This window comes from Caloenas nicobarica, chromosome 10, assembly GCF_036013445.1.
Source record: "Caloenas nicobarica isolate bCalNic1 chromosome 10, bCalNic1.hap1, whole genome shotgun sequence".
NCBI classification, from domain to species: domain Eukaryota; kingdom Metazoa; phylum Chordata; class Aves; order Columbiformes; family Columbidae; genus Caloenas; species Caloenas nicobarica.
In genome coordinates this window covers 15,473,165-15,585,277 of record NC_088254.1, presented here as the reverse complement: position 1 = coordinate 15,585,277, position 112,113 = coordinate 15,473,165, and the positions used below count along the sequence as shown (strand labels likewise).

Here is a 112,113-nt window from a genome sequence, read left to right as displayed (position 1 = left end):
TTGCCAGAGCACCCAAGCACAAGGAACACATATTCCCACTCAGACCCACCACCCTTGCTGGTGGGGTTTCCTTCAATTAATGAAGGAAACTCCAAGCAGAGTTTAACTCCAGCATAGGAAGAAAGAGCAGCTGGAAAGGAGGGAGGAGACAAGACACAGTCCTTGCTTTCGAATAACCCTTCAACCTCAGGGTAATTACTGCTGTGGTGTTCAGAGGAAAACAAGGTCAGAAGGAGGAAAACGCAGGGCAAGAGAAAAAACCCAGGGCTATGCACAAGCAACTAGGACAAGGGCGTTTGGCGTCTCAAGGGGCTACTGCCTGGATTGGTCTCAGAGAGGATGCAAGACCCAAAGGGAGCTGCAGAAAAATCACCAGCCTCTCTAAAAACAGAAAGCAAAATGTTTTCCTTCTCTCCCCAGGGGCACAAATGCCGATGTCCTGAGGAACATGCATGGGAAAGGATATTAAAAAGCAAGTGGTGGAGGCCAGGCGGAGCTATGCTCTCCATGGGGACCGTGTTTCCTGGAGGCACCAGTGGCTCCTTGAATGGACACCTGCGATGGAGTGAGGGACCCCAATGAGAAATCGGGGCTGGGGAGAGCCTGTGCTGTCCCAGCTGGAAGAGGAAAGGTCTGGATATGGGAGACAGAGCAGAGAGAGGAGCAACCTGTCAAAGTCAGGGAAGCAGTGAGGAATGGAGACAGCACCCACAGCGAACACCACACCCCAGGTTCATATAACCGCCAAGTTTTCATAAGGGATGGCTCTACTTGAAAGACTTGGGTAGGTCGAAGGTCAGGCATAATTTCACTCCCTTCTGCAGGGACTACTTAGGCCTTGTTATAGCAGGATTTACCACTGGGTTTGGTTTCTTCTGCATGGAGATCTGCCAGGCTTTGCTGTGCTGTAACCCTTTCTGAGCTGTGCAGATAGCTGATATCCTGGTTCCCGCAGCTGGGGTGATAAAGAAGAAAATAGGTGATGGGGCTGCATGTTTTTCTGATGCAATCCTCTTTATTTCCAAGCTGATATAAAGGTGTTTTCCTGTTAAAGACTGAGACAAACAATACACAGCCTGCCCCTTGTTCAAGCATAAAGCCCCCATCTGCCATAAAACTGGCCAGGGTGTGTCTCATGGCCTATGAGTTTGCAGTGATGGCTCAGGTATCACCACGGTTTCATGTTCCTTCTCTCCATACCCTCTCCAACACTCACCTCTGTCCTACATGACCTCTTCCCCCACCATCAGATAGCCATGACACCCCCAACTCCTGCAAAGTCCTGCTCAGCCCTTGCATGAACCTTTTTTGGGTAGCAGCCCCTATTGTTTTAGCTATCTGTTCTACAAAGAGGTTCACTGGCTTAGGTTTATCTCAAAAGAAAGGCAGCTGTTACAGCCTGGAGGGATTCCCCACCCGAAACACTCCCACAACTCTCTCTACATCATGGTTTTCCTCCCTCGCCCCAGCATCGAGGACCCAAAAACACTTGTCAGAGGTAGCCAGCCCCATCCCTTGCAGGCATGGCTCCTTCCTAGCACCCAAAGTTGTGGTTCAGGCCACAGCACAGGTCCTGGGAAGGTTTCCTGCCCCACGGGATCAAGCCCACTGTCCTGCCACACGTGTCAGCCTCTCCGACTGGGAAGGAGAAGTGATCTGCAGCACCATCGCAGAGGATTAAGCCTCAGTCTGCTCCTAATCCCTCTAACGGGATAACCAAGCGCTCAATGCCAGCATCTCTGACCTCCTGCAGCCCCAGCCGGTGTGCCAGCGTGTGGTTTCCGATGGCTGCAGAAAACATCCACTGGCCAGGACTATCCTTGCATGTGGCTGGGCATCTCTGTTTGTTTTCTAGAGAGGAAAAAAAAAAAAGTTTTCCACGCGCTCTGCCCTTTCCACCAAAAGGGCAGCAGTTTCTTTAAGCTCAGGCTTTACATTTAGGGATGGTAATGTTTAGGTACCAGGAATTTCAGGACTATCTGAAGAAACCTAGTTACTGAATATCCTCAGGGCATGGAAAGCTCTGTACAAATACTGAGTGCCCCTCAGGGTACGTAAAACTTTGTGATTTAAAAGGCAGAAGGCAAAGGGCAGCACTGTCCCCCCTCTTTTGCTCCATTCCCACTGCTGACTCTGTCAGAACTCAGATGAGATCTCGGGCAGTTTAGCTTCAAGTCCTTTGCTGTAACCTCAGTAAACGAGATTATATCCAGCTTAGAGCTGGTGTGTCTGTGTAAGGTGCTTATATTAAGGTGCTTTATATAGCCCCCTTCTGTGAACTGGAGTGCTTTGCAGACTTTAAGGATTTATCCATGCATATCTCCCATAGAAAAGGTGTTGCCTTCTTCATTTGACAGATGGGAAACCAAGCGCTGGAGAGGCTCGAGGGAAGGACTTGTTTCCCTTTATTTTGTCCATCCAAAAGGTAGGCACGTGGGCTTGGCCTCTTACACATGCCTCCTCTGCAGCCAGTGGTGAGAGCAGCAATTTCAAAGGTCACTTGTATCTGCTACAGGAGGAATCACCCTGGGAAACAGCCTTTTTCTCACTGACGATGGATCAGCATCGACCACTGTCCAGGATAAAACCCCTGCCTGGTGGTGGTTCCCTGCGGTGCCCATCTCAGAGGACTGCCCAGGACAGATGGAGTAGAGCCCACAGTCCAGATTCATCTCACCCCTCTATGTCCTGTTGGTTGAAAGCACCCACCCGGTAACATGAAGTGACGCCCCGTGGTACGCCGGGATGCACAATCGAAACCACATCTGGATTAGCAGCAGTGAGCAGCCAACTGTGCCCAAGCTCCGAGCAGATGCCACAGGCAGATAAGCCATGGCTCTTTTGTTCTTTTTCAGGAAGCTCTGGGCAAGCGCCTGCCTTGACACAAAGAGCTAAATTGTGTACTTGATAACTTTATCATCGAGGTTCCTCTGATAACCCAGGTTTCTGTGTCAAGGGACAGATCCTGTTGTCACGCTCTCAAGACCCCTCCTCACTCAAGCCATCGATTTGGCGCACGTGGTTCCGTCATACACAGATGGAAGGTCCTGCAGGACTTCTAGGGCTCAAGGCAAGCTTGCAGCCTGATTTAAACAGGCGTTAATGCTATATGAATATGTAACAACACTAATGAACTCTAACGAGCTGGGCCACGGGGCTTGCAAGGAGCCCAGAACCTGTCTTACCGGCTGGTGAAGAAGAGGCAGTTTGCTCATTACGGCACGCTCCCCTCCCACCCATCCGTGACGGGGAGAGGCTCTGCCCGGGCCAGGGCTTCATTAATTTGTGAAGTTGCCTTTTGATCTCTGTATCTCGGAGCATAATGAGAAGGTTTGAACTCTGCCTGTCCCACCCCTCCTGCACTCCCTGCCTCCCACTTGCTCTGCTCCCCCAGAGCCTGGCAGGCAAGGGGCCAACGCTCTGAGATTTGTTTCTTCCTGAAGAGAGGCATATTTCAGGTCTTTTAAGATAGATTTCAGTAGCCACATCTATGGCTGGTGTAGCAGGAAAGCACAGGTCCCTGCACACCTCCCTCTCTCTTGCACAGAGAGGGGGGGCACCTGGGATGATCGCACCTCAAACACAGTTTCTTATTCTCTTGGTTCCTGCAGCCCAAAGTGGCTCTCAGAGGCCACTTGAAGCCAGTTGTGCCCCTGTGTGGGGTGGCTGGTGACTATCGATGCAGGACGTTGGCTCCCGTAGGACCTCTGCACTGGGGACAAGCTGCCAGTGCCTTCAGCTGGAGCTGCTGCAGGAGCTCCCATGCTGGCAAAGAGCCACACAGCCCCTCTGCCCTGAGACCCGTCAGAGATTCCTGCTGCAATTACAAGGTGCTGTCCCGTCCTGGATGTATCCCACACCACGCGGACGCTGATTGAAGCTCCTTCTCCACTGCTTCCTGCCCCTTGGGCTGCAGCCTCCAGAGCCGCAGTGGAAACCACAGCGGGAGCTGGTTTGGCTCTGCCGTCCGTGTCCAGGAGAGCCGGCTCAGCCGCTCAGTTGCTCCTCTCCCATGACTCCTCCTTTCCTCAAAAGGAAATGAAAACAAGCTCCAAGTCAGACATGTGTCCTCAATGAAACCCATCTGTGAGAGCCACGGCCATGGCCCCACCGGGGCTGCTGCCTGGTCAGGGTGTCCAGACCCGCCATGGAGGAGCGCACGTAGCCAGCCCCGAGGGCAGCATCACCCAAGGGGACACGAGGCCGGAGCAGGGGACGCTGCGAGATGGCTGTGTCCTCCCTCAGCACTCTGCCTGGGGCTGTGCTACCTCCTGTCTCAGCAGTGACAACAGCTCCCGGGCAAGAAGCCAGCTGATAGCTCTGCACATCCACAGACATCTCCATACAGTCGCCATACAAACTGGAGCAGTGAAGACTTCCTTAGCAGGAATGAGAGACTCCTGAGTGGCAGGGGTAACCACCCATCCCTTGGCTGCCTCACAAATTTCCTCCAAAGGAGATTTCCTAGAGCTTGGGTTTCTATCAGATCCTCGTAAAGTCTTTCAAGTGTTTCTCCCTCCCTGCTGGGAAGTTTAAACTGACATGTTTTTAAGACATCAGTTCTGTTAGTCATACCCCATATGTTCTCTTCAATCACCCCTCCTTCTCAGTGGGATCTCCCACCACACCAATTATCTTGTCCAGCTTCCGCCAGAGCCTTTATTACAGCATGAACCAATTTTCCTTCTGCCATCAAACCCTCTCCAGGCATTTTTATGTCACTGTTCCCTCCCGCCTCTTTGTCCTGCTCCACGGCCCAATTGATACTGGATGCAAATCCCACTTATTCTGCATCCTCCCTGTGGCTTTTGGAGGAGTTTAATAGCCCGGGCTCCAGCCTGAGTCCTCTCTTGTCCCCAGCTGGCAATGGGCTGCTGCTCTGACATCCCAGCAGGAAAACCAGTGGCTCTCGCTGAGATCCAGAGTTGATACAGTGAGTGAAAACATGCGGATTTCACAGCCCCTCTTAGCTCCCAACAAGGCTTCACATCCCTCCAGAGCGCTCCCTTTGGTCTGTGCTCCGGGCCACGGTTGTTTGTGCCTGCTGGAGATGTTCCCCAGGGACCTACGGACACAGCCCCAGGACCTTCAGTGCAAATGGTGGGGCCAGGGCAGTTATTAGGGGCTTGGGTGCTAACCTCACGTGTCTAGTTCAGGATGCTCTCTTCTAGTCCTTGCTATCCCACATTAAGCTCTAGGTAGAAAACAGGAGGGAGGTCACCTACATCCAAGACCATTTCCATGAGTAGGGCTGGCTTCACAGGCACAACAAGCTGTATGGACACTGCTCACCTAAAGGAGCACCAGAACACCCCCATGACCCAGGGTTAGGTGCAGTCCCTTTACATAGCTGTGAAATAGGTCTCCTTTGTGGTCTTCCTCTGTTCTAAGATCTGCATCTTCTCCTTTTTGGTAGGTTGTCTTCTGCAAGACCTAGGAAGGTGAAGAAACAGCTGCCTGCGCTTCCACCTCTTCTAGCTATGCCTTCACATTCACCTTGCCTGCTGCAGGCAGCCAGACAGAGCAGATTTACCAGCAATGAAGACGGTGATACCCCAACCACAGCCTGGGGCTGGCAGGGCTGTGTTTTGCAGCACACGTGCAGCCCCACGCATGAGAGACATTCGCTCGGGCTGCCTGTGGTTAGCTCCAGGCTTTCCAGGGAGCAGCGATCTGCTCAGAGAGCTGCTTGTTGGGAGCATGTCCTCGTTTTGCCTGGTCTTGCAGCTGCCTGTCAGCCGCTGTACAAACACGGCCCTGTCTCCCGTGCCCCCCCTTGCCTGTTCTGCCTCTCCTTAGCTCTGCTCTTTGCTAGGCTCAGGATTAGCCACATCTCAGCTGGGTAAACGGGAGCTGATCCTGCTCAATCAACGAAGGCTTTTCAGCCTCAGCCACCATGAGGCTGGGGGACATGGTGCTCAGCAAGAAGAGCTCCTTGATTTTTGCCCCCAAGCAGACTTCCCTTTTCATCATTGAGCAGGTTTGCAGCCCTTAATTTGACACAGCAGCTGATGTGATCCTTGGACTGGTTTAATCTATTTCCTTCCTTTATTCTTCTATTGCCTTTCTTTTTTCTTCTGTTCTCTGGTTTTGTTCTGCTCTGCTTCCTTATCTTCTGATCTGTCCATGATTTTCTCACTCCTTTTCCCCACTCCTCTCTCTGTCCCCTCCTTTTTGCTTTTTCATCCATCTGAGCCATCTGAGGAAAGCCACTCTTTCTGTATGTCACCTTCTGGGTGCTAACTAATGAGATAGATGGGGCTGATATTTTAGTCTTAAAAAGCCTTGGGGGTTGTTAGTAACTACAGCCAGCATCTTGGTCTTCATCTCACCTTAAAGGCAACATTTCCTGCAAATTTTTACCTGCTTTTGAAGGGATGCTGGGCAGGGAGGGCGGAGGACACCCATTCCCTGCAGCACAGCACCCTCTAGCCTCCGCCGGGGCAGCAGCTCTTTGCTGACCTGGAAGGAGGACCTCCACCACCATCATTGTCAAGTGTCCTCCCAGTCCTGCAACTGGAAAAATCCTCCTGCAGCATTACTGCCAAATCCAAGGATGGTTTTCCTGAGAACTTTGTGGATCGAGATCATAAAGCTGGTCTGTTCTGAGCAGACGTGTGGTACATCAGACATCATTTCCAAAAGGCTGAGACACCAGCTTTGCAAGGTGGAGCCCAGAGTGAGCCAAGGTGGTGTCAGCCCGGAGAAGCGACCGTTACACAGCATCAGCAGTAGTTTATTCCCTCCAGCCCATGCAATAATTTAACTCGGTGGTGGTACAGGCAGGGTTTTCAGAAGGGTAGTGCTGCTCCTGCGAAGCTAGTGCATCTCCAGGAAAGCATCCAGCAAATGGGGATATCCTGGATTAGCATCATCCCGGCCACCCCACTGCTCCTTGCTGTCTCCTCCCTATCTGCCTCCCCCCCAAAACACACTCCCCTGCTCCCCACCAGCCTCACCCACAACCCACCTCCCCAAAACAGAATCCAGCCTGTTTCCTCACAGCCTTGCTTTCCTTCTGCACCTCCAGGATTCAGAGCTCTGGCTCTTTGCACCTTAACACCATCACTCTTTCCCCCAAATCACAACTGAATCGTTTCCTTTGTACTCACCCTCATCCAAACACCACTGTGTGCTCCCCACCTCCCAGACCTGTCCCAGTTCCCACTATTTTGGCACAAGGCAGCAGCTTCCGCCTCCGCTCACTTTTTTTCCATAAATATTGCCGTCTAGGAAGAGTCTCTTCCCCACTCCTGAGGAAGTACTAAAATTAAGATTTTTCCAGGGGGACTGATAATCCCGCTGTTTGGTTCATTGAACATTTCAGTTTGCAGGATTGCAACACCTCATTTTCCTCATGAACCACTACTTCTATGGCAACTTTTCCAAAGAAAGTATTTCACAAGCAGCCACTGAAAATAATGTGGCTTTAGCAGTCTCCCTCGCTGGCATTCTGAGGCCGGATAATCACAGTCTTTCCAAACTCCAACCTCAGGAACATAGTATAATGGCAAATGTCAGACAGACCATTCAGAATTAAACAGAAGACAAACAGTTTCTTTTATTTAATATGACATCTTGGAAACACTCCAGGAGAAGCTCATACATCCTTTTGGCTTTACTACATTCATTTGTTCCAATCCATCCTGCTTTCCACCAAAAATACCGCCTCTCTCTGCCTGCCAGATACCCCCTGCATGTAACCCCCTGCCTGTGCAGATGGCTTTAGGGACAGGTGCCACACCAAAGCACTGCTTGGCTCCTGCAGCTGTGTCTTCATTTACCAAGATGTGTGATAAAAGGGCAGAAATGGCTGCGAGCAAACAAGAGGTGGCATCGGAAGTGGCTGCTGTTGGGAACAGGTGTGCTCAACCTGGTAGATTTTGGGGCAGGGGGTGGGAGTTTCACCTAACTGGACTCCCTGGAAAATTCAGGGGTGTTGTGACATGGATTAATCTCTCAGGGAGATGCAGACGTATCCTTCCCCTAGAGCACTGAGGCTGCTTGTGGTGCCAGACAATGTTCAAGTGCCATGGAGCATCCACACACAGGACTAGTGGCACTGCTGATGCTGAGAAGTGGTTTTCAAAACGTTTTCCTCCAGCCAGCAGCTGTGGCTGGACGTGGGGTAAAAGGAGTGAGCTGGCTGTCGGGAATTCACGGACAGAACCGTCAGAGCACAGCTTGGTAAAGTGCTCAGCTCAGTGGCATTTCTCTTTTGGCCTAAAGAATTTGGGAATGAAATAGCCCATCTGCTCTGAAATTATCAGTGAAGCTCCCTGTATTAGCAGTCAGAGCCTGCTTGGGTTTGCTAGAAAAACAAACAAAAAAATGGAGCTAGAAAGTCTCTAGCAACTGCCTTCAGCCGTAAGAAGAGGCCAGAGCCTCTGTTCTACCCGGGACAAAAAGGTGGACAGCAGTAACCCAGAAGGGCTGAGGTTAGTCAGTTAAGTTCTATAATTAGGAAATAAATAGCATGCTAAATAAACCCGGAGCAGAAGCTTTTGAGGAGAGTGACGGAGCTGGAAGTTGGCAAGGAGCAGCTGAATGAGAATGTGATGGAAAAGTACTGAGCAGGTGGGCCACGTGCCATCGCCCCGGCTGTTTTGTATGATGTAGGCATTCTCCCACCCCTGGCACTTGTCTCCTTACGTTGTCAGCTCCTCAGGACAGAAGCTGGTCTATTTAGAGATCTGCGAAGTGCCCATTACGCTTTTAAACACCATTTTCAGAAAGTACGTAAGAGTCCAAAGAGCACCGAGCATCCAGATCCAAGAGGCTCTCAAGCAGCACGGCTCTGCAGCCTGCGAGCCAATGCCTCGCTGGCTCTGCAGGGAAGGCAGAGCAGGCAAAGAGGAAAAAACTTTGCCTTCATTTCCATCTGCAAAGCTTTTTTTGTGCTCACGTCACTGACAAGCACTTCACCTCTTTCATCTGGCAATCAAATGCTGTCATAAGAGATGTTTTCACTTTTGCTCCTGCTACACTGGCAGAGATCAACACCCCAATGTCTCCTCCAGCAAAAAGGTTTCCTCAGAGGTGCAATGTCCCTGGGAGTCCTTCACTGCACAGCGAGTTTGCTGAGCAGGAGAAAAGCTGGGCCAGGGGAAATGAAGCAGAAAAGAGAGTTTGAGTTCCTTGTGGCAGCAACAGCCAAAAGAGAGCGGGATGTGAAGAACAAAAGGTGACTGTCACCACGGTGATGTGTAGGGGTGCCTCAGGCTGGCTCAGCACCACAGAGAGTTCTCTCTGCCCGGGACCTTCCCAATTGCTGGGTTTAAAAAGGTGAAATTATCACCAGCCTTTATTTTTTGGCCTCATTGTACAGGGGTAAGTGCATGCCCAAAGCACAAGGCAAAGCTGTGTGTTTTTCCTGTGCCTGCAGTTTCCAGCAGTTACATGTGGCCTCTTTCGCAGCATTCACACTACTCACAGAGGGATCCTCCTGTCTCTGAAGCATTAGGGTGTTCCTGGGCACTTCCAACCCACTTCTCCGCAGGAACATCAGACAGAAGCATCTGCTGGGCTGGAGCTGCCAAATCCCTCCCTACGAGGCTGGGAACCAAGCTCAGCTCTTCCCAGCACCCTTCGTTTACAGGATGGTTGAGGCTACAGTTCAGATGGCATTTCCTGAGTGTGAGCTGTCTGCTGCGAGTGGCACAGCCTTGCTCCTGGCTCTGGGCCAACGCACTCCACCTTCTGCACAGGCCACCACTCCCCACGGTGCTCATCATCACACCCGCTCAGCCCCGTCAACATCAGCTCCCCACACGCTCGGAGGGACGGCATCTTCCCTCACAAGCCACAGCTCACCGGCTGTTTTAGTAGCCCTAAGCCAGATTTTTATTCACAAACCCGCTTGCTCCTCCCCAGCCATCTCTGCTCCCGCACCAGAACACCCTGACATTGTCCAGAGCAAAACAGCAACTGACACACACTGGTTCCTCCTTCCCTTTCTGGGGACACAGCACTTTTCCCACCATATCCCACCTTCTTGCAATACACAGACAGCTCAGGAGTTGGGCTCCCACTGCCATGGCCACCTGTGAATTTATGTTGCCACCTCTCCGGCGTCAGTCCCCTCTGGTTCTCCCCTCACATTCCTCACTGATGGATCTGAGCACCCCTGATATAAAAGATCACCCTATGCTTCCCTTCAAGAAGGCGCAGGCAGCTAAGAGTTTGGTTTGCTTTGCTTTGTGAGGCTGTGCGTAAGCTCTCTCGTAGCAGCAGAGCTTTGCTCAGGTCAGAGAAACCTCCAACAGCATCAAGGATTTAAAATAAAAGCCTTGCCTGGAGGGTCAGCTCCAGTTCCTGGCGTGTTTTCCTGCTTGGATCTTTGCTTTCTTGCCTGCATTGATGAGGAGGAGCCAAAGCACACCTGGAATCAACTGGACTGCAATTTTCTGTAATCAAACACATTCTTCAAATATTTAGTTAAGAGACTGATTCTGGAATTTTATCCACTAAGGCTATCTCGTAGCCTGATCACAAGTATCAACCCAGCTGCCTTCAGACATATCAAACCTCAGCCCAGCTGAGTCTCCGACCAATTTAGCAACCACCATAAACCCCGGGGTATTTTCACATGGTTAATTAAAAGCTGAAGATAAGGAATCCAGCTCCCGTTTGACTGAGTGGTGCGGGATCCCGTCTGTAGCAAGAGAGTAGAGGAGCGCTCGCCATGGGGCTGCCACTGTTTCTGTTCTGCCCCTGTCACTGCAGCAGTCCCCTCGCTGCCCTTCCTCAGAGCTCCCTTCTTCACCATGACTCAGTCTACAGCAGTTAGTCATTTCTCCAGATATGTAACTCTCTGTGGAAAATGTGACTTGCTCCTTGAAAGCTTTTGCTACGTAGGAAGCTCCAACTCCCAGTAAACAGGGGAAACAAAATGTCTGAAATCAGGGAAAGGATTTTTCCATCCAGTTATATAAAGCAGCCACTAACATAGCTATAACAGTTGATGTTACTAGCAATCCAACCTGACTCTTGCGGAAAGCTACAAGAAAAGCAAGTTTATAAACATCACATTGCAGACATTCTTTAGTTTATTATTTGTTTTCCTCCAGCGCCTTCCAGATGTGGCAGGCTCTGTCCACCTCCGGGTGGATTCCGCTGTCCCTGTCGCACATCCCCCTTGCTGGGATGAGACCTGGCGAGGGGGCTGGGGCCAGACTCCTTCAGCCCTGCTCACGAGGCCCTGGAGGTGACCCCAGCTCGCTCCCCAGTGCCAGGTTTGCCACACGGAGGTGGCGTGGGGCTCCATGGGACACAAAACCTCCCAAGGCACAACCACCACTCTTAAGGCTCTAAGACCTTGTTCTTAAATTATTTTCGATTGCAACGGAATATTACAGGACCAGTATCCAGCACCTTGCGGCAGGCTGGAGAGGTTCTGGTCCACCCAGCCCTCAGGACCACCGCGCTCCACGTCACTGAGGGCTGAACACGCAGCTCACCCAGGCCGCCTCCCTCCCGCGGCGCGGGTGGTGGCTCGGGCAGCAGGAAACGGACAGCACCGAGACTGGTGCTTCACCCCCGCGTCACCGCGCCTGTCACCGCGCCTGTCACCGCTCCCCACCCGGCACCGCCCCGCTCCGCCCCGCCGCTGCCCCGCTCCGTCATGGCGCCAGCAGCCCCGGCTCCCCGCAGGCGCCGGTAGCCCCGCCCCACCCCGCCCGCACACGCCAATCACCGCCCGCCGCCTGACTGAAAGGCGCCCAAGCCAACGGAACCGCAGTGTCCCGCCCCGCTGCGTCTCCGCCAGCCAATGGCGCCCGTGTAACCCGGCTGGCTCGCTGTCCCACCCTCATCTCGCTTTCCGGCCAATCCGCGCTGGGGCTTGGGCGGGAGCACCGCGGCGGCGCGGCCAATGGGAGCGCGAGGGCGGTTGCTAAGGGGCCGCGCGTAGCGGGGCTGGTGCAGACGGGTGGGAGCTGCTGGCGGCCGCACCGCAGGTGAGGTGGCGGCGTCCCGGGAGCCCCTTTCCCGCAAGGCTGAGGGGGCCTGGTCTGACTCGGCTTCCAGCGGTGCGGGGCCTGGTGGGGTGCCGGGGTGTTTGCTGACTGGCCGGGTCTGTCAGGCGCCGGGCGGTCAGCGCTGCTTCTCTCACTCAGGCTCCCTGTGCCTGCCCAGCGCCTTCTATTTATTTTCCGCGTAAGGGCTGCCTTATGTGTTTATTTCCTGGGGTGGAGGCGGGGGTTCGGCCTGGCTGTGGTGGTCTGCGGTCCCATCCCCTCCCGGTGCCTTCGCTTTCGGTTCTTGCCGGGGTTGGGAGGCCCGCGGGGCGGTGCTGGCCTTCCCGTCGCTTCACGGAGCTGCGCGGGTGTCCGGGGCAGGGAGGGCGGTCTGGGCAGCCTGTGCTACGGCGTGAAGGCCGAGGCGGGGAGCCGAGTGCATCCCCGAGGGGATGGTGCTGGGGTGAGACGGAGCCAGGTGCATCAGGTCACCCTGCTCCCCCTAAATGAAGCTTTTTCTCTGTTACTGATGCTTCTGAGTCCTAACACTGCTACTAGTACTTTGCACTGACTTTAGTCTTCCTTTTGTTGATGCGTACCATATACCTGCTTGTTAGCCTGTGTGATAAAGCTTTGTCCGCTCCATTCTATAACTTCATGTATAACTTGTGATTTACTCCAGCACAGGATGGGTAGATGGATGTATCACATGTGATGTGTTACAGCTGGTGAAATCCCTCACCTGGCACTAACTTTTTTGAAGAGGTATGTTAGCAGCAGCTTTATTCCCACTGTTATGGCTGGAGGAATAGCATTCTGTAGCTGCATTCTCATGCAGGTCTCCTCAGAGAATTCATAACAGCTTCCTCTTCTTGCTGGTGTACTGTTGTCACTGGTGCAATGAGTGCTAAGGATTCCTGTTTGCCTCTTAAAAGTTGCTGTTCAGTGCCTCCTTCTGTACAAAATGTTTGTGGCTTATTAATCAGTTAACTGGTACAGTGTGTTCATCTTACATGCCTTGTTTATAAATGATTATCATGCTCAGCCACGTTTGTAATATTGCTTAGGGTGACATATTCTAGTCCTCACTGATATGGTGTTCACAGAACACACAGATCAGTGGTTTGCATTTGTGGTATCTCATTTTCAAACTTTATTTGATAATGTTTATTTCCTGCGCAGGGAGTTTTGTTATTGACAACCAACCTCTGGTTGTTCTGTTGTTATCTTTTCTTGGTTCATCTACTTCACATTCTTTCCTAGACGCTTGTTTAGTTTTTATATCACAAGAGAAGTTTGAAAAATTTCTCTGGTCTCTTCTGGGATCAGTGGACATGCAGCCTTTCTTATTATTCTAGCCATCGTTTATTTTAATCTCAAAGTCAAGAGTAAGAACAGGAAGGATATTAAAAAAGAGCTAAGGTAACATTTGGGTTCTTCTGTACTCCTGCCTTATTCTTAAAAGTAGTTGTATTTCAGTTTTTGCATGGGAGGTTCTCCGTTTGACTGAGTGAATTAGCTGGATAGATGATGAGGCTGACCTAAGATTGTACCCGATTGTCTTTCCTAGAGGTGGAAAAAAACTTTGAGATTATGAATAAAACCTTCCATATTGCAAAACTGTTTCTGAAGAAGTTAAATTAATTTGTTCTACTCTTCTTGTGAAAGCTATATTTTTCTATTCAGGGGATGAATAGCAGCTTAGGCTCTTAGTGGTTCATAAAGCTGCATTATTAAACTTGTCATGTGAAAACCCAGAGATTAACACACTGAAATCTCACTTTTCTGAGATGTGGTATTGGGAGGGAGAGATGGCAGAATAGCATCGTTTTCCCTTGACATAGGCATATAGAGAGGCTATCCAAATCTACTAGGTTCCAGCTGTACTTTTAGATATAATTTCATGCACTATAGTGGCATTCAGGCCTTCTGTAGTTTAATCTCACTCAGTAATGGAAATGTCCTGGGTGCTGTTGGACTCACATTGCCCTGCTATTCCCCTTTCTTGCTTTTTATCTTTGTCCTCTTCATCATTACTTCCATGCTGCCAGCTCTGGCAGTGTGAAAACTTGGATTACGTTAATGGAGAACAGGATTTAGCAAAGTCTCTAGTAAGAGTGTACATGCTGGTGTCTTGGTGCTTGTCACTCCTGTTGAAAAGTGCAGACATCAGCCTGAAACTGGTGTTCTGGACTTTTCAGCAAAAGCCTAAATCATCATAGTTCTGCTATTATGTTGGAGTCTATGTTTTTGAGTTTCTCTGGAAGATGGTTTTCCATGATGTGTTAAGCTCAGAATTGCTATTCTTAATGTGTACTATAGATCAGCTGAACTTCTGTGCAAATACTTGCCCTTCAGCCTAAATAGCTTGTGAAGATTAAGCTTATGTACAGTTTAAAAGATCTGATCGAACTTAGCTGATGGAGTTCAGTACCAAACAATTGATTTAATGTCGATGTACAAGGGCAGTCTGCCCTTATGGAGAAGCAAAGTCCCACTTGCCCAACATCTGTGGGTGGCAATGATGCTAAGCGAGTCAGGCAGCTATCTTAGTCTCTTCTTAGCTCTAGGAAGGCTTGTGTGCCCAGTGGCTTGTCTTTTCTCCAGCTATATCAGTTGATTTGATAATAAAGATTGTCTCTGACTGCCAGCCTTAACTCTGCCAGCATAAGACAGCAGTAATTCAAAATGGTTTGCAAAGCAGCTCTGTACAAACCAAGTGCTTGAAACATCTATGTGCTTGTGCTCTGTTAGAGGTAACGGCAGTGGAAGGAAGTGTCATACTCTGCAATGTACAGAGGATTTTTGTCTGTATCTCTAGATTGACCAAGAAGTGCAGTTGCCTAGTGGTTATTCTACTGTTGAGAAATACTTGAGTTTCTTATCATCATAGGTTCAGTCCAACTAAAATTGCAATGACAGTTTCCTCTGCGAATATGGACTGAGCTCCTGCAAATGCCATACCTTTCTGAAACTTCTAATATACTAGTTCCTAATAATTAAAGAACAGCCCTACTCAGAGCATTGAGTATTCAAAACAGTGTAATATGGGCTCTTCATAGAAAGGGTCAGCTAGGACAAGTGACTGGCTTCTAGTGAGGGGTTCACTGTTCAACAATTTGTCCTGCTTCTAAACTTATTTACATCTTCAAAGATACTTTTGCACAGATATACAGGTTCCAGAACGATTATGCTGAGGATGTTCAAGCCTCACTGTCCTGTGACTGGAACACCCAGTTCTGCAAAGTGTTGGTTGGTAACATGTGAGTATGAAAGATTGTACCAAATGAAATAAGCAGATGGACAGTCCTGTACAGTGAACCTCCTTGCAAGAGATAAGGAGAAAATATCCTCAGATGTGTGCCCCTAATATCCCTGCCCTCCCACTTGGATTTTGCAGTATGGTGGGCAGTGCAGCTCTTCAAACTTTGAGTTGCTGGTGACTGCTGTAGTGCTCCAAACCATGTTTTTGTTTTGGCTTTTTTTTCTATTGGCATTCTGACAAAACCCAAGTATTCCATAGTAGTGGAAGCTGTATGTTGGTCAGGTCCTGTCTCTTCGTGTTTGGTTCTTTTGTCCTGAAGCCTTGTTGCTTAATTTTTAATGTAGTGATGTGAATTAAACTACTTTAGCATCAGCCTTCTGTCATGGACAGACTGAGAGAATGACTCTGCATGTCTCCTGTACTGCTGTGGAGCAAAGCTGCTCATCACGGGGGTGGGGGTGCGGAAAATAAGGTGTGTGAAGACTTCAGAGTGAAGTGGCACCTCAACTTTTGATCACGCTCGGATATCAATATGTTCTGGCTGCTTGAGCTGGACCACTTGTGAATAAAGTTCTGTTAGCTGTCTTAACTTGTGCTTTGCTGATAGATGCTCTCTCCCTGCTGTGCAGCTCATCTGGTGTGGAGCTGAGCTGAGCAAACAGCTGTGATGTGTTTGGACTTCGAACTGCTCCTCTGATGTGCATGTCTGTGACAGTACAGAGTCTGAGGGTAAATGGTGCTTTAACAATATGATGCTTTCTTTCAAAATACAGTGAAGGAATACAGCAGACTCTTTGGGGGTGGGTTAAGCCTGTATTGCAGTTAGTATTGGCTCACTTGGCTATCTGGCTTGATGCTAGTAGCATTCCCTCTGCTACCGAGCATGGGTTGTCAGGTTCTCTGCAATGTGTTCGAGTTTCTTCCCTTGAGTTTAATGCTGCCTGCCAACACAGGGTTACCTGGTAGGTAAGTGACACCTGCTAATGCGGTAAGACTGTGGAAGGATGTTAGCCAGTATTTCTTCTCTCAGTACCTAAAAGGAAGCTTGACCTCTTCTACGAGGAGCTGAAGTGCTGGCCTGTAGTTCTGTAAGGCAACAGTTTGAGTGTGACAAAGTCCCAAGTCTCTGCAGTAATCAATTAATTGTTTGCTTACATAATGTGAGCCTTTCCTTTAAGATAAGATGTGATTAATTGGTTTTGGTGGAGTCATCAGAGCCCTGTCTTGTCTTAGCTTAATCTTGTAGATCAGGTGTGTGCAATAAAAGCTAATGCAGTGTTTTTCAACCCATCTGTGACAAGCAGGAACCAGATAAGGTGACTTACAGGTAGTCTATGTAGCAACCCTCTTAGATAACATACAAAAGCTGCCTGTTGTGTAGTAGAGCCATTTTGATCAGTTAAAATGATATTGTGAAGAAATAAAAGCAGTTCCTGTAGTTGGAAGGAAGTGAAATTCAAGGCTCATTAGACTGTAAATTAGTCTTCTTGGGGAAGTGAAAGACCTGAAGAGTCTGTCCCTGTTGGCTATAGAATTATTCCCAGGTGCATTCCCAAGCCAGCTGCCTTGGCACATACACCAAGCCCTCTTAGGTGCTTGACTTCTACTCTGAAGGCGTAGGACTCCTCAAAGTCAAAAAAGGGAAAAAAGCTCCAGTTAAAGGCACCTGTCTTTCTGACTGTGCTGATGGTGCCTTATGCTATGAACTTAGTCCCTGTAACGTCACAGTAACTCTAAATTTAGTATATGAGCCAAGTATTGTATCTTATGAAAAGGTCAAATTCCAGTGACAGCACCAGCCAATATATCCTTGTTGGAACACAGTGTAAACAGTACCTGCTGCTTTGTATGCTTGCCAGACAGCCAAATCCTGGCCTGGGTGCTGGCTCTGGCACAAGGCAGAGGGATTTGCACAAAGCACTTCCACGTGCTGTCCAAATAATGTTCTTTTAAGCATCCTTGAGATGGGGCATGTCAGTGTGCCCTCTTTGTTTGGAGATAAAAATCTGTCAAATGTTTGACCACAAAACTGGTGGGCTTTGCCAGCCTCCTGATGACTCTGGTGAGGACTGAATGTGATCTCTCATGGCCACATGTCCTGAAAGCCTAAGCTTAAGTGCTTGAAGTGCTCAGCTAGTTCTTAACTATACTCTCTATGCTTTGAGGTCTGAGACTTAATTGGCTGTTTTAAATGGCCAGAAGTACCAAGTGGTACATCAAGATGATCTTGGAGTTTGTTTCTGATGTGTTTGCTTCTGAGCTAGCACTGAAGATGATGGGGGGTTCTGCATGGGGCGAGCTTGGTTAGATGCCAGTCTCGAAATAAGCAGCATGATGCCTTGTTTTGTGTGCTTAAACAGATGAGGCATAGTACTGATGTGGCCCTAAAATACTTACATCTATGTAGTTCTTTGGAAAATTTGGAGTAGCAGTTTAACACTTTTTCTGTAAAAATGAAAGCATCTCTTATACAAAAAGTGCTGGATAAAAGGCAGGATACAGGACTGCACAATAAGGCTTGAGGTTGTTTTCATGATTCCTCTTGCACAGATTCCTGTACTTATGTAGCTTGTGTCACCTCAGACTGTTCTCCAGTGATTTACAAAAACTTAGTCTGGCAGCCTTTCCCATCAATCACATTGCTTCAGAGTCTTTCCCAGTGTATATGTTCCCTGTGTATGTTTTCATCTGAATGGTCTCTAAATGTCCTCCTCTGTATTTAAACCATCAAAAGCTCAGCAGTGAGATACTTCTGTACACTTCCTGGAGTGACATTTGAATAATATGCTGGAATAAAACTTAACTTTGTTTAAAGACCTTTGTAGTACTCTCACTTTCCACCCCTTCCTTGTTAAAGTTCCCTTCTCCGTAATATGGTTCTAAATAACATACCTGATAGCAACAGGCCTGACACTGCAAAACCAGAAGTTAATCTTTAGGAAGAGGCATTAGCTTTGGCTGATATTAGTGATGATTAGTTTCCTGGAAACATTCTCTAAAGAACTACAGTCAAACAGTTTCCTTTCTTCCTCCTTCAAAAAGGAAGGGGGGGGATAAACTTGCTTCTGATCTAAATCTGCATAGGTACAACTCTTTAGAGTGTTTTCTTTCCTCATGTCTAACAGACTTGCTTTCAGAGTTCCATTCCCCAAGTAGGCACTACAAAGAAATGAAGCCAGTCCAAGAAACGTCTGGTAAATTAGTTCATGAAGTCTATCTGCTTAATCTGCCTAGAAGCAGCTTCTTTGTCTCATCTGAATCTTGGTGGGAAAGAGAAAGGGTATTACACTATTTGATGGAAGCTGTAAAATGGTAGGAAAGGGGATTTTTCAATGTGTTCAGTTTTGGCTAGATAACCTCCAGTGGTTTGGTGTCCAGCTGAGCTTTGGGAGCACCAGTGAGCCAGGACACTGCCTGGTGGGAGGGCATCTAGGAGGCTTTTGTATCAAACCGCCATTCCTGGAAATAGGATTCTTTCAGCATTCTTCAGTGAATGTAATGGAGCATAAAATATCTCTACTAGTGGAGCCTCTTTTAAGGAGGCTGCCTTTACTCCTTTGTGAGCAGTTCTGTAGAACTGCATCTTCGCCTTAGTCCAAAGCACTTCTAATTCCTCAGTGAAATGACTCTGCCAGGCTTTTCGTTGCTCATTAAAAGGTTTGAGGGAAGGACCCTATGGGAGTGGCTGCCTTTAATGTCTCTGCTTTTTCACTGTTGGCTTTCCAGTATGCAGAGTCAGGTTCAGCTTCAGCATGGCTGGAGGAGCTGTAATGCTTGGTGGCTACCAGATCCTGTGCATACTGTGTTGAGTCATGGAATGAAGTGCCTTTTCTTCCTGGAAAAGTCTCCTCTCCCCCGGGAAACCTGGAATGGAAGTGTGTACAGGTCTCAGATTTGTTGTCAGTTGTGACTTTGCTTACTGTAAAGATTAATGTCTTGATGATGGCTTTCCCAAAACCCAGTGTCTTTGAAATGATACGTAAGGAATTTGCTGTAACTCTACTGGCTTTTGTTGTACTTGCTTCTGTTCCTGTCTGGAAAGGAGAGACATAAGATTTTCTTACTATACTTGTACAGGTGAGGTGCACTCTGTAAACAGTAACACTGAAGTGTTTCCTTTTAACATGATTTTCAGCTTTTTATTCCATGATGAAAGGACAAATGAAAAGATGTAACAAATCCAGCACTCTCTTTGCAATGATTGATCTTAAAAGTTAATCCTCAGTCACAAATAGGACTTCAGAATATTGCGTGAAAAGGCTGATTCTTCGGGGCTGTCATGCCTTTAAGTGATTTTTAAAGAACTGTACACTTAAGGCGCTTCAAAAATAACATCCTTGGCCCCAAGAGCTTCAACTTCTTTGTGTTCCTCAATGTTAATCTCAAACAGGCAGGCGTGATTGCTTCCAGTGATATACTTACTGCCTCTTGTTAACTTTATCTAGGCTTCTAAAAGTGAATCTAGTGTTCTGTATACAGAAAAGGACAAATGTTTGTTTGTATTAATGCCGACCCATTTAGAGGAGATTCTAGATAACCAGTGTTGAGCCAGTCAAATTTTTATCTGCCCTTTTTTTAGTAAACAGACAAGTGTATTGGGTCAATGCAAAACGGGTTTAACAAAACAGAAGCAAGGTGACCTTATCCCTGCTTGTAAACAGGGAGGCATTTGTCTGATGTGATTAGAGGCAGAGCTCTCAAATCCATTTCTGCAAGTTAAACCTTTAAAATTTTAGGGCAGAGTGTTCTGGCTCAGCCCCTGTAAATCTGCCCTGGCTGAGACAGGTCTGTTTAGGTCTTCAGAAATACCAGACCCCTGAGGAATTACTTGAAGTGCCACAACTGAGCTTGTGGGTAAGATCCTGACAAACACATAAACCTCTAGCACATATTTGAGACATGTAAGTTCAGTGAATGTGTATTTGTCTAAAATGGAAGAATACTAGTTCAGAAATGTCAAAGCATAATCCTGCCTATCAACACCTGATTTTTCTGAAAGTAACTCCAAGCTACAATGCTTTCTTTTTTTTAAGGCAGTGAGAGGTTAAAGTGAGATATAAAAGTATCAGAAAAGGTGTGGTGTGTTTGTAATCTAAAAATGATGTGGGAGAGAAGACTTCCAGGGAGATACAGCTTAGCTGGATCAATTATATTGAGTCAATAGTAAAAACTGCTAATGACTCATCATGTCCAGTTTTATTTTTAACAAACTCACTAATGTGAAAGCTGTAAACAGTGAACTAACTTAAAATCCAGGTGGCAGGAAGGTCTTAGGTAACTTTTGTATCAGTGTCTCTAAGTTTCTAAATAAAACAATGAAAGGAAGATGCCGACAGAACTTCTGGAAGTTTCAGCTGGGAAAGATTTGCTCGAGCACCTGGTTGTCCTTGAGTTCAGGAACTTGGTTCTCTCTTCTGCTGATTGTACCTTCACTGGAGAAGCTATTGCTGTAATTTGCCTGTTGTCTTCTGCGCAGTTGAAGGTAGTGTTGGTGGTGGTCTTGGTAAAGTAGGTAACATACAGCTGAACATTGTACTTGAACTCTTCCTTGTGTCTTCATTGAGACACATGATGCCAATGTAATCTCCTGATTGGAAGAATAAATGGCTTCTTGTAGCCCACTCCTCTCTCCCTTCTACTGTGAAGCTCAGAATTGGAAAACAAAAGCTTCAGAGTTGTCTAATGTTAAATGTCTCCCCTTTCTTCACCCTCTGTTCTCCTGCAACACAGATGGTTATGGTGGCAGAAACTTGCAGCTTTCCGGCACGCTGTTAATCAATAGCTAATGTCAGACTTGGAAGAAAACAAGGGATTTCGGTGTAGCTGCATTGAGTACAGAAAGTACATTTTGTCTTTCTGCTGGGAAGAACAACAGGACTTTGGTATGGCCTGCCCTGTTTGTGTTTTCTAAGTTGGAAGCCACAGCCATGCTAGAGAGCAGACAGTTCTGGAGCTTTTTCCTGGAAGCTCCAATTCCCCATCAGTTTGTTTGTGCCTGTAGGGAATCCAATTCTAATTGTAAATATCACTTACATTGCCGTTACAGGCTGAAAGCTCTCTCTTTTATTGGCATAATCCAATTCTTATAACAAGCCTTGGGGTGTGCACTAGTGTTAATTAGGTGGCTGTATCTGAGCCTCCTGGTGGCTCTCACCATCTTGTTGAAGTGTGATATGTGGTAACTTCTCAAAAAAGCAAATGTGGGAACAAGCAGAGACTGTTTACAAGCTCCTGTCTGTAGGAGTGAACTGCCTTGCTCAGTAGCAGTAGCAGGAAACTTATTTCAGACTTGCTTCACACTTAGTGTAGATATTACAAAAAGTTGAGAAGAACAGTAGCCTGCTAATTTTAGTCCCTTAAATACAAAGGGATTTGGGTAGTTTTTTAACTGGGGACAATGTCACTGTCTTGCAAAGATGGTGACTGTGTGGTCTTCTGGAAGTTCACAGCTTGGCTTTCCCCTGGAGTTGTGCTGGTTTTCATTATTGTTTTCTGTCTATCTCTGCTCATGAAGGAGTATTTACATACTACACATGAATTAATATGCTGTAGGCAACTGATCTAGTCTGGAACCTGTCCATAGGCAAGAGGTCTGCAGATGGATCAGCATTGGAGCACTTGCAACTGAATACACAAATGAATTGCAATGTCTGTGATGGGACCTCTGTATAAATTTATGTTCTTCCCTTCTAGCTGAGAGATGCAGCCTTGACAATAACTAATTTGCTTTTTCTCCCTTCACAGAGTAGCTCGGATAGCACGTGTGTCCTGACAGTGACAATTCTACTGAGAACTGGCAATTATTTCTACTTTGAAGGAAAAGTGACATTGGTAAGACCTGACTTGTCACTTGTGATCTTACCTGGGTAACCTGTGTTGCTGAGGAAAGACCCAGGGAAAAATCTGCTCCTTCAACATGGATGGAATGTCCTTGTAATAACTATAGACAGCTATTTGAGCCATATGTTTAAAAGAAGCTGGATCAGTTTAAGAATTTGATTTCAAGCTGGAAGGATATTGTTATATTGTGGGTTTTTAATTCTCTCCCCTGCTGTACTTCCTTTACTCTGAAGCCTTTGAACGACTAAATATTAATCTAGTCGTCCTTCAGCTGCAGAACTGCAGTGAATTAAAAGAAATGCTGAACTCACTGGTACATAAAGTGACCACCTTAAATACATGCAGGTGTTAGTACCAATGTTCTCCTGGAGTTGCAAAATTCAGGCTGAGGAGCTAATACAGTCGTTCTTTCAAGTTCTCCTTTTTGAGCCCGGCTTGTTCGTCTGGGAAGAAACGCACACCCGAAGCTGCTGATGTGACTTTATAGCCTGGCTTTACACTCAGCTTCTATTTGAGCCGGGTAGTCTTGGCCAAGATCTGAAAGTATTGACTGGCTGGAGACTGGAGGGTTTGACACCTGAGACACTGTTGCAATTCTAATGCAGCACTGATTAGGAATAAATCTCCTGCCCAACAGATCATCCAGTTTCTATTTCTTGTGGTGGTCAGGGTGTTTAGAGCAGTACAAAATAAACTGCCTTTCATCTTAAGTTGCTAGTTTGAGTTGATATGCTAGGATTTCTGTAGCAGTGTTAACTAACAAATTTAGTTGGTTAGCATGGTCTTATATTTAATATGGCAATTGATATTCATATCCAACAGTTTATTGGAAAAAGCTCTAATATTGGGTTTTTTATCTCCAGGCTCAAAATGAGTGCAATGTTGGAAACCCCTGAGCTGCCAGCGGTGTTTGATGGGGTGAAGCTGGCTGCAGTTGCTGCTGTTCTGTATGTGATTGTTCGCTGCTTGAATTTAAAAAGCCCAACAGCCCCTCCTGAACTCATTTACCAGGACTCTGCTCTGGCCCGCTTTCTACTCAAATCCTGCCCACTTTTGACCAAAGAGTAAGTAGTCTTTTTTTTTCCATCTTGACCTGCATTACAGGGAGAAGACCTGCACTTAACCATTCTTTAGCCTAGTGTGTTTCTTAAACCTGAGTGCAAATGAATGTCAGGGTATTCTCTTGGGGAAAGTAAACGTTCCGAGTGAAACATTTTGTTGTTGTTAGTGTCTCAGGTACCTGGGTTTAGGACCAAGTCTTGTTGTGTGGAGGTCTCCATGGATATATATGGGAAATCTCATCCCTGCTCCTTCGTTTAGTAGCTATATTCTGATATTGTACTATATCAGCACTATATAGCCCATGGTCTGTGGAAATGGGAGAGCGATGGATGCAGTTAGCCCTTGTTCCTGTTCATGTACTCTCCTTTCTGTTAGGGAAGAAATCTGGCAGGGCTCACAGGAAGGAAACATTTTTGTCGTGTGTCTGTGCACTTATAATGAATACAGGGATGGCTATTAGTTTTGAAGTGCCTGCTCTTATCCAAAGCACCTTAAGTTGACTGAAGACTAATGAAATCTATTACTGGGTAGAGCACATCATCATAACCAGTTTAATAAAGCAATGACATACTGGTTAGCTCTAAGCCAGTTGAATCGACTTTCAAATTGACCTTTTGTCAACTGTGTATTTGAGCAGGCTGATCTTCACCCTTCCATTCTAGGACCTCCAGAATTGGTGCAGCTGCCCTTACCTTCATCAATAATATGAAGCATTTACTACAATTTCATGAGGCTTTGGAGGGACAAGGACTTTGATTACAGTATTTCTCTTCTGCAATCACTTTGAAAACTTGGAAGTCCTATTTAGAAGCCCTAAATACATCAATTATCTACTAAGCACTGAGTGCAGCTGCATGAACCTTCCTTTTGGATCTCAAAAGTCAAGCTGACTTAATGATAGTCATTCTGGGGGAGATGAGAGGCTTTTAGCAGTGCTGTGTCAGGTGCCTTGATTACATAAGGTGTAAGATCTCAGGCCATAGGGTCTATAAACTCTCAGAGGAAACAAAGCATTATCTGTTTTAAATTGGAGCCCAAAGAGGGTTCCCTGATGCCCTCTGAGTTTTGTAGTAATGTAAGTTTATGGTGAAGCTGAGCATTGAAATTGGATTCTTGATTCTGGCTAGTGCCTGAAGTGTAAAGCAGTTGCTTACCTAAAAAATACCAAGTAACTAGAACCTAAGTGTATCTTAGACACTTGTTACCTCAGCGTTGGCACTCCAGATTGACATTTCCCTAGTCACTGAAATAGCAAGCATGAAGCTGTACTGATAACCAGTCTTGAAGGCATATTAGTATCAGTCTAATCTTTGGAAACAGATTGTAAGCTAATTCAGAGTCTGTTTTATTCCTATTTCAGCTGTGTTCTCATGGCAGAAGCTCCTAGCACTACTGTATTAGGGGCATGTTTTTGACTTCTACTCAGTTGGAGTAGAAGTCCCACAGCATCCTCACAGCTAAACTGAAGAAGTGTGGACTGGACGATCAGGTAGTGAGGTGGACCACGAACTGGCTGAAAGAAAGAAGCCAGAGAGTTGTGGTCAATGGGACGGAGCCTGGTTGGAGGCCTGTAGCTAGTGGAGTGCCTCAAGGGTCAGTATTGGGACCAGTATTATTCAATATATTCATCAATGACTTAGATGAGGGAATTGAGTGTACTATCAGCAAGTTTGCTGATGACACCAAGGTGGGAGGAGTGGCTGACATGCCAGAAGGCTGTGCTGCCATCCAGTGAGATCTGGACAGGCTAGAGAGTTGGGCGGGGAAAAATTTAATGAAATATAATACAGGAAAATGTAGAGTCTTGCATCTGGGCAGGAACAACCCCAGGTTCCAGTATAGGTTGGGGAATGACCTATTAGAGAGCAGTGTAGGGGAAAGGGACCTGGGGGTCCTGGTGGACAGCAGAATGACCATGAGCCAGCACTGTGCCCTTGTGGCCAAGAAGGCCAATGGCATCCTGGGGTGTGTTAGAAGGGGGGTGGTTAGTAGGTCGAGAGAGGTTCTCCTTCCCCTCTACTCTGCCCTGGTGAGACCTCATCTGGAATACTGTGTCCACTTCTGGGCCCCTCAGTTCAAGAAGGATAGGGAACTGCTGGAGAGAGTCCAGCGCAGGGCAACGAAGATGATGGACTGGAGCATCTCCCTTATGAGGAAAGGCTGAGGGAGCTGGGTCTCTTTAGCTTGGAGAAGAGGAGACTGAGGGGTGACCTCATTCATGTTTATAAATATATAAAGGGTGAGTGTCACGAGGATGGAGCCAGGCTCTTCTCGGTGATGACCAACAGTAAGACAAGGGGTAATGGGTTCAAGATGGAACACAAGAGGTTTCACTTAAATTTGAGGAGAAACTTCTCAGTCTGGGTGACAGAACACTGGAACAGGCTGCCCAGGGAGGTTGTGGAGTCGTCTTCTCTGGAGACATTAAAAACCCGCCTGGACGCCTTCCTGTGTAACCTCACCTAGGTGTTCCTGCTCTGGCAGGGGGATTGGACTAGATGATCTTTTGAGGTCCCTTCCAATCCCTAACTTTCTGTGATCCTGTGAAAGCAGTCCCAAGGGAGCAAAAATGCAGAACATGTCTAAAAATTGCAGTACATGTGTTGTGCATTAATTGCAGGAGTAAGAGCTTCTTGCAGAGCCTTGATATTAAGTGTGCAATCTGGTATTCTTCGCTTTCTCTGGATCAGCTCAGAGCTCAGGCTTGCCAACTTGTCTGAAAACTGTAACAGGGATTTCCAACCTATGGATCTTGGGCAGGATGTTGCCTGAAAGGCTTGCATGACCTCAGGAAACAAACTCAACTGAAACAAACTAGAATAAAATGTGTCAATAGGTAGTTTTTCAGTCTTGTTACCTGTATAGCTGTGTTAGCGGAGGCAGGGATGTAATTGCTATTGGAGACTGGAAGGGGTTACAGGAAAGACAAATCTAAGATGATGTACATGTGAATTTTTTTTTTTGCTATTGAGGTTATCACAGACTCCTTTCAATTTAGAAATTTTTAAAATATCAAAGAAACCTTGTCCTCAGGCATGAAAGTCACTTGGAGACTAACAGGGAACAAATATATTTAAATTCCTGCAATTATGCATGAAATAGTTTGTAGGACTAATTAGCAAAAAGCTATGTGAAAACAGCTTGTGCAATACTCTGCTGAAAAAATCTTGCAAGGCTTTGATTACTTGCTAATTATTCAGAGTGTTAGGAAAGCTGATTAAGCAGCTCTTTTCAAATTCTACCATGAAAGCAGAAGAAGTAGCCCAGCAATCCCTCCTGTTACATCAGTACTTGGCTTGTTGTAGGATCTATTGTAAGACCAGTTCCTCTGTACAGCTGTGAACTGGCTTTCAGACCTGGTTTGTTCAGCTCCCTTATGCTTAAGGGAGGAAGGAGTGAGAGTATTGCTGGAAAAAAACAGGGTGGCAGGGAGAAAACAGAAATAAGCAAAGTTATTCTTTCTGTGCAGCTGTTCAAAAATACTTGGAAGAAACGCTTTTGGATTTATTGCCCTTTTATGGGACTATCCTCACCTATGGACTTAATAGATTGTAACTGTAGTGTCATTCAGTAAGCCAAGTGGCAATGGATTAATAATTTAAGAGCTTTGGATAGTAAAACTGCCTGAGATGGCTGCGTGCCAGGTACTTTGTACTTGCAGATGTTAGTACTGCTTTTACAATTCTCTAAACTGCCAGAAGCTTTCTCCATATTGATCAAATACTGATAAGCAATAAACTGTCTTCCTAGAGCTCATGTTTTGTTACCTCTGTATTTCCCTTTTTCTACCACTGCCCAGCTCTGTACTTTGGCTTTACCAAGTGGAGTAGCACAATCAGACCCTTTTTCATTCGAAGAACTGCTCCTTGCATGGGAGCTCTTGCAAACGAGTGCAGCTACTGGTACCCTCGCGCACTGAGGTTTAATCCCTGCCTGCAGCTCTCTCCTTTTCCTGGCTTTCAAACTGGTACAGAAAGTCTGCCATTGGCTCTTATCCCTGCAGAGAAATGCAGCATTGGCTCTTTAATTCACAAAGACAAATTTGACTAGTGCTTTCTGTGCTGGGCTAGAGGTTTTTTTGGCTGTTCCTAATTTCTTCTGCCATCAAGTGCACGTGTGTATCTTTATTCCTGTAGAGTTGTGGCACAAGCATCATCCTTATAGAAAATTATTTATCCTTGCTGTCTGCATGCTTTTATCCTTAATAAAGGCAAGCTTCTCAAAGATTGAAGCAGATGACTGTCAATCCTGTTAGTAAACACTGTCAAAGATCCAGGTTAGATCCTTCTTATCCTGTGTTTGCACAGTAACCTACACTGGATAAGCAGGCAGCCTGGTACCAGAAGACTCTTTTGCACTGTTGCTTTTCTCCTAGATGCAAGGAGTCAGAAAAGCTGGCTTCAAGCTTTTCAAATGTTCTTTACCTCCATCAAATAGCAAACACTGTTTGGTTCCTGTCAGCTCTTCAGTGTTTTACTCTGGGAAGAACACTTCCAGGAGAATAATAAACTAGAAGAACAGTGTTACTCCTGAAGCTTTGGCAGGCAAACATGTTGAGAGGCAGAGGAGAATGGCAGCTCCCTGTTGGTAAGTTGAAGCAGTGACCTTGAGGAAAGACGTGGCCTTGGGGGCATCCACATCCTTGCCGGGTTCTCTGCTGTGGCATTGGCAACAGCCTTGAGTTCTACAGCTTTTATCAGCAAGGATGATGTACTGTAATATTTGTGCCCTGGTTTGACTAAATACTTCTTGTAATCACTGAAGGTTGAGGGAGGGATATGATGAGCACTTTGCTAAATAAAAGCTGCCTAAACTGGGAAGGAGGTGGTTTAACTGAGGAGGCTAGTCTGTACTTTTAAATAGTTCTGACTTCACGCAGTGTCCGTGGGCAGCAGCACTTCTTTTCCACTTACGTTAGTTTCTGTTTCAGAGGCTCAGGGCACATGGAAGCTCCATGAGATGCTTTAAATTTTTGCTGTTACATATTTGCTGTGTCGTCATCATGTTGAACAGTCTGAGCTGATGCAGAAAAAGCTGCTTTCTAAATATTTGGGGAGGAGGGAGTTGAACCCTGCAGACTTTTAGATGAGCTTTCTTGATTGGAGTTCAAATTACATTCCCTAGCATAAAAAAGGGACAAGGTTCAAACAAGATTTGATTTGTAAAGCATCCCTTAAATACTTCCAAGCTGCTCTGGAAAGGGGGGGAAAAATAACCTGTCACCTGTTGTAGTGCAGGTGGCAGTTCTCAAGGTGTCCCCTGACATGGACAAATTGTATATTCTGCCTTCTTGTCATCAGTATCTGATGCACAATAACACATCAAAGGTGATGTAAGAGTTAACATTTAAAGTGTTAATCTCCTCAGATGAAATGAAGTAATGCTCCAGAAATAAGCCTGTTGCTGAACTTCCACTTCAGATCTTTGAGGACCTGAATGCTGATGCTTGCTAATAAAAATAGCACAGTTTTCATGTGCTTTGTGTGAGAGGCTTATGCAGCTGCTGCTTTCCTAAATTCCTGCATACTGGGCAATGAATGTACTCTAAAATCATAATCTGCTGCCTGAGAGCCACTAAAACTTAATCTATAATTACATATTGGAGTTGGTTTTAATATTAAAATGCTAGGAGAATGTTTGTGTGATATGTATGAATTCTCTTGCTCTTGGGCACTGTTGTGGACAGCTACCTATCCAGATGTGGGGCTGTGCTGCACAGCTGAAATGCAGCATTTAGAACTAAAACATGAGCATTTGTGAGCAGATTTATGTAACTGACTGTGAATTCACTTAGCCAGTTAAGACTCATGAGCTCTGTACTTGTTGTGCCATGTAAGTCAGCTTCCATAACAAGTAACTGGCATCCCTAGACCTGTTCTCCCATCTGCCTGCTGTTGCAGGATCCTCTTACTGGAAGTTATGGGTCTGGCTACTGGAAGCCATAACTAACTGTTTCAAATGTTTTTACTCAGAGTACCTGATATTTGTTGCAACGGACCACAGCAAAACAGGGAAATGAGTCAGTTAAAAGCCTTTGGGTCTGGAAAAAGCTGGGAAAATGCTTTTGTTTCACAGAAACTGATATTTTTGTTTCCAGTACAATGCAACTTTTCCTTCGTATCTCCTGTGTTATCAGTACTTGCTTGTCTATGCTGTTGTAGTACATTGTCCTTGTGTGGGCTTGCACTTTGGCAAGAGGTCTTCCTGACCACTCTTCACCACCCAGCTGGCTGCTCAGCTCCTGTCATCTGTACAAGCCCTATTGCAGAACAGTGGAAATGCCGCTTATAGACATGGCGTCTGTGCCTGGGCTCTCGTACATCTGTGAGCAGCTTTGTTGGAACTGGGCGCACCGAGGAATGTGTAACGAGTCATCTCCATACAGTGAAATTAGCTGTGCTGGGGTAATCTTCACAGTACACTGTGTTTCAAAACCGCTTCAGTTTATGGTAGGCGTTATAGAGAAGTTGAAGTCCGTCATGTCCTTGAACGCTTTCCCTGTTTCTGCTTAATATTAATGCTGGAGGGAAGCCGCCTGCTTTTATGAATGAAAGGCTCTTGTTTGGAAGACATGGTTAAATTTAGCAGTAGTGATAGTTTTAGCATAAAATCTAAAAGGCCATGTTTGAATGTTTCTTAAGCCGGATACTACTTAGTTGCTCAGTCTGCATGATATCTAGTTTGTGTTTCCACAATGTCACACCCTGCTGAGCTTGTTTTGTTAAGGGAAGCCATAAGAAAAATACACAGAGTACATGCTCTCCTGCTTACAGGATGAGTGTTTCAGAGGGGCATCTCTTTTCAGCTGTTTGCCATGAGGCATGTTGGCTTCCATACAAAACAATCTGTGCTAGCTTTTCCTGTCAGCACTGGATAGTTGTTGGGTTTTTGGGGGGTTTTGTTTTGGTTTTTTTTCAGCTGGATGTAGTATGAAAATGTCTCTGGAACCGTTTTTCACGTAACGGTCTTAATCAAAATTTAGTTTCTGATCTGCACTTTCAGAGGGTGAAGACTCTTATGCAATTCCTGGCAAGCTTTTCCCCCTCACCAGTGTGGTACCACACACCTACATGACTGAAGAGTTCTTTTGCTCTCTCTTTGTTGAATGGTTTTAGTAAAAGCAAATTGAAAGTCCACACAAACCCTGGATAAACAGATGTCTTGTCCTTAAGTCCTGTACAGTCTTGCACTGTTGTGCTCAGTACTCGGTCTTGGAAGTTCTTCTGGACTTTGTCTCGCTGAAAGGTATAGATAGAAACTCATAGACTTTAAAAAAAGATTTGTCCATTGCCAAAATGGTCAACAGAAACAGTCTGACAGAGATCATGCACCCAATTCTGCTATAGATTTATAAGGATGCTTTGCAAATTCAAACTTGTCCATCAGCTGAGGACAACTTTTACTGGAATGCAATGATACAGATGCATCGCTTTGTTACTGTCAAGGTTTTCTATGGTTTTGTTGTAGGTTAGATTGGCAACTTATCTTGGTAAATGAAAGTCTTTTTTTTAATAGCTGCTTGCTTTTGCATCGGTCTGGTAAGTTGAGTTTTAATCTCTCTTAGTGTTTTTCTCATTATGCAAATCTGTACAATCTGGGCAACTTCTTTCTCTCTCCTTGTTGAAATCTTGTGATGTTCAGTCTTCTGGAGTCTGGATACTTAAGGTATTTTAAGATATCTATCTCACCACTAGCCTATTGCTTGAAGGCTGATGGACAGTAGGAGAAGATAGGTGAGAAGCTGCTGCCCTAACACTGGCATGTATTTTCAGAGCTTTGAGTGCTTTATTTTTAAGTGCAAACTGCAGCAATACATGTAACATGCTTAAGTATGACTAAGTGGGAGTAACAAATCTCTGAATCAGAGTCCTGTCCTATGCACATTACCCACGCTGGAACTTGACCTTTGAATATTTATGTAGAAGAGTGTAGTTACATGCAGAGTGACTAACACATCTTTACTGCAGGCAGTGAGATGCTTAAACAACTGACTGGAATTAACAGATAAGCTGAGTGTTTTACTTGGTGTGTAGAATGCTCAGAAACACTGACTTGTGCCCTCTGAAGGGAGCAAGCAGTGAAACCACCTTGTCCATAAGGCTTGACACAGTTTTAGCTTTGAGGGAAATATGCAATCTGTAGGTATTGTGTGTCCGTTATGTGTGGAGTCGCAGGGATTCTTGCCATGGTTTTAGCCTCTAGTGAGCATGTGCTGTTTGCCTAGGTAAAAGATACATAAAGGTTTGACTTACTGAAGATCCGTTAACTTCCAGTTGGGCTATTCGAAGGCGTGTTTGGGTATTTTCCCCAAAGAAACCAGCTGTGACCTGAGAAGGCAGGCTGTGGTAAGCAGTACACTCTTGATAAGCAGGATGCTTGAAGCCATTTGTCTTCATTTAAACTCCGGCAGCAGTGACGAGGCTTTAAAGACTCTTCCGATTTCCTCTCTAACAACATCCTGTGATATGTGGTGCTGCATCTATTGCCCTGGATGACTGTAACTTATAGCTGCAAGCTGAAGTGGAAGTAAACATGAGGAAAGGATTGGTGCTTGCAGAGATCCTTGATTTTTTTTTTTTCTTTTTTAATCAAGGTGGTAGCAGTAATCAGTCACAGCTGTATAACTTAAAATCACTGCTGTAGCTGAAGAAATTGCTTCCCTGTTAGCACTATGGGGTAAGACTTTGGGTTCTATCTGGGATAATTTTTGATTTGGAAAGCACTATACAGAAGCAGAACTGCCAAAAGTTTCCAAAGCATGCACTTAACCTGAGAATAGAAACCATGCAACAGTATTGACATCTGAGTCTCTTCTAAAAGAGCTGCAGATTCTTATTATAGATTGTATTTGACAGCTCTCCTCAAAAGCTGCTAGCAAAACCTATTTGCAAAGGACTTCTGTGAAAGAAGACAAAGAGCTAATCAAACCCCATCTAGCGTGGGGTACAGCTACTGACCTGAACTGGTGGTAAACGACTGGGGTGAAGCTGCTTTTTCTTGTGCTAGGAGAGTCTCTTCCATCTGGCATGGTAGTTGCTGTTCAAAACCCTCTGCAGTGAGCTGCATGTGACTTGAGCAGAACCATCTGTACTTCTTCTTGTCAGGCTTGTTTACGTTGATGTTAGTATCCCAATAGATATCTGCTTTGAATCGTGAGAACGTATCCACTGACTACTTTCCATCTCTACCAGCAATTGCAGAGGACAAGCGTGCAGAGCCCCTGTTGTTGCTGGGAATCTCTGCACGGCTGGTAAATGCTGCATGTTGCGCCTGGCAAGATCCACCTGTAGTGCTTATCTCCCAGTGCAGAGATGCCGGGCTGATAAAAGATAAATAATGCTGCTAGCCTCACATGGATTCTTTGGAAAGCTTTATAGTTGAGTGATCAAATCCAAGATGCACTGAGAGCTAATTTACAAGGCTACAAGCATCAGCTGGCAGCTTTTGCAGCCTTTATTGAAGTGGTATCTACTTCAACAGGAATCTGTTTTGGGTCTCCTTGGGAAGTACACTTGCAAAAACTGAGTGAAACTGTACAATGGGCTGCTGTGTTGCTTTGATTGGAAGAAGTTCCCTTCATAAATGAGGGAAGAGAACAGAGAGAGTATACTGCGGCTATTGTCCTGCCAAACAAGCCTAGATAGTTCTTATCTTACAGGAAGTCTATTTTTTTTTTTTTCTGAGGAGTGTATGAGGAACAGGGAGTTGTGGATACGATACATAAGAGCTAGCATGGGGAAGAAGGTCTGGTTGTGTGAGTAGGTAGTGTCAGAGCACAAAGGCAAGGCTTCTGTCACATTCTAGTGGATTGTGAGCTTTAGTATATATGAGTCCTGGGCCACCTGGTTTTCTGTGAACAGGGAAGAACATGATCAGCTTCATCTGGTCTCAAGAAGTCAAAAGGAATAATTGCAGGAAGCCCTGAGAAACACAATGGGGAGGGAGTTGCTAATCTCGCAGGACCCAAGGTGGCGTCAGCAGCTCTCAAGCTTCTTTTGGAGATCATGCTCTGTGTAGCAGAGACCACAGCTCCTTAATTGGAACTGTGTCCTCTAGGACTACTGTTCTCCTAAACAATAAATCATTTGTGCTTTCCTATTGAGAGCTGATGTAACTATCTTTTTCAAGGCATCGGCTCAGTCTCTCCTCGGAGTGGCCAGGTGACTGCCCTACCACCATGTGAGCAACAGTATGTTTCCTGTTAAACCACTTGCAGCTCTGCTTGTACTAAAAAAAAAAAAAAAAGAAAATGGTAACTAAGCCTTTAATGCCTCCAGCTAATAGCTGTGTTTCCCCCAAGTGTGTGTGGTGTTTTTTTTGAGGGCCAGTAAGCCAGGAAAAGAAAACCAATCTGCTTTGTCACCTGGCTTTAATATGCCCTTGATAAACAAACATAATTGGTAGATTCCCCACTCTTATGTTGAAAGGGATTTATTATTCAGTGGTGTTTGGCCAGTTCTGAGAGGTCCTTTTAAAACTGTCCCAGCTTTACCTAACTCTTTCTGAGAGGCAAGATCACCCTGTACTGTGCTCTTCACTTAATTTAGAAAAGCTGTTCTTTGTAAAATTGTCCCAACGAACAAGTTTTGAGGCTTTCTGTTTTCTAGGACTTGCTATGAATCCTGTTGTTTCTGCCACTGCCTTGTACAGTCAAGTGCTTACACAAGTTCATGTGGCTCAGCCCAGCAGACTTCAGTGCTTCAATTAAAACAGATTTACGACACTTTATGGGTTCTGGAGGTCAGTTTGGTTGGCTGGCAACATGCTGTCCCATTCTCACTGAGGCACGAGGCCTCTGTGTATTTGGTGAGAAACATTTGTGCGTGTAGCATTTCAATATAGAGGAATGTCTGGTTTTGGCTTCTGCTGATATCAATGCTGATTTCTCAGATTTGAGAGCATGTCAGTCTCTTGCCTTGTGTAAGGCTGCGAAGATCAGTGCTGCCAGTTCAGTCATAGCAAAACCAATTTTATATTTGTTACTATATTTGGTAGCAAGGAGATTTGTTAAAGTGCTTATCTGTTCTCAAAGGCTTGTTAACACAGCAGGGATAAATGATTAAGTTACTGCCTCTTTCAGGTACATTCCACCCCTGATCTGGGGAAAGAGTGGACATATCCAGACTGCCCTCTATGGAAAAATGGGGAGAGTGAGATCACCACATCCGTATGGACTTCGCAAGTACCTGACGATGCCAGATGGAGCAACAGCCACCTTTGACCTCTTTGAGCCGCAGTCTGAGCACTGCATTGGAGGTCAGTCAAACAGCTGCTGGCTGCATCTAGCTGCTAACCTTGATTCTGTGCTCTGGGGGATGGATGAGGAAGGACACTGTTACTTGATTTATCAGAAAGGGTAGATGTTAATTCTGGTGGTGGAAGGGGACTGCTAAGCAATACTAAGCAATGTGTGGAGGCTTTGAGGCTATCTTGCTGTATACCTATATCTCAGAAGAAAACTCCATGAAAATGTAGAAAATCCTGGTGATTCCTTAAAACATTATGTATGTATATTCAGAGTGAGTGTCAGCAACACTTAAAACTGAGTTACTGTGGCTTGACTTCAGCAGTACAATTTACCCCTGCAGTAGGTGATTTCATTGTAAGCCTGTGATTCCCATTTGGCCTTCGGAAAAGCAGAGTTCTTTTCTGAACTGTCAGTGTTGAGACCCTCGTGGTATAACACTGCACTTGAACAGTTACTGTTATCTCTATCACTATCACTGATGAGAGTCTGAGCAGTGTTTTCCTAATGAGGCAAAAATCCAGTGGCTGGAGCTGCTAATGTTGGAGCTTTGCACATTAGAGTCTAATTGCTAATTCAATGTGCATATGCTAATCCTGCATGTAACTTACTGTGCTTACTTGAATTACAACAATTACTTTCTTAGTTGATCAAATGATATCTTGTTAAACTGTTGAACAGTGTCAGCAGATCAAATATCATTAAATTAGCCACAAAGCAGATAATGGCTAATGTCAGCTGATCAGAATGTCTGTGCTTAGTAAAGCTTCATTTTGAAGTTACACCCACCTCTGGAAAGGAAACAAGGGGAAAAATAGCGTAGCCAGTCTAGTTGGTGCATGAGGGAGCAGTGGGCTCCAGAGCTTCCACACACTTAGCAGTCACAACAGGCTGTCAGAAGGCAGAATGTGTAATATCAAAAACGTCCTCCAAAGGCGAGAGTTTACTCTTGGTCTCTAGGCAGTGCCTGTAGAACTGTTTGATCAGCCTTCCCTGAAGTTAGAAAACTGTTCATCTCCTGTAACATGAATTACTTTTTCACATCTGTAGCACTAGAGCTGCTACTCTCCTGTCCCATAATGGATTTTTGGCAGACTAGTAGGGTTTTTAGCTTGCTTCGGGTAGGTGGTTTCCCATGGATCTGAAATGGAAACCTTCTGAATATCTTGATTTGCATGAAATGACATTTACTTAACTTCTCTCTCCTTCTGTGCACAGAGGATGTCACGATGGTAATCTGCCCTGGGATTGCTAACCACAGTGAAAAGCAGTACATCCGCACTTTTGTTGACTATGCGCAAAAAAATGGGTACAGGTGTGCTGTCCTGAATCACTTGGGAGCCTTACCAAATATTGAGCTCACTTCTCCACGAATGTTCACGTACGGTAGGTACTTTATGGCAGCTGGGGACTTATTTTCAAGCTTGCGGAACTTGCTGGGTTTGACCAGTCTCCCTCAGCATAACGCAGCTGCTGTGTCAGAATGAGGATCATAAATTTGTACTGTTTCTTAGGAACTAAAATGAAGTTACATATGAGGAGGAGGGGAGGCTAATACTGGGATTCACTTTTCCTTGTCTCTTCTCCCATCTATTATACATGTATCCTAATCAAGGAGACAGTCTCTTGGACAGAAAACTTTTTGGGGAAAAAAAACCCAACTCCTGTAGCTACTAAGAGCCTGCTCAAATGACTTTAGAGGTGCTGAAATGTCAGTTTAGTGGAATAGGAAACAAACCTAAATCTGAATGAGAAATACTGCTCCTGAGGCTTTGTAAATATTATATAAGAGGAAATTGTACCAGCCTATCCAGAAAGTATGTTTCTCCCCTAGGAGGTACACATGGGGATTGATCCCTGGATTTTTCACACAAGTGTAAAGGAACAGCAACAGTTCTACAGTGTGACAGTAACGCTACAGAAGTGGTAGTGCTTCACTGCCATGATTTTGGGCTTTCTCCTTGAGCATAAGGAAATTTTTCTTAATGTAGAAATTAAAAGGAATAAAGGATTTGGAACTGTGTTAAGGGTGACTCCAGCTATTCTTAAGTGCCCTGCTAGTGAGTAGCATGATCTTTGTAGAATGTGGCCTTCTTGCCTGTGACCTGATCTGCCTGTTCCTGAGCGCTCTTGAGCCCTTTTGTCCCTCTTTACTGCAAATATCTATAGGTACATTATGTGAGGAGTCGATTGTGGGTTTAGCAGACTGGTGTTAGGTTTGTGTTTCTTTTTTAGAGATAATTAAGATACTGTTAAGAGTTTAGATTAACAGTTTGAATGTTTATCTTGAAAGGTTGACTTGCTAAAATAGAAATATTGTGCTTTGAGATTCTGGGTCTGGCAAGCAAATAAGTTGTAATGCTTTGCTTGTTTTGTAGTTACTATATCTACTCCTCAGTGGAAAACATTTCAGGAATACAGAGTACCTCAATTTGTATTGAGGCCCTAGGCTGCTAATGGCTTCAAGCCTACCATGCCTTGGGAACTAAGCCTGGCCTTTTTAAAGTATTTGGGTTTTTTTGGTAAAAGTTGAGAGCTTTGGTTTAGACCTTAGGGAGTTATTCTGTAGTGCATTGCTTGAGACATACCTTTCCATGTCTTTTATAGCCTTGGAAAGGGTGAGGAATGCCTAGCACTTCCTTTGAGTAAGACAGTAAATAACTTGGCAGAGTTGCTGGTCAAGTGGAGTGTCAGCAAGACCATGAGCAGACTTCACTCTGCCTCTAACCCAAATATCCCAGTGTCCTGCTGGCTTCTGCTGGATTCGTGGCATATTTGTTGAGGAGCAAGTAGCCTAAATTTGGGATTTGCTGAATCCTCCAGCCTTTACATTAAGCTTGACCTGTTGCTATTTTGCTAGTTTTGGATTTCTGAAATAGTTATCAGCTGCCCTTGAATCATGAAGGTCAAACACTCAAGTATTTTGACTTCTGGCTTTTTCCAGAGGTAACTAGAGCAGTGCAGCATTTGTCATCTTAAGGAAAATTGCTCATTAAGAATGTTCGCAAGGAAGTGCCCACGCCCTGCTGAAACTCTCAGCCAGAAGCCTGCTGTTTCATAATAAATGCAGACCCTGGTTCTCAGACTCTACACCAATTAGCTAAAACCTGAGTCTGTCTAGCAAGGTCCCTACAGTTGGGGTGGGACCACACTGGAGCAGTGTTAAGTTGGCACAGGGTAGAATCACGACTCTTAGGATTTATTGTCCTGGACAAGTTCCACGGGACAGAGCTAAGTTTCAGACTCTAGAGAGGAGTAAACAGCTGGAGTTTTATTTCTGGTGTTCATGTGTGGATTGTGGTCTTAAATCCAGTGAGAAGTTTATCAAAGTGCATAGACAGTTGATAGCAATGTAATAATGCCATCAGTTTTGCAGCTGCTTCTCTTCACGTTCCTTTTTCTCAAACTCAAAGGCAGGAGAAATAGCTGTAGGTACTCAAATGTGGAGGCCTTAAAGTCTGTCAAACAATCTGAGAACCCCAGTACTGCCAGAAACTGGACCCCTCAGTGCCTGCAGGCTGTGGGATGCAAGAGGGTATCAAGAGCAGAGTAGGTGTGTATAGAGGCACTTACCTCTTCTCTTGAAGAGAAGATACCAGTATGTCCTCCAGGAAGCTGCTGTGTCTTCACTTTGGTTAAGAAGGGCTTGCTGCTTCTGCTTAAACCCTTCCCTCTGATTCCAGTGAGCACCTGCTTAGTCAGGCTCTGCAAGAGTCCCCTGAGAGCTCTGTCCTGACTAGCCAACTCTGCATTTCTGTCTACTCCCTCAGCATGGATTTAAAGATCCACGGCAGCCTTGCTAAAAGCAAAGGAGCAAGCTGCTGTCCAGACAGCTAAGTTTAGGAGTGGCTAGCTGCCTCAGGAAGGTAATGATGAGCGCTGTTCTTGGATAATAATGTCAAGCCCAGAGTTGTTGGATTCTGCTTTTTAAGCTGCTTTAGAAAGGAAGAGTTTCAATTGTCAGATTAGCTGTTGCCATGATTTTTAAGCAAGTTAATTTCATCTGACTTTGGCAGTCTGTCAGAACTAAGTATGAGGTAAGGTCCACAGGGCTCATAAAACAGATACACAAATGTGTGTGAATCAGAGCTCTTAAAACCACAAGGTTATTGAAAAGTCAGAAAGGGTAAGAAGGTGAACACACCTGGATTCCTACTTCAAGTTTCAGTTAAGTTAAAGATGATTATTGACTTTGTCCTTATTTTCAGGTTGCACCTGGGAATTTGGTGCCATGGTTAATTACATCAAGAAGACCTACCCTCAGACTCAGCTGGTGGTTGTGGGCTTCAGCCTGGGTGGAAACATCGTGTGCAAATATCTGGGAGAAAGCCAGGCCAACCAGGAGCGAGTCCTGTGCTGTGTCAGCGTGTGCCAGGGGTACAGCGCACTGAGGTGGGTCTGGAGACTTCCCCATGCTCTCCATTCTCTTCTGGGGGTGCAGGAGGGGGCAGGTCTTTGGCAAGGGTGCATGTGGAAGCGCAAGGTGGCTGGTATGGTGTTTCTCCTGCACTGAACTGGTCTGACAGACCGCAGCGTGCGGGATGCCACCCTCCTGAAGGAGCAGCCAAAGCTTTGATTTGGCAGCACCAATAAGCTTTCTGTACCTGGCCAGGTACATGCTGGCAGCGTCTGGTCTGTGTGTGTGAGCTGGCCGAACTGTCTCATTGCTACAGCGTCCTAAGAGGAGGCATTCCCTGTGCAGTCCTGGTGTAACTAACCAGGCAGGCTGGGCAACATGACAAATTGCTGGGATAATGCCAAGTTTGCAAGTAATAGGTTACACTTTCTCATCACTGTGATAAGTATGCCTTGGTTCATAATAGCTTGTCTGGCTTCAGTGCACGCTTTCATCTGGCAGCTCTTACCTGGGGAAGACTCAAAAGAGACACACAGCTCATGCACTGTCAGTCCATGTTCCGTTCTTAGTGTCTGTTAATGAAACAGAGCTGTGGGCTGATGATGAGATGGAGAGGCACTTGCAACCATGCTGTACAATTCAGAAGGTGAGGAGGAGAAGGCTTATAGCCCCAAAGTCTGCCTAAAATGTTAACTTGTGGTTCCCCACCTGGAAACCAAGGCTGTAGCACTTCAAGAGCTGTAACATCTCTACTTAGTGCTTACACTTGCATTGACTGATACAGGATCTGGGAACAGCACTGCTGCTTGAAAACTAGTGGCTCAACTTTCCAAGTATGCACAGTTAATGGAGATTAAAACAGTGTAACTGGCTAAGCTACTACTTTCAGCTCTTACTGTCTGTACATATGGACAGCTAATAGCATAGCTGACTTTACAGTAATTTAACTACATTTTTTGAGGCCTGAGACTACTTGAAAGGCAAAAGAGTCTGAGACTAGAGTGTTTGGGTCAAGATCCTTTGGGCGGATCAACATAGTAAAACTATGGCATCCCTGTGAGAGGCTTGCTATAGAATTTGGCCTCCTGGCCTGGTGGAGGTAGCTGATGCTGCTTGTGCTCTGCCTGTATAGGGACCAGTTTGATAGTCAGCAGTCTGAAGATACCTTTTATAAGTTAAGCTTTTACAAGTGAGAGAAAATGCTTCCAGAAAAGCTTCTAAGATGTGACTGAAAGCTTTACATGCACTTGAGTACTATTCCAGCATACCTAATCTTTTTTGAGATCTGATGTAACTACTGTGAAAAGAGTGTATAACCTACAGCTAGGTCCCCATGAGTTCACACCCTTAAAGTCTGAGCAGATGCTTTCACGAACAGTTTTTGTTTTGTTTCAAGTAAAATGTTTTTAGTTGCTGTGGAGTTCTACCATGGAGCACAGAGCATCCCTTTGAAGTCAGGTCCTCAATTGCAGCCATCAGACAGTTTGCAAGGATCACATCTGCCTGTGGTCCACTTGGTTTTGCAGTTATGCAATATTGTGTTTCTGGTCTCCAAAATGATGTTGTGAGTAATGCTGTTCCCTAAGCTGATTTCTGTAGTACGTCATGATGTGCTGGTAGAATAGCAGGGCAAGGATGACCTGTTTAACAATACTGCACTTGAATATTTGTGTAGAAAAATAACAGCTGCTTGACTTTAATGCAAGTCTTCAGTGGGTTGTGTGAAATTATTGAGCTCTTGACTCCACCTGCTGGGTAAACATCTCTTAGCAGATCTCCAGTCACAAAACATCTGCTACATCTTACTGGGCAATCAGCAGGAATGTTTTTCAGATCTTGTCTCTCCCTACCTAACATCTACTTGAAATGTTAATCAGCTGAAGAGCTAGGGGAAAGCGATATCAGTAAATATCTACTAGGTAAAAGACAGGATAAGGAGGGCCTTATGTCCCTGGTTATAGAAGTGGGAGGGAGGAGGTACAGAGCACCTCCAGGTGGAATGATTGATTAATCCTTTGCCTTCCTAGGCTTAGTCTGGTGGGTTAAAATAATTGGCCTTATCCCTCTGGGCTAAATGAAAGTTGGTCATCCAGGTAGACATGACTAGTTAGTTTACAATTTCTTTTTTATTAGCTTGTACAGCCTTTATCCCCCAAATAACTTTAGGAAGTAAAGGAAAAAAATGATGGTGAACAAGGCAAACCAGGGATCTGAAATATGAAAGCATTTCCAGAGCATTAAGCATGAGTCCCATAGATGGGCGTAATAAAGTAGTAGCAATACTAGGATCTGCCAGAAGAAGCTCTTAGTTTAATGAATTAACACAGAGTCTGTGGAATTTGTTCCCCAAGGCTAAATGGGGACATGTCTCCTTATTCCTTAATCTCTGCCTGCACAGGCTTGATTCTGCTTCTTGATCTTGTGGAATGCATCTTCACCATAGCTACAGACTGTGGGTAGAGTCTTGAGCTTTGAAACCTGTCTAGTCCTCAAAATACCCAAAGCTGTGGGTTTTTTTCCAGTGCTTGCAGCTCTTTGTATTGGGAGCACTGCTGTACCGCAGGAACTGCAGGGAAATGTAGTAGCTTTAACTTCAAACATCTTGTAATAACTGAAAAGGTTTGTTTGGAAAATCTTTTTGTGAAGAAATGTGCATCTTCCTGTTGTCTTCATTCTCCTGCCCTATTTGGCTAGACAAAAAGATAAGGAAGCTTTTTACAAAGAAAATAAAATCATACTCCAGCATGGCTTACTACAAGAAAACATAGTTTGCCTTTGCTCTGGTAGGAGACTTGCAGGTTGTGACTTGGGAAGTCATTTTAAATCCACTGTAGTTCTCATGGTATGTTAATGTTTAAATGGTAGGAGTACTTCAGTGGCTGAAACTGCTCCCAGCATTCTTAGGTTGCTCAGTAAATGATCGCCTGTTTCCTCAGTAACAGCAAACCCCGCTAAGAGTTAATTTGTAACCTGCCCATGACCCTACATAGCAAAGGAGTGCTGGTATCTGGCACAGCTCTCACAAGTCTGGATGACTTTTAATTCCGTTTTAACAACAGATAAGCTGTGAAGGGCTATTTTGCTTTGAGACTAGGTAAAGACTTCAACTCAGATGCCACTTGCAGCTGCAACTAGTGCTTGTTCCTACAGCTCCTGCCAATGAAGCTAAAACAATAACAGTGCCTGTACATATTAGAAACATCTGCACAAATTATTTCCTCTGCAGAGCTAATATACACAATAGACAAGACTTTGTTTAGCAACAGGTTTTAGTCCTTTCCTTGATAGTCCCATTAGGTAAATTACATTCAACTTATACAAAGCAATACTAAAATACTCTTGTCAGTGTTGCAGATCTTGATTGATGGCTCTTAAATGCTCTGATCAAAACAGCTAATTGCATTGTGCAAAATGGGACTGCAGATCTGCTTTCTGATACTACCAAACTTCATCAAAGCGGAAGTCATTTCCTGGAAAAGGTTAAGCTGTGTCAGAGAGGGCCTGTAGATTTGTTTACATAGCCTCTAGGCTGCCATAAGATGTTGCAGTGTATTCATCTGATCTTTCAAGATCTCCATTAACAGCTTTGATTGTTCTGCACTGTGTTTTTTCTAGGGCACAAGAAACCTTCATGCAATGGGATCAATGTAGAAGATTTTATAACTTCCTCATGGCAGACAACATGAAGAAGATCATACTTTCTCACAGGTACTGCAGTACATCACTTACACTGATAGCATTGATTGGGTCAATTGCTATATCAGATTTGTTGTCCTGGTCCTTTAAAATAAGACTCCTGAAAAATTATGCACCAGTTCTTGCTTGGTGGTCTTTAGATGAACCAACAGAGAAGGGGAGCTTGTCAGTCTTGCTCATATACCATAACGTATACAAATAAGTTTTGATGTTGTTAGAAGAAAGCAGGCTGTGTCTTTTTGCCTTCTGAGGAGACTCACTTAATGAATAAACAAGATGTGTAGAGGAAAACATTGCAATTAGACCTCAAGGTGGAGTATTCTGTATCTGTTTCAATTCTAGCCAAAGAATTCCCTATTCAAGGAGCCTCTTGTTCTGCCACCTACCTGAGGTAGGATGAATCTGCTGTATGGGGCTGCTGCTTATCAAACAAGCAAATAGTCAAACTGTAGCTCTGGCTTTTAGCAGTTCCTCTAGAAACAGCATGTAGCCAGTAAAATACTTAGTATTGCTGTTCCTGGAGTGCAAGTGTACTTGTAGCATCCCTGTGCCGCTGTTGTGATCTGTGGTTCTCACGTATCGAAGGAATGTGTGTGTTAAACAGGTAACATGCTCAATGTTGTTTTCTCTGTCAGGAAGTTCTCTTGATACTTCTTTCCAGGACAATAGATGTGGAAGTACCTCATTGGTGTATATTTTACTTTGCCTGACTCAAGGGAAAAGGAGAGGAATATCTAAGATCCATTCCAGTTAAGAGCAAGTGTCACTTGCAAACTTTTGATTCATTGTTTACACTTCTGTGCAGCATGAAACACTTGTAGAAGGAATTAGGGCAGCTGACATGTGGGATGATCCGCATAATTCATTCCAGAATGACAAATATTTGGACAACTTGACCAAATTTAACATGTGAAGTTAAGTAAGCCTCCATTAAAAGGTACTTAAATTCATGACCCAGAAAAAGCCAGTGCTGGATTGAAGGCAAGTCTGTTAAGCAGACTTTTTTCCACAATCAATTGTGCTCTAAGTCAGCTCCCCCAAATCAAACCTACCCTCCCTCCTACTCTGCCCTGCAGCTGCCTCTGAAAGGGAATAAAAGCTCCTTTCCAAATTGTGGCTTTTGTTCTGTTTGTTAGGGGAGCAGTTTGTTCTGGTAAAGAAACACATCCTCTCCTGAGGGCAACAGCTAATTATGACAAGTGTCCATAGTAAATAGCTTTCTGCTAAGGTAATGCCCCAAGTAATTCCTGCTGTGTGAGCTAACCCAATATGTGTGCTGGGGAGACTTCAGGACCAGATGGTGAAGGAGATGCTATGCCCAGGACTGCAAGTGCTCTCACCCGAGCCACCCACGGGTTTGAACTGAAGCCAGAGAACCCTCCCTCTAACCCAGCCTCTGTTCCAAATACCCTGAGCACTGTGTTCTGGGAAGATTCCATTTAGAGATCCCTTGTGCGGTTTTTCAATATAGGAAGAAATTATTTTTTTTATGAAGAGGCTGTTAGGGTTTCTGTTATGCCTTGCTGCAAAGGGAGGTGAACAATAAAGCTGTGCCTGTTCCCAAGAAAGCCTCACATATATGTAGCCCAGTTCTATTATTATTTTGTTGGACTTGGTAAACTTAGTTGTCCTTGAACAGGTCATGGCTTTGTCACCCTTTTTATGTTACTTGTATGTTTTTCTTGATGTTACTCTTTCAGGCAAGTTCTTTTTGGAGATAACACAAAGAAGCCACAAAGCCTGTCAGATACTGATCTGAGCAAACTCTATACAGCAACATCCCTCATGCAGATTGATGATAACGTTATGAGGTATGAAGGGTGATTATCTGATCCTATATAGATCTCTGAAATTACCTTCTCTTTCAAGTGTTGCTCTAGCACAGCCCTTGGTGTGCCTCTAGGAATCTGTTGAAATACAGTGCTGACAACCTCAGAAGTTCTTCCTTGCCATCACATTGAACAAAACTTACCAAAAAGAAAAGCAACTTAGTATTGACAGTCACAGCTTCTGTAAAATCATCCAGAAGGCATTTATTTATCAGTAAATGTGAACCTGCAGCCTTCAATAACTTGAAAGAGGCCAACTCTGCTGCAAACTCTACCGAAAAACAGTACAGAATGTAGAAAACAGCTTAGAACTGCTCATGAATGTCCTTAGCCCTGCTTGAATTCTGAAACAAACCTTCTCCCAAAAAAATATTTGTGCCTTCTCAATAAACATTAGGTTTGGCTGAAGTGGTGCAACCTCTTTTACTTGTCATACTAGTACCTAAATTAAGCTCTCTGCTGCTTTAAGCAGTAGCCTGTTACTGCCTCTGTCATTGAAAACAACATAGCACTTTCTTCAGTGGCAGTGTTCATAGCATGGCATGTTGTCTATCAGGCACTGACACCTTTCCAAAATGAAGCTGTAAACTGTTGGCTATAAGGCTATAACACTTTTGGCAGACTCAGAGTATCGCTGGCTGCTTTTTAAAAGCCATTCCTAGGGAAATCTCCCCGCTTGTCCCTCACCCCTGAGGCCTTTCTAGTTTGGGCCAACAGCTATGTTGCCTCTCAAGTTTTAAAAAAAAAAAAGTGCACTTGACTATAGGTTTACTGAATTCTTGGTTTGGAATGGAGAGCTAAGGACTTGGCAAAGAACTGGAACCACAGTGAATTCTGGTTGGCTTTTAGGTATGCCCTTTTGTCTAGTATGTTTGAGGTTCATAAACTGGTGGGTTTGTATTTGAAAAGGCTTTCAGGTAAAGATGAACAAGATCATAACTTTTTCTTTCCATATGTACAATTACTTAAGTGAAATAGGATACTTTAAAAGAAATGTGCTGTAGACTGCTAGACTTCAACTTGTGTGTTTAACTTGCCCACGCTATCACAATGTTTGAGTAAGCATAGAAAGCATAAAGGCATGTGCTGCCAAAGGTGGGGTTTGCAGAGGCACTGGGTAGGAAAAAAAAAGCGTTGTCCATGAAAATTGAGGCATCATTCCTATCTCTGCATGTATGTCCTTGCTTGAAAGTAAGATTCACATAGGTGCTAGAAGCAGGTGATTGCAATGACAGTCTTCTCTATTTCAGGAAGTTCCATGGCTACAGTTCCCTGAAGGAATACTATGAAGAAGAAAGCTGCCTGCATTACTTGCATGGGGTAAGCTCTTGCAATAGAAACTGCTCTTGTACCTTTGTTTTCGTACTGGAGAGAAAATGCACTGTGGTTTCTGTTATCGATACCTAGACTCAGCTCTTAGCTGGGATTTTCAGAAATAATCAGACACAGTATATTGGAGTGGTATTTCAGTTCTTGCTACCTCCAATACTGGAGCTAAATGATCTGGGGTCTTAAGAGCTTAAAACTGACAGGTAGTAGCACTCAAGTAATGTAGTTAAAGCCATTAATTCAGCTGAACCTCTGAGTGTATGAGGATAAAGTAGGAAATAGGTGGTGGCGCAGAACCTGCAGTTTTAAGGAAGACAAGACTTACTAGATACTGTGGAAGAGACTTGGGATGCTATCTGGCAGCAGATGTTTAGCAGACCAAAGTTTTGCAGGAGTGGAACTGGAAGATTAATTCTTCCTTGGTCTACTGAGCCAGAGAATGGAGATGTTCCAAGGGAGTTTCCTGGACTTTAACCAAGGTGTCCATAATGGAGCTGGCACTAGCTTCCTGATGTGCAAAGCAATACAGAGCAAAAAAGGGTGTAGCTATTTGAATTCTGAGAACGGGAAAGATCTGTGACTCGATCTGTATTTGCTCTGATGCACCTCTGCCTACTTCATATAATTGAGTTATGGGGAGGAAAAAAAAAATCAAGTGCTGCAGAGTACTCCATTGGTGAAAAGCCACCAGTCTTGCACTTTGACTCTTTCTGCTTTTCTGTTGCTTTTCCGGGTACAGGACAATTCTGAAATAAGATGTCTTAATTGAGTTAAGCTAAGATGCTTTTACAATTGGTAGACTGAAATTTAAATACCAAGCTCTTACTGGTTTTGGTTTTTTGCCTTTTCTGCCATGTTCTTTGATGCAGATCTATGTTCCTCTTCTGTTGGTTAATGCTGCTGATGACCCTCTTGTGCATGAGAGTCTTCTATCAATTCCAAGAGCTCTTTCAGGTATGTTGAAGCAGTCTGCTCCAGCTGTGCGTATTTGTGTACCTGCAGCTTCCTTATCACACCATAAGCCATGATTTCAAAGCAGCTTGACTTGCCTCTTTACATGTCTAATCCTGTGGGAGGTGTACCAAGCCTCTTTAAATCACCAGTCGCTAGAACTAACAAGGTTAACCTTGAGGAGGAAGAACCTGAGTCCTTTCAGGCACCTTCTGCTGAAAGTTCTTCAGCCCAGAAAAAAAAGGTAAATTACCTTTAGAAGCTCATAAGAGTGAGCTGGCTGCTGCTTCATCACACAAGCAGTCGGTGCATAGGGAGGGAAGTTCATTCTTTTCCTGGTTGAAAGCATGAGCAGAGAATTTATCTGTAGCTGCTTCCAGACAGAAGCAAGCATGGGGATTTTCTCACTGTACATGGAACAAGGTGGCTGATGCACTGTCAGAGCTTTGCAGCTCAACATGATGCTAACAGTCCTAGTTCCAGTGTTCATGAGTTAAAGAATGAGCATACTTACAGCAATACATGTTTTGCTGTAATGGCATTTCTTGAGCAACCTTCTTGTACTGGCTGGGATTGGTTCCTGCAGACTGTGCTGTTCTGGGAAGCAGTAAAGTTATGTGCTTTGAACTTCGAAGTATCTGTGGTCTTCGTTAGTAGATTTCTGCTTTCTACATACGATTGCTCCTTTGGTTCAGATGCTATGCCAAGGATAGAGTTGACTATCACAGCTTAATATGGTTTCATTCTCAGTTCTAGGATGTTAACCTTCTGGAACTTTGTGCCTCCTTTTGTTTTACAGAGAAACGGGAAAATGTCATGCATGTGCTGCCCCTTCATGGAGGCCACCTGGGATTTTTTGAGGGGTCTGTACTATTCCCAGAACCTCTCACCTGGATGGATAAGCTCGTGGTGCAGTATGCCAACGCCATCTGCCAGTGGGAGAAGACAAAGTCTCACTGCTCGGACACAGAGCAGCCTGTATCTGGCCAGGAGTAATTGATCCAAAGACTCTGGATCACTTCATATATCTCTCCCTTTGGGAACATGTTGTTCCCTCACCTGCTGCTTCAGGTTTCCATTCTCCTTGATATACTATGGCTGGGGTTTGATCACAATGTTTTCTTCCAGAGTGGAGTTAAAGCAGAGGTTGATGTTTTGGTTAGAGCATCTTTGCATATATAGTCACTTGGGTTTGTAATTTACTGCTCTGTTTGAAGAATTAGTTTGCTGACTGTGACTTGTTACAGGGTTATTAAGCTAAAGACTGCTTGCTTTAATATAGCAGAAGTTTCAAATGTCAAAATATCTTCACCTGCTGGTCAAAAACTTGATCTGCAGCATTTGTTTAGGTGTAGATGACAGGGTAACTATGATTCTGTCTCCTCTGTCCTGGTGCTGGAAAAACCTTATACCAAGCTACAAGCCAGCGAATGGTTCAGTCTGTAAGCCACTAAAATGTGACTTGGAAAACAGATGCTTGACTGCAAGTGGAGTTCCAGCATTGCACCATTTCAAGGGAAGCCTTTTAGTTCCTAGGAATGCACTTACACAAGTGAGTCAGTTTAAAAATACTTAACTCTTCCATGCTTCAACTATCTGTGGATTGGTGTGTCTTTATGCTGGGACTCAAAGTAGAGAGAATCTGTGGGCTGGTAATACCAGTTTGTTTCTATGTAAATGTGGTCTCTTGCACCAAGACCGGATCAATCAGCTTCTTGTCATCTTTGACTCTTTTTAATGTAGTAATCTTTCTGGTACTGGATTTTTTTTGTTTGACCCAGGGCTTTTTAAAGCTGGCTCTGGCTTCCAAATGGAAACCAGTGATTAAGAATCTGCAGGATCTTTCTGTGAGCTCAATCTGTTTTTAAGGATATTTCATAGAGAATTATGTACTCTGTTAGGGATTAATTTGTTGAGGAGAAGATATCTATGTAGATTTATTCCCCTTATGTGAGGGTAACTCATAACACAATTTTTCCCCTTAGCTTTCAAAGCATCAAATGGTTTTCAGACACATGACTTGCCTTACAGCTGATGGGGAACTGGATGTCTCTAGCCCTGTACAACTGAAATGATATCTTTGCATGACTGACTACTTCCATATCTGTGTAAACACTGTAGGATTACTGGCTTCAGTAAGACACCGGGCTCTTCCTCACTTGAATTCCTTTTCCACGCCCAGTTCTAGTTTTAACGTGTGAAGTGAAGCGTGGAAGCTGTTTGCAGGAAAGATGCCTACTTGCTTGTGCTTTTTCCTCAAGTGGCTGTTCTGGTCTATGCCAAGATGGTTGTTAAAGACTCTGGTCCATCTCTTGGAAGGAAAGTTGTCCCGTGACAATCTGGAGACTGAAACTTTGTGGTCAAAATCTTTTTTCCTTCTACTGTTTGTTCTGTCAATATTGTAGTCTCATTAATCCATCCTTAAGACTTTTTTATCACAGTGTCAATGAAATTCTTTTCCTGTCATACTTCCCACATCAATTAGCACTTTATTGCTTCAGCCTTGGTCTGTGTTGCAGGCACTTTAGCTTACAGCTTAAAGGTCAAACAGGCTGTGAGACTTGAGTCTGGTAATGTTGGGGAACAAGCCTTCTGGACTGCCCTGTTCCTGTGCTTCAGTAGGTTGGAGAGGTTTTAGGGTTTTTGTTTTAATAAAGCAATAATTAACTATTGTAGCAAAGGTGCATTATCATATCAGGAAATTCCTTTCATTTGCCTTAGGCCGGACACCTTGGCCTGTTACAATGAACTGTGGCTATCTGCACATTCTCCTTGTTAGTAAATCCACATTTCCTTTTTTCCTCAAAGATGTGACAAGGTAAAGCTATAGCAAGACTTGGCCATGCTTGTGGCTGTTCCTTAAGAACTATTTTAGGGCATCAGTTAGCAAGGATATTCTTAGCAGATGGACACTTTGTCTGTGGTGTTATCATCTTATTCATACTGCATTTATACATCACTAAAATCTGTCATAAGACATTTCAGATTTTTTGCTTAAGTAGCTGTTCATGTAATATTCATCAGATACAACTTAAATATCTTCTTGCTTCAATAGAAGAGATTGTAAAACACCACTTGTATACACCAGATAGATACAGTATAAATTTAGGTGTGTAGGGGGATGTGACTTTTATCTCCAGTGGGTTACAACTTCAGAAGTGTTTCAGCTTTCATAGTATGCTACAGCTGTGGCTTACACAGGTCATGGCTGTCTGCCTTGAGGAAACAAAACTCTCCTTCCTCAGTCCAGCTTTACTATGCTGAGATGAGTATTGACTTCAGACAGCTTCAGAAGAACACAAGTTGTCCTTGGTACTGATACTGCTGTTGAAGTGAAGAGCCCATTGTGTCACCCAACATGTGGATACCTATGAAAGAAAGGTCAGTGTGCATATGACCCCCTTTGAGAGCAAAATATCTGCTTTCCTCAACTTGAGAGCCTTATCAAAAGCAGGGGCTCTCTGTCCAGCTCCCCAAGTGTCCGAAGCTCTACTTTCCATCCCAGAACCCCAGATCTGGCTCGGTACTGTCTGGAAAGGTTAATGCTGAGGCAGAGCATGTGTTTTGCCTCTGCTTTTTGGCTAAATTGTGCCAGTCCCTCTGAAAGCAGAGTTTTGTCCTGGGAAGCTTTTTTTCTTGGAAAAATTTCCTCCTTCCCTTTTGTAAAGATCATTCTTGATGGACCAGGCCTTCAAACATGTTTTTCTGAGGTATGAGGAAGCTACCTTTTTAGTGCCAGTGTGCCAAGATGCATGGCACTTTGTCTAATCCTAATCTGGAATACACTTCTCTCCAAAAATAAAGTGATACTAGTCTTGTGATATGGGCAGGTGGTCTTCATTTGCCCAGTGAACTCAACCTTAAATGCAGTCTGAATTTTGAAGTCTTAGAGGTGAAGGCATCTTTTTTTTTCTCTTGTCAAGACACATGAGGTGGTTGAAGTGCGCACTTGTAGACCATGACAGTGCAGGCTGATAGTGCAATTCAAGATTACAGCATGATGACTGTATCATGTGCTCTGTTTAGTTTCAAACAGATTAGAAAAAACATTTCTAAAGAAAAAGCACACACCTTTCCTGTTTTCTCATCACTGAATGTAAGTAGCACTTGACCATAAACCCTAAGGACTCTCTCAATCAGTTCAAAAGTTGCAGAACTATTCCTGTTTGGTTAGGCTTGTCCAACCATCACCTTTGTCAGTGTCTGGAGAGATCTGAAGCTTTTAAGTGAGCAGCTGGGACTTGCTCTTAATGGACACAAGGAACTTGCAGCTTCCACTACATCAGATCTCACAGCAATTTGTAATGGTCCCTTGGTTACCTTCTAAATCGAAGGTGTTTTCAGATGGGTCTGACAGTGGTGTAGTTGTACTGTAAAGACAGATACTTGAATTTCCCTGCAGTCTTTTCCTGAGCATTTTTCTGCAGTTTCTGTTTAGGAAGATGTAAGTTACAAAGACAGGGCATTATGCAAAGATGCTGGGAACTATTCTCTCTAGTACTGAATTCAGCCAAGCTACCTGTGCGTCATCTGTCCTGGGTCTGTCACAAGTTCCTAGACCACAGCCCTTTGACACGTGGTGCCTTGCCCTTTTTCTCCTCTTCCCTTGACATCAGCATATCTAGAGACTTCAGTAACAGCCCTGTCAGAGCTTTTGGGGCTTTGCTTTCTAGTAAATGGATTTTCAGACACAAGATAATGAGACATCTCTGGCAATACACACTGTACAAGTGTGCGCTGACTTAAAGGACCGTTGTGGGCAGCCTACAACTAGCTACAGTCTATTTTAAGGCTTAAAATAACAATGTATATAAACAGTGGATCATTTTCAGCGCTCTGCTCCTCTAGCAGTAGGGATTGAGTCATAGAGGGAGGGTTTGCTTTGCTTAATATGTGACTTGTTACCTTACAATCCCAAAGTTCTTATGTCTATTAAATATCCAGAAGTGTAGCTGGAAGTAAATTGCTTGAGTGACTGCATCTCAAAAGAAAGAGCAGAGTAGCAACTTCAAGATTAATTGCCAAACAGTTCAGACACCTGGATTACTTCCAAGTTTTTCTAGAAATATTATGTCTGTCTGGAGCTTATTGAAGTTCTTCACATCCTTTTTCCAGGAGACCAGAAAAGGCCCTAGCCCTCTGCTGCATGTATAAGTAATTCGTTGTGAAGAACATCTTGTTTCTGGCTTGAGTCATGTTCTGTGTGTCCTTACTCCTTTGGTGGGTCTGTTGGGTGGGTCCCAGAGCCACAGTGACTCAGAGCAGTGTCAGTGTCTCCTTCATGGCTTCTGGGTGAAAAGCAAACAGCTCTTCTTGGTGTGAGGACTCTGAGTTTCCTCAGAGTTTGACTCAGAGCTCCACTCACCCAAGGAAGAGGTGCCCTGTAGCTGTCCCCCTTTTATCACTGGGAGTGACTGTTACACTGGCCTGGTGGAAAGGTTTCTAGGGTTATCCTGAACATCTGTCTTTGGTTTTGTTGGTCAATCAGTGGACACAAACACTGCAATCCAAAGCAACATTTATCAGGTTGGATTTGCTGGTATTGAATGACCTTTTTCCAAGTCTCTCTGACATTCTCCAAAAGCTCCAGCTGTGCATCTGCAAGAGATTCTTTCCTTCTCACCCAAAGGCCTTGCCTAGCCCAGATGGCTTTAATGCCAGTAAGGAACTGATCACACAAGGTGGCTCTACACAAAGCTGTCTTGCTTCTGTCTGAATGACAAGCTCAGATTGGTCATGCAAGAACTTTGATTAGGTACAGAACTTTCTTCTAGGATCTCCACTATGGCTCTGCTGGGATGCTGACCCTTCTGATGGCTCCTGCTAACTGGGAAGCCTTAAAAAAAAAAAAAAGCCAAACAAAACTCACTTTACTTGATATAACCAAACCTTACTGCTTAGCCCAAGTCAACAACTTTCTGAAGGAGCATGTTTTCTTATTGTGTTACTTGACAGCTTGACCATGATTCCCCGTGACAGATCACTAGACATTCTTATTGAGAAAGCATAACTCCTTTCTCTGAAAATCCCAAGCCGAAAAGGTGTGTGGAGAGCTCAGGAAAAACAGGCCTGTGCCCTTCTTGTTTTGCCCATGCAGCTGTGTTAGAACAGGCTGAGTGACTTCTGATGTTCTTGATGAGCAGTTCACTATGAAAATATTTTTCAAATTGGCAACACTGTACTCTGGAACCATCTCTAAATGCTGCCCTGAAAAAGCTTGTGTACCAAGACACCCTCCCTGCTGCCATGTTCTGAGTCAGATTCTCTGGAGCTGATAGCTGCAGGGGAGATGATTTGCAACTAGCAATGCAATTTTTCTATATCTGCTGATGTTTACCTTTAAAATTATATATAAGTAAATATATAACAGTGTCTTTCACTTTTTTCTTTAATTTTTGTTCTCCTGTGTGGTGTGAAATGGAGGTCATTGCAAAACAATGTAATTTTGTTATCTTTGATTCAGTGGAATTGCTTTATTTAAAAATAAAGGACTTATTGAAGTCAGTGCTACATGTAGTGACTGTGTGCAATGTTTTTGGGTGGTGATGTCCAGCTGTCACAGGTGAAGCAGCTCAGCCTTCCAAGGCCCAACTTGGGGACCTAACTGAGGGGTGACTTCATCTTTTCCCCCCTTTCTCCCTTGCAACGTGTGGCACAAGCCCCAGTGCTGCTCAGGCCTTTCCTAGTTGATTTTTTTTTTTTTTTTGGTCTTCTGGCCAAGAGAGGTCCCTGATGCCTCTAATAGAGAATAGAGATGATATCAGCTTAAAAAGTGGAATGCCTGCCCTGAAAATGCTGAAGAAAGGCCAGTGGGTAAGAGCAGGTTCTGACAGTCCTGTGTCAGCCCCCAGGGTCACTAAGTTGCTGGCTGGAGGAATTCTCTGGAGGTGGACCTATGGCTGTGCCAGGACTAAGACCTGAAGCTGTGGCCCTTCCTGCAGCATGCAGGAGGACTCTCCTCTGGGGTGACAGCTTCCCTGGAGTGTGTGTCAAAGCCTTTGGCTCATGTCTCTACAGAAACAGTCATCTGTTATTTTATCCTTATTTGAGACTGAGTGGAGTTCCTATCTTTCAGCAGCTGGCAGAAAAAACAAACGCACAACAGCATCTCTAGCTGGGAGACTGACAACTAAAGGGTTAACCACTTGTTTGAGCCCAGGTCATAGAAAAGCCCAGCTAAAAGCACTACTTAACTGACATTAAGAGTTCACTGGTGTGTGGTGATATTTTTTTTTTTTTTTTTTTTTTTTTTTTTACGCCTAGAGACCAAGTGAGACAGATATGGAAGGTAACTGACTGGTGAGCTGTCTAGGTGGCTGGGCCGGCCCAGGACCATTGCTGCTGTTTCCCTGCAATGAGAATTGCTCTTTGGAAGGCAACGTTTTGCGCTCCAGCTCTAGTTTATTAGCTATTGTGACTTAGCTGTTAGATCTACTTGAACACTCCCTCCTGGCTTGGTGAGAGTCACTCTGGGGTGAGCTGAGGTCAGTGTGGATTGTGCTCCCTGCTCTGTTTGCTGTGCTGTTCCATCTGTTCCATCCCCATCAAAGCAAGCTCCTGGCTGACAATTTGTCACCACAGTGGTGAGCAGCCACAGGGACCTCCTGAGAGCTGTGGCTGTCCCAGTCCAAATCCCAGAGGCAGCAATGTGGTTCTCCCATCTGTGTGTATGGGTTGGGGTTTTTTTTGTCCTTTTCTGTTTTTTCTGGTGTGTGTTTTGTTTGGTTTTTTTTTCTCCCAAGCAAGCTGTGCTGTTGTGTTTGCACTGGCCTGATGGTTGTGTGGTTGTCACATGCAGTTTCCTTGGGACGATTCCAGATGCTTCCCAGCCCCGTGGGAAGTACCGCACAGTACAGAGCCGAAATGCAGCAGAGAGGTGCCTTTTGCTCTCTCTCCAGGCCCTTGCACAATGTTGGCGCAACCTGAAACTGGGACCCACTGTGCATGGACCAGCCGTGCTGCTGAGGCTGGAGAAAACAGATTTAACCTCAGTCGCTTCTGCCCAGACAGGTCCCATCCTCCCCGCAGCTCTGGAGCCGACATCCTGTCTGGTTTGAGCCTGAGCCAGCACCCTGATGAATGCAGCTCTTGTCAGCACCCTCCGCCTCGGCCGGCTCCTGGTGTGTGACTGGTCCTCTGCTTGGCTGATGAAAGGTGCCCGTGTGTAGCTGCAGAGCTGGGAGGTGAAATGAGGCCTGCTGCAGGACCAGCTTGATGGAGAAGCTGCTAACCTGGGAGGAGACCAGTGCCTTGCTCCTCTGAGCCCTACTGCTCACCAAGGGGAGAGAAGATGGTCTGGAAACAGGTATCAGATCAGCTCCTTGGAGGAGATGCCTGGCTCATGAACCAGAACAGGCTGCCTTCCCTGAAACAGCTACTTCTGCCACCCTCCTCACCACCCCTGTTCTGCTGACTCCACATTAGCAAGGGCTAATTAGCATCAGGCACAGCTCGTTTGCCAGGTGAGGACCCTCCTCTGCCCTCTGTGGTGGCTTTTGGTGGGGTTTCCCTGACCGAGCTCCCTCTCACAGTGCAGTGCTAGGAGAAGCAGCTGAGCTGAGGCTTTTGAGGGATTTAGGAGGGTATATTTTGCTTGTCATTCACTGTCCTGCAGTTAAAATCCATCTCCTGCTCTTAATGGCTGCTGCAGACTCTGTTCCTCCTCCCCGCCTGGCTGAGCTGGGATTAGGCAGAGCCAGCTCCACCTGGGCCACTGGTTGGTTTCTTGTTTGCATCTTCTGGACTGTTTTCTCTTTCCTGGTTAGAGCAGATGACTGAGAATTGGGGATCCTTGCCCGGGCAAGGGGAGGCTCATTCTGGGACATGAGGAGAATGGAGATGGCTGGTTCCTTGGCCCCTGTGCCAAAGGGCAGTCAATGATGGGGGGACAGCACTGAGACTCCTGCCCTCCTTAGAACCAGCACTGCAGCCTGTACCAAATAAGCTGCACATGCCACAAGGGACCCCAGAGCTCCACTGTCAAACACTTTATTTCTCTCTTGCTGTAGCTCTCCCTTCCCAGAGCAGACACTCTCCTCTCCTCCCATTGCAGCTCCAGGGCGTGCTGCAGGAGGTGGCTGGTGGCCTTTCTCTGCTGGCTCCTGAGGGAAGGATGCTCTGCCAAGGATGCTCTGCCTGGGGGGGGACAGGGCTGGGGGCGGACAGGGCTGGGGGCAGCCTGCTGCCAGTTTGGGGAGAGGAGGGACAGGCATGGAGCAACACACCCGGAGTGCCTCATCATGAGCAGTCATTCAACCAAAGCTACGGTAAGGAGGTGGTGGGGGTTAGAGGGCCACCTCTGATCCTGTTAAACAGGGGAGGTGGAGCAGACCCTGGTTTAGAGAGCTGTGTCTTCAGCCTCAATGCGGGGCCCAAAGAGCTTCTCTGCAGTTGCTTTGCCATCATACTTGGGCAGGTTGCCACCGAAGTCTGCTGGCAAGATGTCAGCATCAATCTCCTGGTAGAAGGACTCCAGCTCCTCCCCGTGCACAAAGACCTGGAGGGAGATGGGAATGACCCTCAGCAGAGGACCAGGGTGACTCTTCCCAGCTGCTCTGTCTCACCCAGGGAGGTACCTCTGCCTCTGGGTCCCTTTCCCGCACTCACCCTCTCCAGCAGTTTGCTCTTCAGGAACGGTTTGACCACGTTGTAGGTAGTGGTGAAGTACCACGGCTGGTGGATGAAGTGGACAGCCTTGAACCGTGCTGGGAAGGAGTCCTAGGATCCCAAACCCAGACATGGATGGTTACAGAAGGTGCTGGCCACGCAGAGCTGGGTGGGCAGCAATGGACACCCCAGCACTGCCCTGATTCCCCTTGCCCAACCTTCCCTTCTCTCTTTGATGGCCTCTTTTTTGTCCTGACACAGAGGATTGGCCATTCCATCCCCTGGAGTACCAGGGAAGCTGAAGAGCCTCTCAGATGGTCCATTGTCCATTGCTCCCACTCCACAAGAAGGACAACATCTCATCTGTCCTCCTTCCCTGGCAAGGGCCAAGTGTCTTTGGCCTCTGGTCCAAGGGCAGAAATCCTGGAGTGCCTGTGACTCTCTGGGCCAGGCTGGGCTGAGAGGGTGGTGGGGAAAGGCCTTCAGGCCACGTTGTAGGATGCTGCAAGGAATGGTGGTACTGCTTCTGGTTGGCCATTTGAGAGGACAGGGAGCTGGGACCAGAAAAACAGAATCCATCTTGCAGGATTAAGACAGTTAGCTGGCAAGGAAAGGAGCATGTGATGGGGAACAGCCTCTCCATGGTGCTTTCTTGTGTTGCCAGTGTGGTGGCAATCCCAAACCCTGCTAGCCCCACCTTCACCCTTCCCTGAGCTCTCTGCTGCCCCAAGACCTGCTCTGCCTCTGCTGGGCACAAACTTTGCCACCTCACCTGCAGCATGTCCACCATCTTCTTGAGCTCAGAGGGTTTGATCCCTGATGCCTGCTGCATGGTGAAGCCCTTGAAGTTCTCGATGATGCAGAACCCATTGATCTGTGTCTCTTCATTTTCCAGCAGCTTCTCCAAGATAACACAATAGGCACGAAGGATCTGATGGAGAGGAGAGAGGGCTGGTATTAGGTCTCACCTCCCACAGACCCCAGAAGCTTCCCAGGAAGAGTCCAATGGAGAGTTAGGCAGAGTCTGCTTGTCACAGGCAGTCCCAGGTCTTCAGAGCAGGGAGAGCATTTTGGGGGTTGCTCAACAACTGCCACATTCTCCTTTCAAGGCGAGTGCCTCTCAGATCTGGATCAGTTATATGTTACCATCAGAGCTGAGCAGAAACAGGAGCTGGGAGAACTTGTGAGTTACATGCCTGGAGAACATTTTGCCAAGAAGGCCTTTCCATGCCCCATGCCTCAGTCTCCTCCTCTGCCCTGCGGGTCCCTCCTTCCTAAAGCAACTCGATTTAATGTTGTGGTGCTTTTCTTCACCTTGTGTTACCTGGGCTGGGGGATGCACACCCCAAACTTGGCCTGCACCTTGCCCCACGTCAGGGGGAAGGAAGGGGAGCCCTTAGGGATGGACCATGCTCTCCCAGTCTCCCTGGAAGGAAAAATTCAAAGGGCTACAGATTCACTTCAACCTGGGTGGCTGAAGGCTGTGTGTGGACGTATACACCTATATGTGTGTGTAAGGGATGCTGTGCTGAGTGGGACAAGCCTGGGAGCGGGACTGCTTTGCTCCAGGAGTGATGGCTGGGCTGGACTGACCTCATCAAAGGTGATTTCCTCGTAATCCCAGTTCTCGATGTTGAAGAGCATCACCACCCGGCCGTACTTGTCTCTGTTGCTCAGGATGCCAGGGTAACCGGCTTCGATGGTGCTGCGTACGGCCTCGGGGGTCAGGTTGTCAAAGAGCTCGGGGTACTGCTGGCGGAAGGTCACGTAGCCTGGAGAGATGTAGAAATCGGGGAGGACAAGGGCTGCTCACCCAGCCTCGGGAAGCCAGGGCAGCGCTGGGGAAGCCACCAGAAACAGGGCAGGCTGGTGATGGTGAGATGTTGGTCCTTAGCCCAAGAGCTGGGGACCAGCTGTGCCCAGAGTCCATGTGGGTCAAGTCTTCTCCAGCAAAGGGGGTGAGAAGAGCTCAGCCCTGGCCACAGCACACTTGGTGTTCTCCTCCCCATGGCAGGGGCTGCCCATGTCTGCCTTCCCTCCAACACCTCAATAAGCAGATAAAGTTTTTCCCCTTTATTTCTCATCTCCCTTTCTTCCCCATACGGGTGACATCCCCCAGCTCCCCTCCCTTGGCATCCTGCGGGCACAAAATAAGGAATCTCATCCTGGGAAAATGTAGGCGAACAAAACAGCTTGTCTGGGAGCCAGCACTGATAATTACAACTCATTATCCCCCAAGCAGACACAAAGAAGAGCAGAGCCAGAGCCAGGCAAGTCCCCACCAGCAGCCACCCCCTGGGCTGCCCTCCCACTCCCCTTCCGTCCCAATGGGTCACTGTCATTGTGTGGAGGGGGTGGCACAGCCCCCCAACCTGCCCCAGCCTTTGAGGGGTCCCAGGGGTGCTAAGCCCAACCCCACACAGAAGCATCAGGATGGGTGCGGGACTGGATCCTTGCAGGGGTACATAGGGGTGTGTGTAGGGCATGGACATCTTGAGGGGATGCAACCCAAACCAGCTGGTTTTGCTACACAAATGAAACAGCCTGCCACCACCAAACACTTTTTTTTTTTTTTTTCCATTTTGTTCAGTAAATCAGCAAGGAATAGGACTGTCCTGCTGTTGTGGGGTGCCTGGCACTACCCTCATTTATTTCCTTCCCCATCCCAACTCTTACCTTTGCATCCCCAGCCCTTCCTTTTTCTATTTATCCTTTCTCCACATCCCCATCCCATGCCAGGGTCCCGCTCTGCTGGCACAGCCCAGCCCAGGGGGCTGGAAGGCTCCAGCACAGTGCTGGGAGCTGCCGGTGGATGTGTCCCCCCCATCCTCGCCCGCTGTCACTGCCTGGGACCCCTCCCCACCTTTCAGCAGGTCGTAGGCCCTGTGTACGTCGAACTTGCGTGCGCGGATGAAGCGGAGGAAGAAGGAGTCGTCCTTCCCCTGCACCTTGTCGGCCACCGCCTTGCACACCTCCTCGCCGCCCGCCCGCTCCTGCACCAGCTCCCGCAGTGCCTTCACCGCCACCGCCCTCTGCTCCTCCGTCTCATTCAGCTCATCCTTTGCCTGGCGGGGGGGAAGAGTGAGGGGATCCAGCTCAGTGGTGCCCCGCTATGCACCCAAAGGCACCTCGGTGATCATTTAGGCACGCAAAAGCTGGATGGGGTGCAGTGATCCTCACTACAGCATCCTGGTGTGGGGAGGGCAGGGTCACCCAAGTCCCCTACTCAGAGATCCTCTGGAGTAAGCACATCCCCCCGTCAAACACAAGAGCCCGTCGCCAGTCTCCTCTGGCCCCTGAGAAGGAGCAGGACCCCCAGGCGGTGCCTGCCCCCCACTTCCCACAGTCACCCTCACCTTTTGCAGGGTGTGCGGGGGGATCTTCTCACACCTCCCGAAGACGGGGCCGTGGTCCTTGGTGGTGAGGCGCTCCAGCTTGGTGCGCAGCGCCTGCTCCTCTTCGGAGACGATGCGGAAGGTGCCGGTCTGGGGGCAAGGAGGGGATGTGGGGTTTCACTGGCCAGACCCTCAATCCCCTGCCCCACTGCATGTCCCCCTGGCTGGAGGGGCCATGGGGAAGGGCAGAGCCTTTGGACACACACCCCAAGGGTTGCAATGGGATGGGGATGGGCTCGTGCCACCCAGGCTTCCCGATACAAGATAAGATCTTCTGGGAAGGCAAGGGGTGCGTGGGGTGTGCCCCATCCCAGTGCTGTGGGGTGGGGATGCTCAGAGCCCAAGGGACAGGGCGGCGCAGGAACAGTACTCACAACTGCAGACATGTCGTCCTCTGTCCTCCGTTGGCCACAGGACACTGGGAGAGGGAAGGAGGAATCATCAGCAACGGGGATCCTGATAGCCTCCGCAGCATCCCCTGTGTTCCATCCCATGCCTCTCTTGCTCAGACAAGGACACCTCAACCCTCGTCAGCTCCGTCACATACTGCCTTCATCCCTGCCTGCCTGCCGGAGGCTGAGCAGCTTTGAGAAACACCAGGGATTTTTGTGAAAGTAGCTTAAAAATGTGGGCTTAAAAGCTTAAAAACTTTCGTCCTTTTTTTTTGAGGTCTACCTTTCCACTGGAGTTTGGGGGCATCTCATGGGGACCCTCAATGCCATGGGCTCACCCAGTGCCATTTAATCTGAGACCACCTTCATACGGGCAAAGGCGAGACCCCAGCTTTGGCCAGGTTGACAGCCAGCTCGTGCTTTTATTGCCTTTTATATCTACCACCCTGTTATACCCAGGATGTTTCCCAAACCCTTGAGCCCCTCTGCTCCAGCCAAGAGCCCGTCACCAGCTGCAAGGTTGGACTGTGAGCCTCTTGGCAGCTTTCTGATACCTTCTGGGTGAAACAAATTGTTCCTGCACATGAGGAGGAGGAAGCCTGCCTTCATCGTCCCTCCAGTGCCTGACCCTGCCCCTGCCCGGCCACAGCACAGCTCTGAGCCCAGGCTGTGCGAGGGATGCTTCAAACACTTCCCAGGGGCATCCTCTTCCCCGCCAGCTCCCCTTTTTCCAGGCACTAAAAGCAATCCCAGCCTTGGAGATGCCAGACTAAGGGAGGACTGGATGATGGTCTCCAATGCAGTTATTTCAGGTGGAAAAAGTCCCTGATACTCACCAGGGAGAGGAAAAGCTGAACTGTACACAGCGGGTCAGTGCACGGGGCTGAGACGGACGCACGGATGGCGAGGCCAGAGTGGGACCACAAGAAAGCTGAGCGAAAGCTTTGTAGAGTCACCGGGTTGGGATTAGACTGTCACAAGGCATCAACTCACTGCAGCTTTGTAATTAAGTCAGCACAACCCAGGCAAGAAACCCCATTAAAACATTACAAAAGGCAGCTGAGGAGAAGGAAGGAGGAGCCGGGGCTCTGCCAGCCAGCCGGACTGTGTATGTGAAGGGGCGGGCGGGGATGCCGGACCCGATTAACGAAGTATAAAAGCTTCTCGTTGTGTAACTTGCTCATTAGCACGAAGCAGGAGCAGAGGTAGGTGGTGGGCAGCCTGCCACCCCCCGCCTGCTCCCCCGGGTCCAGCGGGCCAGGTCTTTTTCCCGGCTTCTGCCCCAAAAAGCCTGGCAAGGTCCCACTGTGAATTTGGTCCCGTGGGCAGGGTCCAGCTGTGGGGATGGGTCCATGGCAGACGATGCTCCTGGGGCTGGTCCCACCTGGGGCTCTCCAACTCCTCCCCAGAGAGGCCACCCAAACTAGCACCCATACAGGGCCCTCTTCATCTTTTAAAATTAAAAAAAAACATAGGCAGATATCTTTTTTTTTAATTGTTATTATGCCCCTGAGTGATGGTTGCCTGCTTGGAGCTTTGGGAACTGGAACCACGCTCACCCCCAGGGTGGTGCTGTGGACCCATAGGGGAGGGAAGCCCTGGGATGTGGTAGGGACTACACTAAGCCCACACGTGAGTGCAGTGGGATGGCAAAACAAGGGTTTTTTGGGACATCCCAGCATGCTGAAGCCACATTGGGCAAGGGAGCCCTTGCAGCCTTAAGTTTTTTTGGGTCCAGGGTTGCAGGAGCTGGATGAGGACGTGGTGAGGACAGATGAGCCTGTGCACAGCACTTTCCCCAAGACCAGGAGAGGAGCTCGGCTGGGCTGTTTCCACAATGGGGATTTTGGGGAGATGGTGGGGCCAGGCTAAGCACCAGAGCAGGACTGAAGGGGCTTACACAAGGCATGTTTTGTAATGCCACCAGGATTTACGGATTTGGTTTCCACGGGGCTGCCCTGCAAACAGAGCTGAGATCCTGCTGTGACAGAGGGAGGAGGAGGAAGGCACGAGCCTCCAGGTGAAGGGCAGACGGTACAGGGAGGGAAAGCCCGGACCTGTGCCAAGACCCTGAGCGATGCTGCTGTGAGCACAGCCACCACATGCTGCTCGCCATGGGAGATCCTGACCTCGCCATCCCCTTCCCACGTCAGCCCTCGTGCAAGGCTCAGGTCCCTCCTAGAGCTCGTTGGACATTTGTCTGCAGCCCAGTGAGCAAGATGGTGCATGACGGGGGGACGTCATCAGCGTGGTCGCTCCCAAACAGGCCCAACAGCCCTGCACGGAATGGCAGAGGGGATCTGCACTCCCCTGGTCACCTGGACATCCTGGCCATCACGCTCATTGCAGATTAAATAGTTTTGCAGAGTCATGCACAACCCCTGGCATCACTGAGCGGGAGCTTTGTCCTGGGAAAAGGGGTCTTGGGAAAGGTGGCAGCCCCAAGGGGGACCCACCCCAAGGTGGTGTGGCCAGATCCCTTTGGATTTCAACCAGGTCTGGTCATCCCCCTTCCCACGGCCCCTGACCCCAGGCAAACCTATTCCCCTTCTCTTGGCAGCATCAGCTCCCGCTCCCCATGAGCAGAGTGCTTGCGAAAGCTCCCGCGCCGTGCTGGCACCGGATCCTCCAGCTAAATCCCACTGCTATAAGGCAGGCTAAACCTCCTCATGCACCCAAGGCCACCCCTTGTGCCCTCCGGAATTAAGTGGTTTATTCCAAGGGATCCGTGCCCCACGTGGGTGATGCTCATGGGGGCCAGACGCTGCTGCTGTGGGGTGGCCCTGAATGGGCACTTTGTGCCGAGCATCCCTGTCACCTCCCCAGCTGCCTGCCCCATGCGCCTGCACCCCACACCACCCCACACCACCCTGCACCGCGTGTGCCTGCACCCCGCACTGCCTGCATCCCACAGCACCCTGCACCCAACGCTGCCCTGTGCTCCATGCTGCCCTGCACCCCACACCACCATGCACCCCGCACTGCCTGCACCCACACAGCTCTGCATGCCATGTGCCTGCACCCCAGGCTGCCCTGCACCGCACGTATCTGCACTGCACGCTGTCCTACATCCTGCACCCCACGCTGCCCTGCACGCCGCACGCTTCCACCCCAGGTGTCTGCGCATTGCGGGACTCGAACCCGCGACCTCCCGGGGCGGCCGGGGCAGGCGGCAGTGGCCGGTGACGGGGAAGTGAGCGCTTGGGGGCGGGCGCTGTTGCCCGGGTGACGGGCGGGCGCTTCCGGGCGGGAATTTCGGGGTGACGGAGCTGCGGGCGGCCCCGTCCCGGGCGGCTCCGCGGCACCATGGCCCAGCGCATCCTGGCGCTGGCGGCCGAGGAGGCCCCGGAGCGGCTCCAGGAGGCCCTGCAGAGCCTGGGGGACAGCGAGGTGAGCGGGGGCCCCGCGGGCTGGGCCCTGTGTGCGGGGAAGCGGGGGGGTGTGCGTGCCGGGCCCTGTCAGGCGGGCGGAGGCGGCTTCTCCTTGGGCGAGGTGCAGCTCACAGCGCCCCGTTCTCCTTGCAGCTGGGCGACATGGTGACAAGGCAGGCCCTGAAGGGGAGGGAGACGGCAGCTTTGCTAAGAGGCATCTTCAAAGGTGGGTGATGTCTGAGCTGCGCTTTGGGGGGCAGGCGGGGAGGGGACTGTGGCCCCGGCCCCGCTGGTGACCCGTGGGCTACAGGCTGGCGGGTGAAGTGAGTGGTCAGAAGCACAAAGCAGTGTCGTTTGTTGTAACAACCAGCCAGTCAGGGCTGTCACAGGGAAACGGGACACCCGAAAAGAGATACGGCGAAACAGCAAACCAGATTAATGTACTTGTAACGAACCTGTTGTAAGTGGGCTTTACTTTTGGGGGCCCTTAGGTACCTTGGAGCAGCACTGAGCTGGCCAGCTGAAACTTAGTTACCAAGCTGATTCTTCTCAACATTTTCATACATCCTGATCTGGGGCAGCAGGTTGAGTGAACCAAAGGGTGTGATAACAGGGCTGAGTGCTCCAGCTGTTTTATCCAGGAGACTCTGATTTCCTGTGCTCTGTTTTTTACCCTGTTTCCCTGAAAAGATGACAGGGTCTTATATTAATTTTTGCTCCAAAAGATGCACTAGGACTTATTTTCAGAGGGTGACTTCTTTTTCCATGAAAAACAATCTACATTTATTCTTGAACAAGAAATCAACATTTATTCAAATATAGTCATATCATCACATTCTGTCACATCTGTCCTGCTGTATTCTATTGCCAATTAATTTTACTTCTTTACATGTATAGCTGCCTGGACACTATTTAAATTGACTTTTTATGAATTGTAACTAGGGCTTATTTTTGGAGTAGGGCTTATATTTCGAGCATCCTGAAAAGTCATGCTAGGGCTGGTTTTCGGGGTAGGTCTTATTTTTGAGGAAGGTCTTATTTTCAGGGAAACACGGTATCTGTTTTGTCAGATAAATAAAATGGGGACTTGCAGTCAGGTGACAGTTTAGCCCTGCTGATTTCCTGTTTAGCGACATGTTGTTACTTAAATAACTTTTTATTTTTCCCCATTCTTTGTTTTCTTTGTTTCCTCATTAAAAGGCTCCCCTTGTTTCCAGCGAAGCGGTGTTCTCAGGAGGCTTCAGGTTTACAAGCACTGCATCCCACTAGTGGAGTCAGGGGACCTGAATTTGGGCAAGGTGTCTGAAATCATAGGACTGCTGATGCTGGAGGTATTTGCTCCTTTGGGCTGGCTTTCCTGGTGTCTGCTGGGTATAATTTCATATGTAGATTGAGGTACTTCACTAGGGCACTGAGGAAAATGAGTTGGGTCCTATCTATGGATCTGCTTTGGACTAAGTTGGCTGGTGTTGGAATTTACTGTGTGTGTAAATGTGGTTATTGTTGGATATTTAGTCTTAGATTCAAAACTCGAAATCTATAATTGTATCAGCTTGATTGACTGCTCAGTTCTATAAAAGACCATACAAAACAGAGGTCTTGGGGCTGAATTCTCCTTTTAGGGGAATATATCACTGTAAGAAATCTTGTCCTTTGCTGGGTTTTGGTGACGGTTTGGACATATGTGTGGAATTCTCCCGTGGACTGCCCAGGCTCTTTCATGTTGCATCTTCTCCCAGGCTCGCCAGCTGCCAGGCCACGCATTGGCTGAACTTGCCACCTTGTTTGTTGATGTTGTTAAAGGCGGCAGCCTGTCTAATGGGAAATCCTTGGAGTTGTTTTCCACTGTTCTCACTGCACTGGCCAGTTTGAAGGAGAACCTGGTTTATGGGAAAGGTAACCCCTTTTGGTTCCTTCTCCCCAGCTTGTCCCCAATTGCTCTGGAATGAGCTTCTAAAAGCCTTTTGCTTTTTCAGGTGAACTGAATGGGGAAGAGTTTAAGAAACAACTGATAAACACCCTCTGCTCGAGCAAGTACGTACATCTCTGCCAGCTCCACCATGCTTTAGTCTGTTTAAAAATCAGCCAGTGCTTAGTCCTGTTTGGGCCTTTTTCAGAATTCCCTGTGACACCCTACAGGTACAGTGGGAGGTAAATCTACAGTTGCTGGGTGTGTCTGTAGCCCCGACAGTTACATGGCAAAGCTGTTTCATGTTTTGCTTTGAAAAAGATCCTGATAAGCTGGACGACACCATCTTTCCTGTTCTGTCATCTTTGATTCTGTGCTCCCTGTGACAGCACATTCTCTGGCTGGGAGGGCAAGGGGACCCCATGTTCCTAGGTCTTGTAATAGTGTTCTGTGAACTGCTCTCAGGAAGCGCTTGTTTTTATTCCTTTCTTGGTCATTTGTTACTGTGGGGACAGGAGCAGTTTGGAGCGTTCTAAGTCTGAGTAGTTAGCGTGGTGGTGGTGACTTCTGGTGGAAAATTGGTTTCTAATTTTAATATCAGAATGTAACAGGGAAATGGTGACACTGAGTTATTGTATATGAGGAGGGAAGGGATAAGCAACAATTCTGCTTGCTTTCAATTTTCCGCTATGTTCTTGTTTTACCAGGTGGGATCCTCAGAGTGTAATACATCTTGCCAACATGTTCAGGTAATTCCTTTTTCCCTTTAACATCAACATTTTTTTGTGCTGCAGTTATGACCACGTCCTATTTCACATATGGTTTGAGGCAAGTACGATTAGTAGGTCTGACCATACCAGGCACAGCCCCATGGATGTTTGAGTCGATGAACATCCACATCGGATCCGTTTTGTTACAAAACACAGCTGAGCAAACGTGCCTCAGAGACTGGGCATGGCATCATGGGTTTTATTCCGTGTGTGTGAGCCTTGGCAAATTAACAATACATTAATGAACAAGCATAATGTGAGGGAGATCTAAGCACTGAAGGTTGAAGAGTATCCTGGGACAGTGGTAGGGTATGGAGAGATCTGTCAGAACTGTTGCTGGTGAGGGTTTGGGGACCACTCGCTGCCTGTCTGTACATTAGAATTCTGTCCAGTTATAGGTTGGGTCTGCTGTGGGATTCTGAAAGAAATTAGTGAAAATGATCAGGCTGTATCTTTGATTCGACAGGGATATTCCACTATCAGGAGAGGAGCTGCAGTTTGTGGTGGAAAAGGTCCTTAGGATGTTCTCCAAATTAGACCTGCAGGAAATTCCCCCTCTGGTCTATCAGCTGCTGCTGCTTTCTGCAAAGGTAAAAGCTCCTGGGAGCTGGCCTCTCCCTAAGCATGTGCCATGAGAGAAAAAAAGTATGTACAGACTGAGCTATAGGCTGGATTTTGGAGGGAATTCTGATTGTTCCCAAACTGTGCTGTGGGGAGCAGAGCACAGGAGGATATCAGTAGTTTGGTGTTTTGGTTTTTTTCCTCTAACTCCCTCTAGCCTGAAGAACTGAATGCTCAGAGGAAGATACAATCTTGATCTTCCTTGTGGGGAAAGAAGGAAACCTTTGGGAAATAAAGGATGAGTACAGACCTAGCAGACAGCAGAGAGGATTGGTTTTTTCAGTGTTCTTAAGTGTGGTTTTGCTCACTCTCTGTTGTCTGCACACTGTAATAATAGCTCATGCAGTGTGACCGTCTTCTGGCTTGTAGCCTGACTTGTACTGGAAATGTCTCATCTCTTGTGCTCCTCCTGCAAGCAGAGGCTGCCAGTGACACCTCTACCCTTTGACAGGGTGATCTGGCTCTTCTGATTGCTGCATTCATGACCAAGTCAATGCCAAAATCATTCAGTCGAGACAAATTACATGTATGTTACAGGAGATCGTTTGAGTTCACTGGCCAAAATGGAACGTTAGGTTTAAGGTTAGGAGTTTGAAAGCCTCCCTAATTGATTATAACATGCAGGATTCTTTCTAATTAATAATAACTTTTAAAAAAGAATAGCTGGGAGCTTCAGCTTCTTCCAGCTCTTCGATAAGCACACTTAAAGGAAACATGTAAACTAAAACAGCATCACTTCATCTGGAAATGAGCTGCACAGGAGCCCTCCCGCGCCTCGGTGATTTATGAAGGGAAATGGAGAATACCATGACATTTGTAATTGGTGTGGGAGTAGAGTGCAGTTCTCTGGGAGACCGCAGACCCTGCAGTGCCTTTGTGTAATGTCCTCCCTTGCAGGGCAGTAAGAAGACTGTTTTAGAAGGAATAATCAGTTTTTTCAATGAGTTGGATAAGAGACAAAAGGAAGAACAGAGGGTTCCACAGTAAGTTATTTCTCTGTTATCCCCTTTCTTTACCAGCTGGGTATTTGTAGTCACCCTGGTCCTGCCCAGGGCTCCTTCAATTTGAACTGTGAAACCTTGTGCAAGTGCATCCTCCTTAGTACCTAAGAAATTATTTATGGTATTAGATGCCTTGTTTTTTCTCTGATAAATCTTACAGATCAGTGGACCTTAAGGTAGCCACAATGCCCCTAGACCAGCTCCGACATGTGGAAGGTACTGTTATTCTCCATATCGTTTCTGTTATCAACCTGGATCAGGACCTAGGCAAGGAACTAATCAGACTTCTAAAGGTACGGCAAAGATGGGACAGGCACAGCTGTTGAAGGTGTTGAAGCAGAGTTTTAAAAATCAACTCAGTTGGTTATCTTTAGAAGGGATTTAATCATTTTTATAATCACAGTCACGTTTGCTTTAGCAAGTGCTATGATATGTTTGAAGAGACATGTCCCTTTCTGCACCACAACAGCAGTGTGATATGGGCCTGACAGCTTCGTGGGACTCTGCAGTTGAAGACAAAGAGCTCTCTGACTGTTGCTTGCTCTTTCCTAGACTGAGCAACAAAAGGACCCTGGCAGAGCCCTGTGTCCCTTCAGTGTGGCTCTTTTGCTGTCGGTTGCAGTAAAACACAGACTGCAGGAGCAGGTATGTGGCTGATAAGCTTGCAGAGAACTTCCTTGTAAAGGAAAGGAAGCATGGCTAGGTCAGTCGCATCAGAATTAGGCTTAAAATGGTGTCGAGGTGCTCCTGGGGAGGCAGTTAGATCATTGGTATGCTGTATTTTACTGAACACTATAGAAGACCCCAGAGCAATATCAGAATTTTCCAGAGTTGTGGTACCTGTGGGTTGTTATTGTAGGATAAGAAGAAAAGCAATGTCTTATTTTTAAATGTTTTGGCCCTGTGGTGGCCACCTGAAATGCATCTGGCAGCAAATTACCCTCTTTGAGGCACTTAATGAGGTTGGTGTGTTTGTCCTGAGAAAGAAGCGAGTTAAGATTTTTGGCAGGCTGTATTGAAACTTGTGCTCTGGCACTTACTGGAACATACCCAAGACTATAAAGGTCCCATTTGAAAGATCATTTCCTCACACTCAATGATTTTTGTGTTCCAGATATTTGATTTATTGAAAACATCAATCACGAGAAGCTGCAAGGACCTGCAGCTCCTTCAGGCCTCCAAGTTCCTGCAAGATTTGTTTCCTCAACAGTATGATGTAACTGCTGTAATTCTGGAAGTGGTAAAAAATAGGTGAGCTGTTGCCACATGCTGCAGAATTCTCAATGGGATTTGAGAGGGGGAGACTTTTAGCCTCACTAGAATGCTCTGGGGTGCTAAATACTGTTGACTAGGTGCTGGCAGGGAACACTATCAAAATCCAAAGGTTTTATCACGGTTTTAACCAAAGCACAGCCGTATAAATCTGCCCCCTCCACCCCAAATCTCAGCATCTGGTGGTACAGAGGACTAAACTCACCAGGACTCTCTCTGTTTCTTACTGGTAAAGCAGCTGACTGTGTGAGTCATGCTGCCAGCTGTAGTTTGTGTTCTGATCAAGGGATGAGTGACAGGTTCACTGTTTTCTTCCCCCACAGGGTTAGTCCTTTAATCATCCCGTGGGATAGGTCTGTGATCTGTCGCCAGTTGTCCTTTAGTCTGAGGGGAGGCATTCGTTCCTCTTCTGTCCCCTCGCTGACTTGAAGATCTCAGGGTCAGTAGGATTTTTGTATACCCTGACTGTAGTGTACTGTCACGTTCAGATCAGACCTGAGTGCACATCATTCCCCATAGCGAGGAAACCTTTAGACTGCAGAACCAGGACTGCAAGATGTGTTGTGCTGAGCACCTGTCCCTCAGCCTAAAGACAGTCTTGGGGCTGTGAGGGATGTCATCTTCCCTGGAGTGATCAAGCATCTCATCGCTGCTTTGGACCCCGGAATGACTGCGCAAGATTTTGCTTTAGACTGCTCTAATCTAAACCTTTTCTGTGACTAAGTTGTTTCTTTCTGGGACCGTTTAATGTTTTCCTCAGTGCATTTGGCTGGGACCATGTTACTCAGGGCCTGGTGGATCTTGGCTTCAGCCTAATGGAATCATATGAACCAAAAAAGCCCTTTGGAGGAAAAACTGCTGATACCAGTTCTGGCCTTTCAAAAATGCCAGCCCAGCAGGCTTGCAGACTGGGAGCGAGTATCTTGCTGGAAACGTTTAAGGTAGTATATGTTTTGGAGAAGGCTGGGTTTTTTTGGGTGGGGAGGACTCTGTTCTTATTCTTTCTTGGTAAATGGTGTCAAAACCTTGCCTGTCGTATCCATCATGAGTGTTTTACAAACAGTACTAGATTTAGTCTTCTATTTGCTCCTCTACAGCTAGAAGAGGCTGTCCTCATAAAGACCTAATCCTAACCTGTTCCACCTACTGTGATACTAGTGTAATCCCTAGTACAGTTTCCAAGAAACTGCAGAGAAGGTAGAGAAATTCAGTGGTACGAAAAAAATCTGTCAGAGGTGAGATTGAAACCAGCATCTTCACTGAAGTGATAAACTTGCATCCCACAGAGGATTTGACCCATTATGTTCCAAGTATACTGTGTGTCTCTCTGATGTGCTGGTTCTGGTTGGACTGGGATGAAATCTGAATTGGTCTATGTGAACTTAGCTGAAAAGGGGACTTCTGGCAACCAGTCCCAGCTTACCTGTCAGATCTGGATTTGCTTTGCACTGCACAATGCATGTGCTCTGAGGTACAGGAATATCTTAAATTTATGTAGGTTTTGATTTTTATTTATTGTTCTTTCTCATTTCAGGTTCATGACCCCATCAGAAGTGATATTCTTGAGCAGGTCCTGAATAGAATCCTTACAAAAGCAGCATCTCCTGTCAGCCACTTCATAGGTAAAGGAAAGAGGAAGGAATGTGTCCTGCTCTGTGGATACTCAGAATGCAGTTTCTCAGAACAAGTTCCTGCTGAAGTGACCTGAAGCCAAGAAAAATCAGTTGTTCCCTCCCCTCTTACTGAGGTGTCAGCTGCATCAGATTACCTTGTATTCATCGCAGGTGAAAACATGTTTACAGGCAGTTGCCATGGAACAGCTGACGCACAGAGAATTGAGATCCATCAGTCAGTACCTTGTAATGCACTCCTGGCCTTGCTTTCCTCCTTGTCCTTGGGCAGGTGCTCAGGAGTTTCTGGGGCTGCCGAGATGCTGCTGCAGCCTCTTCTCTTACACCTCAGTGCCCTCTGGTGGGGTGAGACCCCACAGCCGGGTTGTGTTTTACACTTTGTGCCTACAGCAGAGCTCAGATTTTTGCTGCTCATCCTGTCAAGACCTCTCCATGTAATGGAAGAGCTTTGATTATTCTGTAATTGTTATCTATATAGACATCTTTTGCTCTGACTTTTCTGTCCCTTTGGCAGCAGCTGCTCTTTTATCATTTTATTTTTCAGACTTGCTGTCCAATATTGTTGTGTCTGCTCCTCTTGTGCTTCAGACTTCATCCTCCAAAGTCACCGAGACCTTTGACAATTTGTCCTTTCTGCCTATCGACACAGTGCAAGGGCTCCTCCGGGCAGTACAGGTAAACTTTGCATTTCTCTATGAATATCCTTGCTAGTTTAGTTCCAGTGACAGCTCTAGGCCACAATTATATGCATGATCTAATAACCCTCCTCACAAAATAAACGCTCATACTCTGCTGTAGGTTGTTCGGTGTAGCATGGAACTGTTGTTCAAGCATGGATTTGCATGTGCCCTCTAGCAAAAAGCACATGGTGCGGTCTGGCATGGTATTGAAACTGCTCTGTGCTGACCTTTCATCTGGAAGATGCCCAGATGCTGTGCAGTGTAGAAAACGAAGTATACAGTGTTTAGCTGAACAGCTGTAGCTGTCATGTTGATTTTTCTCCTTCCAAGCTCCATGTCAGTATTTCTTTTTTCCTGGACTGAGATATTGCCCTGGCATTAAACTTTTACCCACTTTGTCCAATCTGAGGATAACAGTTCTTTCCTCAAACGCACTGTGTCTGCACTAACGTGCTAAGGTGTCTCACTGCTACAGCTCTCTGGGTTTAATTTTATATTGTTTTGAAATGGTTTGGTTCTCCTACTGTACTGATTACAGTATTGGAAATGCAGGGCCAGATGGGCCTGAGGAAGATGAGCTCATATGCCCCAAGGGCTTGGCATGTCTTAGTGCTTTTCTCTCCAAAGTATTAATATATTTTCCTTTCCAGCCTCTGCTCAAAGTCAGCATGTCAGCGAGGGACTCCCTGATACTCGTTCTCCAAAAAGCTATCTTTTCCAGGTAAGCTTGGAAAGGGATTCTTTGAAAAGATTTCTAGAAGCCATTTATGTTTTTGGAGCAGAATTATTTTTGGTTGGTTTTGGCTAAGTGTCTTCTTACTATGTTCTTCCTGTAACTAGGCGATGACATCTCCTACCTCTTTAGCATAGGGCTGTAATACAGTCACAGCTCTACTCACTGAGATATGAATCGCAACCCCAAGATTGATGGGCTTTGGAAATTCAGAAGGCAGTTGGGAACTCCAAACAAGTAGGCAAAATTAAAACCAATTTCAACATGTGTCTACACAGCTGAGTACATCCAGATGCTAGGGAGAGTCTGGAAGGAACCACTGATCGGAATGTTGAGCTGCCACCTTCCCTCTGATGCTTTACAAGGTGATAGAGAAGCAGGCCTGTTGTCTTGGAAATGCTTTGAGCAAAACGTCCTGCTGCCTTCATAATGCTGCGATCACAGACTGGATTTTGTTGGGCAGTGGCTGCCTGGTTATGAACACAGAATTCATAATTCGGGATTATTATTCAAGGCAAGAGACCCAATTTTGGGAAAGACTTGGGGGTTCAGTGAGCAAAGCAAAACACCAGCTTTTTGTGAGGAATATTCCAACTCTGAGAAGAGCTCTGTGAGATGCTCCCATTCCAGGTTTCAGAGGACATTTAACGCTTGCATCTCAGCCTGGGGCTCTCCCTCAGTGTGAGTGTTGTGAGGGCAGAAGGGAATTGAATGTTGTGAGAGTGCAGAGCAAAGGAGTTCCCAGCAAACCACCAAGCTCCTCACTGCTTGGGGCTGTGCTGCCCTCTCAGGGAATACAGCCCTGCTGGGCCCAGTCACCCTGTGTTTGTGTACCCTTTTTCATTACCAGGTTCATCGTGTATAATATTTCCTTCTGGGCATCTTGCTTCCATTTTTCCTTATGCTTCTCTTTTCTCCCCCTGACTCACAGGCAGCTTGATGCTCGTAAAGCTGCGGTTGCTGGCTTCTTGCTTCTGTTAAGAAATTTTAAGATTCTGGGCAGCTTGTCCTCTTCCCAGTGCAGCCAGGCCATTGGTGCCACTCAGGTAGGTGCTTTCTGCAGTCCCTGATGTGGATATATGAGACAGTCTCATGTCTAATATGCGCTGCTTGAAACCACTCAAGGCTGGAGTGTTTCCCCAAAACAGAAATATATCTCCAGTAAGGATTAGTCCTGGAAGGAAAGCTTTGGGAAATGCAGTTGGCAAAGACAAGCTGGGTTAGGGATGTTGCTTTTTAGAGTTGTTCTTTCTTAAGGCACCAGTGTTCTGGGGAGCATTTACACCACTCCATGGTGATGATGATGAAGAGCCTGGCAGAACACTAAGGACTATTTCAGTGATTGTTTAGGGGCCAGGCCCCTTATCACCTTGCTTATGTGTTGTGATATTTGAGAACTGTAACCAGTATAACATGACTAATATTCCCTCTCAGGTCCAGGCAGATGTTCATGCCTGCTATAATTCTGCAGCTAATGAGGCCTTCTGCCTGGAAATCCTGGGCAGCCTGAGGCGATGTTTGAGCCAGCAAGCAGATGTTCGACTCATGTTATATGAGGTAAATATGATTTCTTCAATCTGCTTTTAAACAGCCACTAGTCTGGTTCTACTGTAGCCCCAGGTAAATAATGATCACATTATCGTGGAAAACAACCTATCATCTCAGTTATGTTCTACATGGGACACATGTACCAAGGACTACTTGGGTTTTTTTCAGTCCTTCTACTTCCTTTTATTTTGGACCATTATAAGCCCAAAGATATATTCATGTATCTTCCTCGTCTCATGCATTGCTTAAGAACAAAAATGCATCAAAATCTCTCTTCATGTGGTGCAACCCGGGAGACTGGAAGCATGTTTGATGCCCAGTGAGGCGGAGTGTTGTAACAGGCACTGGATTTAAGCAGAGTTGCTGGGAGTTAATGATGGGCTCCAAAGAAAACTCTGACTGGACAGTACAGGGAAACATCTTAAAGACTGCATCAGGGATCCATCTTTTCCTTTTGCAAGTTTCTATAAAGCCTTGTCTGTCCCTTAGATTTCTTGTGACAAATGGCCTAATATAAAGAGTCATTTTTGGGTACGCGTCTTAGCTCCTGAGGTAATCATGGGGTACCACCTTGAGAAAAAAAAAGTTCAGGTCAGAGAGATTTGTTTCCTTCTTGACTTGGTTGGACTGACCTTTGGTGAGCTGCAAGTGTTCGTCACTGTAGCTGTAAGACTTGTGCTTTCTTTATCCATCCACCGAATTTTCTCAGTATGAAGGATTTTTTTTTCCCCTCCTACAGTTTCCCCACTGTCTTGTTTTGCCTTTGAAGCAGGATTTCACAGTTTGAAGTTGGATCTAGTGCTAGTGTTAAATAGCAGCGAAAGTCACTCTGGGCTTGATGCCACCGCTGCTAGGGAGATACAGCTTGTCAGAGGGCCTCTGTGAGGAAATTCATACTCTTTCTGATTAATACCTTCTTTGTGTGGTGCCTTTGCTTTGCCAGGTATGGGGTTTTATGGTGAGCACATTGTTACTTCCTTATGGTTCCTCACAGTGCCAAAGGGTCGTTGCTGTCGTATGACACCAACTTGTTATGCACGTGGTTCATTTTCTGTGTTCTGTAAGCCAACTTGTCCTTCCTTCCTGTCTTCAGGGTTTTTATGATGTCCTTCGCAGGAACTCCCAGCTGGCCAGCTCTATAATGGAAATGCTCTTGTCCCAGGTAAGTGCTGCTCTGTGGCGTGGCTGCAGAGACCCTAAGAATTCTGCACTGCAACCAGTATAGCAAGCAATTCAGTTTAAATGTTGGGAAAATAGATCTCCCTTACACTGGAAACATGTGGAAACATGTGGAACTCCTCTATAAGGAGGTGTTCAAATCCTTGCCTTATTGAGAGAGCAGACTGGGTAAACGTCTGGAGACTGCTTCATATCCTGTCACAGGGTGGAAGTGGGTTCCACAGAGTGGAACCTTTCAGTTCTGAGATGCTCTGAAAAGTGTGATGCCTAGAGAAGTGCTTTGTGCACTCCCTGTTCCTCAGCAGCGTGCAGCAGTTACCCTCCCATGCTTCCCCAACGATGTGTGCTGATGCACTAATTATTATTGCTGTCCTCCCATCGGGACAATACCCAAGTCCATGTGGGATTGAGGAGGATTAACTCATCCCCCAACAGTGTTGCTCATGGCAACAAGACAATCACATTTCCTCAATCCATTGGACAGGCTGTGCTTTCTTTGAGACAAGTAATTTTCTTCCCTTTAATCATCCGTAGAGTTCATGCTGACTAATTCCAGCTTTCCCATGACAGTATAGGGTCTAAGAAGGCAATATGAACAGAACCAAGGCAGCTTTTGGGAAGGAGCAGAGGGCACTTAATGGGGACTTGGTGTAAATGTATAAAATTGCATTGCATCATTGTCTATTGCAACCTTGCCTATTTGGTTGTGATCCTATATCAGTACTCGGAGCATATCTCCTTCCAGTGGTGTCGCAAACAGCCAGGATTTGGTGCAAGCATAGTCTCATGGATTTGTTTTAGTGCCAAGTGTGGCCTCCATAACTGTCTGTGCCCTCAGGCCAGGAAGCCGGATGCCAGAACGGGGCCAAGTGTTCAGGATGGGTGACAGGCAACAGGAGCAGTTACCTCTGCAGTGGGCAGCACTGCAGATGAAGCACAAGTGATGCCGTGTGTTGAGGCAACACAACAGCAAGTGGTCAGATAAACTTGTTTTAGGGCAGTGACGTGTCCTGGCTGAGAGGTATACGAGCAACTCAAGAGGTGATTTTAATTACTAATAGAGCAGATGGTGTGGCTCAGGTACAGGTACCATTATCGTAGGGTCAGTTTTCCCTCTGTAGAATGGAGTACAAAGATTATCATATTCTGTATTGAAACAACCTAAGAGGCTCAGTTACCAAGTAACTGGTTATTTTTATTTCTTGTTTTCTGTGACAGATAAAGCAATATTACTTGCCCCAGCCAGACCTCCTGCCTCCACTGAAACTTGAAGGATGTATTATGGCTCAAGGAGATCAAATCTTTCTGCAAGAACCACTGGTAAGAGCTATACTGGCTGGCCACAGCTGCAAGCTCATCTGTTCCATAGCATTTTAGTTGTGCTGCTACATTGTGTTTCTTCAGCCTCTTCTAGCCTGGAGCAAGTATTTTAATAACAGCAGAGCTGGGCATCCCACCCCTGCCTCAGGCTGTCTATTAGCTCCGTTAGCAAAGCGATTTGGGGAACCTGTGTGAAAAATGCTCTAGAACAGCGTAGTTCTGTTGCCCTCTGAGCTCACTGTTTTTTCTTTTTCCTCCTTCAACTTAATTCCACATAAACTAGTCATGCAGTGTGCATGTAGCAGGAGGAGGAATCTGCCCTTTGATTTTGCTCCTTTTGTATTGTTGGAGATGAGACCTCAACGATTCATTGGATTTCCGAGGGAACAACCAAAATTCATCACTTTGTTTTGCCCTAAGGAAGCTTCCGTGCTGCGCTGCAGTAGCGCAGCAGAAAGGGAGCAGACACTTCAGCTGGAGTGAGAGCCCTTTTGGAAATCCCCTTTCCATCTCCTTCAGCAGTTGAGGGAGCAGTGGGAGTTAAGCCTTATATAGGCAAGCTCAGGCAGAAACGCTCAAGTTAGAACTGGGTAGCTGTGTGTAGGACTACAGAGCTCCTCATTCTGGGAAAGAGGAATATTCTTGAGACTTGCATGAACCTCTGAAGGCAGCTGTGGCTCTTTGCATCTGTAATTGTCTGGCCTGTGTGCACTTCTGCCAGTGAGCTCCAGCTAGAAGGCTGAGTGTGACTGTGTGGCTGCTTCCTTCAGGCCCATCTGCTCTGCTGTATCCAGCACTGTCTTGCCTGGTATAAGAGCACTGTGCATCTGTGCCAACGAGCTGAAGATGACGATGAGGAGGAGGATGTGGGATTTGAGCAAAACTTTGAAGACATACTAGAATCTGTCACACGACGAATGATCAAGAGCGAGCTGGAAGACTTTGAACTGGTAAATCAGATTTTCAGTTTGACTCAATGGAAAAAGAACTGAGTTCTTGTCAGGTTTTGAAAAGATTTTTCACTTGTTTTCTTTACCTCTTAGGATAAGTCAGCAGATTTTTCTCTGTCTTCTGGTGTTGGTGTAAAGAATAACATCTATGCCATCCAGGTGATGGGAATTTGTGAGGTCCTGATTGAGTACAATTTCAACATAGGGAATTTCAGGTAAAACATCAAATCTTACCCTGTGCTATGCTGTGCCTAGCTCTTTGGAGTACAGGACACAAACTCATTGCAAGCACAGGGTAATAGTGCCAACACAGAGTCAGAATGTTGTTTTCTGAGTGTGCACCCCTTGTGGCACAGGCATGCAAAGAAACTTGGGAGTGTCTTCTTTTTGAATGTCATGTGTTCTGGGAGATGGGATGTGACATTTTGTAGAAGAGCAAGTCAAGGAGAAATGGATGACTTATGCACTGTTAGGGAAGCAGGGAGATGTCTTGTGTCATGATTTTATCATTTAGAAAGTGTCATTTTGTAATTTGGCAACTGAAGCTTCAAATAGGAAACTCTAAGGCTGGATTTTCTCCATTAATGCTTTCTACTACTTTATTGCAGTAAGAACAAGTTTGAGGATGTCCTAGGCTTGTTTACATGTTACAACAAACTCTCTGATATCCTGAAGGAGAAAGCTGGAAAGAACAAATCTACCTTGGGCAACAAAACTGCACGGAGCTTCCTGTCCATGGGTTTTGTATCTACTCTGCTCACAGCTCTGTTCAGGTGAGAAATTCTCCTTATCTGGAGAAGGTTTAAGGCCTATTCACAAGCCGCTTTTGTGGTGCCTGTGTGCTGGCTGTCTTGTGCACCACATAACGCAGTGCAGGCATTTTCATTTCCATGCAAAGCATGTGTGGTAACAGCACTTGTCTGGATCATTGTAGTCCAGGCAGGAACTGTAGCTGTGCAGCTCCTGGTATGGACAAACCAGCTTTCCTGGACCTTGCTTATGACTTGTAAGACCTTGGAGAGTCTCTGTTCTTCCAGTCCTGGGCCATTGCCAGACAACAAACTCCAGTGTTAGAGCTCCAGTCCTCTATGAATCAGAGACAGATGTCAATCTGAACATGTCTGTTAGTATATTCAGCGAGGCTGGTAGAGCTCTATCTTTGGAGTGTTCACTACAAGCTACCAAAACAAAGGGTCTTTTCCACCATGAATTCAGCTAGTGACTTTTATTTGTAAATGCATATTCAGATTTTGAATCTAGGCCATCCCCACGCTTTTTCAGTGCATTCTCAGTTCTCTGACAGTGCTCTCGATTCTTCAGGGACAATGCCCAAAGCCACGAGGAGAGCCTGGCAGTTCTACGCTCCAGCACAGAGTTCCTGCGCTATGCTGTCAGTGTAGCTCTGCAGAAGGTGCAGCAGCTGGAGGAGACGGGACAAACTGACGGACCAGATGGACAAAATCCTGAGAAGATGTTTCAGAACCTCTGCAAAATCACACGGTGAGTCACTGTGGCACATGAAGCCATCAGCCTTAAAAAACAGCAATGCATTTTGGGGATTTTTGATTCTCAGGTAGGGTTTTGGAAGAAGAATGCAGTCTATAACTGTTTCAAACTGTTATTTTTACTGGGTTGAGATCATTGCCTTTCTTTGCTCCTGAGAAATCAAGTGAAGGCACTGCAGTTTCTGTGCCAGAGTGAGTGATACAGCTCTAATAACAGTACTTGGCCTGGAAGAACCAAACGCCATTAAACTCTCATTTGCAGCCTCTTTCTGATTTTTGGTTCATCACTCATTGTCACAGAGGAGGTAGGATGGTTACAGGCTGGCTTCTTGAGGCCTCTGGGATTCAGTGAAGTTAAAATTCACTTTTAGCTCCAGTATAAAACAGATGTAAGAGGGACACAAGCTTTAGAAAACATTCGTTTAGGACTTTTGCAAGTCCTTTGGAAAACCCAAGAATGTTAAACATCTAAATGTCTTTAGGATCTAGGTCATATCTGCATGTGGTCTTTTCAGATCCCAGTCAGCAGAGAGCACAAAATGCAAATTACCACTGCCATGAATAATGCCTGTTTTGTGTCTCGCCCCAAATAATAGAGACTGTTTTTGTTGTAGTTGTTAGGACTACATGTGAGCTACATGTTTTGTGTGATTGGACGTTGAAATAGAATAAGATCATCTGTGCAGGCAACAGAACTAATGAGAAGAAAGGAGAGGGAACAAAAAAGCGAAGAAGTGGGCTTAGGGGAGCAGGAAAAAGATGTTTGCCTACAGACAGAAAAGCCTCCTTTGGGCCAAACAATTTTGCTTTCTTTAAAGCTTTTCACTTCACTTTGCCTGCCTTTACCTTTCTGATTTTATTTATATAGAGCCCTATAGAGATATCTGACATTTCACAGATTCAAACTGCCAAGAGACAAGCTCTTTTTGTCACTGACAGATCTGACACCAGTGGTCAGTGTTTGGGCAGTCTGAGACAGAAGGAAAGCTGGGTGGAAGAAATGAGTGTATAAAGATGGACTTGAAATGTGATTGGAAGGTCCCTTGGCATCTGGAAAGAATTAAATTATTTAGCTGTGCAGGAAGAATGCAGTAGCTATTTTGCTGACACTGAAACAAAATAATCTTAAAAATGGATCTCTTCTCCCTCCACTTTCCTATAGGAAAAAGATCTTCCAATTTAGTTATATTAAAAACACGATGCATAGAGTAGAGTCTGTGATTAGCGCTGTTGTATTTCTTGCACTGTGCAGCCAGCATTACTGGAGCGTGTGGTGTTAACTCGTCTCCCATCCCCTAGGGTTCTGCTTTGGAGGTACACATCAGTTCCCACTGTTGTTGAAGAGTCGGGGAAGAAGAAGGGCAAAAGCATTTCGCTTCTGTGCTTGGAAGGTTTGCTGCGGATCTTCAACACGGTGCAGCAGCTCTACACTGCCAGGATCCCCCAGTTTCTACAAGCCCTGGGTAGGCACATGGGACAATTCCACTCTGGTTTTCAGCCATCGTGTTCCAGTCCATGTGTGGGCAGTTAATAAGCCAGTGCCTTTTTCCCATAACTAGGGAGAGGGGTCTGCTCCTTGTCTCTTGGTAACAAGGTGGGCTTAGTAGTGTTGATTTTCACACCAGAGGCAAGTTCCAGAGATATCTTTACCTGCTTTTATAGAACTTTTGGTCTGTCAGCAGAGAATAGTTGGGGTCTGATATAGCATTTGCCTATTTGAAGTTTGCCTTTAACACATTTTTGTGCTCACCATGGCTTTGCAGTCTGTATTCCTTCTCTAGCTGTGAGCAGTTGCCATCTTTCCCACTTTTGGAAAGAAATCCTGTACTGTGCTCTTGGCATTTAGCTTTTTTCTGCACCTCTCTGTCTCTGCCAGATATTACTGATGGTGACGCAGAAGAAACGGATATTAATGTCACAGAGAAAGCAGCCTTCCAGATCCGACAGTTTCAGGTAAGAACCACTGTGTGCTGCAAGTGTTCCAAAGTGCTGGTAATTCTGGCGGACAAACACTGCTAGCTCTCTGTTACTTGACCACAGGATTGAGTATGTGATAGCAACTGTGACACTGGCATTTTAGAAAAGTTTCTGATCCCTAAGGAAATTTTCTTCAGGGTGCCATGCAGAGATGGATTGAAGTGCACTTTATTTACAGAACTATAGGGTCCTTCAGTGTAGCATAAACTTAGCTGAGTATTGTAAAAGTCACACTGAATCACATGTGGGCTGCTATGTAAGCACTCGTAACAAAAACCAGCACTTACTCTTTAGAAGAGTCCTCTTTTTATATTCTTTGTCATTCTCCTTGCTGCTGATTCCTTTATCTGCTGCAGCTTCTTTTTATTTGCTTCTTCAAATAACCTCACAACAAGCATGCACGCTCTTTCCTTCCCATGATCAGAGGTCCCTGGTGAACCAGTTCAGCAGTGCTGAAGATGACTTCAACTCCAAGGAAACGCAGTCACTCATCACAGTTCTCTCCACTTTGTCCAAACATCTCGATCCAACCTCTCAGCAGGTACTTCACAACCTTCTACGGGCTGGCAGGGGTGGGTGTCATAGCCATGGGCGAGGGAAGAAGATTATCTGATTGGGTTGACATCTGAGGACTCTGACACGTGTGCGTGTTCTGCCTTTTCCTGCAGACCCCACTGTGTCAAAGTGACAGTTTCGTTACCTTGTCAAGCATTCTCCCGTCACACGCCTGCAAGGACAGTTGAGAACAAGTTGTCTTCCCACCCTACTCCCGCACGTTCTGATCCTGCCTTTGGGCACCCAGAGTCTGAATGACTTGTTCTCCTGACCAGGGACTCCTAACAGAGCCTAGATGTGGTGTGGTTTCCACATGGAACAAAGCCAAAAAAGGCCAGCAGACTTGTGACCAGTCCAAACTGGCCAAGTGCCCAATTCCTTCCATTTAAGGAGGCGTTTTCTAAAGTGGACTAGAGGTGCCCCATTTTTACAAGCCAGGGACTGCGCTCAAGGTGTGCCAAAAGTCTGGAGTCATAATTTACTTTAAATTAAATGCAGCTTTTACTCTGTCCAAGGGAATGTATAGCCATTTCCCTGTCCTGGATCTCAGCTTTTCACTTGTTAGTAGGTTAAGTGTCTTTTGTGGAACTTCACAGAGCATGGCTGGGTGCCTTTCTGCCAGAAAGGGACTCTGCTGGTCTCCCTTTGCTGTTTTTTTTTGGGGGGGTTGTTTTTGTTGTGTATTTCTTTTATTATTATACTTTGAATTCTGTTTCAAAGCTATAACATCTTTTCTCCCTTTATGCAGTTCCTTCAATTCCTGACTTGGACAGTGAAAATTTGCAAAGAAAATGCTCTTGGTAAGTAAGCTTTGGGGAACATGTTTAGATGTAATGTGACAGGTCTGATATTAGACCCTTAGATGCTCTGCTGTTGTCTGTCCTGGTTTTACCTCTTTGTTACAGGTATATTTAGGTCCCGTTCTGTGACAGATTGCCATGACATTGTGGTTATTAACACAAGTATGAGGAAAGAATCTCCATCTCTATAAACATTAGCATCGCTGAAGAAAGAGAAGCCACACTTACTTGACTTTTCTCTCTAATTATTTAGCACTTACGTTGCTCAAATCTGGATTTATACTCTAGAAAGATATTACTCTTGCCAGAGTTTTTATTGCACTTCCTCAGTGATTCCGGTCATCATTTTTCTGTGAGCTGAGGCCTCCAGTGTGCCGCACCTCCCCTTGGAGTATATGTGATGCCAGAAGTCGTAAACTCTGCTTTTGTAACTGCAGTATTTTGATAGGATTTTTATCTGTTGTCTATGATTTCTGGGAACACAGACTGTTCAATCCATACTGAATCTGAGACTTTCCCTCACTGGATGTCTGACATTCCTAAGTAGCCAGGGGAGCTCTGCACCTGCTAATGTGTTGTTTTCTTTTCCCTTCCCCACAGAGGATGTCACTAGCTGCAAGGGTTTGCTGTCTCTGCTCTTCAGTCTCCATGTTCTGTACAAGAGCCCTGTCGGTCTGCTACGTGAGCTCGCACAAGACATCCATGCTTGCCTGGGAGACATAGATCAGGTATGATGCAGAAGTAGCCTAACTCTTCACCACTTAGTGGTGTCAGGGCAGAACTGAGCACATCTCTGGTGCAATTATGTGAGAGCAGCTAAAGTTTTACGAGAATTTCCTTTCTCTCCTCCGACCAGGATATGGAAGTGGAGAGTCGGTCCCATTTTGCCATAGTGAATGCCAAGACTGCAGCCCCTACTGTCTGTGTGAGTCAAAACAGTGTGTATGGAACAACTTGTAGTGTCCAGGGCTACTCTGCTGCAGTGGCTTGTAGATTCCTGTTGTGCCAACCTCCTCCAAAACCCTATTTTGTTGGTGTTTCTGTCTTAGCTGCTGGTTCTGGCTCAGGCGGATAAGGTCCTTGAAGAGGTGGATTGGCTTATCAAGAAACTCACCAGTCTGGGATCAGACACATCAGGTAATAAAACTGGTCCACTTCTTACTGTTACATCTTCATCAAAAACAGATGAAGATAGAAAGCAAAAAGATATTTTGTGATTTTGAGGTAGCAGCATCTGAGGGCAGGTTAAACTCTCTCTTGAGTTGGTTCCACATGAATAATGTAAGATAGTGTTGTCACAGAATCCCTCCAGTGATTATTTTCCCTGTGCCACACTGGTGCTTTGTGCACCAGACGCAAAGGTGGTCTCATGTCCCTCCCACCTGCATAATTAGATTCATTAGAGACACATTTACCAGGTATTCGTCTCTTCTAGAAGACTCTTCTCAGGCATCAAACCAAAGCCAGGCTCTGGAGAAAGGTGTGATTCTGCAGCTGGGAACTCTTGTGACGGTTTATCATGAGCTGGTACAGACAGCACTCCCTGCAGGGAGCTGTGTGGACACACTGCTGCGAAGCCTCAGCAAGACATATGCAATTCTCACCTCCCTCATCAAACATGTGAGTGCTGCTCCACTGACAGCAGGCTAGCTGGGATGTCAAAACTTTTTCCCTATCTGCTACGGCAAGCTCACAGTGACCCCTGGCAGCAGCTATGCTCAAGACTGGGCTGTTGATCTCTTGCAGGAGTTGAGTCCTTATTCTGTTGGCTTTTGTGCCCTCAATTTTGAGACTTTTCTGCAGCAGTGATAGTCTTACCAGTGGAGATAAAGGAAAGCTTCTCTCCAGCCAAATTTGGCTGTGCATAGCTTGGAGTGGCTCTTCCCAGTGTATCACATAGGTTCCTCTGTATGCAGCCGTGTGCCACAAGGAATGGCACCAGTGATATTCTCACAGCATTCAGCAATCCTGCCCTTGCCACTCATTCCCATCTAAGGCTTGAAGCATCAGGTCTGGGGGTGCTGGGCCCTGAAAGCAGGCCCATGGAGCTAATTTGAGACAAGGTAATGAATACCCCAGAGCTTTCTCACAGCTCTGGAATGCAGACACGGAATTTGGGATATAGCAAACCATTGGGAGGATGGTTCTTGCAAATCCTGCCCTTCCCACTGTGCCACTGGATGAGCTGCTTTGAGCCCTGCCTGGAAGTACAGGTTGTAGGATGGGAGCACAACACCTAGAAGAAATTCTCTTATGTTTTCCTTGCAGTATATCCAAGCTTGCCGCAGCACCTCGAATATAATTCCAGGAAGGCTAGAAAAGCTGGTGAGTATGAGCGAATTGCTGGAGGAAATGGCTCATGGCCTTGAGTTGCAAGTAACACCAACCTCTCTGCTTCTTTGCAGGTGAAGCTCTCGGGTTCCCATTTGACTCCACAGTGTTACTCATTGATTACGTATGTACAGGTAAGGCCTAAATTAACTGTGGCAAAATGACAATCTATCTGATGCCAAGTGGTGTATCAGCTATAGTACATGGGCACCTTTGGGGATTATTAATCTTCTTGATGTGACTTGAGTTTCTTATAGTTCAAGCTTTACTATGTCAAATAATAGTATAAGACATTTCAGCACCACTGGGACTGGGCACGCTGATTTCTGCTTAAGCAGGGAAGGAAGAGTGCTTGAGGAGCTGGGTTTTAGTTGAGATTTTTTTCCTTCTGTTCATGTGGGGGTTTTTTGATAGGATTAATACTGCTGTTAACCACAATGGCAGATAAAAGTCAACAACGCTGCAGGCATCCCAGTGTAAAGTAATGTGGGTGCCAAAGACTGCAGGGCTGAGGATGGGATTCAGCTGTTTAGAGAGGAATTGGGTGCTTGAGTGAGGACCACAGGAACCGTAGAACAGAGATGGCATATTCGGGAGAGCGTAGTGGTGTGCCACCTACCACTCCTGGGGACTTCTCACACATACCTATTTCTGAATGTATACATGATGAAATTAATTTTTCTTTCCTCCTTTTTTTTGAGATTACCCTCAATTCCATCCTTCTTGTATCGCTACTTTCCTGTCATCTAGCTTATAATGCTGTTAGCTGGCCAGAGCCTTAATTGGCTGGCCTTTCTTCTCTGCTGACCCTCTAATGCCACATGTTTTGGCATCCTCCTTCAGAACATCCACAGTGAGAGCTTAAGCTTTGCAGAAGAGAAGAAAAAGAAGAAGAAAGAGGATGAAGCTGCTGCGGTCTCCACAGCCATGGTAAGATTGACTCACTCCCTATTAGAACATGGGCTATATTTGAACTTGGGGTCATATCTTAAGGCTTGTGTTACCTGGTGGCTTCTTGTAGGTTACCAATGACAAATTGTCGTTTGGGCCTTTAAGTAAAAATCAACTTTATTCTACCTTAACTTCAGTGAAAAGTCTAAAAAAAACCCAACCAAATAAACAAATGAAAAATCCAACCAAAAGCCACCTTCACTTAATGCAGCTTAAAAGCTCACAGACATTAAACAAAGGTGAAGTCTGGATAGTCTGTCTTGTCCGGTATTTTATCATTTAACTATGAAATTACAGAAATAGGCTAATTCATTGGAACCAGCACTGCACATTGCTTAAGTGTTTCTTATTTTTATCATTGCATTTAAAGATAAAGTGGTAGATTCCACTGGAGTAATGCAGTTGAGAATAACTGGCTGATTTGGCGGAGGGCAAGTGAGCAAGCTGGCAAGTTCCTGGCCTTTTATGTCCTTTGTCTGTGCTCCTAGCCAGCATTTCCTCTGTCTCCTCCATCGTCCCAGACATTTCTGCAACGTTAAGGGTTAAAAAGCTACAGGCACGTTCTTCCTAGCTGTTCCCTGAGTGTGTGGAAATGGGCTGAAATGCTGCACGTCCTTTTTGCCACTGTCAGCAAGAGGAACAAACATCAGTGGTGTTAAATAAACGGGGTAAAAATGTGGTGAAACAGCAAACGTGCTCATTGCCTGGAAGGCACGTGCTTGTGATGCCTTTGCAGAGCCGGAGCAGAACAAGTTTTGCTGTGACGGCTGTCGGGCATATCAGGGCTGTGGACTGTTTGCAGGGTACAAAACAATATACAGGAGAGTTTCACTACAGAACTATCGTTGGAGTCAATTTAAAACCAGTAACAAAACTGGCAAGGCTTGGTGGGACAGGACTGGTACAGAACAAGGTTACTTAAAGACACTGGAGTGATTGCGGTTTTCATGTCATGCTACAGCATCATGATTTTTGGGGGAACTAAGCTGCTGATACGGGCTCTACATTAGTGCTGTAGCTGGGATGCTCATTAGTGATGACATTACAAGGGAGTTTTCAAGCCGTTCACTTCCAAGTCTGATCTTTTGCCCTCCTTTCTGCATTTCAGGCTAAGGTGCTTCGGGAGACTAAGCCAATCCCAAATCTGATTTTTGCAATAGAGCAATATGAGAAGTTCCTTATCCATCTCTCTAAGAAATCAAAGGTAATGCACAGCAGAGCTCTTCTGTGATCTGAATTTGGCAGAACAGTGGTAAGGTGAAGGGCGATTGCTGTTCCAGCTTTTAAAATCTCCACTGCTGCTCAAATTAGGAAAGTGTAAGGACATCACCACTCTCCCAACCTTTGCCCAAGCTCCTGGTCCAACACGCCGAGATTGCTGGCACACTGATACAGGCGGGTGTCAGTGGCACGACCACCTGGGACCAGCACTGGGGGCGGTTCTGGTTGAGCAGAAACTTAACATACCTAATGCCAGCTTTCCTCGCCCCACATCCGCAGGCTGTTTCATAAACAGAAGCGTACCACAATGAGGCCCTGACTACATGAGAGTGAGAATAACTTGGCTTTTAGGAAAACATAAGTGGGCCGCTGCTTTGCATGGGGGCAGGTGCTTTTTCACCTAACCTTTTTCTTCAGTCCTGCATAATTACTATGATTGACTCATTCCCAGTGCTGTGCAAAGGATTAAGCAAGAGTAGAAAACTAAACTAAGATGCTAATGGCATAACGTCCTCTCCTCCTGGTGTCACCTTGGCTACTGCAGGTGAACTTGATGCAATACATGAAGCTAAGCACCTCCCGGGACTTCCGCATCAATGTGTCCATGCTAGACAGCGCCTTGCAGGAGCACAACACAGAGGATGCTGAAAATGAGCCAGACAATGACCAGGTCAGAACTCATTTAGCTGCTTTTACCAACAGGTGCCCCCGCTTTTGAGGCCGACTGTATTTGTGAGCTGCACAGGTATATGTGAAATTAGGACAGTTTGTCTTCCTCAGGTTAGCTCTCACTTTAAGCTGATACGAAGGAGTGAACAGTTAGTTAGGCTAACATGCCCTACACTTCACTCCCCTGCCTTGAGTGACCTTTATTTCCATCTCTATCTCTGGTCTTAGGAAGTGAGACTGCTCTTAAGGCCAGGTTGTTGGCCTTAGCAAGTAGAGAGGTCTGTCTACGTTACCTCTGAGGACCTACTGGCTGGCTGGGATCAGATGATGCAAAGTGGTTTGGCATCCTGGTTAACTTTTGTAGATAAACAGCTGGCAGAACACACTCTGCAAGGAATCATTCTCTCTGAACCCATCTCCTCTACTAGACAGTGCTGGTGAATGTAGCACAACCTGTGCTGGATTCAAACCAACCAACCAAAAAAATCTCACGCAACAACAATTTACTTTGCTGATTGTCCAGGTTTTTATTGGTGCTTCTGTCCATATTTTCCTGAGTGTTTCAACAAACCAAGACCCAGCACAAACAGCCCCTCTTCTGTGCCACCACTAACCTGTGGGCTAAGTTACAGCGTGAATTGGGAAGGGGCCACAGGGAAAGTTTCAGTGGGTGAGTCCCATATTCACACCATTTTGTTAGGGAAAAAAAGAGCTAAATCCCGTTCTGCTCATCTGGTTTCTTGCTTTAGATAAACATTCCTTAGACTAGCCACACAAAACCAATCACATGCTGTACTGCTACTCTCTCCATCCCCTCTCCAGAGCTGCACAGCAGAGCAGACAGATGAGAACCAGGAACCCATGAAGAAGAAACAGCGAAAAAAATAAAGCTGAGGCTGCTGCTGCTCCCTCCTCCCAGCACCTGTTCTGTGGCAGGCTCAACTTGGCTGTGGAGAATTGTGATGGTTTGTTGTTTCTCTTGCCAAATAAATACTTATGACTTCTTCCTTTGTGCCCACGGGTGTGCAAACAGCAATTCTGACCCCCGTATCAGGTTTTACAGCTAGCTGCTGCCCTCGGAGCTGCCTCTGCTATTCAAACACACTACTATTAAGATCATCTTCCCCAGGAACACCCTTTCTTACAGCAGAAAGGAAAGAGAGTGACCAGGATCAGTCCCTGCCAAGAGATCTCCTGAAAGGACAGCCAGGCTCTGGCACGCAATCTGGACAGTTGTCCTTCTGGCACTCTAGCATCATCATTTCTTCTCCAGTGAACCTTTGGTTATTTCAATTAGCTGATAGATATCCAGTGCTTCTCCTGGAAGACAACAGGACAATCAGTTCCCTGCAGTACACTCACAGTGACGGTCATCATTTGCTTTAATTCGGAGTATATAGCACAAAGAGTCCTCGGCAGTTCTGCGAACAGAGATGTGCCAGGCTAAAGGGGAGTGGGGAAGGAGAGAAAGCTCTGAAGGCTGGAAAAATCTGGGGCTTGAGGGCAAAATATACAAGGTTGTTCCTTCTCCTTTCAGCGAAGGAAAACATCAATCTTGGGCTGTGTTAAAAGCGCACAGGAGGACTCCTCTTGTTTTGAGGGGCACGAAGCAAATGTGTGCAGGGGATAACAGAGCCAAGCCCAGCTCATGACTGTCAGAAATATTTGGAAGCAGCAGCACAAACTACTCAGGGACTGAGGAAGGAAAGAGGGGCTGGCACTAGGGTGATGGTTGCCCTGCAGGGTGCCCGATAGGTTGGGAAAACAAGGGACTGGGGAATGGCTGCTTAGGCCAAGTGCTCCACCTAAGCTGGGGTGGCTCGTGCAGAGGGGGGTTGGCTCATACAGCCACAGCTCACCTTGCGGGATGCCATATTTCTTCTCCATCCCAGTTGGATTGGAGGGCGTCACGCAGTTCATGGTCACCTCTTTCCTTAAGCACTGGTCAACATCCACCGCGCTGAAGAAAGCCACTGACTGGGGCAGATCCTGCAGGCCCAGTTTGTAGGCAAACATGCACCTGGGAGAAGAAGAGACTAGGTCAGGCAGTGCTAAACATCACCTGTAGCCTTGTCACACCTGGCTCCCATCAGCCACAGGGTCACAAACCACTGGGCAGCCATCGCTATAATGGGTCACTTTGCACCCATGTCACTCAGCAGCCAAACACAAGGTGCTGGGTAGCAGGAGGGTCACATATTGCTGGAATGGGTGTGGGAGGAACAGAGTAACCATACGTGGAGCCTCCTCAGAAGAAAGGAAGGACCTGGCCCATCACTGCTGGCTAATCCTCCCCAGCAGCAGATGCTGGATTTCCCCAGCAGGAAGCTCCTGTGCTCACAGGAGCCAGCACAAAGGCACAAACGTCAGGGCTCCTGCACCTGCTTCGCCTGCCGCACCGTCATTGAGAGGCTGTTTGCTGCATCCCACAAAACGGCTCAGCTTCAGCCGGCTCCTGTGTCACCAAACACCCCACAGCGCCGGGAAGGAGATTTGACAAGGTTGGCTGAGCTGGAGGGAAAGGCACCCTTGGAGCTCAGGAGCTTTCTAGGCTGAGCTTAACCTCGCACAGGACAAGGAGGCAGCAGGAGCACCCCATGCTGCACGAGGGGCAGTTGACAGCAGGGACAAGCAGCTGTGCCCCTTGCTGTCCCCTGAATGGCAGTGGGGTGACAAGGGATGGGGACAGTTTCAGGCTCCTGGCTGCTCCATCAAGCCCAAGAGCTGCTGCCACACAGTGTGCTCGCATCCCAGCGGGGTGGAACGATTTGCCCTGTCTCTTCAAGAGCCAAAAGCTGATACTATCCCCCTCTTGCCAGCAGATTATCCCTGGAAATCAAAGCTGAGCTCCATTTATAGCCACCTGACTCACGCAATCTCCAGTGCTGCCAGCTTCCCCTGAGCAGAAGAAAACTGCTCTGCACCAGCTTGCTGCGGACAAATCCAATCCCTTCACCATCACCCCAGTCCCTTGGGCTGGCCCTGTCCCACCCCAGAGGTGCTGGGGCTCGTCCCCAGGAGACACCACATCTGTCACTTCTCACCGTGTGAGGAGGTTGGTGATCTGCAGGGCCAAGGCTGCCCGGTAGCGATCCTGCTGCTGGACCAGGTAGCGCACCTCGTCATGGATGCTGATGCAGAAGCGCCCGTTGATGTCGAACTCCTCGAAGAGCCACTTCATGGCCACCAGCATGAGGTGCAGGTAGTCGACGGCTGAGCTTTGCACCACCCAGTTCACTCTGCTGGTCAGAAACTGGTGGAAGAAAACACAGATAGATGCTCTGGGAGTATCAGGTTCCAGGGTCTGGTCCCAATACAGGACAGGTCCTAAGAGAAGCCTGTTAAGTCCAGTGTTGTTGGGTTTTCATGATGGCATGCAGATAAATCATAGAATAGTTTGGGTTGGAAGGGACCATCAAAGCTCATCTAGTCCAACCCCCTGCCATAAGCAGGGACATCTGCACCCAGCTCAGGTTGCTCAGAGCCCCTTCCAGCCTGGCCCGGGATGTCTCCAGGGATGGGGCATCCACCACCTCTCTGGGCAACCTGGGCCAGTGTCTCACCACCCTCATTGTAAAAAATTTCTTCCTCACATCTCAAACAAAAAAAAAGGCAATGAGTTTGCTGTGTGGCTCCAACAACCTACTGGGTCTCCAACAACTGAGGAGGGCTGAACTTGGGGCTGTTGTTTTGGAGAAGACAAGCAAAGCCAAGAGCTCAGCAGCACAGCGCTGCACCTTACCTCACCCTTGGCCACGGCGGGCTCCAGGGCCCTGCTGATGTGACAACCCAGCACCGGGGTCTGTGGGGATGGGGATAAGGCGATGCTCTCCAGCTTGTTGAACATCTCGGACTCAGTGCCTCCAGCCCACACTCGGTGCTCCACCACATCCCACTTCTTCTTCCTCCGGGACCTGGAGAGGCAGAGGGAAGGTTTGCTGGAAGCATGGGAGGAGGCTCCAGGTCCCATTTGAGAGCCTCAAACGTTCCCTCCCAGTCTGTGGCAGCCTCCTGCTGCTAATTGCTCACTGGGAGGGACTGGGAGCCACTAGATTAAACCTTCTCAGCCCTGGGGGAGCAGCGAGGGAGTATCGGGACTATCCAGCCCCATCTCCTGTCTCTGCCTGACAGCACAGGGCTGCAGCTCCCCCCATCTCACACCTCGATGCCACCAGAGCCACGTGGGGTCAGAGCATCTCACCTTTTCGTGGCTTCTCTCTGGAGCCGCTGGACATCCTGGAGCGACACAGATCCATCCTCTGCCCTGTCCACCGCCAGGTCCAGCTCCTTCACCAGCCACTCCCCTTCCTCAGAGAGAAGAAACCTGGAGAGAAGAGTGACCTGTGCCCAGGTCCCACGGGACACCGCCGCCATCCCTGTCCCCACTCGGCAGCACCCACCTCCGCACACCCTTGGTGACCGCATACATCTGCTGAGCCTTCTCGCGCGCCTGCTGCTGGGTCAGCCGATGGTTGAACTGCATCAGCAGCCGCTCAGCAAAGGGCTGCCCTGCCCCGTAGATGCGCCCGTAGTTGAAGATTTTGGCGTGTTCCCGGCTGATGCCCACCGTGGCGGCCGTCTTGCTGTGCAGGTCTGTGGCGTTGCTCTTCTTCCCCTGCAGAGTCATCCAGCCAAAAGCCGTGCAGCCTGTGAGGAGGGGAGCAGGGGTTGGACTCCAAACAGGAACGGGTTTGGGGGGGTCACCCCACCATCCCGCTCACCGTGCATGCCGGCAAAGTGTGCCTCGCCAAGGACAGCGGCGATCCAGAGCTCTTGGGAATCCACGTCTGCTCCCACTAGGGAGTAGCCGGGTGGCACCTGGACCATGGCTTTCAGCTCGCTGCCCACCCGGTCAGCCTGTAGAACACGATGCTCAGCTCAGCGCCAGCCCTGCACCTCCCCAGCGGCACAGAAGCAACTGCTCCCCATCCTCTAAATTCCGTTCTGAAAGTCAAAGCTGGGTTTAACGCACACATGGGGCATCGCTCATTTGGATAACTCCTCCACACTCTTCCAGCATGGAAGAAGGGGAGCTTGGAGAAAGAAAGAAACAAGTGCTTCAGTCTTTTCTTCTTTCAACGAATTTTGAAGCTCAGGAGCCTCTGCTGACCTCTCTCCCAAAGTCAAAACACATCAGCAAAAGAAGAACCCCAGCACCAGCCCCACCACTTCAAACCCCAGCACCCAGTCCCAACTCCTACTTCCAACCCAGGCTGCTCCCACTAGTCCCAAACACGCAGAGGGTGCCCCAAGACACCCCCGCAAGGGCTCAAACACGGGCGTACCCGGGCGTTGCTGGCCGTCAGCCAGGTGGGCTCCACTGCCCGGCGGGTGATGGTGCCTGCGGTCACCACCTGTGGCAGAATGGCTCCATAATCGTCCTCCTCGTTATAGTCAGGGTGCCTGGGACAGAGGAGAGGCTGAGCATCATCCTGCGAGAGCCCTCCCAGAGCAACACAGAGGGGACCGTGGCCCCAGCTGGGACTGTTCCTCGCCATACCTGGTCACCGCGCGAGGCAGCTCCCCTTTCTTCAGCCACACCACCATCTGCGAACTGGGGGGACACACAGCAGGTAAGATGCTGAGCCTCTCACATCCACACAACCTCCCCTCCAGGTGTGACACCGCCTCTGCCCACAGGGATGTCACGATTCAGCTGAAGGCAGCCACTCACCTGATCCGCTTGTGAGCGTTCCTCCAAAACGAGATCATTTTGTTAATCTCAAGGGCTCTGGTCCCATGGGTGCGGCCCACGGCAGCTCGCAGGGTGCCGTCCTCCATCTGGGGCAGGAAATCCTTGGCAAAAGGGCTTCCCACGTTGTTATCATTCCCATCCTTTAGCAGCAAAACAGATGCCAGGGCTCAGCGCATCAGCAAGGCTCTGCACACCCTCCTGCCCCAGCTAGAGAGGTGGACTCCCACCACCCCGTCCCATGGGGCAAGATCCTGGGGGTCCCAGGAGCTGAGCAGCATGGAGGTGATGGGCAAGGGGACACAGGACCACTGAAGAGCCCCAGAAGCACCCAGGTGATGCCGTCCATCGCCAACTTGCCTTGTGAGGCAGCTTGAAGAACCAGCACCCAGGGATGTTGACATCGTTGTAGGGCCCGTTGCCGTGGTGGTGGGAGGGCCGGCTCCTCGCCTCCACCAGCTCACACAGCTCATCCATGTCCTCCTGCAACCGGTGATACGAGGTGACGCTGGGAACCCCCCCAGGCATGGCAGGAGGGGGAAATCAAGGAAAGAGGGATTGAACTGTTACCCCATCCCACAGTAAACCCCTTTCACCTGCACCAGGCTTTGGTTTGCTCTGCCCATTTTCTCCTCCACATCCACCTCCAGCCGGCTCAGCTCCTCCACCTGCAGCACAGATGGACCACAGGGGGAGTCAGGTCAAACACCAATTCTCCAGTGATTTAACACTTATTAAAGGAAATTTCTCATTTCTACTTTTTGGAGACATACATGGTACTGTTTTTTGCATGCACATGGGAAGCAGCCCAGCCCCACATCTCCCTCCCACCAAGGGACCCTCCATCCCTTCCTTCACCTTCTGCCACATGGTGCTGCCGTCCATCACCAGCATCTCATCCTCCACAGCAGCCTCTGGCCCCGGGACCTGCTCCTTGCCTTTCTCCAGGCAGTGCTGCCTGTACAGGTACTCGATCACCCTGGCAGGGGACAGGATAGGGCTCATGCACCCACAACAGGGACCAAGGCTCCAGGGCAGTGCCTGAGCAGGGTCCTAGGGAACTCCTGAACCCCCAAAAACAGCCAGCCCCCAGCTCAGCACCCCACTATATCCCCTCACCTGTGTGGGCAGACAGGGCCCTTCTCCTCCAGGGGGGCTGCTGGCAAATTGTCCTGCCGCCCTGGCACCAGGTAGCCCCAGCCGTGCTTCTCCGAATAATGCAGGGGGAAGCCGTCCCAAGCCAGGCGCATCAGCTTGGGGGTCACCCTCATCTGCAGGCTGATGAGGCTGGGTCCCGGCACCCACTCCGCATCCTCCAGGCGTGGGCACAGCTTGCGGTACCAGCTGGGGAGCAGCAGGGATGGGTCAGAGAGCACAGGGCAACCTCTGGGGACATCCAGGGTCCCCAACTCACCCCGGGTGGCCTGGAAGGTGCTGGAGTCTCTTGGGTTGCAGCACAACTGTCTCCTTGAGACGCTCCAGGCGGATCCGGCTCGCGGGGGCTTCCAGCTCCTCATCCTCACCAGGGGGACCAGGGTCTGGTAGGGCAAGGAGGACTAGCTGGAAAAGAGCCCTCTGTGCCACCATGCCAGGGACAGGGACCCCGAGCCAGCCACCCACCACACACCCCAGAATGGGGACACAGGCCAGCGATGCTTCACCCTGCTGCTGTCAACAAACAAGCATCCCTCGTCCCTGGGGACCACCCGTGCTCACCCTCTTGCCACTCTTGCGTGGTCCCATCTGCGCCTGCTGCCGCCACGGGGGCTTTGCTGTTCCCATTCTGATCCTTCTTCTTTTTCCCTGGATTCTTCTTCTGCTTAAACTCCTGCGTGTCCCACTCCAGATCCCAGAGCCAGGGGTCATCCTTGTACCTGCCCAACAGACCGCTGTCACACCACAGCTTTGCTCCTGTCCCCAGCCGCCACCCGCAGCCTGCCAGGGACCACCAGAGCTGCAGCCCCAGCCCGCGGGTACCTGTCCTCGTGCAGCAGCTCGCAGGCATCGTTGGCCAGGTTCATCAGGGACTTCTTCATCTCCTTCTGCAGCTCCTCGTAGATGCCCTGAGCATCATCCAGGTACCTTTTCCAGTTCCCATTGACTGGCAGGTAGGACACCCCCATCTCCAGCATACCTGCAAACGTCACAGGGTGGGGGCACCTAGAGCCCAAAGCAAGAAGGAATTAGATGTTTGCTGGAGGGGATTTGCCCTGGGAGCACCAGACTACAATTGACATGAATGTGCCTTCACCTAGAGCTCCCCAGCCCCATCCAGCCCTTGATGCTCTTCCCCTAAACCCATAACAATCCCTGTCTCTTCTGCCTGCCCTGCACATAAACTGCTGCCCGAAAAACAACCCTGTGCAAAAACTCCAAAGCTGTACCATTCTGATCTGCCTCATTAAGTCTGCTCGCCTCCTCCAGCCACACTGTGCTGCTGCTGCTTATTCTTTCTCACCTACACATGGGGGGTCTAAAATCCCTCCTTAAAAGGGGTCAGGGCCCCCCAACCTCCAACCGCAACCCCAAGGAAAAGAGGAGCCGCATCCCATCCCCGGAGGGACCGCAATCCGGGGAAATTCCGCAAACCACTGCCGGCCAAAACCACAGCCCCTCAGCCAACACCAACCAGAGCTAGGCAGCTCCCACCTCTCCATGAAGAGCGGCAGCTGCTCCTGAAACACCTCGTGGGTGGCCTGGACATCACGGGCACAGTACGACATCAGGTCCTGGGGACAAAGACAGGTGAGGGCAGGCAAAGCAGCAACCCCTCTGCCAGCACGGGGCTGTGGGAGGATGTCACAGCCCCACGCACACCCAAAGCCCTCGCAAGAAAGGGCAGAAAAATGGAAACTACCCCAGCAGCTGCTGCCGCCCCGTTCTGATCTCCAGCTGCCGCTGCCCGTCAGGATGCTGGGATGGCCGCCCGCACCTGGAAGTGACTCCTGATGTCGGCCATCGTCCCCTTCACAAAGAGCTCCCGCGCCTCCTTCTCCAGCGGCTCCCCCCCGACGTACAGAGCGTGCACGTCTGCCAGGTTGTTGATGCTGCTGACGTGCACCCAGTCCCATGACGTGATCTGTGAACAAAGCGGAGGCGTCACACAGTGCAGGACAAGGCCACGGCCAAGATCAGGAGAGGTAAAGGATGCTGCTGTTCCATTTGCAACCAAGGCCAAATCATCCGGAAGGCACTGGGAGAGCTTCACTCAGCTGCTCCTACATCTCCTACTCTGCCAGTACAGGAGCAGACAGTCCCAGTACAGACTCAAACAGTCCTATTACAGGATCAAACTGTCCCCTGCCACCCATGCCACCACCAGCGGCTCAGCTCCTTTACTCACAGCTGGCCCCTCTGTTTTGCTGCGTGTTTTCTTCATGTGCTCCTTGACCTGCTGCAGTCCCTTCCTCTTGCCGTGCCTGGCTGCCATCCAGAGGCTGCGCTGGAAGCCCGTGAGCCCTGAGATGGCCATGTGCATGCTCATGGTGTCCAGGAAACGCACCTGGGAGCCCTGGGATGCACCAAGAGGGAGAAAAGAGATGGTTTGGGACACGTTGGAGGAGAAACGTGCTGCCAAATGTCCTGCAGCTGCCGGCAAGCACATCCTGATTATGGAGCTGCAAGTCCTCTGCTCAGGTTACTTTTCTCAAGGCAAAGCTTTGCCTCGCAGCACCCCTCTCGTAAGAGCTGAGAACATCCCCAGCGCAGGCTGCAGGGTGCTCAAAGGCTCCTGCCACATCCCCAGCTGCAGCCCTGCAGCCTCCAACCACTTTAGGGGGTGCAAGAATATCTCCCTCTAAAGGGATCCAACCTCAACCTCTTCCACAGAATGAGGCAAGCACAACCCTGGGGTATGCGTGCAAAACAGCACCTGCCAAACTAACCCAGAAAAGCCGGAGCAAACGACTGAGTAACGAACCACAGCTGTGAGCATGAAGCAGCAGCACCGCAGTTACCTGGATGAGGTACTGCTCCTTGATGAAAGCCCGGTCAAAAGCCACGTTGTGTCCCACCACCACTCTCTCTGGCCAGTCCTGCTTGCCAGCATAGCTGGCGCCCGCCGGGCTCTCCAGGGGAATGAGGTCGGCCAGGGTGAGGTGGCTGGACCAGGAGTAGCGCTGCTCCAGCAGCCGCTTGCTGCACCACGAGTACCTGCGAGGGACAGGCAGCACCTCATAGCCCTAAAAAATGAAGTAGGGGCTCCCCGGACCAAAAGCACCCACTGTGATGTGGGGTGCTGTGCAGGATGCCACCCATGGGAGGGAGGTGACCAACCCCAGGGAGTGCTGCACTCACTAACCAGGACACACATCCCAAAGCCACGCTTTGGGGCTTTGCTGCATTTTCCCTGCAAGCTGGTGTTGGTTTGCTGGAAGAGGCTCCACTCAGGAACATCCCCATCCTTCCCAAAGCCACGTGTGCCCCCCCACCACAACAGGCGTGACCCCAGAATCGCAGCCGGCACCGCATCTCACCATGCGTGTGGTGACACCGCCACAGCCAGCGTCGGGCAGTGGCCATCGGCCACGCACACCTCCACGTCCAACACCACCGCCCGCTCCTCGGGGAAGTCGACAGCTTCTGCTCGCCCGTCAGGGCCGTAGCGGGTCCAGCCCAGCTGCCATGCCCACTGCGCGGGCACGGGGGGCAGCTCGCACCGCAGCAGCTCGTTGGCCGCCTCCAGGTAGGGCAAGCTCTGCTTCTGCGCCAGGACACGAAAATGCTCGTCGATGTTGTCCCCGTACATGCGGGGCAGCTGCAGGTCCACATCGGGCAGCGTGGAGGTCTCCTTGCCCCACAGGTCGTGGCGCCGCAGGTGCTCCACGCTCCTCTGGATATCCGCTGCCGAGTAGTGCACCTGGGCCCCCCGGAAGATCTGCTCGTGGAGGGTCCTGGACAGCATCTGGATGTTGAGGGGGTTCATGCGCCGCTGGCCCTGTGCAGGCTCCTGGCTCAGGCTCTCTGGCAGCGGGAAGCTGGCGGAGGAGCTGGAGGTGCATCGCTGGGGCTTGGCACCGCGGGCTGCCGCGCAGCTCCTCACTGGTCTCCTCCAGAGCAAGCGCCTCATCTCCCCCTACTCTGGGGATGCACCTCCAGCACTGGCTCCCTCCGGGCGGCCGGAGCTGCAGGGAGAGAGCAACAGCAAGGGGTGGGCTCGGTACCGCTCGCTCAGCCCCGTCCCGGGGCAGCCGCGACCGCCGCGAACAGCCGGAGCTGCCCGAGGAACCACACGGCCGGAAAGGCTGCCGGGCTGCGCTGCAACCCCCCCGCAGCCGTGCAACGCCCTTCCCCGCGGCTCTGCACCCCCTCCCTGCAGGAATGCACCCCCGCAAGGAGCGCATTCCCCCGCAGCCGTGCACACACCCCTTCCCTCATGCATGCAACGCCCTGCAGCCGTGCAGACCCTCCTTGCAGGAATGCACCCCTCCCAGGGAGCGCACTCCCCCGCAGCCGTGCACACACCCCTTCCCTCACGCATGCAACCCCCTGCAGCCGTGCAGACCCTCCTTGCAGGAATGCACCCCTCCCAGGGAGCGCGCTCCCCCGCAGCCGTGCACACACCCCTCCTCCTACGCGTGCAACCCCTGCCGCCGTGCACACTGCTCCGTAGCCGTGCAGAGCCCCGCGCAGCCGTGCACAGCCTCCATAAGCACACCTCCCGCAGTCATGCACCCCGCTGTCCAGCCCCGCGCCCCCCGCGCTCACCCACCAGCTCCCGGCGCGCGCCGCCCGGGCCTGGGCCGGAGGGCGGATCCAAACCGAGGCGCCCGGAGGAGCTTCCGGCCGCGCTGACGTCCCGTCCCGTGTCGTCGCCCTCCACAACCACCCCCCCCCACACACACATATGGTACGGTCCGCCGGCAGCGGGCTCAGTACAGGGCGCGGGAAATAAGCCCTAGAAGGGGCCGCGTGGCCTAATGGATAAGGCGTCTGACTTCGGATCAGAAGATTGCAGGTTCGAGTCCTGCCGCGGTCGACGTGGAAGCGCCTCGTGGCGCTTCGCGTTTTAGTTGGGTCGCTTCGCTCCTGCCGTGGCCCCGGGGCGGCGAGCGGCGGCAGACCCGGGGCTGCCGCTTCCCAGATACCGGGGCTGCTGTCGCCGGGCTCACCCCACGCGTGCGTCACGTTTTGCTCGTCTGTTTAACCGCGGAGAAGGAAGAGGAGGGAGGCCGGCTGCGCGCGCGGAGCCTGAGACCGCCCGCGTTTGTGACACGAGTGGGGCAGGGCGGTCCTGGAGCACGGCCCGTGGGGGCCAGCCCCGCAGCAGGGCGGGGTCCGGCACGGTGGCACCCCGGTCCTGCGGGTGCTCAGGCTCCATCCCGCCCTCCAGCTCCCCTTCTGACTCCCACAGGAGGTCAGGCCCCGGGGGGGCAGGTCCAGCAGCCACCACCCTGCTCCCCATCCCCGTCACCCTTCAGCCCCGCAGCCATTCCGGCTTCACGTCAGGTGTTGATGTGGTTTCTTACAGCCCATCGGCAGAGTTCAACAAGAGCCGGGGCACCCACCCACACCCCAAAACTTTGCGCCTTAAAGCTCCAGCTCTCAAGGGTTGCTTGGAACGAGCAGTGGAGTCCTGGGGCAGGGTGGGTGGTGTGTGGCCGCAGAGGTGAAAGCTGGGCATGGGATGTGCGTGGGGACACCAGCAGCCCCCACTGCTGGGGTGTGTGACAGGGGTGGGGAGGCTGGAGAGCCCAGGGTGGTCATAGGGTACAGGGAAGAAGCCATAGGGTGCAGGGAAGGGGCCGCAGGGTGCCAGGGAAGGGGATCAGGAGATGCCGGGGTCAGGGCAGGTGGGTGCAGGTTCCCTGGCTCCCTCAGAAGCTCTTCTGGCCTGGATAGGTGGCTCCTGACAGAAGCAAACCTGACCTTGACGTTGCAGGGTGCCGTGCTGTGCCAAACCGAGCCGTGCCGTGCCGTACCGAGACGCCAGGTGGCGCTGCGGCCCCACAGCTACGGGCCGTACCGGGCCGGTTCCCCCGGGACCGGGGCCGTCGGGGTGCGGGTACGGCTCCGAACCCATCCCGCTCCGGTGACACTGAGCGGGGGGCACCGGGCACTATGATCTTCACGTCTCGTCGCTCCCGGAGTCTGCGGAGCTCCAAACCTGGAGTGCGCCACCCCCCCGCCCCCGCCCAGTCCTGCACACCCGAGGAGAGGGAGATGTGCGGCTGAAGGCCGCGTGATTGGGAGTGCAGGATTGGGGGTTTTAGGGGCAGTTATGCCCCCTCCGGTCCGAAAAGGCTGCACCAGCATGGGGGACGAAAGCACCATCCCTTCCCCCCTCCCCGATGCTGTTTTCTGCGGCTTTGAATGCATTTCACAGCCCTCCTGGTGCCCCAAAAAATACCTGCTGCCCCCCGCCCCCCGCCTAGGATTCGGTGCGGGGGGGAAGCCTTCACCGTGTTTCGCCCAGCGGCGGAGGGCACCCCGTGCCTTCGCCTGGCAGGAGAGATGCCTGTGCTCAGCAGCGGGCTGGAGGTTTCCCGGTCCTTCCGCGGGCACAGCAGGGAGTTGGGGGTGCGCGGGGTGCGGAGCCGGCAGGGAGGGATTCTCCGGGGCTGCCGGTGCCCTGGGTGAGAGGGAAGAGCCGTGAGCTACGCTGGGGCAAAGCAGGAAAGGGTTTGGGGACCCCCTGCTATGGGTTGGCTCTGGGGAAGGACCCGATAGCGGAGGACTTGTTCTCCCCTCCGATGCATTACAGCAACACCGATCTCCTCTTATTTGGGGTCCTTTATTTTCTTATTTTTATCGTGCTCTCGATAAACTAAATTAAAAAAACCATCCAAACCCACCCCACCAAAACAAATCTCTCCCGCCTCAAGCGGAAAAAACCCCCCCTATTCTCCCCGAAATTATTCTCTCTGCCTATTTCTGAAGCCCTCCCGGGCGGCAGTGCTATGGGGAGGGTCGATGACAACGAGCCCCGGTGCCTTGCCCGCAGGGAGGACATCACCGGGGCCGCCTGCACCTCACTCGAGTGCGGGCAGGGAGGGTCGGCAGGGCGCGGCATTGCTAGAAGAAAAATCAACGCCATAAAAAAACCCAAAACGAAATAAACCCAAAAATCTGCCGTTTCAGGAGGGCTGGTTGCAATATATAACTCTGGATGGAGTGCGTAGGCTTTTGGGTTTTTTTGTTTGCTTGGTTGGGTTTTGGTTTTGTTTTTCCCCTAGGCTCTTTGTCTGTCTGTCTGTCTGTCGGGGTAACATCCCCATCCCGGTGCGCCCCGTCGGGGTAGGGTACGGACAGTGGAAGATGCGACTTTCCCCCGCTTGGAGACCCCGCTCGCCCCGGAGGCTCGACACTGTCGGTCGGATAAAGGAGCCGTGGGACTTTGTTTAACCCCGTTGCCCCCCGGGCCAGGGGTCAAGGGCTTCCTCTTTCCCCGGGGCACGGCGGAGAGGCTGCCGGTCACACCGGGAGGGCCGAGGCGAGGAGAGGGGGGACGGCAGCCGCAACATCCCACCTCCTCGCCGCGGCCCTCCCGGTGCGACCAGCGTAGGACCCCATCGCCCCCCAGTATCGAGAGGCTGAGGAAGGTTCCGGATGAGTGTTTTGGAGGAGCAGGAGGCGGCCAAACATTTACCCCAGGCAAAAGGGTGAGATGCAGAGCAGCGGCCCCTGCTTTCCACAATCCTCCGGCTCTGCCTTCACCTCCCGGCTGGAAGAAGTCTGTTTTAACGGGGTGCCGCTTTTAACGGGGTTTTAACCCCCCGCTGCAGGCAGAGGTATCTCAGCCACCGCCCCGCCCCGGGAGCCAAGAAACGGGAGAAACGGGCAATTTTTATAGGTGACGTGCGGGCTTACGTGGGAATTCGTGCCCGGCACCTCTCTTTCAGCTTTTTTCTCCTGAAATAACACTTCTCTGCAGGTCGTACACCCCTTTTCCAGCTCGCACCCTCTTTTCCAGGCTGAGGGGGCGGGGAGCCGGGAGGGGAGAATAAAAAGGGAAAATAAAAGCAGCCCCCCCCACACCCCTCTCTTTTGCTGTTCGGGAGACGAGCCCCGAACTCCGAAAGTGAGAGATGGAGAAGGCGAGGGGAGGCAAGCGGGAGACGGCTCCGAGGTGGAGGGGCCGAGGGTGGGATGAAGGTTGGAGAGAAGAGTCTCGTTTTCGGAATTAAAGGGGAACCGGCGAGGGAGGGAGGCTGACGGCATCGCGGGCACCCCAGGTAAGTCCCCTCCTGCCCGCAGCGGTGGTACCGGAGCCGGGGCGCTGCTGGCACGGGCGGTGGCGGCGCTGGGGGGAGTGGAATGCTTTGAGGGTGCAAAGAGGCCCTAAACTGGGCTGCCCCATCGCCGCTCCCGGGCCGGGCTCCTGCGGGCGCTGCGGGGCCGGTGCGGCTTTGGTGGCTGCGGCTCCTGGGGAAATCGGTGTCGGTTATCCCGGCCCGGGGGCTGCGGGAAGCCCCTGCCCCGCGCCCTGCCCGCTCCCTCGGGGCTGGGCCGGCGTCCCCCCGTGCGGAGCAGCACACGGAGCCCGGTCCCAGCCCCCGGGACTCCTCCCGTGCGTGTCTCAATTCGCTCAGGCTTGACTTGGCAATAAGCTCTCTCAATAGGGTGACAATAGAGCCCCGGTGGGACCCGAACAAAGAATTTGAAAGTGGTTAAATTGCAGGACACGTCCATCGCCTGGGTGCTTGAAGAAAAAAAAAATCGGAGAAAAGAAAAAAGGAGAGAGACTTTTCTTTGCGCTGGTGAGAAAATGCTCAGGGTAAAAGTTGGTTTGGCGTCTTCATTTCAGCGACAATGGAGCAGAGCTAATTCAATAGGAAACGCGGGGATTTTTTAATGAAAAGACCGCCAGGGTTACACCGAAGTTAAGCTCTTGTGAATTAATTATTAGGGCAAATAAACTGGGGGAGAGAAGCGCTTGGGAGGGAGTGTTGCAATTTCTTAATATTCTCCTTTTCGTGTTTAACGACAATGCCATTAGGTTTTCGACTCTGGGTGAGCAAAAGGATTTCTTATACTCCTGGAGAAGAGGAGAAGACACGCCTTTTTTTTTTAAATGATATTACTTAATTGCTTTTAAAATAAAATACTACGGAATTTGGCAACGAGCTCCGGTTTCTGCTGGTGGTGGCACTTGGGGTTATATTTCCTTTCGTGTCAACTCGCAAATGCAAAAAGGAAAATAACGGGGGAATTTAAAAACATGAATGTAAAGGCGAGGCGGCGTGTTTGGCTGTTGCAGATTTCTCGGGCTCGATCGGTTTATTTTTTCCTACATAGAAAACCTGTCTGGAGATCCCTGTGTATTCATCGGGGCGGCGAGAGACTCCCCAGAGCCGCTCCGGGGCATCGGTGGAGTGAATCGGAGATAAAAAATAGGAGCCAGGTTACACGCAGGAGGGAAGAGGAGGAGAGGTCGGAAGCGAAGTAAAGGTGTGCCAAGAGGGGATTGGAGGGGGGCGAGGAGGGGGTTTGGGGTGGCTTTTTTGCCTTACTGCAAAGGCTGCAGGCGAAGCAGTATGTGTGTAATTCTGTAAAGAAGATAAGGCAGACGGAAATGGAGAGGGAACGGAGGAGGGAAGCGCAGGCGGTACCTGCCGTGCCCGCGCCCCGCTTTCCAGCTTGCTGTGGTCGCCCGGAGCCGCGCTGCGGCTGTCGGGGCGCAGGGTGCTCCGGGGCTCGGCCTGGACGTCGCGGCGGGGGTGGCCCGGCCCGGCCCGGCTCCAGGAGAGACCCCCACCTCCAGGGCCGGGGCCGCAGCCCGGGGGCAGCCGGTGAACCGCTCTGCCCGACGGCTGCAGGCGGGCCGGGGCCGGGCCGGGCCGTGCCGGGAGCTGCGGGGACGTTCAGCATTTGGACAGCGATGCGGGGCCGTGCCGGGCAGTGCCGGGCAGTGCCGGGCCGTGCCGGGGCGGGAGAGATGGGGGAGGCGGCCGGGGGGCTGAGGGGAGCTGCCTGGGGCAGCGGAGGGCTGGCGACGGCTACAGCCCTTTCCCTGCTCCCCGTGGCGGGGTGTTCCTCGAGGGAACGGGGACACTGCCGAGGGGCTTCCTGGACTGCAGGGAGGAGGGGGTCGGCCCCAGCAGTTCTCCCCGGAGAACTGCTCCCGGGGCCGGGAGTGAGAGCAGGGTGCCCGGCGGTGCGGCGGAGCACCCAGCTGAGCTGCGACAGCCCCGCGGGAGCGGGTGGCAGAGGGTCTCACCGAGGGGGAGGAGGTTGTGGGGACCTGGCCCCTCTCCCACGCGCAGCCCCATCCTCGGGGGGTGATTAAGGGGTGAGGCAGAGGGGCTGTGCTTTCTGCTCGGCGGAGCCTGGCAGCCACCAACCCCCGCCGCCACCGCCGCCTTCCTCCCGTCCTCCTCCTCTCCCCCTCCTTCCCCCCGCCTCCTCCCCTCCCCCTCTCCCTCCTCCTCCTCCTCTCCGCCATGGTTGGAGTGAATAGGAGGCTGCCGGGCTGACGTCAGTGCGGGCAGAGCCTGCCGGCGGCGGCAGCTCCTGACCAGCAAGCAGAGCCGGCACCGGCAGCAGCCGGGAAGACGCAAGGAACCCGGGCAGAGCCGCCCCCGCCGGCCCGCGCCCGGGGCTGGGGCCCGCGGAGGCCGCTGCTCGGCCAGGGACAGCCCTGCCCGCCCCTCTGCCCGCCCGGGGTTTGGTGGCCCCCGCCGTCTGCTTCTCCCGGGGACCACCGTCTTGCCCTCGGCACGGCAGCAAGAGTGAGTGTCGCGGCCGGGCGGCCCCGGGAGGCGGGAGGGCGCGGGGTACTTTTCCCCTGGGGGCGGACAGGCCGGCTGCCAGGGGGGGAGGACGGAGGCAGGGAGGGGGGAGACGAAGTTGGGTCGGTCTCCGGGGGGAAGTTGGGCACCTCCAGGTGCCGGCACCACACGGAACCGGGACCAGGGCCGCCCCGCGCCGCTCCCCGGCCCCAGCCCACCCGTCGCGGGGGACGAGCGGGAAACACGGGGAACCTTTTGCTGCCGGGGACGCGTTTGCTCTGGCAGGCTCTCCCCGGCTGCCCGGGACGCTACAGCTCGGCGACGGGACCTGGGGCGGTTTGAGACCCGACGGGACGGTGGAGAGCCGGGGCCGAGCGCTGCCGGGGGCTGGAGCCCAAACCTCCCCGATCGCCGGGTGGAGAGGCGCACCGGGCAAAACACCTAGATAAGGCCGAGCCTCCCGTGGTACCCAGGCTTTAGGCCGCGGGAGAAATCATGGGCTCCTGGGGAAGTTCTTCCTCCCGGTGCAGCGGGGGCTGCTGCGGGGCCTCGTTTCGCGAGGAGGGGGGCACGAGGGTGCCCTGCTCCACTGCTCGGATTTACCGCCTAGGAGCAGCAGCGGAGCCACTGCTGCCCCTGCCCCGATCCTCCACCGGCTTCTGGTGCTGGAGGATTTATTTATTTTATTTTTCATTTGCCGTATCTTTTTTCTTTGACCCCGCCCCCCACCTTTTTATTTTGGGGGATTTTTTGTCCAGTATTTTATTTAATCCCTTTTTCCCTATTTTTCCCCCTTTGTTTTCTTTGATTTTTTTGCTTTTGCGAATTTTTTTTCTCCCATTCATTCTTCCCTTTTGCCGCCTCCCTTCTTGCAAATGCTTGTTTCCTTGGGATTCGGTGTTTTGTTTTTCCCGTATCTCCCTGGAAGTGAAAAGCGTTTTAGGCCTCAGCCTTAAGGAAACCGAATCATAGCAGTGCAGGTGGCCTCAGAGCCTGCATTTGGCCGGATCCCCTCGACGTACCTCCAGCCCCAATCCCCGGCCGGGCAGAGCCTCGCTCCACCGAGCAAAGAGGGTCCGGGAACGTCCTCGCCTGGGTCCCGGACCCCGACGGCCGGAGAGAAAAAAGAGCAGCCGGGGTCCGAGCGCCGCTGCTCTGCCTTTTCAGCGCCGGGGCTTGCTCTGAGGCGGCTTTTAATTGGTAAACAAAGCAACTCGTTTCCTTCACGCCCGTCGGGAGCTGCCGCTTGTATACGAAGCCGGCGAAGCCCCGATTGTGGGAGGAAAAAAAAAAAGGAAAGAAAGAAAGAAAGAAAGAAAAAAACCCTCCCACAATTAAGAGAAGATGCAGCTCGAGGCGGCGAGGCACGGGGGGTTACTCCAGGTTGGCTAAAAATAACTTCTCCTAATTAAAGAAAGGTGACGTCAGACGTGCAGGACGTAGAAGAGGGGAAGGCAGCGGACTCATTACAGGGCGATCACGTTAAATAACTCAGGGGCGGCCCGGTGACCGAGCGGGCGCTGGGCAGCGGGTCTCTTCAGAGATGCGACCGGCGGGACCGCCCGTCCTGCCCGGCGCCGGGGTCCCTCGAGGAAGGAGCGGGCAGCGGGGGCCGTGCCGCCCGCAGGTGGGCGCGGAAGGTCCGCGGGCGCGGCGAGGCTGCGGGGCGATGCAGCACCATGGCCAGAGCCGCGCCGGCACCGCCGCCCCTCCTCGTCCCGTCGGGCCATCCGCAGCTGTGGGGTGTTTTCTCACGTGAGTGCATGCAGGGGAAGGACGGTCCCACGGTGCCCACGGCTCCCGTGGGCTGCCCAGGTGAGGCAGGACGCGGGCGGCCTCTGGGCGCTGCCCACTGCGGCTACCGGAGCTCGGGAGCCCGGGCAGCCCCGGCCGACCCCTCCCAGGCTGCTCGCTGGTGCTTTGCGCTGTGCCAAGGAGCCATTTTGTAAGTATCCTGCTAAAATTGCGCCAAAAAAAACCCCAAAACACACCCCCCCCAAAAAAAACCCCAAAACCACAGCTCGATGCCAAACCCCCCCCAAACCAAACAACAACAACAAAAATAATCCAACGCCTAAAAACCCCCAAAATACCCCAAGCGCAAGATGCAATTTTCTCCCAGGTTCTGGGGCTTTGCTCTCTCGGAGCGGATCGAGGCGGGTGCTCCGAGCAGAGCAAAGCATTGTCGAAAAGTAAGAGGGGAAAAAACATATTGTATATATTCCTGTCAAGAAAATCACCTCCTTTGCCCAGCGGAGAGAGAGTACCTCGTTCCCAGCCCCGAGCAGCCCGGCGGGGTGCGGTACCTCACCCGCACCATCCTCGCCCGAGCGACACGGGGGCCCGGGGCCTCGGCCCGGCGGGCGGGCAGAGCTGCGGCTTGGTGGGTCTGGCGCTGCCTGCCCGGTCCTCTTGGCCGCTGCCGCAGGGACGGCGGGGCCGCATCACCGCCAGAACGGCCCCGGGAGCGGGGGAGGCTGGCGGCGGCATCCCACGCCGCTCCCCGGCGCTGGGGCCCCGCAGTGAGTAAAGGGGCCTCCTCTCGTGGAGGGGAAACTGAGGCCGGGCCGTGGCCCAGGTGAGCCGCCCGTGTCCCTGTGTCCGTTCGGCAGCGCCGTTCCCGCACCCCCGGGCTGACCCTCGAAGGCAGCGTGGCGGGCGGGCGCCTTTCCCCGTCCCAGCCGGGGAGCACACGGGCAGCGGTCACCCTAACAGCAACAGCGATAAATCAGGAGAAAGTCCACGGCCGGAAAATTAAGGAGATCCGATTCGTGGCAATTTATTTCCCCTCCTCTCTCCGGGGCAGATGAAAATAAACCCCGGCCAAACCCCTTCCGAGCGGCTCCGGGACGCGAGGAAGGCACCGAGGGGCTGTGGACGGAGCAAAGATTTCCCCCTACCCTCCACAGACCCGTCGGGGCGGCCGAAATACCCCCGGGCCCGTTTCTCGTTGGGCATGAGGCAGAAGGGAACCGGCGGCTATCGGGCGCCGGGCAGGGCGGCCGGGATCGCCTAGGCGCCGGGATCAGCGCCGGCTCCCAGCGGGGCTGGCAATGCTGATCCTTTAGCTTTTAGACTAATTGAGCTCGTAGCTTTTTTAAAAAATTATTTTATTTATTTTTTTAAATTTATTTTAAAGGGGATGGCAGGGAGGTGGGAGACGAGGAGAGGAAGAAATAAATAATCCGAGCCGAGCTCGCCGAGAGCCGGAGCCGGGGGGACTGCAGGCTGCGCTCAGCCGCGGCTGCTCCCGCTGCGATCGCTTCGTTTCGTGGATTCCTCGTTTTGCAGCAGGTCACATTTTACCCTCGGCTCGGATTTAAAGAAAAGCGATGTTCGGAGCCGGCGAGGGATTACAATTTAATTTTTTTTAATTTTATTTTTTAAAATCAGAGTAGGTCAGATAAGCAGCCCAGATAATCATATTTACCTCCTGGCATTTTATTATTATTATTGCTGTTGTTATTATTTGTAAGTGCCTGATTCGTCGCTGTAAGCATATCGCGGGAAACAGCAGAATCTGGAGGGACATAATTAAAACAAGGGGGAAAGAGAGCAGAGAGTATCGGTGCGGGATCGCGGGTGCGTCCCCAACCCCCGGGTGCGTCTCGGGACCGGCGGGCCCCGCACCTGGCTGCGGGGAAAGGGACACTTCGGGCTGCCCTCGGGGGCAGAGGTCGGACGGGGCGGGGGTTGCTGGGGGAGGATAAGGTGTGAGAGGGGTGCGCTGGATGGGGGGGCATAGCATGGGTGGGGACCGGGGAAAGGCAGAAGGAAACGGGTCGAGAAATGAGAAGAAAAATGGACAGTAAGGGAAAAGGAGGGGAAAAAGGAAAGGCCGGGGAAAGGGGGAGAGGAAAGGGAAGAGAGGAAGGGGAGATTGGAAAGGGAAAGGGGAAAGGGAGAGAGGGGAGTGCGGAGGACAGGGAAGTTAGTTGCAGGTGAGTCCCCCCAGGCCGAGCCGTGCAGGGGTGCAAACCCACCTCTCTCCCCTCGCTGCCGGCCCAGCAGAGCTGCCGCGGGGGCACGGCGGGGCGGGAGGAGGCGGGGGGGTACGCAGAGCGACCCGCGGCGCAGCCCCGCCGGCACAAGCTCGGCTGGCGGAGAGAGGCCGGTGTCGGGGCGCCGCGGGGGGGCCGGTCCCGCCCTGTGCCGTGCCGGTCCGTGTCTGTCCCGGTCCGCCCCGTCCAGCCGCGGGGGCGCGGCTCGACCGGCCGCTCTCTGCCGGTGGGACCGGGGCTGGAAAGCGCGGGAAAGGGGGCGCTGATTTAAATACGGGGTCGGGGATTGGTTGTGCGCGGCGTGACGTCACTTCCCAAAGGGGGCGATTACCATGCGAGGGGAGTAGAAGTTGGGCAGCGGGGTGGGAGTGCGAGCGCCGCTCGCCCGGGCCGGTACCGCGGCGGACTGGGCACGGCACAGCTCGGCGCAGCCCCGCACAGCCCGGCCCGGCTCGGCTCGCTACAGCTCGGCTCGGCAAGGCCCAGCTCGGTACGGCTCGATTCGGCTCTTTGCAGCCCGCTCAGAGCCACCGCGGCAGCCCCGCAGCTGGCGGTGCCGCTTGCCTGCCGTGCGCCCGCGGCTCAGTCCCGGCTCGCCTTCTCCGCCTCCTATTTATCTTTTTCTCTATTTTCTCTGTTTTCCTTTTTTTTTTTTTAATTTTTCCTTCTTTTTTTTTTTTTTTAATATATGTGTGTGTGTGGTTCCCGGTGGCAGCTCCCGGTCGCCCTGCCCCGGCCGTGCCCACACCCTGGAGCGGACGGACGGACGGATGGCCGGCATCCCCGACGGAGGGATGTTTCTGTCTTTGGTTATCTAGCTGTATGAGTGTTGTGGAGCCATCATAAAGCTAGATAACCGAAAGTAGAAATGACTTCCAGACCTGCTCGCCCGGGGGAAGCGGCCGCACCAGGACCGGCGGTGCAGAGACGAGCCGACCGGCCGCCCTCGGGGCTCCAGGTAAGGGCTGCGGCTCCGCGCCCTCCCCGTCGGGCCGCTCCGGGCAGCGGCAGCTCGGGGCTCCGCGACAGCAGGCGGGAGGGCCGGGGATGAGGAGGCGAGCCCTGCGCGAATGCTTTCATTGCCAAAGAAATTCGGGGTTTAATACTCGGTTAAACGCATCTCGAAATTCACTCCTGGGCTGTAGGGTGTCGCGGCTCTGGGAGGATGGAAGGAGCGGGCACTCTTTCCAAATAAATCCTCCCCCATCTCAGCCTGCGGGTCAGACCTGGAAAAAAAGCCAAAAACGGCTTTCGGATGTTTTTCCTTTTCTCCTCTCTCCCTTCCTCTCTCTTTATTTTTTCGGCTTTGGGTTTGATCCTGGCCTCCCTTTGGAAGGTCAAGTTGGTGATAATGCGATCACTTTTCTTGTGCGATGGCTGTTGCTTTTGTCCGTAGCTGGAGGGGGGGTCTCCGGGGAAGGGGATGCCCAAGGAAGGGGTCCTGCTGCTGGGAGCACCCCTCCGGCGTGCAGCCGCCCGGCCCTGGGGCTTCTTTGGGAGCCGAGGGCTTGGCAAGCACAAAGCCTCCCTCACCTCCGCGGCAAGCCTCAGAAGTTGAAACATAATATGTATTACAATGTCTGGCAAATAATTTGAAAAGAAAAGAAAAGAAAAGAAAAGAAAAGAAAAGAAAAGAAAAGAAAAGAAAAGAAAAGAAAAGAAATTGGCAAATCTGCATTCCGTTCCCATGGCGACACAAAGCACCGCGCTCTCCGCCGAGCCTCCCCGGCACGTTTTCCCAGTTTTCCCAGCTGGCGTGGGGCGAGCGCCCCTGGCCGGGGCCGGGGTCCCCCGGACCCCCCGATCAGCTCGAGCAGGTCCTGCGCCATCGCCCCCAAGCCCTTCGCCCGGCGCTGGCAGTTCACATCCCGCAGGGATGGTCCCCGCGCTGCTGTGAACCCACGCGGGCTGTGACAGCTCCGGGGAGGCTGCCGAGAAAAAGCTTCCTGTGTCTGGGGTCGCGAGTGGGCTGTTCGCTGGCTCTGTGCCCTCCCGGGAGATGCTGCGGGAGATGGGATGGGAAAGATGCTGCTGCGCTCCCACCGCTCAGAGAGGTGGAGTGCGGGTACCCTGCTCCATTACTGCGGCTGGGCATCCCTTGCTGAGGGGAGAGGGGAGCACCGTGGGGCTGAGCCGCTCGTGTCCATTGGCATGCGGGGCTGGCGAGAGGTGGGAGCCCCACACACCTCGGAGGCAGGTTTTCCACCTTCCCTTGCACAGGGTAATGGCGTCAGATGCCACGTAGGCCCGCAAAGCTAAATATGCCTGTGCACCCTTCCAGGGCCAGCAAAGCACCGCCATAACCACAGTAAGGAAAAAGGATCTCAGCCTGAAATTGGCTATACCGGGAGAAAGAAAAGTTCTGAGGAGCTGTTGTTATTATGTATTCTAATGAGAAGTCATTGGAGAAATTAAAAAGGGCAGAGAAAGACGAAGACGCCAGCACTAATTCCGCAGGAAGCCTCCCAGGGAAAAGGCTGTGTGAGTGTGAACGCTGAAAAGCATGAAGGCCTGGAATTAGACTATCATTTAGAAAGCGTTACTAATCCGAAGTTACAGCAGTAATTCCATGATTTGCTGGGTCCCACACGCAGCGCCAGAATTAAAGATACGGATTTTCTAGAAATGTAACTCAACTGTGGCACTGAGTCTCGGCAAGATCCGAATGAATCATTCATTCCAAAGGCAACGAAAGACGTGTCGTTAAGAACCAACCTCCTCTCCAGCCCATCTGGAATATGTATGCTTAATGCAATCCCAGAAATTGTGGAAGGGATCAGAGGTGGGGAGGAGGGAATGTAGTTCTTTCCCTCCTTTATTATGTTGGTTATTTTTAAGAAATAATTTTCCAATTATTTCCACAATATTGTGAGTGGCACTCAGTTCTTCTCCTATTTATTTCCCCCCCCTCTTCCGTATGCTAGCATTGAGTCAGGTGCAAATGGTTTCAGTGGAGATGCTTTAAAACTAGACTGAACAAAGCAGGAGGGAACTGAGCAAGGTGCTTGATGAATGCATTTATTCCGGAGTAATGATTTGATGGGGGGATGGAGGAAAGAAACATTCAAATTCCTAATGAATATAATTCAGTAGGAATCATTCGACCAGTGTGTCAGAGAAAAATCTGTTTGGTGGGAGTGTTTCTGCACTGACAGAACCCAGGAGATATTTCTGTTCCTGGCTTTTGTAATTGCAAAAGGCAAAAATATAAAAAGAGGACCTGAGGGAAAAAAAATAAATATATGTATATACACACACATATAATAAATGTCTTTGTGTGTGTGTATAAATACATATATATATAATTTTATGAAATAAAATGGAAGCATGGACATCTGTGTCTACATGTGAACTCTTACAAAGGATCGATGCAAGCTTTTTCACCTTGCTATTCGATCAGCTGTTCAGAAACCACCCTTGACTCTCAAATTTTTTTTCTCACCAAAATCACCTTTTCCGAGATGATTTTTCAGGTAATTTTTCAGGGTATGGCCTGGGTTCGCTTATGCCAGAGCGGCTTCCCCCAAAGGGAATTGAGACAGGGACTGAGCAATTTGGCCTTTAGTTTCCGGGAGAGAGGAACCATGGTTGAATTTTTACTGGCGCTTAAATTCTTCATTTTCACCCCCATTGTCAGTGTGAACCCGCGGGTATTTGGGGGAGGCGTGGAGGCAGCCCCCTCTGTTAACAAGGGAGGTGGCAGTGAGGGATGGGGGATGGTGGTACGAGCATCCCCAGCCTCTGTGTGTGTGGGTGGGGGGCGAGGACGCGGATAAAGCCCCCTGATAAATTGCTGCTTGTGAAATACCCACTGCATTTAGAGACTCCCTGGC

General features: G+C 49.2%; 4 protein-coding genes and 1 non-coding gene across 7 annotated transcripts; 3 read left to right on the top strand and 2 right to left on the bottom strand.

The window, feature by feature from the left end:
• Positions 1-11,879: 11,879 nt before the first annotated feature.
• ABHD2 (abhydrolase domain containing 2, acylglycerol lipase) lies at positions 11,880-53,041 on the top strand. Of its 2 annotated transcripts, none has more exons than XM_065642088.1 (11): positions 11,880-11,957; positions 21,967-22,053; positions 22,926-23,126; positions 34,205-34,380; positions 35,588-35,755; positions 38,578-38,761; positions 42,342-42,434; positions 44,123-44,233; positions 45,502-45,571; positions 46,450-46,534; positions 47,331-53,041. In XM_065642088.1, the coding sequence occupies exons 3-11, from the start codon at positions 22,933-22,935 to the stop codon at positions 47,525-47,527; spliced, it is 1,278 nt and encodes a 425-aa protein (XP_065498160.1). In that variant the 5' UTR covers positions 11,880-11,957; positions 21,967-22,053; positions 22,926-22,932; the 3' UTR covers positions 47,528-53,041. The 2 variants fall into 2 exon arrangements, with proteins under 2 accessions (XP_065498160.1, XP_065498161.1); XM_065642089.1 differs by lacking the exon at positions 11,880-11,957 and adding an exon at positions 11,972-12,156.
• Positions 53,042-55,868: 2,827 nt separating this feature from the next.
• Positions 55,869-59,918, bottom strand: RLBP1 (retinaldehyde binding protein 1). Its single transcript, XM_065642080.1, has 7 exons — positions 59,907-59,918; positions 59,494-59,622; positions 59,001-59,202; positions 57,731-57,909; positions 56,910-57,068; positions 56,138-56,248; positions 55,869-56,027 (listed from the first exon to the last, which is right to left on the bottom strand). Exons 1-7 carry the CDS (start codon positions 59,916-59,918, stop codon positions 55,869-55,871), a joined length of 951 nt encoding a protein of 316 aa, XP_065498152.1.
• A 3,300-nt stretch (positions 59,919-63,218) lies between these two features.
• FANCI (FA complementation group I) lies at positions 63,219-87,873 on the top strand. Its single transcript, XM_065641471.1, has 37 exons — positions 63,219-63,314; positions 63,449-63,521; positions 64,496-64,626; positions 65,035-65,191; positions 65,272-65,329; positions 65,912-65,953; positions 66,441-66,564; positions 67,493-67,578; positions 67,757-67,889; positions 68,149-68,241; positions 68,711-68,847; positions 69,629-69,809; positions 70,403-70,490; positions 71,044-71,174; positions 71,830-71,900; positions 72,844-72,958; positions 73,347-73,469; positions 74,554-74,622; positions 75,858-75,959; positions 76,730-76,909; positions 77,003-77,124; positions 77,518-77,682; positions 78,230-78,409; positions 79,714-79,877; positions 80,291-80,367; positions 80,816-80,932; positions 81,695-81,746; positions 82,347-82,474; positions 82,603-82,671; positions 82,796-82,883; positions 83,182-83,366; positions 84,015-84,071; positions 84,152-84,211; positions 84,921-85,007; positions 86,137-86,232; positions 86,794-86,919; positions 87,741-87,873. Exons 1-37 carry the CDS (start codon positions 63,231-63,233, stop codon positions 87,804-87,806), a joined length of 4,017 nt encoding a protein of 1,338 aa, XP_065497543.1. The 5' UTR covers positions 63,219-63,230; the 3' UTR covers positions 87,807-87,873.
• Positions 87,421-98,393, bottom strand: POLG (DNA polymerase gamma, catalytic subunit). Of its 2 annotated transcripts, none has more exons than XM_065641472.1 (23): positions 98,321-98,393; positions 97,086-97,733; positions 96,567-96,762; positions 95,954-96,121; positions 95,543-95,689; positions 95,260-95,339; positions 94,588-94,770; positions 94,327-94,484; positions 94,025-94,148; positions 93,730-93,954; positions 93,469-93,589; positions 93,207-93,278; positions 92,971-93,093; positions 92,593-92,753; positions 92,419-92,472; positions 92,204-92,321; positions 91,640-91,775; positions 91,319-91,565; positions 91,120-91,242; positions 90,661-90,832; positions 89,963-90,171; positions 88,778-88,938; positions 87,421-88,238 (listed from the first exon to the last, which is right to left on the bottom strand). In XM_065641472.1, the coding sequence occupies exons 2-23, from the start codon at positions 97,676-97,678 to the stop codon at positions 88,177-88,179; spliced, it is 3,633 nt and encodes a 1,210-aa protein (XP_065497544.1). In that variant the 5' UTR covers positions 97,679-97,733; positions 98,321-98,393; the 3' UTR covers positions 87,421-88,176. The 2 variants fall into 2 exon arrangements, with proteins under 2 accessions (XP_065497544.1, XP_065497545.1); XM_065641473.1 differs by having other exon boundaries at positions 98,317-98,357.
• Positions 98,394-98,514: 121 nt separating this feature from the next.
• TRNAR-UCG (transfer RNA arginine (anticodon UCG)) lies at positions 98,515-98,587 on the top strand. Its single transcript has one exon. It is a non-coding gene; the product is annotated as a tRNA-Arg (tRNA).
• The last annotated feature ends 13,526 nt before the right edge of the window (positions 98,588-112,113 follow it).

What these genes read in the sequence shown, in the direction of transcription:
- ABHD2 (XM_065642088.1), top strand. Translation starts at nt 22,933, where the DNA reads ATGAGTGCAATGTTGGAAACCCCTGAGCTGCCAGCGGTGTTTGATGGG. An exon ending in TCCACGAATGTTCACGTACG is followed by an intron (nt 35,756 to 38,577) that starts GTAGGTACTTTA and finishes CCTTATTTTCAG; the next exon opens with GTTGCACCTGGGAATTTGGT. An exon ending in CAGGGGTACAGCGCACTGAG is followed by an intron (nt 38,762 to 42,341) that starts GTGGGTCTGGAG and finishes TGTTTTTTCTAG; the next exon opens with GGCACAAGAAACCTTCATGC.
- RLBP1 (XM_065642080.1), bottom strand. An exon ending in CCCCGCACACCCTGCAAAAG is followed by an intron (nt 59,203 to 59,493) that starts GTGAGGGTGACT and finishes CCCCCCCGCCAG; the next exon opens with GCAAAGGATGAGCTGAATGA. An exon ending in AGGAAATCACCTTTGATGAG is followed by an intron (nt 57,069 to 57,730) that starts GTCAGTCCAGCC and finishes CCTCTCCATCAG; the next exon opens with ATCCTTCGTGCCTATTGTGT.
- FANCI (XM_065641471.1), top strand. Translation starts at nt 63,231, where the DNA reads ATGGCCCAGCGCATCCTGGCGCTGGCGGCCGAGGAGGCCCCGGAGCGG. An exon ending in TTCGACTCATGTTATATGAG is followed by an intron (nt 73,470 to 74,553) that starts GTAAATATGATT and finishes TCCTGTCTTCAG; the next exon opens with GGTTTTTATGATGTCCTTCG. An exon ending in CAGGAAGGCTAGAAAAGCTG is followed by an intron (nt 84,072 to 84,151) that starts GTGAGTATGAGC and finishes GCTTCTTTGCAG; the next exon opens with GTGAAGCTCTCGGGTTCCCA.
- POLG (XM_065641472.1), bottom strand. Translation starts at nt 97,678, where the DNA reads ATGAGGCGCTTGCTCTGGAGGAGACCAGTGAGGAGCTGCGCGGCAGCC. An exon ending in AGGAGCAGTACCTCATCCAG is followed by an intron (nt 96,122 to 96,566) that starts GTAACTGCGGTG and finishes GGTGCATCCCAG; the next exon opens with GGCTCCCAGGTGCGTTTCCT. An exon ending in CTGCCGCTCTTCATGGAGAG is followed by an intron (nt 94,771 to 95,259) that starts GTGGGAGCTGCC and finishes TTTGGGCTCTAG; the next exon opens with GTGCCCCCACCCTGTGACGT.